The sequence below is a fragment of the Sus scrofa genome, chromosome X, assembly GCF_000003025.6.
Source record: "Sus scrofa isolate TJ Tabasco breed Duroc chromosome X, Sscrofa11.1, whole genome shotgun sequence".
Lineage (NCBI taxonomy): Eukaryota > Metazoa > Chordata > Mammalia > Artiodactyla > Suidae > Sus > Sus scrofa.
In genome coordinates this window covers 5,591,174-5,735,352 of record NC_010461.5, presented here as the reverse complement: position 1 = coordinate 5,735,352, position 144,179 = coordinate 5,591,174, and the positions used below count along the sequence as shown (strand labels likewise).

The following is a 144,179-nucleotide window of genomic DNA, read 5'->3' as shown; positions in this document are numbered from 1 at the left end:
TTGTGAAGGGGAGCATGTAATCCTGAAGCATGGATGCCGTGGTGGGAGTAGTGGGCAGAGTTAGAGCTCTGGTCTCAGGGGATCAGAGATGGAGTGAACATTTATTGAGCATCTACTGTGACCTGGCCATCAGTGCCAGAGGTTAATCATGCTGGATTTCTCCTGTAGAACCTGAAAGGCCAGTATTCTTAACCCCAGGGTGCAGACCAGCAGATGAGTTCTGACAAAGCGCTGTGGCCCCCTTTTTACTGGAGAGATCCCTTACCTTGCAGTCTAAGAGGAAATGGAACTTTTTTCCTTTTCTTTTTATAGCTGCACGTGTGGCATATGGAAGTTCCCAGGCTAGGAACTTGAAGCAGAACTGTAGCTGCCAGTCTACACCACAGCCATGGCAAGCCCAGATCCGAGCTGCATCTTCCACCTGCACCACAGCTTTTGGCCATGCCGGATCCTTAACCCTCTGAGTGATGCCAGGAATGGAACCCATGTCCTCACGTGTACTATGTCAGGTTCTTAACCTGCGGAGCCACAACGGGGACTCTGGAAACGGAACTTCTAAAGAGTGAGAGTAAAAGCAGTGTCTGGCATGGTCCTTTTCCAGGGGAGAGGGTGGAAGGAAGAAGCATTTATTGAGCACTTCCTTGGGCATTTTACGTCTCTAGTTGCTTAATCCTTAGACAAAATCTGTGATGCACTCTTTCCGTTGTACCTATGAGAACATACCCTTTCTGAGAGGGAAATGAATTCCTGCAGGGTTGCAGAGTAAGAAGTGCTGGAGCTGGGATGAGAATGCAGTTTTGTGAGCATCTGGACAGGATGAGGTTGGTCAGCTGGAGTGCCCAGAGCTGGCGGCCGAGGGAGGGGAAGGACCTCATAGGAATGGAGCAGAGCCAGTAATTGGTTTACAGAGCCGTTCGAACCCAACACAAGGAGAGAAGCGGTAGCCCTTAGTGAGACACACATAAACAAGGCAGATTGATTTTTGTGGCAAAGGGAGGGCAGGCAGGCACTCCGTTGATTTGTCCTGGAAGTCGCCGCAATACTGGGAACAGACGTCTGAGCCGGTTTCGCTTGTTTGTGCACGTGGAAGCACAGATGGTCACATCACCGTCACTGTCACCAAGGATTCCGTTAACGTTTCCCAAACATGCACGAGGCTGGCGGGCATGAGACTTCCTCCTGTGAGGAGAGCAGGGCGTCCGGAGGGACCAGGACCGGGCTCTGAGGGGGGACCCAGCCCTGGGAGGGGCGGGCAGTGGGGACGCAGCAGGCGGTGGGGGGCTGCGGCCAGCCTGCCGTGTGCAGCGTTTAGAGCATGTGCTCCATGAGGGAGGGGTGGCTGTGCGGGGCTAGTGACCTGTGGAGGTGGGAAGAGTGGCCGCGTAAAGCCACCACCCATGGCTGTGGTCCTCATTGCCTTTCGGGGCCCTCTGACACGTAGATGAGGTGAGACGTTGCCCTCTGTGCCCTCTCGACTCTGTACCGTGGGCCCGCACATCAAAGGGCCCTGGGATGGTGCCTAAAGTGCAGGTTCCTGGGTTCCACGTAGTGTTGCTGAATTCAGCTTCTGATGGGGCAGGACCTTCACGTTCACAACCCGCCTAATAGTCTTTCACCCGCTAAAGCTTGAGAAAACTTGGTTAGGAATGTTCATTGGTCCTTTAGAAACGTCTTTCTATGTTAATGTTGGCATGTCTGGCTAGAAACATAAAGATAGCGGTTATTAAACTCTGGTGATGTGCTAGGTTCTGATGTGTTATTTTATATGATTTAAAAGAACAAAACGTGTGTTGTCAGAATGAGGATTGATATTGTACACGTGAGGAGTCTGAGTTGAAGAAGGTGAGTGGCTTGCAGGGTTTTCTAGCGGATGGCAGAGCCAGGGCATCAACCCAAGGGTCCTAAGCAGAGAGGGAGGAGGTCTTGGCTGACAAGAAACCCATTGGGCGGGGCGGTGAGAGTCTGTTCCTGAGTCCTTCCCTGGCGTCAGAGAGTGGACAGCAGCTGCTGGAGAAGATGGAAAACAAATCTTGGACCTGGAGTGCAATCTGGTCTCCAAGAAAATCTCTGAAAACGGAGAGATGGTAGGACATGCAGATTTATGATTCGGTTCAACCAGCAAACAAGGTGGAATCGAAGCTCTCGAAACGAGGCACGCTTTCCCAGCGAGGGGAGGAGTACAGTCGCCTTGCCTTCACTGGAGCTACTACATTAGGATTTCTGAACTTCTCCACGAATGTGGAGAGAGAAGAGTGATGCCGAGCCCACGTCAGGTCTGAAGCAGGCAGACAGGGTGCAGGAAGTGGAAACGCGGGCGCAGGTGTCCAGGCAGCAGGCTGAGGGACTCCCAGGGTCTTCCTCTAGTGCTGGTATTTTCAGTGAAACGAAACTGACGAGAGGGGTCTGAACCCCAGCGTTAGGATGCCCGGGGCTCGCTTTCCCAGACGTGAGGCTCCATGGGAATCGGGCCTCGCCCAGCTCTAGAGACACTCAGGAGCCTCACAGCTGGACAGATCCACCACACCAGGCTGTCTGCCGGGACTCGAGGACTCGGCTGGAGTACAGTCACAGAAAGACAGAGAGCCTGACTGAGAGAGGCCACAGCCCTGGGCAGGCAATTTATCAGAGTAGGGTCGTGGCCTGGGGTGAGAGAGGTCTGAGGACACACTGGCCACTGCATGGGCGCGAGTAAGGGCGTTCCAGCTTCAGTTCCTTAGCGGGTGGTGGAATTGTGTGCTCTTTCGAACATCTCCTTTGCTTGGTGCTGATACAGTCACATCCTGCTCAGCACGTGCCCTGGCCTCCTGTTTCTCCGCCCTTTGCCACACCACTGTCCCTCCCCTTCGCTGTAGACTGCAACGTCGGGTCAAAGACAGAAGCACACACAGGCAGGCAGCCCCGGGGTAGTCTGTTTCAGCAGACACACGGACGTGTGCAAGTGATGCTGAGATTCATGTTTTCACTGCTGTGGTGCGGCTGGGCGTTCTGTGGATGAGGGATTTAGCCGTGATGGGTTTATACTGAAATGTCTGCTCCTGCAGCTCAAAGGCATCCAACGCTTGCTAACCTCTGAGAACTTTCTGAAACGCCGAGAACTCCTAGGGACACTTGTGTTGAACACCAGCACGTTACGTCTAGTGTTAAGGAGTCCTTTTCTGTATTTTATAAACACAAAGATTATTGTGTCATCTTATGCCCAATAATGCTTCAAAACTCTGAGTTAGGTCAAATTAAAACCCACATATAGCATAATATTCAAGTATCAACATAATTGAGTGATTTTCTAAAGTCAGATTTATATTGCTGGTATAAATGTAGATACAGATGAGAAATATATCTAAGGGCCATTCCTAGAATTTAATGGAATGTCTTTGACATTTTTAGGCCATTTATTCACATTTATGCTTACTGATAATCATTATGTCTTAATCATGTCTTGTGCGATAAGCCATTTAATGACTTTTACTCAAACATGTCTTGATTAATTACTGCTGAGTGACCCAAAGTCATGGGTTTTCATCAGCCACTTTGTCTTCTTTCCCAAAAAAGAAAAAAATATTCCTAACACTTTGGAAGGCTATTTAAAAATTTGATAAGTCTAAAAGCCAGCCAAGTAATACATGAGGTTTCTCAAGTGGTTCAAATAGTATTATTAATTTTCATTTTTAGAATTATCAATTAAGTTATTAAAATTGGAAGTTTAGAGCTGTCTGTACAATATAGACATGTAACAGATTTTCTATCAGTACTTATACTTTTATTAAAAACACTGAAAAAAATCAGTATTTTCCCAAAAGGTTGTAAGTTACTTCTTTACCTATTTTAAACAGATTATCTTTAATTTTTTTCTACTCAGAATCTTGGCTTTTATCATTTATCACATGAGCATAAATTCTAGCACACTCCTAACAGATTTAATTTTAATCAACATAGGCTATTAATTTGAACGTTGTCCTACTCCTGCCCCTACTTGGTGCGTTGTCTCAGCCAGTAGACACACTCTAATTATTTTGACTAAACATTTAAAAAGCATTGATTGAGATTTTTCCCTTTGGTCACATTAGATAAATATTTTTGAGCTCCTACCTGTACCTTCTGCTCAACTAGGTGAGATGAGAAATAAAATGATTCTGAAGTGGATTTTCTTCAAGTGTAGAGTAATAGGGCAATAATGTGCACTGGGCTGAAGTGCTGAATTGTGCAATTTGATGTCTCAGAGGAGGATATGATATTGCAGGTCACTTGCATCGTGATGGAGAAATTAAGTGTGCATCAAGGTTATCTGGGAGGGCTTGATGCAGTATAGGCATTTCAGGGATTTTCAAAGAGGGTGTACCTGTGTATAACACAGTCCTTTTCCATCAGGGGCCATTTTGCTGTCCAGTGGCTCTTTGACAATGTCTGGAAACAGCTGTGGCTGTCACAGGTGGGAGGGATACGACTGATGCAGTGGGTAGAGGCCCAGGATGCTGCTAAAGCTCCTCCAGTATATAGGGCAGTGTCTTTCCCCCCAACAAAGAATTTTCCTGCCAAAATGTCCATAGTCGTAAGGGTGAGGAACCCTAGGGTGGGTGGAAGGAAAGGAAGTAGAAGTTCTAGGAGGGGAAGAAATGTGCCTTTAGGAATAAATGTGATCCTGGATGACCTTGGGGTCAGTGGGGAGGCTTCCTGGTTATCAGGAAGAATGTGAGGAAAATGACGGGAAATAAGATTGGAAAGCAGGTGGGCCATTAGGAGAGACTTTTGAATTTGTTATTCAAGGTAATTTTGGCTTCAGTTTGGGCAATATTATGGACTAAATATTCAAAAACACCTTATTGAAAAACCCCATCTGAATAGGATGGACAAATGAATAACAAATATCTTTTTAAAAGAAGGACTCAGCTGACAAGAAATACCAGAGTTCCAAACCAACAAAATAGCAAAAATGCACAGATATTGGGGAGGCACTGAAGAACACAGCTGCCCCGTGAGCATCTGATGATAATGGGTAGTGAGGGGTTTTAATGAGTCCTGTGGGGCCATGCATCATCAAGGCAAGAGATGGATTGGAGACCCCAGTGTAAAGCCAGAACCCCTGAAAATTGAGACTCTCAGTGGAAGGATGAGTTGAAGCCAACCAGCAAACCAACTGGCTAATCCAAAACACTCATCCCACAAAGGAACCAGTCTTGGTTCTGGGTGGAGGGAAACAGTCTTTCTCAGAAACTAATCACAAGGCAGCCCTCGCCAGGGGGCCAGAATTTGCAACCCTCTGAGAGTCTAAAGAAAACTAAAGCCAAAAATTTAGCATCTCTAGGCACCTGGGAGAAGCCAAGTGCAAATTATCTTTAGAGGTATACACTTTAGATGCAACCTCAGAGGCCATCTGTGGGTTCTGAGGAAGATGAATTCACAAGCCTAAACCACAAAACACTATAATAAACAGTCATGAATGAGAGTCAGCTAAAGTCACAAACAGCAGAGTCAGATGTGTAAAGTCTTCAGGTATGGGAATTATCAGACTGCAAGTTTTGTGAATTGAATAATTATTAAAAGCAATTAGGAAGAAGAGATGAAGTGAATAAATATAAAAAGGAATCAATAAAGAGTCAGATATGAAAAATCACCAAATATATATGCTATATATGAAGTAAAATAATGTAAAATGAAAACATCAGATGTGGATTAAGTAGATTAGACCCAGCTGAAGAGAGGATGAATGAACTGGAAGGGAGAGCTTTAAAAGTCACTGAGAGGGCAGCTTGGAGTTAAATATATGGAAAATATGGAAATGAGGTTTAAAGGACAAGGAAGATAAATTAAGATGGTTATATCATACATCCAGAAAGTAAGAAGAGAGAGAATGAGGGGGAAACAAAAAAGGAATTGATGTAACATGTAGCTGATTGACTAGGAGGGGCAAGGGAGAGGGAAAATTAAAAATTCTGAGACTGAGGGAACTTTGCTGTTCTCTCAGCAAAGAGAGAATTTTAAAAATGGGGGTCTTGGAAGGGAAACTCTTTTGGAGGACTGTGGAAACTTTGGCTTTGAAATGATGCAGAGGCATTCCGTGCTGGCTCAGTGGGTTAAGGATCTCGCACTGTCATTGCTGTGACTTGGGTCACTGCCATGGCACAGGTTCAGTCCCTGGCCCCGGAACTTCTGACTTCTGTATGCTGTGGGTGTGCCACCCCTCTCCCCCCAAAAATGGAATGTAAAAAAAGAAATGATGCTGAGTGTGAGGTTATGAGATAATTAAGATATATGGATATAAAGCGTTAGAGATAGTGAAAGTATTGAGGCCATGGGAGACCATGGAAGAGATTTGGGTGGTCCTGGGGAAGAGAATTCCTCCAAAGAAGGAATTATGAGTTAACTTTAGAGACCTTAGAGTTTTGAGGGGGGAAAGAGAAAGCCAGACACTCGTGTTAATAGGGTGATAAAAGCTGAGACAAGGAAAAACTAGTTAATGACAAAAAGGGTGCATACTTCAGAACAAAATGAATGTTGAGACAGTTCCTTTGAAGGGGATTTGGTGACCTCGGATTGGAGGGGTTCCAAGAGGAAATGGATGGACTGTTCAGAGGGTTGGCAGCATGGAATTTTGGCTCTGGCACTAATGACTGGCCCCCAAGACCCTCTGTTCTGTCCCTTTGTGGTAGAGGGAAGACCCTTATCTGGCCAAGCTCAGGGACAAGCTTCGTGATGTGCATACCGGAGCGTCTGCTTTTTCAAGGCTGCAGTGCAGTCCCAGATGAGGGTGAGAGCATGCCGTCTCTGGGTCGCTGGTGTGCTCAGGTGTTGGTGTATGAGCTCCTCTCCAGGGCCTGGGTGAGGCTAGGTATTGTCAACAACAGCCTGAGGGGCTCGCTGCCTGCCTAACTTAGAGCCCTGGATGGGGTCACCCTTCTCTTAGATGAATCTGCAGGGAGTTGCCTCTTGGCTGTTTATGCCAGCAGGGACATAGAGCAGATAGAAAGAACATGAGCTCTGCTTCCAGTTTGAAACCCAGCTCAGCCTCTCCGGAGCTGGCTGGACCTTGGGCCGGTTGCCAGAATCCTGAGCCCCAGTGCTGTAGACTCAGCTATGCAGTGGGAACAGCTCTAATGCCCTCAGAAGCATGAGAGTTGGGCATAATCAAGGCAGAATACCTGGAACGGTTCTTGGCAATTATGAAGCTCTTAAAAGCTGGCAGATACAACTCCTAGCATCCTGTAAGCCCTGCCAGCAGGCATGGTGATGAAGCCACTTGTACTCTCGGCACTTAGACCCCAAACAGTCACGGTGCACCTAAGGAAAAAATTTTTTTTAAAGTTTGCATATGTAGTTATGCACATATGTAAGCAGGTAAATGTGTGTGTGTGTGTGTGTGTGTGTGTGTGTGTGTGGTGTGTGTGTGTGTATGCCAGGTAAGGCAGTTGCTATTTTTCCTGTTTTATGTATTTATTTATTTATTGGCCATGCCCAAGGGATGCAGAAGTTCCCATGTCAGGGATCAAACCCATGCCACAGCAGTGCCCTGAGCCACAGCAGTGAAATGCCAAATCCTTTACTACTAGGCCACTGAGGAACTCCTAATTTTTCCCAATTTACAGGTGAGGAAACTGATGTGAGAAGATTAGTGACCTGCATTCCAAGTCATAGTAGGTAGGCTGGGGATGGTTCCTCTCTAATGGAGACAGGATTCGACTCAGCCCTGGGTCACAGGACTCATAGAAGCTGTGGACTACAGTTTTACTGATTTGATCAAGAATACTTTTTAAAATTTTTATTTATTTATTTATTTATTTATTTATTTATTTTCTTTTTAGGGCCGCACCTGAAGCATATGGAAGTTCCCAGGCTAGGGATCGAGTTGGAGCCGCAGCTGCCAGCCTATGCCACAGCCACAGCAATGCAAGATCCGAGCTGCATCTGTGATCTACACTTCGGCTTGTGGCAATGCTGGATCCTTAACCCACTGAGCAAAGCCAGGGATTAAACCTGCATCCTCATGGATACTGGTTGGGTTCTTAACCCACCGAGCCACAACGGGAACTCCCTGATCAAGAGTATTTGAAAGTATGATCAGAGGGCACTGGACACAAATAGTCCCTTCGGTGGAGTCCTGAGAGATCACAGAGGTTGACTTGTGATCAGGAGATAGAATACCTGTAGAGTCTCTCTCTCTCTGAAGGTTTTCATTTCATCGCATCATCAGACTGAAAGACTCAAATTACCTTCCAGAAATTAGTTCACTAAATTGCTTGGGAAACAGCCTTAATGGAAGCGTCTGGTTGTGAAGGCGGTGATTCGTCTTTGCAGACCCCTCTCGAGTCTCCCTCTCTGCTGTGTGCCAGGCGGTGCCCGGCCATTGGAGGCAGACACACTGAGGGCCCAGGGCTCCCCGCACAAGGCCAGGACGCTGTGCCCGCGAGTGCCTGTCTCATCCGTCATTTTCCCGAGGAGCTGTGAGGTCGGGAAGAACAGGGCTGTGTGATGGATCAGAGAGGGTTGCACTGTTCTTGAGACAAATGGCAAACATGTATTTCACAACCAGAAGATCAAAATGGTAATGGCCAGACAGAAAAGATGAAAATAGCCTTTCAGGGGAGTCATTTTTAAAAACTTACAATAATATAAATGAATGCCTCTCTATTTCCCCCCTAGCATTTTTTTTTTTTTTTGGTCTTTTTGCCATTTCTTGGGCCGCTCTCGTGGCATATGGAGGTTCCCAGGCTAGGGGTCGAATCGGAGCTGTAGCCACTGGCCTACGTCAGAGCCACAGCAACACAGGATCCGAGCTGCGTCTGCGACCCACACTACAGCTCATGGCAACACCGGATCCCTAACCCTTGGAGCAAGGCCAGGGATCAAACCTGCAACTTCATGTTCCTAGTTGGATTCATTAACCACTGAGCCACAATGGGAACTCCTCCCCTAGCATTTTTTAATATCTCAGCAATAAAAAGGTTTGGCTTATCTCCGGGGACACAGTGTGGTGACGAGACAGTGATACCGTACATATGTCCGTTGGGCTGAGGTTTCCACGGCTCTCTGAGTGATAGAGAGCAGTCTCACGGTCAGGGTCGCTGAGGGCTACTCCTGGTCCCTGCACCCCATGGCCACACGGCCTCCTAGTCTCTCAGCTTCTTGGGAACTTGCCTCTGTCAACGACACAGTGAGCCGTGTCGTATTTGCTCTGCCTCCTGTTTGCCGAGAGTATCGTCAGGACCTCGTGGAGGAGAGTCAGGACCTCGTGGAGGAGAAACAGTACTGGGCCGAGGATGATCGTAATGCTGTTACCCCCGTTGTCTTTGTCCTGTGATTCTCCCAATGCCACGGGCAGGGTCGGCAAGCTTCAGCCAGAGATCCATCATCTGTCTTGTGAATAAAATTTTACTGGGACACAGTCATGCCCACCTGTTTATGTGTGATCTGTGGCTCCCTCAGCTGCAGAGCTGAGTGGCTGCGACAGAGACCCTGTTGCCTGAAACCCTGAAGGGTGTGCCTCTTTATGAAAATGTCCCATGACCCTGGTCTATAGGAGGCCAAGGAAATGCTTGGAGTTCACACATGGGGAAAAGTGCAGAGAGCTTTGTTCACTTTGCAGATGAAAGGTGAAGATGCCTCCATTCGCATTTAGCCATCTAATGGTTCTGGTGTGTGTGTGTGTGTGTGTGTGTGTGTGTGTGTGTGTGTGTGTGTGTGTGGTGTGTGTGTGTGTGTTTTCCTGCAGTTCATTCAGGCAGAGCAAAGAGACTATTCACTTCTCCATCTGTAGTACCGACTCCTACTTTCCGGTGGTGGCTAAACAATACTTCTGCCCTCTGCCAAAGCAAACACTGCGTGTTAGTGCTGAACCTTCCCCCATAAGTGTGTTTTTGGGATTATGTCTGTGTCCACTACAGCAGTCAGACTATGGATGACTTCCATGACGTACATGACTTAAAACCCAATTATTCGGGACATAGGGGCAAAATATGGTTGCTGGCATTGTTGCTCTTGGCTTCTTCCAAGGACTCTCAATAAACAAAATTGGTAGAGATGAGACCATTCCATATATATTTACAATATGTAAATGATCCAAATCCAGGACGACAGCAGTTCAGAACATCCCAAATCATGGTCATGCTGGTGATGCAGCAGCCTCAGGAAGCGTCGCTCCTGCAGCCTGGGAGAAGGCTCAGCATCCACAGGCCTGAGAGCCCGGGAGAGACTCTGCAGTGTTGCTAAGTAGGGGGTTTTGGGCAACAGACGTCTGAGTCGAAACCTGAATTAGAGTCTTGGGTAAAGGTTTAGTTTGGTAACTCTTACTAGCGCACATGGTGGATCAGTGGTTATAGACCTCAGTCGAGGGCTGGAAAATGAAAGACGGTGGAGTCGCACATCCTCTACAACACTGCATTTCTGCATCGGGAGAAGCTTCCCTTCGCAGCCGTGGCTGGCAGCGACCCTCAGCGCTTCCTCCTCCTCCTCTCAGCACCTGTTTGTGGAGGCTTCCTGGGCAAGGTGTGGCTGAATCCTAGCAGCACTAGGATTCTATTTACTTGCACTCTACAGATGCGCAGACTGAGGCAGAGAGAGGATCACTGCTCGCCCAAGCTCATGCATCTCTTAAGTAGCAGTGCCAGGGTCTGAACCCAGGACTCCACTCCGGAGCTTTGCATGCCCGGAATCCTGGAATCCCCCAATCCCTGGGACTCAGGGAGTCTTTGAATGTCTGTCGCTGTTACTAGAATTGTGCCTGTGGGGGTATTTATGGACTTGATTTTTAAAGTCCTTGCACATAGGGTCATCGCTTAATCAGATGCTCAAAAGAATATACACCTCTGAAGAGTTAAGAGACACTATGTGAGGCGTATTTTCCCTCAAGTTTATGGAATAAAAGAGATCGAAACTAAACAGGAAAGGAGTTGAAGGATAGTGTGTCTCTGGATAATCCCAATGACACGAGAATCCTCTGTGAGAGAGGCAGATGGATATGTGGGGGACATCCAGACTCTGCCCAAGCAGCGATTCCACCTTTCAATAAAAAGGAGTTTAAAACTATGATAACAAACTTTAAACAGGGGCGTTTGGGACTGGCTCCATTTTGCTGTTTGTTTAGCACTTCCAAATGAGATGAGATTCTGAGCCATTATTTTCACACCCTGTTCAGGACTTCTTGTATCTCCAGATTGTCATTTTGTTGTGAATTCCATAGCTGTTCATGTTTTTTTTTTTTTTTTCAAATGAAAATAAGAAACAACAACAACAACAACAACAACAACAACAACAACAACAAACCTCCCATGTATAATACAAATCCCTGCTGGTCCTTGGCAGTGAATTGTTTTCCTTTTCGTGGAAGAATCTTTACAGTTCGATTCAAGACTCTCATTTAAAAAAATATTTTTCAATTCACACACAGTTAAAGTTACTCTGTGGTGTGCAGGTCTGTGGGTTTTTGACAAGGCATGGGATTGTGTGTGCAGCACCACAGTCATGAGGCAGCGCAGTCCCTGTACCCCCCACATTCCCTCCTGCTTCCCGCTTTAGTCCACCTCTCCCCCCCGCTGAACTCCTGGCAACTGCTTGTCTGTTCTTCACTCCTCCAGTGTTGCCTTTTCCAGGATGTCAAACAGATGGAATCACGTCACATATCGTCTTTTCTTTCTTTGGCTGTGCCTATGGCACGTGGAAGTTCCTGGGCCGGGGAATGAAGCCTCTGCAGCGACAATGTTGGATGTTTTTCCTTTTTTGTCTTTTTTAGGGCTGGACTTGCAGCCTATGGAAGGTCCTAGGCTGGGGGTTAAATCAGAGCTGCAGCCACGGGCCTACACCACAGCCACAGCGACACGGGATCTGAGACCTACACCACAGCTCATGGCAACCAGATCCTTAACCTCCTGGGCAGGGCCAGGGATCGAACCCACATCCTCATGGATACTAGTTGGGTCATGACCACTGAGCCACAACGGTAACGCCAACATTGGATTCCTAACCTGCTGAACCACAAGGGAACACCAGTATGTAGCCTTTGAGATTGGCTGATTTCACTCAACATTGTGTCTTTGAGATCTATCCAGCTTGTTGCACGTATCAGTAGTCCCTTTGTACCTCTGAGTTGTATTCCATTGTATGGATGTGCAAGAGTTGAAGGACATTTCCATGGTTTTTGTAGTTTTTTGGTGATTATGAAAAGCTGTATAAACATTTGTGTGCAGGTTTTTGAGTTATATGGTAAGTATACGTTTAACTTTCTAAGAAACTGCCAGATTATTTTCTGATGCGTTTCTGTACCCTTCTGCATTTTATATGCAAGCAATGTATGAGAATTCTAGCTGCTCTGTAATCTTTCCACCATTTGGAAATATCATTAAAAAAAAATGCTTTAGCCATTCTAATGGATGCACAATGGTTTTAATTTGTATTTCCCTGATGGCTGACGAGGCTGAGTATCTTTCCCGGTGCTAATCTCTTTTCTTTCTTACTGTTGAGTTGTGAGAGTTCATTATACATTCTGGATGCAAGTTCTTTGTCATTTCTATGGTTACAAATACTTTCTCCCAGTCTCCATGGCTTGTCTTTTCATCTCTCTCTCTCTCTCTTTTTTTTTTTTTCTGTCTTTTTGCCTTTTCTAGGGCCGCTCCTGTGGCATATGAAGGTTCCCAGGCTAGGGGTCGAATTGGAGCTGTAGCCGCCGGCCTACGCCAGAGCCATAGCAATGCGGGATCCGAACCACGTCTGCAACCTATACCACGGCTTACGGCAATGCCGGATCCTTAACCCACTGAGCAAGGCCAGGGATTGAACCTGCAACCTCATGGTTCCTAGTCAGATTCATTAACCACTGTGCCATGATGGGAACTCCTTTCTCTTTTCATCTCTTAATGACACTTCCATCCTAACTACAAACTGACACATCAACAGCTTTTGTTGGCTCTGCCCTAAACTGACTGCGTATGACTTTGGCGAAGCCACTTAAATCATTCTGCTTTGTTTCCTATTCTAATAGAATACGAATGAGGGATGAGACTACTCCTGAGCTTCTTTGCAGCCAGGATAGTCAGTGATTCTAAGACTGGCCCAGGTTCACCTAGTTCCTTAGTTGCCGAGGTGGTCTAAGACTTGGGCTGCCTCCTATTCTCTGCTGCCTTTGCTTGCAATAGAATTCTTTTCACTTTAAAAAAATCTTACTTCTTATTAGGTAGTACATTTACAAGATGAAGAATTCAAAAATAGAAAAGGGAATTATACTGCAGAAGAAATCTCCCTGCTACTCTGAACAGGCAATGCATGTTTTTATTGCTGGTGTTCCTTTCTGGAGCCTTAAACAATAATGTAAAACAAATTTTTATATGTGTTATGTATATGCATCTCTGTTTTCTTTCTCTCCTTTTTAAAATGAATGATCGACTCTACAGCTTTCTTTTTTCACTTCTGATGGAAATGCAAATTAAAACCACACAGAGATATATTTTTTTCAATTATGTGTTTGAGGTTGAGGATATTTTCATGGGACTAAAAAGCATTTGTCTTTCCTTTTCTGTGAATTCTTTGTTCGTATAGTTCCCGTTTTTTTTTTTTTTCCTTTTGAGTTGCTGACATTATATCTATGAGTTACCTGTTTATGAGAGAAATTAACTTTGTGATATATTACAGTTTCTCCCCAGTTTGTCGTCTGTCTCTGACTTTGCTTGTTGCAGTTTTGCCCTGAGGAGTTCTGACTTTTATGTGGTTGAATTCATCAGTATTTTTATTACTTCTGTCATTTGGTCATAGTTGGAAAGGACTTCTCCCCTCTAGTGCTAAAAGAAGAATTACCCTGTGGTTTGTTTGGTTTATTAGTTCATTCTGCATTTTACACATATTTAAATATTTGATCTGTTTGGGAGTTATCCTGCCATAAGGGGTGAGGCAAGATCCAGATACATGACTCTTAGAGGGCAGTCCATTTGTCTCAACACTGTTTATTAAATAATCCATCTTTTCTCTTCTGATAGGGAAAAGTCATTGCCACCTGTAACATATACTGGATTTCCATAATTTTTTAAACGGTGCTAAGAACACTTAACATGAGATCTACCCTCTTAAATTTTTAAGTGCTCAATACATTATCATTAACTATGGGCACGGTGTTGTACTGCAGATCTCTAGAACTTAGCTTTTCTTTTTTTTTTTTAGGGCCACATCGACAGCATATGGAGGTTCCCAGGCTAGGGCTAGAATGGGAGCTACAGCTGCCGGCCCACACCACAGCCACAGCGATGCAGGATCCAAGCCGTGTCTGTGACCTACACCACAGCTCCTGGCAATGCCGGGTCCTTAACCCACTGAGTGAGGCCAGGGATTGAAACCGCATCCTTACGGTTACTAGTCAAGTTTGTTACCACTGAGCCACAGTGGGAACTCCCTAGAGCTTATCTTGTGTAGCTGAAATTGTATACTTATTGATAGCACTCAATTTCCATATTTGGTGGGTTCTACTCCTGAATTTTTCGACTCTATTCTGTTGATCTTAGAATTTATGTTAAATTTGGTGTCTATCATAAATGAGTTTTAACATGCTATAAGGGTTCATTACTAGTTTAGTTTTCTTCAGACTTTTTTCAGTATTTTAGGAAAGAAAAATTTCAAACATATAAAATGTTGAAAGAATTTTACAGTGAATACCCCTTTGCCACCACATAGATTCTATCACTTACACTTTACTAATGTTGCTTTAGTATATATCTATCCTCTATACACTGATTCATCTTTTTGTTTTGGATGCATTTCAGAGTAAATTTGAGACAGGAGTACACATCCCCCTAAATAGTTTAGCATGCATTAGCATTGACTAAAGTTTAGTATTTGTAGTATTTTTTATTTTGAGCTCAAACTTACACACAGTGAAATGCATAAATCTTAGGCGCGTATTCACTGGGTTTTGACAAATGCATGTGCTTGCGTAACCCAGACTCTTTTCAACCTACGAAGGAGAGCATCACCCCAGAAAATCCCCTCCAGCCTCTTGCCAGTCAGTCCGGACATTCACCGCCCCAGAAGCTACGGCTGTTCTGGCTTCACAGGATACGCGTGCTTCTGTGGAAGGCTTCTTTCATGAAGCATAATGTCTTGGACACTTAGTTGCATGTGTCTGTAGTTTGCTTGTTATTGATGAATGATACTCCGTTTCTGAATGTACCACATTTGGTTTCTTTATTGTCTGATGAAGCAACAGCTGCACTGTTTGTAGTCCTTGGCCATTACAAATAAAGCTGCTGTGTGAGCCTTCTTGCATCGTTTATTTTGTGGCTCATGTGCTTTCTTTCTCTTTTTTGGAGGGAGGGGGCAACTACATAAGAGTAAAATGGCTGGGTCCTAGGATAGATTTTTAGCTTTTGAAGAGCCCCCCAGTGCTTCTCTAAGGTGGCGGCACCAGTTCACACTCCTCAACGGTTTCAGTTGCCCTCTCTCCTCAGCATCATTTGATACTGTCAGTCTTTTTAATTTTCTTCCTGTGGGGTGGGTATATGGTGGTATCACATTGTGGTTTTATTTTGCATTTTATTGATGCCCAAATGATGACATTGAACATGTTTACATGTGCTCCTTTGACTATCTTTCCCTTATGAATTGTCTCTTAAAATCTTTGCCTTTTTGAAGATTGAGTGGTTCTCATTTTATGATTGACTATTCTTACTTATCTTTAGTTCCCTAGGAAACTTAGAGCCAGGTTACCTACGTCCAAAAAAACCACATCCTTTGGGTTCTGTTTTAGATAGATTTGGGGACAATCATATTATAATGCTGATTCCAGCATTCGTCATGCTCAGCAACTTGGAATGCCCTTCAAGTATTTAAATTTTCTTCTCCCCCACCCCAGAAAAACTAAAAAAGTATCTTTCTAAATTCCTTATATATTTCTTAAGTTTAATTCTAAGCATTTTATTTTTATTATTGCTATTTTATTTATTTATTTATTTATTTATTTAGCTTTATAGGGTCGTACCTGGAGGTTCCCAGGCTAGGGGTGGAATCTGAGCTGCAGCTGCCGGCCTACACCACGGCCACAGCAATATGGGATCCGTGCCGCGTCTGCGACCTACACCACAATGGGAAGCCACAGTGGGAACTCCTATTGCTATTTTAAATGGTGCCTGTCTTCCATTATATCTTCTAATTTGTGTCTTTTACATAGAAGAAAAAAAAAGAAAAAAGAAAGCTATTGAATTTGGGATATAGTAAAAAATTACTTGTTCACCTGAAGTTAAAAAAGAAAGAGAATTGATTTCTGCAATGTATATTCTTTATTTCTGGATATTTTCTTGTGCCAGGATAGCTCACCTTTTCCCTTAAACCAGGTTTTTACATATGAATTTATTTATCCTTTATTCTCAGCCAATGAGAAAGACTGATTTAAAAAGATTTCTTGGAGTTCCTGTTGTGGTTCAGTGGTTAATGAATCTGACTAGAAACCATGAAGTTGTGGGTTCGATCCCTGGCCTTGCTCAGTAGGTTAAGGATCCGGCATTGCCATGAGCTGTGGTGTAGGTTGCAGACGCGGCTTGGATCCCGCATTGCTGTGGCTCTGGCGTAGGCTGGCCACTCAGCTCCGATTAGACCCGTCGCCTGGGAACCTCCATATGCCACGGGTGTGGCCCTAAAAAGACAAAAGACAAAAAAAAGATTTCTTTATGGAGTGCCCATTGTGGTTCAGTGGTAACAAACCTTACTAGTACCCATGAGGATGTGGGTTCGATCCCTGGCCTCACTCAGTGGCCTCACTCACTCTCATTGCTGTGAGCTGTGGCGTAGGTCACACATTTGGCTAAGATCTGACATTGCTGTGGCCGTGGTGTGGGCCGGCAGCCGCAGGTCTGATTTGGCTCCTAGCCTGGGAACTTACATATGCCATGGATGCTGCCCTAAAAAGACAAGAAAAAAAAAAAAAAGATTTCTTTAACAATTCAAACTTTTGTTTTTCCCGCTGTCATAGAGAGAGAACAGTGCCTTCAGATATGACTTGTTCAGGTGATTCTTCATGTAGTTTTACTTTTCCTGCTTCTGAAAGTTAATTTGGTGCAGGACGCTCCTGCTGCCAGCGGGTTCACCCTGACTGCTCTTCCTGCAAACAGACCACACGTGTCCTGGTTGTGCCCACTGTGTTTGAGCATCATGCTTCTGCTGGCTCTTTGAAAGTCTCGAGCTGCTGCATCGTTCCTGTGGTTTGTCTGCTTCCCTCTCCTCGCCCACCCTCATCAGTCTCCATTTGCACTGGTGATCATTTTGATATCCTGAGGTCTGGGGCTTAACTTTCTTTGTTTTACCCAAAATGAATTTTTTGTAATGCTCGTTTTCCTCCTCCCTTATGATTCTGTGTTTCTATGAAGAAAATGGTGGAAACACTGAATTTCATGTCACGTAAAATCTTAGATCCTACTCTGAAAATGCTGGATGGTCAGGAAGGGATTAACAGTGTTCAGGAAAAGTTATTTTGTCCGATTATCTCTGTCTTTAACCAGTTGTCCTTTTTTCCAAGGGAGGTGGACTTCCTGCTGCATCCGAGGTAGACTGGCTTTATCACTGGCCTTCGTGTCTTTGGAGATTAGGAGATAGGATGTTTTGTAACACATTTAAATTTAAATGCCGTTATCAGTTAATATCCTTAATATGTCTCAGGCATCATGGTGTTCTCACTGTCAGCACATTTCATCTGCAGGGCTGCGTGTCCCCTTCCTTAGGGTTTTGTTGACGATAAATCCTGCGCGGTTCATGCCGTCTCTTAAATTGATTGCTATGTCTGGGTGGCTCCTCTGTCCCAGAGGCTCAGGCGCAACGTCGAGTCATCCTTCTTCTCTGCTCCCAGTGCCTTCTCCTTCAGGCGTGCTGCCAGCCCCCCGGTACCTCTGCACGGCACGTTTTGTCCTCCTGCCTCTCCTTTGCTCTCCAGCCCCTCTCCTGCCCGTGCCTGTAATATGGTCCTCCTGACGCCTTCTCCCTCGTCCATGGCACTTCCGGGGTCCTCAGTGCCTGTGGAATGAAGTTCCCAATTCTCATCCTGGTCCTTAAGACAAAGAACTTGGTCTTCACTCTCAGCACTTCCCCAAATGAAGGCAAAGTCTTGTTCCGTCAGCCCCTGTCGTCTCCGTCAGGAACCTCGGACCTGTTTTCGCTCTGAGGGTTGGCCCACTCGGCTTCCCCTTCCTAGAGCCTGTGCACGATATACACCCTTTGTTGGTCCAAAGTCTGCCTTTCTTCCCAGGCCCAAGTCCCATGCCTCAGGGATTCTGATCCCCACTCTGAACTCTCATTTGCAACACCACCTCCCATTGTCCGGACTCGTATTTAGTCTTTCCATCCGTTTATCCTGTCTTTCCATCTGTTTATCGTGTCTTTTCACGTGAATCCCCACAGCCTCTGCTCTCCAGCACTGTCCCTATATTACTACGTAGAGAGGGGTTTTGAGCCTGATGGGTGATCACGTTAATGGATTTGTCTGATTTTGCTGCTCTTCTCAGGGTCATTCTTTCTAATGAGCTAGATGCTCTGCTTGCCCCTTGGAAGCATTTGCCTGCTATCGGAAGCCCCGCTGTGTGTTCACCTTCCAGCTTTTTGATCTGTTGACCTGTGGGACGTTTTGCTAATGAATTAATTTCTAACCATTTAAGCATAAAGAAAAATGTAGTTTCATGACTCTGCTTTTTTAACCTCGGCCCAGTTTCGTAAATCAGTATCAACAGGGAAACTTGCAGCTCATGTATCTTTGATCTGATTAAATAGCTTGCACTTGTATTCACCATATCTGGACACAAACTGTGTATTGTATGAATTTAAATTTGCTTTGAGTGAATCACTTATTGAAATGTAGCTTTCATGGATAGAGACAGTCTGTCATCAAGGCAATGAAAGGAACTCCTAGCCCAGTGCTTCCCATAAAGATATGCGATATGAGTGGAACCTAAAACTTTACATTTTTTTTAGTAAATATATTTTACAAATATACAGAGATGAAATTAATTGAAATAATATTTTCCTTAGCCCAGTATCCAAAATACTATCATTTCAATACCTAATCGTTATAAAAACATTAAGGTAGTCTACATTCTTTTTTGTCATCCTAGGTCTTGGATGTCTAGCGTGTGTTTTTCGCTTACTGTGCCTCTCGGTTTGGGGTTGCCACATTTCAAAAGCTATGTTGCCACAGGTGGTTAGTGGCTCCCATGTTGGGCAGCGAAGTTCTGAATATTATGTCTGCTAACTTTCCGCAAGGCAGGGTCCCTCATTCTTGGTGCTGTTGATATGATGGGCTGGATAATTTTTGTTGTCATGTGGTGGAAGGGAGGCCGCCTCGTGCACTCTAGGATGTTTCAGAGCCTCCCTGGCCTTTCCTCACCAGGGACCAGTATCCCTACCCTTCCAGGTACAACTGAAAACGTCTCCAGAGGTCTCCAAATGAGACCACGGCTACCAGAAGTAGTCACACGGTTGGCAGAGGGAAGGGGGTTGGCGGATGGGCCAAGTGGCTGAAGGGGATCAAGAGGAACGTCCTTCCAGATATTAAATAAATGCGACGTGCGGATGTAACACATGGCTGTTACCCTACGGTGACGACAGTCACTGGTATTGTATCGCACATTCGGGAGATGCTAAGAAAGGAAATCTTAAAACTTCTCACCACAAGGAAAAGACAGGAACGTCATATCGTGACAGATGGTAACGCCACTTACGGAGATCATTTTGCGACGTGTACACATGTTGAACCCGTACGTCGTACACGTGAAAATAATGTCGCGGTATTGTCAGTCATGCTTTAATTACACACCACGACAATAAGGATCCCATAAAATAATCCAGTAAAACTAGTTTTTAATACCAAAGGAAAAGAAATGGTCGCAGACATCCAGGTACGTTATTTTCCGTCCTGCTTATTAAGCCATTGATGGCCTCGCCCAAGCTCATACAGTTTCCTCCAGAGCTAAGTGCGTGGATGGGAGACCTCGTAATAGACATTTCATCCCGCCGATTCCTCTGTGTCTGTGCTCCGAAGAAGCCACTTGGCAGCGACAAATTAGTTATTGATTGCAGGGCTCCGTGGATTGCTGAAATCCTCTTCCCAGCCCCTGTCAGAAGGTTGTGGATCTTCCTATCATGAGCCTAAGTAAATGCTTTAGAGGAGCGGCTGCTGACGGCTATTTCTGAGAATCACTGCCACCATGAGTTTAATGTCCATGGAAATTATTGCAGTGCATTGAGAAAACGGATGCATTCCATTGGACAGGAGCAGGACCAGTGGCTTAGCTGTGATGAATGGAGTTATGAGGAAGTGCTTTTTTTTAGCGATGATGTGAAATAGACGAGTGCTTCTGATGTCATCTAGAAGCCTGTAACTCTGTGTGAGAAGCCCCTATTTTTACCAAGACCTGTGAGAGACAAATGTCAGCTGTATTTAGATGAGCAGGCAGCCATGGATTTGCTACGAGCAATTATTTTTTTTTTAAGAATGAGCATGTGGAGTTCCTGTTGTGGCTCAGCAGTTAACGAACCCAACTAGCATCCATGAGGACGTGGGTTCGATCCCTGGCCTTGCTCAGTGGTTAAGGATCCAGTGTTGCTGTGAGCTATGGGGTAGGTCGCAGATTCGGCTTGGATCCCTCGTTACTGTGGCTGTGGTGTAGGCTGGCGGCTACAGTTCTGAATGGACCTCTAGCCTGGGAACCTCTGTATGCCATGCATACGGCCCTTAAAAAAAAAAAAAAAGAACGAGCATGTGAGTGTGGGGTTAGTAGATGCAAGCTATAACATTTAGGAAGCATAAACAGCAAGGTCCTACTGTTTAGCCCAGGGAACTGTGTATCCAATCTCCTGGGATAAACCATGATGAAGAAGAATATAAAAAAGAATGTTTGTATGTGTATAACTGAGTCACTTTGCTGTACAGCAGAAATTGGCACAAGATTATAAATCAAATACACTTTAATAAAAAAATTTTAAAAAAGAATGAGCATTCAGTTATCGGGGACATTTTCTTCTAGAGCTTTTATTAAGAATGGGCTGGAGGAAGAGGTAACTTACTAGACTGAATAAAACCAAGAGTTCCAGTTTGGAAAAATGATGTGTCCCCATGTAATGAGAGTATTTTGTAAATATAAAAAAAAATATATATCCTGACTTATAGAGTTCAAACTACAAGTTATAGTTTATTTTTGGTCCAAATAGTTTTTGTTTTGTTTTGTTTTGTTTTTTGTTTTTGCTGTGGTGTGTATTACTCAGATTGAGTCTGAGCTCTGTGTTTGATTGGAATCTATAACCCTCCATAAGCAGAGTTAAATTTTTTTTTTCTTTTTGCAGCTGCACCTGTGGCACGTGGAAGTTCCTGGACCAGGGGTCGAATCAGAGCTGTAGCTGCCAGCCTACACCACAGCCACAGAAACACCAGATCTGAGCTGCATCTGCAACCTACACTGCAGCTTGCAGCAACCCTGGATCCTTAACCCACTGAGCAAGGCCAGGGATTGAACCTTCATCCTCCCAGAGAAAATGTTGGGTCATTAACCTGCTGAGCCACAATGGGAACTCCTATTTTTATTTTTAATTTTTTAATTTAATTTGATTTTTTTTTTTTTTTTTTTTTTTTTGCTTTTTAGGGTCACACATCTGGCATATTGAAGTTCCTGGGCTAGGGTTTGAATTGGAACTGCAGCTACTTACCTATGTCACAGCCACAGCAGTGCCAGATCTAAGCCATGTCTGCAACCTACACCACAGCTTGCAGCAACGCTGGATTCTTAAGCCACTGAGTGAGGCCAGGGATCGAATCCCTGTCCTCATGGATACTAGTTGGATTCTTAACTCGCTGAGCCACAGTAGGAACTCTTATTTTTGTTTTTTAACATTTGTAAGAACAAAAATGGAGAAATAAAATATCAGTGTGTAGCACATCTTCATATATTGTGGGCAGGTCAGTGTTCATGTTTCACTTGTTTGTTGGCTGGATATAATTATTCATCCAACAAAGATTTTGAGGATTGCTGTGTACCGGACACTGATCTAGGAACTCGGGGCACGAAGGTTAGTAAGAAGGATGCCGTCTGAACTCAGAGAGATTTCCATGCGAGACGAGAGAGAAATGGACACTTTTCAGATATACCATAGGTACCATGGTGGAAGCATAGTGGACGGTAGATATATGGGAGAATCTGGGGTTGGCAACTCTCTTGCATTCTGGGATCCTAGATGCTTCTAGAATGGCTTCATCAGGAAGAAAGAGCAAGAGTTAACCTGACACATGATAGAAATGGATTTATCGGAGTTCCCTGTGACGCATTGGGTTAAGGGTCTGGCCTTGCTGCTGCAGTGGCTCAGGTTGCTGCTATGGTGCTGATTCGATTTCTGGCCCTGAAATGTCCACATGCTGCTGACATTGCCCAGAAAATAAACAAGGGAGAAATGGATTCATGGCATATGAAGGGAGGAAGGTGGGGGCGCGGGGGTGGGGGGTGGGGGGTGGTTCTAGGCAGAGGAGTGGCACGTGCAAATCCCAGAGGTTAGAATAAGTATGGTATCTCTGGAGAGTGAAAGTTTATTTCTATAGTTCGCAAGTGGGGGAAAAAACTGGAAGCTAGTTTGTGTGTTGCGAGGGTACTCTAGGTTGGGTTATTTTCCAGGTGGATCTGTTGCCTTTGCTTTCATTCCGGGAACATTCTTGCTCATGCTGTTAATGTTGGGCTTGGCCACGTGACTTGCTTTGGCTTGTGGGATATTAGTGGATGTGATGTAGTGAGGCTTGAAGAGCAGGCTTGAGCCAGCTGACTCCTGGACTTGTGAACATGCCCCGTCCAAATCAGCAGAGCCTCGTCCCTGTCCCTTAAGCCAACATTGGTCAACCAACCCTTAGCCAACCCACAGTGCTGTGAGCTAGTAAGTGCTTACTGTTGTACGCTCCTGAATTTTGTGGGTGCTTGTTATACAGCAGGAGCTAACAGATTCACTAGAATACTGCAACGCTGATCTGTAATTCTGCCAAGCACTGCCCAGATGACATATTTACTATCATCTGTGTATTGCCCGAATTGAGTGTGGAATGAATAAGGCATTGACAAAAGGGGAAAACAAGTATTTTAATATAATATGACAACAAAGTTATAGTTTGAGTGGCCACAGGAATACTGTGGGAATTCCTTTTTTTTTTTGGTCTTTTTTGCCATTTCTTGGGCCACTCCCGTGGCATATGGAGGTTCCCAGGCTAGGGGTTGAATCGGAGCTGTAGCCGCCTGCCTACTCCAGAGCCACAGCAACTTGGGATCCGAGCCACGTCTGCAACCTACACCACAGCTCACAGTAATGCCAGATCCTTAACCCACTGAGCAAGGCCCAGGGATCGAACCTGCAACCTCATGGTTCCCAGTCGGATTCGTTAACCACTGAGCCACGATGGGAACTCAAAACAAGATATTTATTCATTTGTACATTCATTCAACAATGAATGAATTGATAAAAAGTACAACGCCTCCAAAACTCTTAGGAACTAGGAAGGCTGTCCTTTGGAAGAATGCAGTGGAGGAGCCAGAGGTTGTAGTGAGAATTTTGTAGATTAGAGAAACGTTCTCTAAATGAAAACTCAGTGGATTGGACTCACCCCCCCCCCTGCCCCCGCCACCAACTCTGACCTCTTTCTCCCTCCCCACTGTGTGCTCCCACCCACAGTAGATTTTTAGGAAAGGCCTGTTGTTCTTATTTCTTCACAGGTTGGGACCAGAAAAATTATTTAGGGAGAGATTTCAGGTGCCCCCTGTGGAGAGTAGCATAATATCTTTTCTATCAAAGGAAATCTTGGTGACTCCATTTTGCTTTGGTTTCGGCTGAAACACCCTCCTGTGACCCCTTCCTCTTTCCCTCTTCTCCCAGTAACAATTTGTTTCAAATTAGCCACCCGGGAAAAATGTGCGCCCTGACCTGACCCATGGGAAGGGGGCAGGTGCATCCCCTGTGTTAGGGACACATGGGAGGGTCTTTTCTTCTTTGCCCGTGGTTTTTGAGCACCCGCACCCTTCTGCAGAAGTAAAGAGCCTTGTCGAGATCTCCCCGTGGTCATGTGTCTCATTTTCCGACACTGACGATCCGAGCCATGTCCCCAACACCCCGCCCCCCCAGATTAAATTCTCATGCTTAGAGGTATCCTGAGACTCTAGAGGCAATTTCCAATGGAGGTATGAAACTTCGCTTCTGGGAGATATTTGGGCAAGGCTGTGAAAAGGATCTTGGGGAGAAATTTTAAGGTCAGTCATGCCACAAGGGGTTGGAGAGCAGAGCCAAACAAATCCACGGTCCCAAGATTCCCTCGCTGATCTGTGTGAAATGACTATCTATGGGCAGAACTTTGGTTTCCATTTTTAGTTCCGCTGGCTCAAAATTTGCGGTCGTTAAGGCATTGTTTAATGTGTATTCCATCATGGCAGCTAGTCTGCTCTCAGCAATCAGCTAAAATAATCAATTTCTAAAAATATCCTCCAAGCCCCATTGCTTTTGGCATGTTGGCCACAGGCAGGCTTTCCTATGGAAAGTTTAGCGAGCTGGATATTTTTGTAGACCTGTTCTCAGTTGTCATCATCACCGTGCTGACAACCATCTGTGTCAGTCTGTTTATTCGTTCCCATTTTATTCATGGGAAATGAAAATAAATGGACAGAACCCATTTGCTTCAGGAGAGTGGAAGAGAAATGTAACAGAGGCGCAGATCTTAGGGAGGGAGTCATGACACAACGTTCAAGCCACTCTTTTATTTATGAGGCCGACGGGGGTCTGTATGCATCGTATGGGCCAGAGGAAACATTACGCACCCTGCTTAAAAGAAAATTCTGATTTGTTAGCACCACCAACAGTGGGACAAACTGCCGTGGACACAGCTTTACTTCCGGCATTTCTGCCAAATGTGGCCCTTCTGCCTCCCCTAAGTGCACAACCTGAAAATAATCAGGAGGCAGTCTCAGGCCAGCCCAAATTGAGAGCCTTCTGTGAAGGCCCTGTCCTTTTGGAAAATGCCAGTGCCACTCAAGACAAAAAACAGACATCAAAACCAAAGGCAACGTCGATGAGGGGAGAAGGTTTCCATAAAAACATGTCTTAGGACAGTTGGTGAAGTTTGAATGTATGGGTATTCAATTTCTGCAGCTGGATAATGGCGTTGTTCTTGGGAGGCATGCTTGGAGGTATTGAGGGTTAAGGGGTGTGATGTCAACCACTCACTTTCGAATGGATGATTCAGAAAACACTCACACCGAAAATAAGCAGTTGGAGAGCAGTGGTTTCAGGAGTGAACTTGCGGAGGGTGCGTGGAATGCTTTCGAGGCTTCTTGTGTTTCTTCTTTAAACTTTAAACGCTTTCAGAATAAAAAGTGAAGATGTCTTTAGCAAACGTTCTTATTGTTTCAAAAGGCTACGGGAGCATAAATTACCAAAACAATCCTTTAGCCCCACAGTCTGATGTGTAAGCAGGATGAACTTTAATTCTGGTGGGAATTTGTTGGTAAAAATGAACTTAAAACTTAACTTTCTTAACCTAATAGATGTTTAACTCTAGCTAACTGTTTAAAGAGATCCACATTTAGGAAATATTTGGTTTAGGTTTACCCAGTGACAGCACTGATTTCAAATTTTAAAAGTCAAACAATTAAAATAATTAACAGCCTAGAATGAATATTTATTTATTTATTTATGTCTTTGTAGGGCCACACCCTGAAAAGTTCCCAGATTGGGGGTCGAATTGGAGCTACAGCTGCTGGCCTGTGCCACAGCCACAGCAACTCGGGATCTGAGCCACGTCTGCCACCTACACCGCAGCTCACAGCAATGCTGGATCCTTAACTCACTGAGCGAGGCCAGGGATCAGACCCATGTCCTCATGGATACTAGTTGGGTTTGTTACTGCTGAGCCACAATGGGAACTCCCTAATATTAATATTTTAAAAATGTGCAGCCGAAAGCAATAAGGTTAATGGTAGGTTGGTCGATGTCTAGTTGGTTGATTACAGTAATTAACTATTAGCCAATTTAGTAATTTCTAAGTTAGTAAATATGACTAAATTTTCTGTGCATTAAGTCATGACCAGAGGCATTACTTCTTAGAAAAGTTAAATGTATCTTTGTAGGTAAACGAGAACTTTAAGATCTTTGAAACACATTCAGAAATAATTTCTTTTGTGTCATCATTCTTTAAAATATTTAAACTGCACACTTGAAATTAACACAGCATTGCCAATTAACTACACTTCCACTTAAAAAAAAACATTGAGAGAACTCCGTCCAATATTCTGTAATAAACTATATGGGAGAAGAATCGGAAAAAAAATGGATATGGGTATATGTATAACTGAATCGCTTTGTTGTTCAGCAACAGATATCACAACATTGTAAATCAACTATAATTAATAAAACTTCAAAGAAAATAATATAAAAATTTTAAACTATGGTATTGGGTAGGAAAATGCGTAAGGAGTGAGCACAGTGTCAAGGCTTGCCTACTTGAATGGGCCCATTCTTTTACAAAATAGAGATAACAAAATCTTTCTTGTCATGCCTGGAGCCAGCAAGTCTCAAAGGTGAATGTTTTGTTGACGCCAGGAGTGGTCGATGGTGATGCTCGGGGGTCTGTACCAGAGCAGTTGCAATGACTGAACATCTCTGGATTGTTGCTAAGAGCTGTGGCTCCCGGTGCCCCAGTGTTCCCCCTCCCCCCACAGCCCTGGCCTCTTCCTGGGTGCCTCGGACACTGTCCAAGCCAAGCGGGGAGCACTCTGAGTCAGGCAGAGCAGGAATCCTCCAGCAGCTAACGTGCGTCTGGCCTCACGGGGATGGTGCCCCAGTAGACATCTAGGCTGTGATGTGTCTCTCCACGTGGGTCACTTCCCATCTCCCCTCAGGAGGTGAGCAAGATGAGAAATTCGGCTTTTAGAAGGGAAGAATCACATTAAGGATTTAGTGTAATTTTTTTTTTTTGGGGGGGGTGGCACCTGCGGCATATGGAAGTTTCCAAGCTAGGGGTCGAATTGGAGCTACAGCTGCCAGCCTGCACCACAGCAATGCCAGATCCGAGCCACGTCTGTGACCTACGCCACCGCTCACGACAAGGACAGATCCTTAAACCACTGATTGAGGCCAAGGTTTGAACCCGAGTCCTCATGGCTCCTAGTCAGGTTCCTTGCCACTGAGCCATGTTGGGAACTCCGAGTTAGTGTAAATCGTTGACATAGGTCTCCAAAGTGACGCTTCTCCTTGGACCCAGCGTGGAGGTTGGCTGCGTGCTGACCAGCAGAGGCAGGCTCTTTGTGGATTTAGACGACAGGAGACCAAACCTCCCTTTCCTTGCGGCTGGGTTCATGTTCTCACTGAGAGACAGAAAAGCAGCCGGGGGCCAGCCTGGCTTTCGCACCTAGGTCCTGGTGTTCTCTTGCTGAACAGAAACCATTTCACAGAATTACCAGTGTCAGACAAGGCTGATCTAAAACCGCAGTGGTCAAGGAAAAAAAAAAGCAAGACTGCTCCATGATCAAGTTGGATCGTGGACAAAAATGCACACATCCTCCACACCGCAAAATGACCACATCTCCCTCGTTCTTGGGTAATGGGACTGATTGCTCCTCTTGACTCATTACAGCTTCCCTTGCTGCCTCCTAGATGACTTTATCAAGATGTCCACTGGTGGAATTACCTCTGCTTTCTTACAGCATCCAGTTCAAAGCAAAGCCTTACTTTCTTGACGCCTCCCTCAAGTCTCTTAACACAGGACCACCTTCTACGGTAACACTTCACAGAGATGCTGAGGAGGCCCCAAGGTGTGTGGTCTCCCAGGCTGCAATGAATCAAGCATCCCCAACGATAATTAGCTGCTGTTGTTTTCCTGTCTGGTCTTTGACGGAAAGACGTTGGTATTATCTTGATTCTGTAATGTTCCACAGTACTTTCTGAAAGAATTCTGGAGACCTTTTGCAGTCACCATGCGACAGAATGATTCTTCAGACAGTGTCCTCTGGCCACTGAGAATCAGAAAGCGCAGAGGTCTCTGGCCGTTGGCTTGTAATTGCGACCTGGGCGGCAGAGGGCATTTGGGGATTTCTGACTCATCTAGGTTATGTATCAGATAGTTGTAGGAAAGTGGAAGATGCATGGATTCTTTCCTTCCCTCTCTAGTATTTACATTGTTTTAGCTAATAAACAGTGGTAGGAATTAGGGAGTTTCCCTTGTGGCTCAGCAGTAACCAACCCAACTAGTATCCCTGAGGATGTGGGTTCCATCCCTGGCCTCGATCAGTGGGTTAAGGATTCAGTGTTGCCATGAGCTGTGGTGTAGTTTGCAGACGTGGCTTGGATCCTGAGTTGCTGTGGTAGAAATTAGATACCTTAGTTTTGATTTCTTGTGAACATTATAAACATCAAAATAATTTAAAAGTAGTAATTACTTGGTGACATTCTGCTCAGTGCTCCATTTGCAAACAAATAAATCATCTTTGTGCTATTTATGAAAGTATAGACATACCAAGAAAACACATCGTCGAAATAACATTTGAAATTTATCTCTTAAGGAGAAGAAATCAGAAGTTAGTTCCTGTGCAAGCATTGTCATAAGCATGCAAACAAGTGAACCTGAGGAATTAGAATGATTTGAAATGATAATTGTGTAACGCTCGTAACTAGTCATTAATGCTGAGCATTTTGGAGCAACTGCCTGTGTTAAAAATAGTCTGCTTACTCTACATGTTTGAACAATAATAGAGCTGCAGTAGATGACACTTCAGAATGGAAAGCAGCCTCTGGACGTCTTACTGTTGCTGATTGTCGAGTGAGGCGGGGAGAGGTGGGAGAGTGCGGACGCCCCATCCTCCACCTTGCTAGCGTGCCAGCATCTCCGTGAACGGTGTGTCTCACTAAGTCACAGGGACCTTTTCCTCGGGGCGTCCACCATGTCAAAACTTACCATGTGTTATTGTTTTTGACTTTATGAGTGGGCGATCCAGGACAGGGTTCCTCAGCCTCAGCACTGCTGACCTTTTGAGCTGCATGGCTCTTTGTTAGGGGTGGGTGCCGTCCCGTGTGTTGTAGCCTCTTGGGTCTGTACCCTGCGGGTGACAGAAGCACGCCTCCCACACCCCGCCCCCGTTGTGGCAACCAAAACTGACGTCAGTCTTTGCCACCTGTCCCCAGGAGGGGTGGGGAGCATCCCCCACGCTGGTCTAGGGTTTCCCCACATCACGTACCTCGGTGCAGTTCTCTCTAGGACGTGGGGGTCCCTGCGGGCTTGCAGAAGAAGGGAGCCTTCTCCCTGCTGGGCTGTTGGTTGGGTCCTCGTGGCTTTGCTTCAGATATGTTCTCGTAAAAACAGTCTGCGCTGGTCTCGTCCTTCTCAACGTTCCTTTCCATCGTGGAGGCACGCACGAAGGCCTGCCTCTCAGCTCTGTAGGTCACACACAGGTGGGAAGGGTGGTGCCCACACAGAGTGGCAGAATCAGGACTCAGACAGCTCCCTGAGACAGCTGGGTGCCATTGTTGAGAGAATATAGTCCTGGAGTTCCCACTGGGGCTCAGTGGGAACAAACCCGAGTAGTATCCGAGAGGACGCAGGTTCGATCCCTGGTCTCCTTGAGCAGGTTAAGGATCCGGCATTGCTGTGAGCTGTGGTGTAGGTCACAGACACAGCTTGGATCTGGCGTGGCTGTGGCTGTGGCCGGCAGCTGTGGCTCAGGTTTGACCCCTAGTCTGGAAACTTGTGTACTCCTGGGTTGTGGCCCTAAAAAGACAAAGAGAGAGAGAGAGGAGGAGGGGAGAGAATGTGGTCCCGAGCAGGCACGCTCAGTTAAATTTCAGTCCTGGCTGCCAAGGGATCTGGGCGTGTTACTTCGCTCATTTGTCAGTCTCTGCCTCTGTAAAATGTTGATAATATTAGCACCTACTTCATGGGGTTGTTATGAAGATAAGTGATTTAATACTTGTGAAAGGCTCAGAGTCTGGCACCTAAGGCGTGCTTTATGTAAGTACGTGTTAAATTTTTTTGAATCCTCATGTAATTGGCAGAAACTGGATGAAATGGAATGGGGCAGGAGGCGCATGCCAGACTTGCTACTGCGTTTAAAAATAGCACACAGTGCAAGTCAGACGTTACCAAACTGAGAAATGTTGAGGGTGGCGGTGGCGGCTGCTGGAAGGAAACTGGACATCATGTCCTCTGGAGAAGAGCCAGTGTCGTGGGGCTTTTAGTCTGAAGACTCTTTAGCAGGACGGGTGACAGATATTGTCTGTGATTTGACCCTGATGTCTGGCAGTGAGAGATGTGTTCCTCACCCTTCCGAAGGCACGGCGGGTGCTTCTGCTTGGAACTGAGATGGACCCTGCTTTTGGGATTCAGCGTAAGGGCATGTTCTAATAATCAGCGCGTCTTTCAACAGAACAGGCTGCAGCTTGGAATAAGGATCCAGTCGCTGTCATGTGCAAGAAGAGACCGAGAATCTACAGACTCCTCTTTTTTTTTTTTTTTTTTTCTGGCCATGCCCACAGCATGTGGAAGTTCTCAGGCCAGGGATTGAACCCGAGCCACAGCTGCGACCCAAGCCACAGCAGTGACAATGCCAGATCCTGAACCCTCTGAGCTATCAGCCAACTCCCCAGATTCCTGTTTCGACTGGGTTCTTAGACCGGAATACCTTGAAGATATCATCCAATGTTGATTCCCTTGATGTATGAATGCTCAATGAACTAGCAGAATTTTTACGATATGGTCAGAATTTCAAAGAGTAATGACGTGTTTATAATGAACCAACACAGCCCCTAACACCACCACCCCCATCCCTGCCTTCCCTGCCCCAGTTCATAGGCCCACTTGTCTTGCTGCTTTTACTACTTGGTGATGACTCCGTACCTGAAACAGTGGTTTTAGAATCCTCACTCTGGATGGAGCACATGTAGACACGCACCACTGGCTTACTCGGAGGGTAAGATAAATATAATATATGTGATAAAGTAAAATACTTCATTACTGCCTACTCACTGCTTCATATCCCTCTTTCCAAATACTGGTCATATTGGCGTGTTTTATTAGTTATGTCATCCTGCTTAACCAATTACCAAAGACTCAGCACCTTAAAAAGCTTGCATTTACTAAGGGTTGAATCCAGTTTTCAAACAATGTCGTCTCCTACATAGTTGTTCCGGGCTGGGGCTAGAAAATCTGCCTTTACCACAGTTTCCGCAAGATGCTGTCATGTGAATCCCAGGACCTGATGGTGAAGAGGAGGCCAAGAAGCTCGGGAAAGATGAAGGAGCAGAACCATTTTTTTTTTTTTTGTCTTTTTTTGCTATTTCTTGGGCTGCTCCCTCGGCATATGGAGGTTCCCAGGCTAGGGGTGGAATCAGAGCTGTAGCCGCCAGTCTACACCAGAGCCACAGCAACGCTAGATCCGAGCCGTGTCTGCAACCTATACCACAGCTCACGGCAACGCCGGATCGTTAACCCACTGAGCAAGGCCAGGGATCGAACCCGCAACCTCATGGTTCCTAGTCGGATTCGTTAACCACTGCGTCACGACGGGAACTCCTGTTTTTAAGGTTTGTAACAGGGTCGCTCTTGAATGTGCTGGTCTTAGAAGCCAACTTCATTTCTCTCTGGTTCCTGCTTTGAACATCTTTCCTGCTGCTGGAGACCCCACCGCTCTTGCATGGGGCAGACATGAGCGCAGCCATTAGAACCTAGTAGCGAAACTGCCCTCTCTCCCCCCGGTGACGGTGTCCTCTCCACCCCAGCTTGGCTCAGCCCTGCCGGTTACAGTGGGGAGGGTCCCCCGCGTTGCTGTTCTCCTCGCCTTTACCCGTCCTGCAGCGCCTTCGCTGGCCTTTCAGACCTTACCCCGTCCCGGGCTGGTCCCTCAAGTGTGCAGCATCCTCTTTCTGTTCCTTAAGACCTCACTGGATGCTCCTGCCTCAACCTGCTGACTGCTCGTTCGGACGAAAGTCGCAGCTGTCCACCTGGGACTTCCTTTCTTGGCTCTTCCGAGTAGATGCTGTTGTTTCTTGGATCTGAATTTTTCTTTCTTCTTGATTTCCTGACAGATCCTTTCTTAAGAGGCTTGCATGGGACACAGACTGTTCTTGCAAGTCTGAATGTTTATTTTGTCTTTATGCTTCATTACTGGTTTGACTGCATAGAATTTTAGGGTACTTTTTTGTTGTTGTTTTTTCAACATCAGAACTTCGAAGATACGGCGTCTTGTTTTTAACGTGCCGTGTTAGACCATTGCTTCTGGCATTTTTTAAAGATGTGTCAGGGAGAAGATGGTTTCGTCACCTCTTCACTAACTCTCAGACTCCTGTGCTGTGGGCACACTCGCTTTCCTTCAGTTCTGGGAAGCTTACAAAAAATATTTCCTTGAAAGCATCCTCTTCTGTTTCCTCTTATTTGTTAGGAACTCCTATTAGTTTCATCTTCTTGATTCCTCTTATCATTTTGGCTCTCAGGTTCTGAATTTCCCAGTGTCCTCTTCTTCCCCGATTTTAAAAAGTTCTTTCTTATTAGGAGGATCTTTGATTTGTGTTTTGAACGAAATGTCTTCTTAAATGTGTCTGAGCCTGTTAATTTTTCTTTTTTTTTTTCTTTTTAATCCCCCCTCCCTGTTTATCTTTGTTTCTGGTGTATTCCATTTTTCTCTTTCTCTTCGTCTTCCTTTTTCATATTCCAGGCTTTCCTCCCTTGCCTCACGATTCTCGCTCAACCCAACACTCAGTAGCAAGGAGGCCGAGGGCTCCCTGCCCAGGGAAGGGACTTACTGATGGGAAGCTCCAGTTTCGGTTGGCAGGTGTTCCAGTGCTGGAGTTGTGACACTCATCCTCGATGGCGGGGTTCTTGGTTTAATTTTGCGGGAAGAACACGCTCTCCTCAGGGATGGATACGTTTGGCTGCGTGCTCTTCTGCCTGTAGTGTTTGTGTGTGTGTGTGTGTGCATGACAGTGAGTGTGCACAGGTCTGTGTGCGCCTATGTAAATGAGGGTGTGTGTCAGGGTGCGTGTGTGCACTTGAGAGAGTGTGTGTGCGTACGCATGTGTGTGTGCTTATTCTGCTGTGGCACCTGCAGCCTGCGCCTGGTCCTGGGGTCTGCCATGCCTTCCCAACACTGCTCGGATCTTCACTTGCCCTGTAGCATCCTTGTCAGGTGTGTCTCTGGTGCTGTGACATAGGGCTGGACTGTCTCCTCTGCTGTCGGGCCCTCTATAAATCTTCCAGGCTGCAGTCTCTTCTGCTCAGCTGCTAAAACCATCGTTTCAGGTACAGAGTCATCTCCAAGTAGTGAAAGCAGCAATAAGAGTAGGCCTATGAACTGGGGGCGGTGGGGGTGGTTGTTAGGGGCTGTGTTGGTTCATTGTAAACATGTCATTACTCTTTGAGATTCTTACCAAATCATAAAAATTCTGCTAGTTAATTTAGCATTTCTAAATCAAGGGAATGGATATTGGGAGATATCTTCAAGACTTTCCGGTCCAACGACCTATTTGAAACAGGAATCTGGGGAGTTTGCTGTTAGCTCAGTGGGTTCAGGATCTGGCATTGTCACTGCTGTGGCTTGGGTGGCTGCTGTGCTGCAGGTTCGATCCCTGGCCTGAGAACTTCTGAATGGGACTAAACTTTCCTGTGTTTGCTCTCTCTTTAGACCCACGGTTGATTCAGGGCAATGGTGCCCCCCCCCGGGGGGACACTTGACAGTGTCTGGAGATGTTGGCATTATTTTAATTGGGGGTGAGGGGAAGATGCCCCTGGCATCTAGTGGGTAGAGGTTGGAGCTGATACGAAACCTCCTAAACTGCATAGGGCAGCGCCACCGCAGAGACATCCAGCCCCAAATGTCCGTAGTGCTGTGGTTGAGAAATCCTGTTCTAGAATCTTCTTGAAATTGCACATCCATTAATAACTTCATACCGTAAAGTTTTTGTTAACATGGATTTGTTATTTTAATCACTCTTTTACCATCAATTTAAAAAGGCATAAGAGGAGTTCCCGCTGTGGCTCAGTGGTTAATGAATCTGACTAGGAACCATGAGGTTTCAGGTTCAATCCCTGGCCTTGCTCAGTGGGTTAAGGATCCAGCGTTGCCATGAGCTATGGTGTAGGTCGCAGACACAGCTCAGTCCCATGTTGCTGTGGCTCTGGCGTAGGCCAGCGGCTACAGCTCCGATTGGGCCCCTGAACTGGGAACCTCCGTATGCTGTGGGAGCGGCCCTAGAAAAGACAAAAAGACAAAAAAAAAAAAAAAAAAAAAAGGAGCCGTAAGGTGACGAATCCGACTAGTATAGTATCCATGAGGATTCAGGTTCGATCTCTGGCCTCACTCAGTGGGTTCAGGATCCGGCGTTGCCATGAGCTGTGGTGTAGGTCACAGACATGGCTCGGGTCCCTAGTTGCTGTGGCTGTGGTGTAGGCTGGCAGCTGCAGCTCTGATTAGACCCCTAGCCTGGGAACCTCCATATGCCGCAGGTGCGGCCCTAAAAAGAAAAGAAAAAAAGCCATAAGAGAGAAACAGTATAACATATTTGCAAAGTCTCCTTTTTTGAACTGAAAGCCTGAGAATGATTTTGTTCATTATTCATGTTTATATTTCTAAGCACAGACCTAGAACACACAGAGATAAGAGACAATGCAGTAACTCTGTCTTTAAATGTATTTAAACGAACAACCAGGACTTTATAAATTCCTATTTTCTGCTCCTTATTTTTATTCTCATTCCCATTCTTCTTCCTCACATGTTATAAGGTGATATTTTGTGTGTGTGTGCAGTGGGAAATGCAGAGTCAGTTTCTCCAAGAGAAAACTCCATTGAAATGTAACCCAGCCATGCCATCCAAGAAAAATATATTTGTTTGCAAAAACATATACTTAATTCCAAACAACACTTTTACAAATCTTTTTCCCCCCCATTTTCACAAAGACATTTGGAAAGTATCTCAAAGCATTTGTAATTAGAGGCATGGGGCCTCTAGTTTCCTTTTTTCATTTAGCTGCCAAGGCATTTTTTTTTTTTTTTTTTTTTTTTTTGCCATTCCACAATACTCCGCAGAGGTAAACTTAGCCCTGCATCTTGCCCCCGAGGCTCTCGCTGCCCTGAACGTGCCGGGCTCCACATCGGACGAGAGACGGGCCAAGCGGAGCTCTGGGCTTTCTTTCGTAGCTGCCGTGACGGGAACCCCTCTCTGGCGTCTCCTGTTCGGAACATCTGTTTCATGTTTCGCTGGCATTTGGTGAGATAACATAAGAAGATGGCAAGAGGCAGGAAAAATGTGCCGCAATAAAAATGTCCCGAAAAGACATTTAGGCCTATTTATTGCTTCACAGAACATGGCTGAGGGCAGGAAGAAGAGTTAAAATTGGTGCCGACAGCGGAGGTCAGAGGGGCCGGCGAGAGCGGCTTCGTTTCCTCCGTTTGAACTCGGTGGTGTGCAGGAAGGTGTTCAGAGCAGCACGGGAGGGCGTCCCGGCCAGAGGCTGCGCTCCTCCAGCAGCTCAATTGCTTAATCTCTGCTTCTGGGTCACGGAAGCGAAGCCGAGGTGCCAGTGTGTGAGCTCTTGGGCTCTTGTGCGAGTTGTTGGTTACATCTGGATGCATAAACACAAGCTCCTCACCAGGGCAGGGGTGCAAAGCAGGAGCTCCCTCTGATAAAACCCTCCCGCCAGGGACAGGCGTGCATGATTCTTTTGTCCCACTGTATTGATGTCTAATTGACACATATCACTGTGTTTAAGGAGTACAAACGTAAATGGATTTGTACGCATACATATTGCAGTGTGACGATCGCTGTGGGCTCAGCTGACACCTCCATCCCGTCACCTGCGTGCCATTGCTTTTTGATGGTGAGACCACGGAGGATTTCCTCTCTTAGCAACGTTCAAGTATGTAGCGCAGTATAGTTAAACACAGGGCTTGAAAGGCACCCATCAAACAGAGCCCTCCCAAAGAGTCCAGACTCCACGGGAGTGTTTTCATGACTGGACAGGTCTGTAAGTCAGGTGCAACGGGGGCAACGCCGGTGAGTGCTTTGGAAGACGATGGGGTCTTGAGGGGGAGACCCTGCACTGCCCTGGGTAGGATATGACACACAAAAGGAGAGCGCAACCCAAATCTCAATTTTCTGAGATAACTTGTGGGGTTTTTTTAGTTGTAAAGGAACCTTCTCTTCCCCCAGTGCCTACACCTAGTGAGGTGAGGGTGGTATGAAGACCGTTGTGGCTGCATTTCCCAGCGGATGAGTGTGAGATAGAGGCTTTTGTAGGGCGCTTACCTCTGGAGAGTCTTCCCCACAGGCAGGAGGCAGAGATCAGATGGGTTGGACAAGGATGGAGGGAAGGATTCGGATTCAGGTATGATGTGTCAGGAGTCGTGGCTCAGCGGTTAACGAACACAACTAGGGACCATGAGGTTTCAGGTTCAATCCCTGGACTCACTCAGTGGGTTAAGGATCTGGTGTTGCCGTAGGCTGTGGTGTAGGTCGCAGATGCGGCTTGGATCCCGTGTTGCTGTGGCTCTGCCGTACGCCAGCAGCCACAGCTCTGATTGGACCCCTAACCTGAGAACCTCCATATGCTTTGGGAAGCGGCTCTAGAAAAAGCAAAAAGACAAAAAAAAAAAAAAAAAAAAAAAAAAGGGAATGATGTATCACCCTGGCCAGCACCACTGGGAATGAGCTACTTCCTTCCCTGAGACTGTCTGTGGAGTCATCGGGGTTGTTTTTCAAGACTATCCAGACGGGGTGAGAAGGGGAGAAGAAGCATTTGTCCAGGGGCTCCAACCCCGCCCCGTCAAACGTGTGCTCCCGTGGGGCAGCCACTTTGCTGCATCTCTGCGTCACCTGTGTGGGTTGTGAGCTGACCCCTAAGCTGTCCCATACCTTGGCCTCAAGAGAAGGCAGGGGGGCCCAGCCTGGGGCCGAGAGGAGGCAGGAGGAGCTGCGTGGAGCAGCTCAGGGCCTGTGCAGAGTGGAGCGTTGTCTCCGGGGGCTGGCTCCGGAGACTGGAGAGGTGCAGAGCAGCTGAAATCTGCCTGAGAGACATGCTGCGCCAGGATGCAGGGGCTCAGGTGTGTTACCCACCCAGGAAGCTGGTGCTTTCAGATCAGCCATGATTCCAAACCTCGAGCAGGAATCTTAGGGGCAACGACGCCACCAACAATAAGTATTAGTTCTTTCACAGTTACAGGAAGAATCTTGTATGGCCCTCTCTTGCCACATTTAAAAATAAGTCAGGTCATTGTTTTCTAGAACATGCTCTCGTAATTAGGAAAACCAGAGGCTGGCATTTCCAGAATGGTCCTCTCCGTGCTGTGTACAAGGGACAGACTCTGCCTGCCGCTGGGAGACGAGGGGTGGACACTGGGCTGACCTGACGAGGTCTTCCTGAGGCCCTGCGCCCAGGCTGGTGCTCTGTTTTGAGCAGAGAATCATGTATGTTATGCAATGCACATTTGGTTTCACACATTCAAAAGTGCTAGTTTCCCCCTCTTATTTTAATATCTGTAAATCATGAAATAAATACACATACACACTTGAAAGAGAATATTTCAAGATTAAAACTCTTATACTAAGTCCTGGAGGCTAGGAGCTTTTAGAATTCACTTTTCTAGGGAGTTCCCATTGTGGCTCAGCGGAAACAAATATGACTAGCATCCATGGGGACGCAGGTTCGATCCCTGACCTCACTCGGTGGGTTAAGGATCTGGTGTTGTCATGAGCTGTGGTGTAGGTTGTAGATGTGGCTTGGATCTGGCATTGCTGTGGCTGTGGTGTAGGCGGGCAGCTACAGCTCCGATTTGACCCCTAGTCTGGGAGCCTCCATATGCCATGGGCGTGGCCCTAAAAATAAGACACACACACAAAGAACTCGCTTTTCTAGATTTTCGAAATGGGCAGAAGCTGTTGCAAATCCGACACCACCAGCGGGGGCCGGGGAAACACACCATTACCAGAGACATGCAGATCTCTGACGTGAAGTGCACAGGTTTGCACAGCACGCAGCCAGTAAAGACTGTCACAGCCACCCTCACTGCATCTTAGGTTTTTGGCGCCAGGTAAATTTCAGTGTGAAAGTTAAGAACAAACTTTTCAGAATTGCGGGTAAGAATTGTAGACCTGTATAGAAAACCCCGAGACCCTGCTGCAAAAACGAACAAATGTCCACATTTTGACATATTTGCATCAGATTAAAAACCTTCCTGGTTCAATTCTGACCCTGCTTCTCCCGAGGTAACCATGACCCTGAAGATGCTGTGTACATTCCCGTGTGTGTTGGACACATCCGAGTGTCTCCAAAAGCAGCATCTATTTTACAAAAATGCCGGAGGTATTTTTGTGGTTTACTTAAGTTCTCCTAAACAGAGATTGAGATTTATCCGCATGGAGACCTGCCATTTTAATTTATGTATACTGTCACACAGCAGCCTACTGTGTAAATATTTCACAATTCTATTCATCCAGTGGTCAAGAGCCGAGGCGGGTCTGAGGTGTGACCCTACTTTCGTGCTAACAGGTCAGCTGTCACGGGTTCGAGTCTCCTGGGTCAGAAAAAGGTTTTATTCGTCACACACACAAGAAGGGGGGAGCCACATGGATGCTGCATGTGGGGTGGGCCTCTGTAACAGTGGGGGGCCCTGGGCTTCGGAGACCCAGATCTTTCACAATGGGCAGGAAGCCTGTGGTGCATTGCTCCAGAGGGAGACGGGAGTTCTGTCTGCTGAGGCTGTTCTTGGTACAGACACTCCTGAGAAGACACTCCAGACCAAAGCCATCAGGGCTCCTGCTGGCAGGACGGGCAGAAGAATGAGCAAGACCTATGGAGAACTGTCTCCCATTACAGTTCTCTTATTGGCACACTCTGAGTGTGTTTGCGGTTCTCTCTATTATGGAGAGTGTTTAGTGAACCTTCTTCTTTTTTTTTTTTTTTTTTTTTTTGCTTTTTAGGGCTGCACCCTTGGCATATAGGAGGTTCCCAGGCTCGGGGTCCAATTGGAGCTATAGCTGCTGGCGTACACCACAGCCACAGCAACGCCAGATCCGAGCCATGTGTGTGACCTACACCACAGTTTGTGGCAATGCCGGATCCTTAACCCACGGAGCGAGGCCAGGGATCGAACCTGCAACCTCCTAGTTCCTAGTCAGATTTGTTCCCACTGCACCACCACGGGAACTCCTAGTGAACCTTTTTCTTTGTGCTTCCTTGCAAGAGTTGCGCTGTGATGTGTCCCCAGGAACAGAAGTTCTGAGTTCTGTGTGCACGCATCTTCAGCATCATTAGATGTTGCCAGCTTTCCTCCAAAGTAGTTGTAGCATGCTGCCTTCCTGCCAACAGTGTATGAAAAGCCCACCTGTTCATAATTACCCAAAACTCATGGCAACCAAGCTGCCCTTCAGTGGGTGAACAGATAAATAAACTGTGGTCCATCCACACAGTAGCATTTTATTCAGCGGTATAGAGGCGTGAGCTACGAAGCCACGGAAAGACATGGAAGAAGCACACCTGCATTGCCATGGAGAGAAGCCCATCTGTAAAGACTGTGTGGTTCCAACTTCCTGACATTCTGGAGAAGGCAAAACTATGGAGACAGAAGATCCGTGGTTGCCAGGGGCTTGGCGGGGGCGGGGGGAGAGTAGGTGGAGCACAGAGCATTTTAAAGCAGTGAAACTACTCTGTATGCTCCTATCATGTGGATACATGTCGTGATGCATGTGTCAAAACTCACAAAATATACAGCACAAAGAGTGACTCTAAGGCAAACTGTGGAATTCAGTTAACAATATTGTATCAGTATTGCTTTGTCAGTTGCAACAAAAGTACCACAGTGAGGCAGGATGTTAATTGTGGAGGTGGTTTAGTAGGTGGGAACTCTCTATGCTTTCTGAAATTTTTCTGTTAACCTAAAACTGCTCTTAAAAAAAAAAAATCTATGAAAAAATCCATTTCCCCCATCCTTGCCAGCACTTTGTATGCCAAACTTAACATTTTTTGCATATTTGATGGACGTGAAATAGAATTTTATTGCTTTGATTTTATTATACTCATGGCTCTTTGGAGCATACCTTTTCTTTCTTTCTTTCTTTTTTATTTTTTTGTCTTTTTGCCATTTCTTGGGCCACTCCCACGGCATATGGAGGTTCCCAGGCTAGGGGTTGAATCGGAGCTGTAGCCACCGGGCCTATGCCAGAGCCACAGCAACGTGGGATCTGAGCCGCATCTGTGACCTACACCATAGCTCACAGCAACGCCAGATCCTCAACCCAATGAGCAAGGCCAGGGATTGAACCTACAACCTCATGGTTCCTTGTTGGATTTGTTAACCACTGAGCCACGACGGGAACTCCGAGGGAGCATACCTTTTCATATCCTCTGCTTATTTTTTAAAAAAATTTGATTTGTGCTTTTTATGTCTTCACCCGCGACATATAGAGGTTCCCAGGCTAGGGGTCCATTCAGAGCTACGGTTGCTGGCCTACACCACAGCTCATGGCAACGCCAGATCCTTAACCCACTGAGCGAGGCCAGGGATCAAACTGGCATCCTCATGGATACTAGTGGGATTTGTTTCCAATGTGCCATGATGGGAACTCCTGTGCAATTTTCTTATATCCCCTTTTCAAGTTTTTCTTTTTGTATTTAGAACTTGAATGCAGCTGGGATTAATTTTTGTGCCTGGAGTAAGGGACGAGGTAAATAGAAATCAATCGGATCAATCGATTGATTGATCTATTCATCTATATACCTACCAACCGACCCACTTATCTAATCTATTTAGGTAAATGAATACCCATCCATAAAACTCCTGGTATAAGTGTGTCACAGGAGGGGCGCTTTAGGATATGTTTATCCCTGTACCACGTCCTCATTGTTCTTATTAGTAGAGATTTGTAAGAATTCTTGGTAGGCAGTGGGCACGTGGGCATGTCCTTCCTCCTTCCTTTCATGTTGTCTCCAACTGCCTACATGGAGGCCTTTATTTTTCCTTCAGCATTTTATTATCATTTTGACAAATTTGATAAAACTCTGCTGGTGTTCGTGAAATCCATGGGTTACTGTGGAGAGAAGAACATCTTTACCATGTTGAATTATCTTCCCATCACATCAGGTCCAGTTTTTTGAGGTCTTCCTCTTCAAAAATGTTCTTTTGGCTTTAAATGTTATTTTCTCAGTTAACACACAGTACAGTTGACCCTGGAGTTCCTGTCTTGGCTCAGCGGAAACGAATCTGACTAGTATCCATGAGGATGTGAGTTCAGTCCCTGGCTTGGCTCCGTGGGTTCAGGATCCGGTGTTGCTGTGGGCTGTGGTGTGGGTCGCAGATGTGGCTCGGATCTGGCGTTGCTGAGGCTGTGGCGTAGGCCAGCAGCCACAGCTCCAGTTCGACCTCTAACCTGGGAACCTTCATATGCTGCATGTGCAGCACTAAAAAGACCCCTCCCCCCCAAATGACCTTTTATTCTGCACAGTTCTTGTAATTGTAAGACGTACATCAATTCAGGTGATTGCCGCCCAGACCAGGTTATAAAACAGTCTCATCCTGCCCCAGACGCCCTCCCGCTAGCCCTTTGCAGTAAGTAACAACCTCGCCTGCAACCACCGACCTGCTGACCAGCAGGATGGTTCTCCCTCGGAGGATGCCTGTAAATGAGGCCATGCAGCATGGAACCTCTTCATGCGCCTTCTTTCCCTCACAGTGCCTTGAGGGTCATCCAGGTTGCTGTGTGCCTTACTAGTTCGTTGCGGTTGACCACCGATGAGTATTCCATTGTAGAGATGTGCCCTGTTTTGCTTATTCACTCAACAGACGGACACACCTGTTCTTTCCAGGTCTGGGTGACCGTGAATAGAGCTCTGTATGCATATGCGTAGGTCTTCATCTCTCGAGGGTGGAGTATTTAGGAGGGAGATTGCCGGGTCTCCTTTTATGTCCGCATCGTTCTCTCCACATAGATCTTGCACTTCCTTGATTCGATTTATGACTAGGTAATGTACTGTGGGCTGCTGTTGTGATTGGGATTGTTAATAATTTTTTCCAACTGATTTTTGCTGGCATATGGTACCTTTCCAGGTTTCCGTTTTGTCTTGTATCCAGAAACCTTGCCAAACTCTCTTATTAGTTCCAAGAGGTGGTCTGTAGATTCAGTGAATATTTTTGTGATTTGACAGGTATCATCTGCAAATGATGAAAATGTCTTCCATTAAAACATGTATCTAGTTTTATGTGTGCATAGTTTTCTCTATATTTATCTAAATGTATTTTATATATTATATATGTGTGTACACATATATATGTATATATCCAGAGATATATATGTATATATCCAGGTATATACGTGTATGTCTGGGTATGGCTGATATATATGTATACATACATGTAAAATGTCCATATCTGTATCTGGATATATTTATGTTATCTATGTCTGTATATATATAAAATATCTATATCTGTGTATATGTATATATAATATCTGTATCTATACCTATGTATAAATACATACATATATCTGTATCTGTATATAATTTTAAAAACATTTCAGAACAATATTGAACAGACGACATGACCGCAGGTACCCTTATCTCCCTCCTCTGTGAGTTAGTGGGGGTGGGCTGTGGGCCACAGCATCCGCATTCCTGCCTTTCCCTTCGCTTTGCTTCCTTCTTTTTTTCTGCTCAGGTGGAAGTCCCTGGGCTGGGGGCAGGGGGTCGTGCCCATCTGCTCTGCTCGCTGTGCGCCTTGGAAGGGGAAGCCGTTTGGAAGACGAGTTGCCGGGGCAGGGTTCCCCCTGAGCCCTTCCGATTTCTGTCATCTTCATGCAGCGTTCCCCGGCCTGGCAACGAAAGGCTGGGGGTGTGAGTTCCCATCTCACAGCGATGCCAGGGCAAGACGGCCTTGGTGTCTGATATCTGTGTTCTCTGGTCACAGGCGTTCATCTGAAATCCACCAGGGAGGCCCCCACTGGCTTCAGAGCCCTTCCCTGCGGTGGGTACTAAGCCGCTCTGCCCTTTCCTTGTCGTCAGTGGAGGCTCGAGGCTCAAGCCTAACGTGTGTGGCTGAAAACTGGAGCCTCTCCACCCCCTGACCCTCAACCGAGTTTTTATTCGTGAACATACATGCATTTATGGGTGTTCCTTCGCAAACTCTGTAGTGTTTCTCTCAGTGTGTCTTTAAACAGCCGTGCCTTGTTGTATTTTTGTTCTACTCTCTTTTTTTAATTTGTTTTTCTTTTTAGGGCTGTACCTCAGCATGTGGAAGTTCCCAGGCTAGGGGTTGAATTGGGGCTGCAGCTCCTGGCCTACACCTTAGCCATAGCACTACCAGATCTGAGATGCACCTGCAACCCACACTGCAGCTTGTGGTAATGCCAGATCCTTAACCCACTGAGGGGGCCAGGGATCGAACCCGCGTCCTCATGGACGGTAGTCGGGTTCATAACCTGCTGAGCGACAAGGGGAGCTCCTCTTGTTCTGTTTTTTGATTCTGTTGCTCGCCTGTCGCTGTTTCAGGTGGCATAGTTATTTTGTGTCCTTGGGCTCTCCTGTTGGCAACTTTTGTCTGCCCTCTCGCTTGCTTTCCTGAGGCACGTTCTATTCATTATTTTAGCTCACCTTCAGGTAGATTTTAAAACAAATGTTTAAAGGCAGTTCTGAGTTCCCTCTCTGGGCGGTGAAGGTGCCCTTCTGAGCTGTATTATATTTGCCTCTGTGAATCCCCTTTGAGGTTTTATGTGAATGTTTTGGTTTCAGGTTCCAAACCTATAGATGCAGAGAGCCTAAACACTCAATGTAGCAAAGCCTAGGTTTCCCGTGTGTTGAGATGACTGTTTCTCCTGCTTGACACAGGCTGGAGACATGGCAAACCTGCTCGTCCCTCTGCCAGTGGGTGTTTTTCCTCGTCTCTCTTCCAGGGGAGGGCCAGATATCTAGACTTGGCTTTCCCCTGAGACGCCAGTGCCAGCTTCGTCATTGTCTGTAGCCTCAAGGCCATGCCTCCTGTTGTCTTGGAAGCATTAGAAGCCCAGACCACAGAACCCATAATCCGCACACCCTGCGCAGTCGTCTCGTGACCTGCTGACGACTGGAACCTTGGTCGTGTCTTCACGACTGACGCCTGGGCACCCCATCCAGTTCCCGCTGCTCCTCTGAGTGGGACGGGCAGATATTTGTACTATCTTTGCAGAAAGAGTGGCTGCTTCTGTGCCAGCTCAGTCGACTGTCATGTCTGGGGTTCCCTTTTGCTTTGCCAAGAGGCCTCCTACACTATTGTAGTGACCATGGCAAAGGCCACGTCGCAGATAAGGATAACAATGAAAAGATGTGGCTTTCTCTTTAGTAGCTCTCCACCCATTTTTCAATTCCTTTGGGAAGAGGGATGGGATGTAGATAAAACACCAGTTTCCTCTTACAGTATACACAGTGGGGGGAGGGAGTGGACACAGTGGGGACACAGGGCTGATCAGGTGCCCTGCAGATGTTTTAGCGAATGGACATGGATTTCCCCTAAGGTTAGAGGCTCTTAGGAATTCTCATGACAGAGGAAGCTGGACAACTTTGTTTCTTAATAAATCTGTTTGCAGGCACTCTCCTTGCCCCAGCTTACACCTCTTTGGTTGATGGAACCCACGTGTCTCTCAGGTTTCTGAGCCTTGCTGAGGATTTAGATCTTATCATGGTTGGCGTCAGTTTAATTTTTGAAAACGAAAGCGCATGCATTTCAGTTATCTATGAAGAATATTTTATTTTAAATTTGGATATCTTTCTCTTTTCATTTTAAATGACATCTTTGTCTTCAGCATTGCTCGTTACATAGATATCGTATTGATTTTGGTGGATTCTAGGCTGGCTTTTCCTTCAAAGTAGTGGTTAATCAAGTTTCCATCATAGAGCCATTTGTCAAGATTATCCTAGTCTATGACCATTATCTAGCTAGCTAGCTAGCATTGACCCATCCACCCATCCGTCAGCCATATATCTCCTTTCTAGAGCTTTATTCAGTAATGCAATTAACAGATGAAATAGATTTGGGTCAGAACATAATATCCTTCATAGAAATTATTTCTAGAATGTTATCGATTTTGATGCTTTGAACCCTTGATGTCTATTTCTGTGTATTGATGTTCAGACTTACCTTTATGACTACGCTTATGTTTCCATATATCCCGGCACAGATAAGTGCCTGAAATACAGACAGTATTTCTATAGCTTATCTGTATGTGCTCCCAATGGACTTTTATTAGGTTTTCTCATCAGTTCTAAGACTCAGGGATAAGGGGCAGCATTGGGAGTTAGCTTGCCTTACCCTCCACTTTAAAAAAAGCCTCATCAGGCTTGGAGGAGCAAGGCGGCTTGCTCACCGTATACGGCGGGGGAGGGCTGCGTGTTGAGTGACGTCCTGGACCAGAAGGCGGCCCTCAGCCCCGGGGCTGGTGCCTCGTGCAGCTTCAGGAATGCCCATTATGATGACGATGCTATTCTCACTCCTTCCCTCCTGCCCCGTTCCTCCCGAGTCCCGTCTTGGTGCTGCATTCTAGTTCCCTGCCCCGGCCCATAGTAGCGATGGATGAGTGAAGGCTGTTTGCAGTCTCGCCTCCTGCTTTTTTAGCGAACAGACGAAGGAGAACACATGTTTCTCGGCAGGTCTCTCCGCCATCACTGGTTCTCACTCACTTCCTTTCCATGACGCCTGGGTTGACTGTGCCTATGGCTTGTCTCCCACGTAACAATGAGGTGATATAAGTCTTTCTCTAAAGCCTCTTAGCCCTCGGGAGGGATGGGGACAGGCGAGGCTACAGGGAGAAGCAGTGTTTCCCGGGGGAGGGGCAGGGGGCACTGCTGGGCTTTTCCCGCTGGGAGCTCTTCAGTAAGACCATGCTTCTCAGACTCTCCGTGCTGAAGGAATGGGTCTGGTCATTTGCCTTGTTTATTGCTTTCCAGTCCATCCCATGTGCTTCCCTGCAAGCTTGATAATGTGAACTGGTCTGTAGCCTGCTCAGCGACGTGAGTCCATGTAACTGGGTATGGTGACAGTGTCACCTCCTCTGAAAGATCTAGACATTTCCTGTCACCTTCTAGGTATGCACCATGTGGCCTGAGAACACGTTTGTAGACGGGCCTGTTTGGAGACCAGGCGTCTTGTGTAGCAGTGTGATGATCGATTAGTGTAGCACGAACTCCTGCCTCTTGTTACACCTGTTTGACGCCCATGAAGACTTAAAATGCTTATTCGTTCAACTATTCGTGTGATCCACACTTTACTGACAGCTTATTATAGATCGTTGATGTGGCGTGAGCTTGGGGAACAGAATGAGCAATTTGTAAAAAGCCCGTGCTTTAGTCGTCCTTTCCCGCTGAGCCCTAGGGCCGAGCGTTTACAGAGGATTGTAGTTAATCCGGGGCGAGACGAACAGAGCTTCGTCACTAAGTCCAGCAAAGGGTCGTGGAGGGTCTGCTCTGTGCTAAGCACTGAGGGACCCGAGATGCCACTGCTGTGCTCCCTGCTGGGAGGGGGTTTAACTGCTGATGCTCAGTGGGTCAGTGGGTCAGCGGGACTGGCCCGCACGCAGCCCTCACGTGAAGGGTGGACCTGGGCATGGTATGAAAGGACGGAGAGCTGTGGTTCTGTAGGGGGCTGATTGTTTCTCCCAGGTTGGCAAGGCAAGGCGTCGGGGAATGTCTGATCTGATGTCTCAGGACCACCAAGGGAGGTGACGGGTCAAAATGCCAGATGCAGAGGGGGCAGGAAGGGAATCCGGACTAGAGGGACGCATGCAAGTGCCAGGGACAAGGGGACAAACACATGGTGCATTCGGGAAAGGGTGAGGAATCCCATGTGCCTAACGTTTGTGTAGGTGAAAACACGGAGCCTGATGCTGGGAAGTAGGAGGGCTGATGCTTTGGTGAAACTCGAAAACTCTGGGCTCTGTTCTATAATCCAGAACAGCCACAGAGGGCTCTTGAGTAAGAAGCGAGAGCAAGGGAAGATGAGGCTCCCGTGTCTTCTGGAAGGAAGGCAGAGGTGCTGATGAGTGTGGGGGCAGTGAGGGGTCCGTGACATAGGTCAGGACGCCACCCCTTTCCCTCTCGTCTCTAACTTGTGCGACATCTTCACCAGAGTGCCCCTGGAGGACCGGATGTTTGGGGGAAGAGGCGGTTTGGGCAGACAGGATGGTCCCCACAGGTAGTCGGAACGGGTCTGTGACTCGGTGGCTCAGGGCTGTGAGAGGGAGCCCACAGGCTCCCATTTCACCTCCCCCTCTGCCCTTTGTAAGAGCTGCGCTGCAGAACACAGCGTTTGCCTGGGCCTGAGCCCGACCTCAGACCTTCCGGCAGCCGTGACCAGGGAGGAGGAGGCTGCTGACGACGCGGGAGGGAGGGTGAGCCCCTGTGACATAGGGTGACGCTTAGCAGCGGCGCCTCTGAGTCTCCGAGCTTCCCCTGGCCTTCAGGTCTGCCCTCACCTCTGCACACACTCACCTCCTTCAGGAGCGCGTGCTCTCCAGCGCCCTCCCTATGCCAGGACTGCCCCTTGGTCTGGTTGGCTCTACAAAGCCCTCACCTGCCTTTAAGTGAGGTCACCTGCCTTTAAAGTGGAGCGGAGGAGCAGAACTCATTCCCATGCCTGAGAAGGACTGTGGAAGAAGGTGAGAGGGTGTCCAGGGAGGCGAGGTCTCTGAGCACTTGGTGAAAGAGAGCTGGAAGGTGGGGGGTCTGGGGGTCCTGCTCAGGAAGCGAGACGGGTGATTAGAGTAGCTGTGGAAACATACCACCCCCAGGCCCTGTGTAGCCTTTCTTACCTGGGCACCCACGTGCATGGTTTACATGTTTTAACTCCTTCAGTCCCTGTAAGAAACGAGACATCACTGTGCCCGCATCACAGAAGGAGCTGAGGAGCAGAGAGGCTGCGTGGTTTGTCCAAGACCACAGAGCTGTAAGTGGGAGAGCAGGGGTATTAAGCTGCTCATCATTGACGTGCCATTGCTCAAGTTAAGCAACGTTAAGCTGCTCAGAAGAAAATGTCTAGTATTCACCGAGGGTAATTTTTTAATAGGAGAAGACACCAGAGCATGGTCGGGCAGGATAGAGATTTAAGGTTGAGAACAGAAAAGGAGGAATTTGTATTGAAAATAAGTTTGTCATCGCTCGTGAGCTCCTGAGTCTGTGTTATGCAGTGCCTTTGCAAGGAGGACAGGAACTCGAGCTCGTAAAAATCAAAGCTTGTAGAGTTTAACCAGGGCCTGGGGTTTTGATTGACCTACTGGGATGCCGCTTGGGGGGCATTTTGTGGGGGTGGTGGTTACATTCCTTCCTACTCTGGTTCTCAGAACCTAAGGGCCCCACGGAGACCTCGTTTCCCCAAGAACCACTTTGCTGGAAGTGAGGAGGTATGTCTGCACGTTACACCTAAAAATATAAATCCGTAGAGCTTGAGGTTTAACAGATTCTGCGTTCCCTTCCTCTTCCCACCTGGGATCGTTCTTGAGGAATCGCATTTGTGGCAGCTGTGAGTGTGACGTGAGATTTGCAGGAGCTGAGGTGTGGGTGCATGGAGGGGACGGGAAAGCCACAGCATGGGGACAAGGCTGCTCTGGGAAATTTTAGCAGGAGCTTCACAGAGTTCCTAGACTGCTCAGATCGTTAAAATGACTTGGGTTGCTCTACCCCTGCGGGGGACGTTGACTTAGGAAGAACCTTGAAATCTTTTTCTTTACTTTTTTTGTCGCAAAGTGACCTATGCATTAGAAGAAGCAACATGCAAAAGAAAACCCGTACAAAGTCTTGACTGATTTTCTGCAATAGTTAAGTGGAGTGTGGTTTCTCGGAGCCCAGAAGTCTTAGTTGAAGGATTGTCCCTGGTTTACCAAGAAGCCCAAGAGGATGACACACAAGCTGATGAGTCAGGAGATGAGTTCTCAACCCTGAGAAGGCTTTCTGAGAAAAAAGTCAGTGCTTAAGTGTGTGTGTGATGTGTGTTCATGTGTATATGTATGTGTAAAAGCCAATTTGTTCTTCTGATTTTGTTTTATAGGCAAACACTAGATATGAACAAGGAGGTTACTATATGATATATGTATCTGCATAGATATATAGACACCCCCCCCCACACACACACACGGGCGGGGTGCAGGGAGAGAGAGATAAATGTGGATTTAAATGGATGCCATCACAGGGATGATTTTATAAGCCAAAGAGCCCTTGAAAACAAACATCAGCTATGAAAAAATAAATGACTACAACTGCCTTTCAAACTATGCTTTTAAAATTTGATTAACTGCTTGCTACAAACGTACTCTCTGTTATGGCCACACTGGACAAGCTTTGTGAATAGTGGGTCTTGGCCACCCAAGCATCAATCTGACTGTAGATCACTTGAACATGTGGGGATATGGGAGTGGAATGCAAACCATTTCCCTTGAGCAGCGGATGGAAAAGTCCAAAACTCGTCAGCCATGACCTTGGCCAGCCTTCAAATCTGTTTGCTAAGAGACGATTTCTTGATGTTTTCCTCTTGCTATTAACTTCTTAGTGTATTCTCACACGATTTTCTATTACATCAGCCTTTCTGTATCTACAAGCACATTTTCACCTAAAGTTTATTTCCCCCAAGGATGATAAAGAGGAACCTTGGATGAAATGAGACAGCCCATTTTCCTTTGCTACGGATGTCTGGTAGTCAGTTCAGGATGTTACAAACGGTCATAACTTTCTCAGGTCAAGAAGGTAGTGATTCTAGCAGAAATCAGATGAAAGGTACCGGGCCAGGCATACTTGAGGATGCAAAAGATGGATGCTGAAGGAGTCGGGCGGTGGAGCCCACATGCTATGTGGGGAACATGTGGGGAATTACTAAAAGGTAATACAGCATGACGCCAGGGCAGGCCATTGGAAATCTAAATATCAACTGCATACAGTGACGGGAGAGACTACAGTGCAGTGGAGGAAAGCTCGAGAAGGACAGAAAAGAGAATTCCTTGATACACATTGAGACATATATACCTTATATACATATACATAAATAGATAAAAATATTTATATATATGTATGTAGTATAGAAATATATGTTGCACAAATAAAATTAATGCAAATCTGTAAAAATTGATACAGAAATAGGAACATGAAGAGTGATTTTTTTCCCTGAAAAGTGATTTAAAAGAAATCATTCTCACATGATGCAGAAATGATATCATAAGATATGGATGCTCAGTGAGTCTATGTGTGCCCCAGTTAATGTTGAGTCAGGAAAATATCACTTCGGGGCAGAGATAGGGTGTGGCTAGAAGGTGGGCCTTGTATTTTATAGAAAATACAAGGGCTTGAAGCAGGTGTAAGCGTCTTAGGCGGGCTGAAGCGGGGAAAGGACGTTCTAGGCCAGGAAAGTCGGGAGAGGCAAGGGCTGGGGGCAGGGAGAGCCCGAATCATGCAACAGGAAGCATGACACTGGACAGTTCTTACAGGTCTCTTCTGGAAGCTGGAAAGGAATATGGCAAAGAACAAAGAGGAGAGGACAGAGGGACTCCTTTGAAGTGTATCAGGTATCCAGTGCTGTGTAACAAATTTCCCCTGAATTTAGGGGCTTTATATCTCAAAGGTTCCATGTGTCAGGAGTCTGGGTCTGACTTGGCCAGCTCCTCTGCTTCAGGCTCTCTCATGGGCTACAACCACAGGGCTGGTCATCTCCACGCTCGCTTGGAGAAGGGTCAGCTTGAGGCCTACTCACATGGTTGTGGGCAGGATTGATTTTCTTGCAGGCTAACAGGATTGAGGACATTGGTGCCTTGCTTGTTGCTGTCCAGAGGTGGCCTCCAATTCCTTTGAAATGAGCTGTGTCACAGGGCAGCTCATCCCACAACAGCTTGCTTCACAGCACTGAGCAAATGAGGAGATCCAGAGAAAGGGCAAGCAAGGTGGAAATCAGTTTGCTTTTTATTTTAGTTTCATTTTTTAAAGCTTTATTGAAGTAGAATTGATTTGTAAGGTTGTGATCATTCCTGCTGGGCAGCAAAGTGATTCCGTGATCCATGTCCACACACCCATGCTCTTTCAGATTCTTTTCCCACATAGATGATCACAGAATAGTGGGTAAGGTTTCCTGTGCTAGACAGCGGGTCCCCATTGGCCAGTCCTTCCATAGACCTCAGTGTGCATGTGCCAGTCCTGCACCCCCAGTCCATCCCTCCCTCGCCTCCACCTGTCCCCTCTGGTCACCATAAGTTTGTTTTCAAAGTCCGTGAGTCTGTTTCAGTCACAGCTCTATTGAGGTATAATTTCTATACCATACAGTTGTCACACTCTTACTTCATGTAGTTTAATAGCTTTTAGTGTATTTGCAGATTTGTGTAGCTCACCTCACTCAGTTTTAGAACATTTTCATCTCCCTCCAAAGAAACCCCATACCTTTTCGCCATCACTCCTTACTCCCCAACCTTCCAGCCCTAGGCAAACCCATAATCTACTTGCTGTCACTATAGATGAGGCACAGACTTTTATGGCCCAGTTTCAGAAATGACATTCCATCACTTTTGCTATATTCAGTTGCTTAAAAATGAGCCATTAGGTCTCCCTATAAGGATGGAGCCATTCTGCGTGGCTCATAAGAGTGTCTTGTGAGCAGGGCAGCTTGAAACCAGCTATGGCAAGACTCTGAAAGGGTTGTGATTCTCTTCCACCTGATCCGGCTTCTTCCCCCAGGTGTGCTCTGGTTGGCCACAGTACCTCAGCCCTTACAGGATCCCCAGAACTGAATTCAGTGGTCTAGAAATCTGGGGTTCAGGGAAGATGACATTTTGATCCTTAGCCTTTTTTTTTTTTTTTTGCCTTTTATGGCTGTACCTGCGGCATATGGAAGTGCCAAGACTAGAGGTCGAATCAGAGCTGTCCCTTCTGGCCTACGCTACAGCCATGCAACACCAGATGTGAACCACATCTGCGACCTACACGACAGCTCAGAGCAATGCCAGATCCTTAACCCACTAAGCGGGGCCAGGGATTGAACCCAAGTCCTCATGGACACTAGTCAGATTCATTACCACTGAGCCACGACAGGAAGTCCCAGATCCTCAGCTTTTTAAATATAGACATTGCGCGTTAGTGAGGACAGCCTGAGGCTGTTTAGTTCTCCCTGAGATTTTCCAAAACCTCATTGCATGAGCGTCTGTGAAACTACTGTCCACTCTTTGACATTCCAAATACACACCGACATCCTGAAGACGCGTCGTAAAGAAACTTGCTGAGTTGCATTGGACTGCGTCTTTTCCACACTTTTGATCGTGAGATCCTTTTTCTCACTCTTTGCCGTGCGTTAACATTGTGGGACATGGGTGCTCTCTGGACAGAGCATTCTCTGGGGGATTAAAAAAAAAAAAAAAAAAAAAAAAAAGAGATCCCTGTAACTCTCTGTAATTCTCTGGCTCTTGTTCACACGGGGCGTAGAGACGGCCAGAACTGTCGTTAAGCTAGAGGCTTCTCCTGTTGCACTTTCCAAGTGGGGTTTTGAGCCTCTATGGGTGTGTTTACTTTGATCTGTTAAATACCATTGAGTTAAAAGATCAGCCATATGTAAGTCGGCATATGATCCTGATGCTCGGTTATGTCAACTGTTGCCCATCCGTGAAGCCTCACAGGTGATGTTGAATCTACCGTCTGTGATTTATGTCATGGGCCCGTGTTTCCACAGTAGGCAACCCACAAAGTAGGCAACCCACGGATGCTTCAGAGTATTACTTTTCATGTTGAGCGGGGGCCAGTGCTGAGCCCTTTGTCCAACTGCCAGATGCCACTCTTCAGATTAACATCTGTCTCCCTTTGGTTGACCTGCTTCTGGGTACAGCAGTTAAGAAAAAAAAAAAAAAAAAGAACACATGAACATAGTACATCAGATAACATTTCTTCCTTTTCCCATAAGGAGCGCCTCTGTGAACAGCCGGCAGTCAAAGGGGACCACAGTTTCCACATTTATTTCCTAAAGCTGCCGAAGGGATGCGTTAGACTGAAGGGGATGGTGTTGGTGAACCAGTACTAACTCCTAGGAGTGCACACAGCATTTTCTAGGAGCTCACAAAATATGTTTAATGGACTTCCTCTTGCATCTCAGCGGGTTAAGAACCTGGCATAGGATCCATGAGGATGCGGGTTTGAGCCCTGGCCTCTGTCAGTGGGTGAAGGATCCAGCGTTGCTGCCAGCTATGGTGTAGGTTGCAAATGTAGCCTGGATCTGGTGTCGCTGTGGCTGTGGTGGAGGCTGGCAGCTGCAGCTCTGATTTGATCCCTAGCCTGGGAACTTTCATGTGCCACAGGTGCAGACCTAAAAAAAAAAAAGTCTAATGTATTTTAGATTTTGGAGGAGAATTAATTGACTCACGAGTCTTTGGTTTTAAGTCTCCTTGCTTTCGGTCTTAAGACTTGGCAAACTCTGGACTTTTAGATCCTGGCATGTCTCCCGTTTTGACAAAGGCTGGCTCTTTCTAGTGGCTGGGGCACACTGTTTCAGTCAAGTCTAAGGGACCTAGAATATTCACCTGAGTCTGGAATGTGAAACTGAGTGTCAACTGGATTGTTTCTTTTGCTCTCCTTGGCTTTGGTGCCGTCTTAACTATGCTCTACCTTCCTTTCTAGCTGTGGTCGGCGGGATCCTAAGCTGGCCCCTGAGACTGCCGTATCCTGTAACACATGCCCTGTATAGTCCCTTTGGCTGTGGGTGGGCCCTGTGGATTTGATGCAGGCCATTCCCTTGATTAGGGTGCCTTGCAGCGCCTAGATGGGGGTGTCACCCCATGATTATTACATGACTCCATGGGAGCAGACCAGAGAGGGAGACTCCTGCTGCCCCTGGGGAAATAAGCTACCAGGTTCTGAGAGGGTCACCTGGCTAGTGCATGAGGGCAGACTCTAGGGGTGGACAGCCAGTGAGAAAACAGGGACCTCGGGCCTACGACTGCCAGGAGCTGCAGTCCCTCAAGAGCCACATGCGCCTGGGGGTGGGGGGGAGGATGTGTGTCCACAGAGCACAGACCACTGACCTCTTGATGAGAAGCCTTGGGGACGTCTGACCACTGGACCCCATGAAACGGTGCCTGCATTCCCAAACCTGAGGCCTCGCTAGTGAATATGTGCTCTTTTAAGACACCACGTGTGTGGTAACTTGTTAACAAAGCAGCAGATAACTCACTTACCGGCTTAAAAACGTTCTCGCAAACACCCAGCTCTTCCTCTCTTCAGCCGTTAGTGTCATTGGCTGTGTCTGCACCAAGCGAGGCGCCTGTTCCTCCTGGTTCTGTGTCCTCTGTGCCCATCCTTAGCAAAGCAATTGGGGTTGACGTGGGTGCACCTTAGAAGCCTTCGCTCCGTGGGCTTTTACCCTTCTCCCTCGGCTCAGTTCCCGCACTCTTCCTTCTGGCTTTTCTTCACAGCCCGTTAAAACTGGGGCTCCCTATCTGGGCAGCCACAGCAGGGATGTGGCCCTCTCTTCACTCGGGTCACTTGCAGCACGACTGTCTGTAAATGTAAATGTAGCGGAGAGCCTCCTTAAGCCTGCTCTGCCCATCTTTCTTCCCTGCATCCACATCTGCGGTGATGCCCCAGAGTTCTCCTGCTTGCTGCATGTGTTGGTAGCTGCAGAAGCTCAGCAAAGGAGCAGAGGGAGCTCGGAAGGGAAGTGGCTGGTGGACTGAATGGAGAGCCATGAGTCATCCCCCCGCCACGCCCACACCCTACACGGGAATCCCGCATGGCCAGGGGAGTGTATCAGGGGGAGCTGGGGGCGTCTTCCAAGGAGGCTCACAAGGGCCGTAGGACCTGCACCTGTCAGGTCCTTGGGGCTGAGGCGCCACACCGACACAGCCACCTCCCACGGAGAGCAGTGTTGTGTTCTTGAAAAATCAAAGATGTGCGTGGCAAAGCTAACGGGGAGCCTAAAATGCAGGGAAAGTGTGGCCTTGGAAAATGTGCACATTCTCTGAAGTTTGGGTCCTGAGGTCTGTGGGCCTCCTCTCGGCTCTGTGTGCCTGTGCTCCGCCCACTACCTCACTGACACGCTGTGAAGTCTGCCTGTGGCATGTGCAGCTGCTCGCCCGGCTACACAGGGTGGGAAATCAGGCTCCCGCTTGGAAGTACGAGTGCAGTTTCTGTACCCAGGAAGGATTTAAGATTCAAGAGGAAAGCTGTCTTGAAGTAAAGACTGGGAAGCGTCAGTGGGTTGTCAAAACCATGCGGAGATGGTGACGAGGAGGAGACAGTTGCACAGAAGCGAATCTTATCGAGAAGAAACTCCCTCTCACGGGGGCATGAACATCCAGAAATCGGAGTTCCCATTATGGCTCAGTGGATTAAGAACCTGAGTGGTCTCCGTGAGGATGCAGGTTTGATCCCTGGCCTTGCTCAGTGGGTGAAGGATCCGGCATTGCCACAAGCTGCAGTGTAGGTCACAGAGGGGGCTTGGATCTGGTGTTGCTGTGGCCGTGGTCTAGGGCTGTAGCTGCCGTTCTGATTTTACCACGGGCTCAGGAACTTTCATATGCTGCAGGTGCGGCTGTAAACAAACAAACAAACAAAACACCAGAGATCTCCCCACAGGGACACACTGGTATCTACTGAGAAGTCCCCGTGTCTGGCGGGGCACCTGTCCAGACCCTCGTGGAGCTGTTACCTGCTGCTGAAGGAAAAGATGGCTGGCTGGGGAACCTTGCTAAAGGTCTGGGGCTGCCCTTGTAGAGCTGGGACTCAGCGATCTGAATCGGGATTTGACAGGAGACAGGGCAGTACCGTCAGCTGCCTCCTGCAAAGCCCCGCGGGTGAGGCCAAGACCTGGTGCCTGCTGACCCACGCACAGGTGCCGGTCCAAGGAAAAGGTTCGCGTGTTTTCCTCTGTAGCACTGAGTATGTGAACGTCTGTTTTTTAGTGGAGCACTGCTAGTAGCCATTGTATTTACTGGATTACTTTTCTCAGAGGAGGGCGGATTTCTGGCTCTAATGCAATCTCCACGCGGGCTTGTGGTAGGGCTCACTGGCCAGCTCAGTAGCCCCAGCATCTATCCCAGTTCTCAGCCCAATGGCTTTTCCTGGAACGCATTGAATAACTGCAGAGAGGAGACTTGAGTGTGTAGAAAGGATTTTTAAATTTTATTCTCAGTCCTCCCCTCTTCCCTCCTTCCCTGCCCCCCTTCTCCTCTTCCTCTCTGCCTCTCGTCTCCCCTATATCCGTGTAACACCTGACAGTCCCCTGTAGGATTCGGCCTTCCATGGAAGGCTGTTGGGCAGTGCTGCAGCGGATGTGCCGGAGGCTTCCATGCCTGCAGCAGCTTCCCCATTGCTGCTGAGTCCCACGGGCTGGCTTACCAGATGACATTACCAGCAGGGATCTGCAGTGCATCGCCTGTGACTTTGAATGTCTGCTTGGACCACAAATGGCCTTAGAGCCCGACCTGTGTGTTTTCTATTTGGGTACCGTGGTTGTCAGAAGACAGTGGCGATCTGGTGGGCAGAATGCTAAGATGGTCCTGGAGAGTGCCACCCCTTGGTGCGTATGGACTCTGTCATGTCCCACCTGGGCCGTGGGCAGCGCGTCTGAACGGGATGGGCCATCACCTGCATGAGGAGGTTTCCGATCAGTTGCCTGCGAATCAGTCAAAAGCTGGGTTGTGATGTGGTGGCTCTGCCCATGGGAGTGGCTGACAGCCGGTGGGGTCCTCTGGAAAGAGAGTGTCCACAGAACACCCTCCCCCTTTCATGCATGGGCGCCTCGATGTGCGTCCACCTGCATGACCAGGAGAGACAAAGTGGCTGCAGAGGGTGGAGGGCCAGATGCAGAAAGAGCACAGGTCTGTGAAGGCACCTGGGAGCCCATACCCGGCCCTCGGCCACCCACGTCCTGACGTCTTCTTTTGTGAGAAAAATAAACCCTTTCTGATCCAGCCACTGCTTCCTCATCCCTGTACATCCTCCTCCCAACACAGGCCTTGACGCTATGAGATACCTGTGGTTTCTCCTCCTGAGGGAAGAAGGTGGCTTGGTGGTTGTTGATCTCTAGAAGTAATGAATAGCAGCAAAAAATCATCCAATGAGATATTTATCAAGGCAAGAAAGTCAGAATACGGGTTGTTCTCTAAGAAATGTAGTTTTAAGGGAGTCATACTTTATTTCTTAAAAAAAAAAAGCATGACAGTCGAAATTAGTTTTCCTTTCTTAGCTCTGGTATCTGATTTCTTTTTTTTTTTTTTTGGCATTGATTTCTTTTTTTAATTTTTTTAAAATTTAAAGTATAGTTGATTTACAATATTGTGTCAATTTCTGCTGTACATCAAAGTTACCCAGTCATACAAATATATTCTTGTTGTCATATTATCTTCCATCATGGTCTATCACAAGAGATTGGATATAGTTCCCTGTGCTGTACAATAGGACCTCATTGCTTATCCACTCCAAATGTAATAGTTTACAAACTCCCAGTCCATCCCACTCCCTTTCCCCTCCCTCTTGGCAACTACAAGTTTGTTCTCTATGCCTGCGGGTCTGTTTTGTAGGTAGATTTATTTGTGCCATATTTTAGATTTCACATATAAGAAATATCACATGTTTTTTGTCTTTCTCTTTCTGACTTACTTCTTAGTATGAGAATCTCTAGTTGCATCTTGGCATTGATTTCCTATGTAAGGAACAATACATCCGACAGCAGTAACATGACACCAAGGTATTTGCTTGGAAGTTTACACATAGTAGTATTGTGTGGCCCAACCGGCATCTAAGCGTAAGTGCAAAGGGATATGTCAAAGCTATGGGTGTTTTAGACCTACTTGTTTTTTTTTTTTTTTTTTTTATTTTCCCACTGTACAGCAAGGGGGTCAGGTTATCCTTACATGTATACATTGCAATTACAGTTTTTCCCCCACCCTTTCTTCTGTTGCAACATGAGTATCTAGACATAGTTCTTTTTTTTTTTTATTCTTTTTTTTTTTTTTATTTTCCCACTGTACAGCAAGGGGGTCAGGTTATCCTTACATGTATACATTGCAGTTACAGTTTTTTCCCCCACCCTTTCTTCTGTTGCGACATGAGTATCTAGACATAGTTCTCAATGCTATTCAGCAGGATCTCCTTGTAAATCTATTCTAGGTTGTGTCTGATAAGCCCAAGCTCCCGATCCCTCCCACTCCCTCCCCCTCCCATCAGGCAGCCACAAGTCTCTTCTCCAAGTCCATGATTTTCTTTTCTGAGGAGATGTTCATTTGTGCTGGATATTAGATTCCAGTTATAAGTGATATCATATGGTATTTGTCTTTGTCTTTCTGGCTCATTTCACTCAGGATGAGATTCTCTAGTTCTATCCATGTTGCTGCAAATGGCATGATGTCATCCTTTTTTATGGCTGAGTAGTATTCCATTGTGTATATATACCACATCTTCCTAATCCAGTCATCTGTTGATGGACATTTGGATTGTTTCCATGTCCTGGCTATTGTGAATAGTGCTGCAATGAACATGCGGGTGCATGTGTCTCTTTTAAGTAGAGTTTTGTCCGGATAGATGCCCAAGAGTGGGATTGCGGGGTCATATGGAAGTTCTGTGTATAGATTTCTAAGGTATCTCCAAACTGTTCTCCATAGTGGCTGTACCAGTTTACATTCCCACCAACAGTGCAGGAGGGTTCCCTTTTCTCCACAACCCCTCCAGCACTTGTTATTTGTGGATTTATTAATGATGGCCATTCTGACTGGTGTTTGGTGGTATCTCATGGTAGTTTTGATTTGCATTTCTCTTATAATCAGCGATGTTGAGCATTTTTTCATGTGTTTGTTGGTGGTATCTGATTTCTGATCAAACTTCTAGTTATTTGTTGTGCTTGGTTAAGTAGTTATTTGTTGTACTTGATTAAAAATTTGCTTTTATTTATCTGTTTATCTATTTATCTATTTATTTATTTATTTATTTATTTTAGGGCCGCACCCTCGGCATATAGAAGTTCCCCGGACGAGACTTCCGAATTGGAGCTACAGCTGCCGGCCTACACCACAGCCCCAGCAACATCGGATCCTTAACCTGCTGAGCAAGGCCAGGGATTGAACCTGCGTCCTCATGGATACTAATCAGACTCATTTCCACTGAGCCACAACGGGAACTCCATAAGTTGCTTTTCTCGGTAATTTTTATGTACATAACATTAGGATTAATAGTAAATGTGCCACATGTAATGGAATTTTATTCTGTGTAAATGATACCTAATTAGTTACACAGAATAATCACAAATTATCAGAATAATCACAAATTGGTAAATAAAGCTTTCCGTGTTCCTATATTTTGAGACTTACAGTCAATTTGTTTCTCTTATTTTCGATTATGTCAGTGAAAAATAACTACAGTCCTGTGTGGGATGATTTCGTGGTCCACTTTAAGGCTCCCATCTCTTGTAGAAAGAAATCCGTGAGATTAAAAGAGATAACCTGATCAATATTTTAGATCCTTTAGTAGCTGAGAGAGTTCAGAGGAAAGAGCTAGAAATGATGAAATTAATTCAAGGCCTGACATATGATGGACAATCAAAAAGATATAGTCGCCGTGTCTTGGCGGCACTGTACGTCAGCGTGATACAGCAGTCGAATTATGTGAAGGATAACACCCAAGAGAAACAGAAATAAAAAGCAAATGGCACTTTATTTGGTTTTTGATAGGCCTGGGCAAAACACTCATTGATTTCTTTAATAAATATTTACCGAGTGCCTAGTGTGGGAAGGCATTGCCTTCAGCATTGACGATACAAAGAAGACTGACGCAATCCTTGTGCCGAAGGTGTCACCCCCAATCTGGTGCATGAGTCAGAGAAATGAACAGGCAATAAAAACGGGGTGTGTGGGGAGGAATGCAAGAGCCGAAGAATGCAGAGGCCCTGGAAGCTAATCCAGGGAAGCTAATCCGGCCTGGCGGTGTGATGAAAGATGCAGGGGGCACTGATACAGGTTGGGGTCCGAACAGACTGGGAGCAATGAGCTTGAAGGGAGAAGCAAAGGCATGTTGTTGTCAGATCATGTGAAATCACTCAGATGAACCCAGGGACATGGTGCCTTAGGGAAACTGTAAGAAACCCAGGAAGGCTGGAGAAGGGTGCTTGTGGGTAAGTAGCAGGGCATATACCCTGGAGAAAAGCAAAGGGAAGATTGATAAAGGAACTTGCCAGCCATGGAGGTGGGAAATTGCATGATCAGAACATCTGTTCTGGAGAGACCGCTCACCTGAACGTGGGTACCAGGGTACCCAGACTAAAATCTGAGACACTCGGTGGAGGGCAGGATTTGCTTGGGACCAGGCACAGAGTGGCTGGAGATGAATGGATGGGTTAGAGAGATGTTCGCTGAGTCATTGGATGAGGAGTGGGGGACGAAGAGGGCCTTAGCAGCAGACCCAGTGTGGTTGCATGTGTTACATGGGGATGCCATTTAACACCTGTCATTTGTGTTCATTTGACGTGAGCACATCGGTGGTGCAGTTGCCATGTACGGCCCTACGGCTCCACGAGAGATGGGGGCGATGTATATTTGAGAGCCAGCAGCATCTAGCCCGGGTGAGACTGCTTAGGGAAAGTACCCAGAGTGAGAAGAGAGGTTAAAGATGGGGTGCTCCACTTCCCCAGCACTGAGGGATGGGAAAAGGAGGACGAGCACGCACAGGAGACCGAGGAGGAGTGCCGGGGGTGGGGGTAGGGGTGGGGGGAAGCAGAGCGCTCCCTGACCTGATTCATGTCCTGAGCAGAGAGCAGAAGTTAACGAGGAAGAGATCCACTCGGTCAGAAGGAAACTTGCCAGCAACCGTGTTGTCGCAGTGCTAGGGGTGGAAGGTGGTGTGAAGATTGTCAGGTCCAGTGTGAGCTGAATTTGTGCTTTGTTGCAGATTCAAAACGTCAGCGTATCATGTTATCATTCTCTTTGAGGAGTTCCCGTCATGGCGCAGCAGAAGCAAATCTGACTGGGAACCATGAGGTTGCAGGTTTGATCCCCAACCTTGCTCAGTGGGTTAAGGATCCGGCGTTGCCATGAGTTGTGGTGTAGGTTGCAGACGGAGCTCGGATCCCATGTTGCTGTGGCTGTGGTGTAGGCCGGCAGCTGTAGCTCTGATTAGATCCCTAGCCTAGGAACCTCCAATATGCCAAGGGTGCAGCCCTAAAATAAAATAAAATAAAATAGTTCTCTTTGATTGTGGAAAACATTCTTGGGCCAAGTGAGAGGTGGGCATAGGGGGCACCACTGAATGTGTCTTAGGAGTGGTTGGAGGGTTCAAGACACTTTTTTTGGTGTTTGTGTTCCTTAGCGACTTTCTTTCCAGGTACAATCTGCATAGCGTTTACTTTTACCCATTTTAGGGTTGCAGCGTTTTTTGTTTGTTTGTTTGTTTTTCATATATTTGCTGAGCTGTGCAGCCATCACGGCAACTCACTTAAAACATTGCCGTCACCCTAAAACAACCCTTCTTCCTAGTTGACAATCTGCATCCTCCTGCCTCCGCCCTAGGTAACCTCTCAGCCACTTCCGATCCCTTGGATTTGCCAGGGGAATTTCTGGCATTTCCTCTGAGTGGGATCATGCAATATGCAGACTTCCCTGGCTGGCTCCTTTCACTGATTCTAATGTTTTAAAGCTTCACCCACGTGGTAGTAGCGTGTGTCAGTACTTTGTTCCTGTTGCCACTTTCGACCAGGTGGTAACTGTGTGCTTTTGCTCCTTGGAATCCGGAGGAGGATGGAAGTGCACGTCACCCCTCTGGCTGCACCACTGCTCAAATGTCACCCCTGGGTCTCTGGCCAAACGTTTGCCTCTACTTCTGAGGGACCTCCACCTTTGTCTGTCCATCTGCTCATCCCTGTGCTCTTCTTTGGTTTTGGAATCAAGGGCTTGCGTTCCCTCTGATTGGCTGGGGCAGGAAAGCAATGACGAAACACAGGCCTATCTATTTCTTTTGCTATTTATGGAGTATGAGCTGTATGCATATGGGGAAACGGACTCCCATCCTAAATGCTTTATCTTTGCTGAACAGACTTTCTTACACCAGGGAGCCAAAGGCCTGGAAATTTACATACACAGCCCATGTCAGAGCTACCAGGTGTGGGGAGTCGATTTTGAACAGAGTTTCGCCTGCTTCCAAAGCCTTTGCTCATTCTGCTCCTCATGCTCTTCTACTTAAATGTATTCGAAGGACATCACCTTCTAGACGGGGAGATGACACGCACGCAAAGCTCATAGCACAAGCCGCCCTGTATTAGCATTTGCACGGTGCTGTGGAACTCCAGAGAATGGGGAACTCCCCGCTAGTTGGAGAATTCGGGAAGGATTCATGAAGTGGTTGCTATTTCAGCTTAGACCTTGTAGGATGAGTTGGAATATTCGTCTTCAGAGGGAGAACACGTTGGAGTCTAGGAAGATACCCAGCTGTGTGGTTCCATTTACCAAGAAAGGCTCTGTGCAGGAGATAAGGGGATTTTGAGTTAAATTGCGAATATATGGAGTTTGAGAACAGCGCTGCTGCAGAAGAGAGACATAAAGCCAAAGCCCTGTGCTCTGTTTGATATCTATGTGTCTATATCTGTATCTTTTAAAGGAAATTAATGCTCGTGATATGTTCTATAAACCAGTCCTGTGTAGGCCCCTTCCCCTGCCCCTGTGGGTCTCGGTAGCCCCTACCTTTCCTTCTCTCGAGTGGATCGTGCCCCTTCTCTGCTGTGAAAGTCCATTGGTGTCTTTTAGGGTCTTAAACTCATTCAGGCTCTCGAGACCAGCAAGGGACAAGCATTTGTGCCCTGCCCACCGATTGCCTATATCAGAATGCACTTGTCTGCATTCTTCATGGTGCAGACTGCGCCAAGGAAATGCAGTGGCCTCCAACCCAGAATGTGAGTTCTGTTGTGAGAACAGATGGTTTTGGTTGTCAGAAAGAAATGCTACTCTTAGGGTCAGAAGACTTGGATGTGAGTCCTGGCTCACCATCCGTCATCTTTAGGAGAACTATATGGGATGGTACTTTTAGTCTTGTTGGGCATGCTCACCAGAGCTAGCTTTGCAGAGCATTTGTTTTTCTGAGCCTTCTTGTGAAACTATTTTTATGCTTTTCCATGTGTTTTGGTAATGTAGGCGTCAAGAACAAATACTTAATTTCTGCATTTTAAAATGATAAGCGTTTAATTCTATCTTTCTTCAAACTCAGTTGAGTGCTCTGATTTTCTGAAGTTTCGCATGCTAAGAAACTTACATTCATGGGACAGTTAGCCTTGGGAGTGTTTACAGAGAACTGATCACAACCATTGCATTCTTGCTTGTTTTCTTATACTAAGGAACCCAGATGGTTGCCTTATGGAAAAATACTGGAAATAGAAGGTGGCACATGATTTAAAACATGTAACAAGGAGTCAGCCACTCTGGCTAACTGCAGGTGGACTGCCGCAGACTCCGCTGCCCGGGCCATCCCGGGGGTATGTTGATGGCAGTGCAAGGAAGTGAGAGCTCAGGGAAGGGACCAAGCCAGCCTGTTCAGCCTCATCCCTGCTTTTAGACTACCTCATTCACCACCAATTTATTAAACTCTTAGGATATAGAATTGAGAAGGAGTAGCCGAGCGGGTGGTGGAAGTTGGTTTGGGCAACGTACAATGGTAGTGTCCAAGCTTTATATGCCCTGCGGGTAAATGAGATACCAAGGTGGATCAGAACTGTGAAGGGCATTGGTATATTTCTGATCTTCCAGTATAATTTATTTAGTTGGTTATTTTTTGTCTTTTTAGGGCCACACCCGTGGCATATGGAAGTTCCCAGGCTAGAGGTTGAATTGGAGCTGCAGCTGCCAGCCTACACCACAGCCACAGCAATGCCAGATCTGAGCTGAGTCTGCGACCTACACCACAGCTCGCAGCAACACCAGATCCTTAACTCACTAAGCGAGGTCAGGGATTGAACCCGCATCTTCATGCATACTAGTCGGGTTCGTTACCACTGAGCCATGATGAGAACTCCCAGTATCATTTAACATTCAACTAGGCTGGTTCAAGTGAAAGCTTTAGTGTTTATAAGAACCCTTTTAGAGAGGAGCAAATGGATTTTTTTTCTTATTTATACATCTTTAATCCTTGCACTGTTGTTATTATAGCCACATGATTTTTTTTCCCAGAGATTTATGTCCTCATTCAGCATTTATTGATCCAGCATCATAGACAGTTCAGATTTCAAGCTTTAAAACTGTGTGACCGAGTTTCACTGTGAGCTTCCCTTTCAGGGTTATGGGTGGGAAAACAGGTCAGGAAGCATGAACGTTGCTGACTGGGCTAGGAGAGCTGAGGCAGCGTGGACTGGGGTGCAGCGGTTCTGTCTCCCCTCCTCCTTGCTTGTGCCCCAGCCTGGCTTGGTAGCTCAGGAGAGGCCTGGTGGGTGGGTTGGTGGTGACAGCACTCATAGCTCTTCCAAGTCTTGGCTCTCGCTTCTGTCATTTATCAAGAGCTGATGGGCTGGAACACCTGTGCTTGTGGATGTCTTTCTTAGACCTAAGGGGTTCCACTCGGACTCCAGTAGCCCCATGATTTACCACAGACAAGGTACTCTGCTCCATACCAGCCAGGGCCAGGCAGCCTGGAAGAGGTGGCCGTGTTGCCTGGCAGCTCTGATGGGCTTGTAGAGTAGTTGGCATTGGTGAGAGAGATGGGACCTCATGCCTGGGAATTTGTGAGGCAAGGAGGAAAGTCAGGCAGAAATGGGGATTTGGAAAAAAAGCAAAGAAAAGCCACACATAGGAACAGTTAGGGTTAATCAATCATAAGCAGGTTTGGTGAAGGAATGATTTTTTTTTTTTATTTTGCTTTTTAGGGCCACTTGTGGAAATTCCCAGGCTAGGGGGTGAATCAGAGCTATAGCTGCCAGCTTACACCACAGCTCATGACAGTGCCAGATCCTTAACCCATTGAGCGAGGCCAGGGATTGAGTCCGCATCCTCATAGATACTAGTCAGATTTGTTACTGCTGAGCCACAACAGGAACTCCAGAAATGATCCCCCCCCTTTTTTTTCCCCAGACTTATTTATTTTTATTTTTTTTAATTACTCAATGAATTTATTACATTTATAGTTGTACAATAATCATCATAATCCAATTTTATAGGATTTCCATCCCACAACCCCAGTGTATTCCCCCACCCCCCAAACTGTCATCTTTGGAAACCACAAGTTTTTCAAAGTCTGTTGAGTCAGTATCTGTTCTGCAAAGAAGTTCATTGTGTCCTTTGTTCAGATTCCACATGTCAGTGAAAGCATTTGATGTTGGTGTCTCATTGTCTGACTGACTTCACTCAGCATGGTAATTTCTAGGTCCATCCATTTTGTTAAAAATGCTGGTGTTTTGTTCCTTTTTATGGCTGAGTAATATTCCATTGTGTATATGTACCACATCTTCTTGATCCACTCCTCTGTCAATGGACATTTAGGTTGTTTCCATGTCTTGGCTATAGCAAATAGTGTTGCAATGAGCATCAGAGTACACGTGTCTTTTCGAGTCATGGTTTTGTCTGGATAGATTACCAGGAGTGGGATTGCTGGATCAAATGGTAGTTCTCTTTTTAGTTTTCTGAGGCATCTCCATACTGTTTTCCACAGTGGTTGCACCAATTTACAATCGCACCAACAGTGTACAGGTTCCTTTTTCTCCACCCCCTCTCCAGCACTTATTGTTTGTAGACTTTTTGATGATGGCCATTCTGGCTTGTGTGAGGTGGTACCTCATAGTGGTTTTGATGTGCATTTCTCTAATCATGAATGATGTTGCACATCTTTTCATGTGTTTTTTGGCCATCCGTATGTCTTCTTTGGAGAATTGTCTGTTTAGATCTTCTGCCCATTTTTGGATGGGGTTGTTTGTTTTTTTGGTATTGAGCTGCAGGAGGCATTTATAAATTTTGGAGATTAATCCCTTGTCAGTTGATTCATTTGCAAAGACTTTCTCCCATTCTGTGGGTTGTCTTTTCATTTTATTTAGGGTTTCCTTTGCTGTGCAGAAACTTTTAAGTTTAAGTCCCATTTGTTTATTTTTGTTTTTACTGTCATTACTCTAAGAGGTGGATTTGAGAAGATGTTGCTTTCATTTATGTCAGAGAGTGTTTGGCCTATGTTTTCCTCTAAGAGTTTTATAGTATCTCGTCTTATATCTAGGTCTTTCATCCATTTGGAGTTGATTTTTGTGTATGGTGTTGGGGAGTGTTCTAATTTCATTCTTTTCCATGTGGCTGTCCAGTTTTCCCAGCACCACTTATTGAACAGGCTGTCTTTTCTCCATTGTATATTCTTGCCTCCTTTGTCATAGATTAGTTGGCTGTAGGTGCATGGGTTTAATTCTGGGCTTTCTATCCTGTTCCACTGATCTGTATTTCTGTCTTTGTGTCAGTACCATACAGTTTTGAAGACTGTTGCTTTGTAGTATAGTCTAAATTACAGATGTGGAACAGAAATGAGACAAAAGATTGAAAACAAATGAAGAGAATCCCAGAGAACTCTGGGACATTAAATGCACCAACATTTGTATCACGGGTGCCAGAAGGAGAAGAGAGAGAGAAGGGGACAGGAAAAATATTCAAGAGATAATAGCCAAAAACTTCCCTAACATGAAAAAGGAACCACTCACTTGAATCCAGGAAGTGCAATGAGTACCATATAAAATAAACCCAAGGGGAAATATCTTGAGACACAAATTAATCAAACTGACCAAAATTAAAGACAAAGAAAAAATACTGAAAGCAGCTAGGGAAAAGAAACAAATAACATGCAAGGGAACCCCGATAAGGTTATTGGCAGATTTTTCAGCAGAAACTCTGCAGGCCAGAAGGGAGTGGCATGATATACTTAACATGATGAAAGGAAAAATCCTCCAACCAAGATTAAGTTACCCAGCTAGGCTCTCATTCAGATTTGAAGGAGAAATCAAAACCTTCACAAATAAGCAAAAGCTGAAAGAATTCGGCACCACTAAACCAGCTTTACAACAAATGCTAAAGGAATGATTGTTTTATAGAAAGGCACATTTGCTTCATTGCATTCTTTGGAACCTAGATCCCATTTAGGCAGCCCATTTTGTGTGTGGTTTTTGTTTTGTTTTGTTTTGTTTTGTTTTTGCTTTTTTAGGGCCACAGCCTTGGCATATGGAGGTTCCCAGGCCAGGGTTGGAGCTACAGCTGCCAGCCTACACCACAGCCACAGCAACTCAGGATCTGAGCCTTGTCTGCAATCTACATCACAGCCCATGGCAATGCCAGATCCTTAACCCACTGATCGAGGCCAGGGGTCATACCCCGCAACCCCATGGCTACCAGTTGGATTCTTTTCCGCTGCACCATAATGGGAACTCCTCTATGGGCAGCTCGTTTTGGCAATGAGAGTATGCAAAGGCAGAATGGGGGACCAGAGTATTAATGAATATATTTGAATCATGCAATTTCTGTCCCGTGATTGGCTTACTTCACTTCACATTGTGTCCTTAAGATTTATCCGTGTGGTCTCACACATGACAGAATTTACTTCTTGTAAAAGGGGGAATGAGATTTCAGTGTGTATATATACCACCCGGGCTCTGTGGATAGTACTGCAATGCACGTGGCAGTGCTAATATCTCTTTGAGATCTGATTTCAATTCGGTTGGGAGAAAAACCCAGTGGTGGGATTGCTGGATTTCATCAACAGGCGTAAAGTTTCAGTTAAGCAGGCTGAGTAAGGTCTAGAGATCTGCTCTATATAGCCTGCCATCTGGTGTAGCTAACAGTACTATATCGAACACTTAAAAATTTAAGAGGGTAGCTCTCAGGTCAAGTGTTCTTATTACAATAAAATAGAATTAAAAAATGGTTTGAGCTTTTGTGCAGGCTGTGCATTTGAATACTTTGGACTCCTAGGACGTAGGTTTTATTATCTCCATTTAATGGTTAGAGAAGCAGGGCTCAGAGGATGGTGCTTTGCTCAAGGTCACACAGCTGAATCAGTGGCACAGATGAGAGTCAAATCCTGGGCCTTTTTGTCTGCAAAGGCCATGTCTGTAGCCAGGTGGAAATGAACAGAGAGAGACCCTGGAAATGCACAGTCAGGGTGAATAAACTATGGCGCCCTGGAAGAGGCAGTGGGTTAAAATGTTGGTGTCAGGGTGTATTGCCAGCTGAATTTCCAGAAAATTCTGATTTTTGCCCTCATGCTTTTCAAATCAGTGCTGTAAGACTTTGCTGAAAACCATTTTCTTGGCCTCCTTAGCGTTTGCTCGACAATTAACGTTTTTCTCCTGTCAATATGAGCTGATTGGAGGATGTAGCACCAGGTTTGGGGTGTGCAGACACTATTTTTGGTAAGCAGCTTCCTTGTGTCCTTATGCTCTTGATTTTATGCTTTCCTGGCTTGCTCACCGGTATCCTTGCCAGCAGCGCGGGGAGCAGCCTGTGTGGCCCGTGAGAAGGTTCTCACCAGAGAAGGTTGTCTTCCGACAAGACTCTAGTCTGTGGGTCCATGTTTCACCTCCAACCTGGAGACATTATTGCCCTGAAACTCCCTGGAAGAGAACAGGGGAGATAGGCCTAGATCTAGAGCGTCAAATTTTAAAAAAAGAAATTAAATTTAAAAAATTTAGAACATAAGCAGTTCCTATTGTGGCTCAGCAGGTTAAGAACCTGACAGAGTGTCCGTGAGGATGTGAGTTCCATCCATGGCCTCACTCACTAGGTTAAGGACCTGGTGTTGCCAAAAGCTGTGGGGTAGGTCAGCAGCTGTGGCTCAGATTCAAACCCTAGCCCAGGAACTTCCATATGCCACACCTGCGGCCCTAAAAAAAAAAAAAAAAAAAAAAAAAAAATTTAGAACATAAGAACCAAAAGAATAGATGTAAAGCTGAATCTTGTCTTCCATGCCATCTGATTTTAGGTGTAGGGCTCTCATGTAATTTTCCCACCTAATTACCCAGGTACCATTTATTTATACCTGCCTGTGCTCGAAATTATACAGGCACCAGAAGTCACTGCAAGGATGCCCGCTGGGTGGGTTAACCATCAGCCTTATCCGAGTGCAGGTTCTTTGAGCTGGTACCATAGCTGCTCTGAGTGCATTCTCAGGATGACACGTTCGGTTCTGCTGGACCAGCCCTAACCTGGGCCACGTGGGAGGGCAGGCTCCTCATGTGGGCAGCATCTGTCGCACCTGAGAGCTTTGGCTGCGACTACAGGTTCCTTAGTCCTGGCCCAAAGCCTCTGAATCCGGAGCTGGGGACAGGGCAGGGGGCCTGGTTTGAGAAAACCCACCAGGTGTTGCCAATGTTCCCTGAAGCCCGCTACCAGCCCTGACAGGTCAGACCCCAGGTCGTGTTGTGGGGTCCCCAGCAGCCTTCTGTCAGAGAAGATGTGACACACATCTTCCATGACACACCCAGGCTCCTCCGCAGGGTGTAACCCTCGATTATGTTGTGGGAATGCAGGCCTGAGCTTTCTCTGAGGACGCTCGGGGACACCAGGGCCCCTGAGAGAAGTGGGTTTCAACAGCTGACTTCTCTCTCTCTCTGGTGCAAGCTCAGATCCTGCTCCATCTACGGTACTGGCCCGACGTGCCCCCACTTTTCTCAAATCGATATTCACCTTCAAACGAATGAACGAACGAGCCACTCCTCAGGGCTCTTAATCAGCGCCAGGTGCTTTCTATCTGTTCCAGCTGATGGATTTTGAGAGGCTCATCCCCTCGGGCCAATTCCTTGCCTTGGCTGCGCTGCACACGGGCTGTAAAACAGCCGCCTTTGTGAATCTTGTCTCTGTGAGTCTTCGTTCAAGTCCCTGAAGCGCTGTGAGCCGCGGTGGAGGCCACTGGTGGTGAGCTTTTTGCGGCAGGATCCTTTCGTCCTCAGGGTCCAGGATCCCTGCCCGCCCCCCCCCCCCCCCCGCCGCACCCCCCAGAATGTTCATCACACAGGATGTGGTTTCCGTGGGCAGCCCCCCTGTGTGGCTTTGCACACCTGCTGCTGGTGCTCATTTGCTCTTTCTCCATCTTTTGAGAACCTCATCCACACACAACATGATAAGAATCTTCCACCCAGTCCAAAATGTCAGTCTCAAAAAGTGGGAAATACAGGTCGGTGTCCTCTGGAGAAGCTTAGCCGTGCTGTCTGATGCTTGCAGTGCAAAGATACAGTGCCCTTTTCTAGGGTCAGAAAAGATTTCTTGGAAGCACTGTGCTTCATATATTATTTTTTTTGTCAGTATCTTACATGGTTTAAAAGCAACTTGGATTTTTAAAAAATCTTTATTATCGTCATTATTGTTATTTTTACAGTTGTGAAAAGTTACTTTCCATTTACAGCTGTTTACAAAATACTGGCTCTATTTCTTGTGTTGTACACTGCATTCTTTTTGGTTTTTTTGTTTGTTTGTTTTTTGTTTTGTCTTTTTTTTTTTTTTTGCTATTTCTTGGGCCACTCCCGCGGCATATGGACGTTCCCAAGCTAGGGGTTGAATCGGACCTGTAGCCACCGGCCTACGCCAGAGCCACAGCAATGTGGGATCCAAGGCGCGTCTGCAACATACACTGCAGCTCACGGCAGCGCCGGATCGTTAACCCACTGAGCAAGGGCAGGGACCGAACCTGCAACCTCATGGTTCCTAGTCGGATTCGCTAACCACTGCGCCACGACGGGAACTCCATGTACACTGCATTCTTGTAGCCCATCTTACATGCAGTATTATGTAGCTTCCACTCCCCTGCCCCTACACTGCCCTTGCCCCCTCCCCAGTGGTTACTACTAGTTTGTCCTCTGTATTTGTGAATCTACTTCTTTTATATTAAATTCACTAGTATGTTGTACTTTTTATATTCCACATCTAAGCCATATCCTGTAATATTTATCTTTGTCTGACTTGTTTCACTGAGCACAGTGCCCTCCAGGTCCATCTATGTTGCTGCAAATGGCAGCATTTCATTCCTTTTTATGGCTGAATAATATTCCATTGTATATATGTACCACATCTTCCTTATCCATTCATCTGTTGATGGACATTGAGCTTGCTTCCATGTCTTGGCTGTTGTGAAGAATGCTGCAGTGAACATTGGCGTGCATGTGTATTATCAAATTACTGTTTTTTTTTTTTTTTTTCTGATATATACCTAGGAAGGGAACTGTTGGGTCATATGGTAGTTTGATTTTTAGTTTTTTGAGAAACCTCCATAGTGTTTTCTACAGAGATTGCATCAATTTCCATACCCACCTGCTGTGTTGCGAGGGTTCCCTTTTCTCCACATCCTCACCAGCATTTGTTATTTGCGTTCTTTTTGATGATAGCCATTCCGACGGGTGTGAGGTGATATCTCATTGTGGTTTTTAATTTCCATTTTCTTAATGATTAGTGATGTTGACTATCTTTTAATGAAGCTGCTGGCTATCTGCATTTTCTCTTTGGAAAAATGATGTCTATTATTATTATTTTTACTTTTTACGGCTGCACCAGAGGCATATGGAAGTTCCCAGGCTAGGGGTTGAATTGGAGCCTACACCACAGCCACAGCCACAGCCACACGGGATCTGAGACGTGTCTGCGACCTACACCACAGCTCACGTCAGATCCCCGCCCCACCGAGCGAGACCAGGGATTGAGCCTGTATCTTCATGGATACTAGTTGGAGTCATTTCTGCTACGCCGCCATGGGAACTTCAGTTCTGCTCTTTTTTTTTTTTTTAATTTTCCCACTGTACAGCAAGGGGATCAAGTTATCCTTACATGTTTACATTACAATTACATTTTTTTCCCAACCCTTTGTTCTGTTGCAACATGAGTATCTAGACAAAGTTCTCAATGCTACTCAGCAGGATCTGCTTGTAAATCTATTCTAAGTTGTGTCTGATAAGCCAAGCTCCCAATCCCTCCCACTCCCTCCCCCTTCCATCAGGCAGCCACAAGTCTTTTCTCCAAGTCCATGATTTTCTTTTTGTGGAAAGGTTCATTTGTGCCATATATTAGATTGCAGATATAAGTGGTATCATGCGGTATTTGTCTTTCTCTTTCTGACTTGTTTCACTCAGTATGAGATTCTCTAGTTCCATCCATGTTGCTGCAAATGGCATTATGTCATTCTTTTTTATGGCTGAGTAGTATTCCATCGTGTATATATACCACATCTTCCTAATCCAGTCATCTGTTGATGGACATTTGGGTTGTTTCCATGTCCTGGCTATTGTGAATAGTGCTGCAATGAACGTGCGGGTGCATGTGTCTCTTTTAAGTAGAGTTTTGTCCGGATAGATGCCCAAGAGTGGGATTGTGGGGTCATATGGAAGTTCTATGTTTAGCTTTCTAAGGTATCTCCAAACTGTTCTCCATAGTGGCTGTACCAGTTTACACTCCCACTAACAGTGCAGGAGGGTTTCCTTTTCTCCACAACCCCTCCAGCATTTGTTACTTGTGGATTTATTAATGATGGCCATTCTGACTGGTGTGAGGTGGTATCTCATGGTAGTTTTGATTTGCATTTCTCTTATAGTCAACGATGTTGAGCATTTTTTCATGTGTTTGCTGGCCATCTGTATATCTTCCTTGGAGAAATGTCTATTCAGGTCTTTTGCCCATTTTTCCATTGATTGATTGGCTTTTTTGTTGTTGGGTTGTATAAGTTGTTTATATATTCTAGAGATTAAGCCCTTGTCGGTTGCGTCATTTGAAACTATTTTCTCCCATTCTGAAAGTTGTCTTTTTCTTTTCTTTTGGGTCTCCTTTGCTGTGCAAAAGCTTTTCAGTTTGATGAGGTCCCATGGGTTTATTTTTGCTCTAATTTCTATTGCTTTGGGAGACTGACCTGAGAAAATATTCATGATGTTGATGTCAGAGAGTATTTTGCCTATGTTTTCTTCTAGGAGTTTGATGGTGTCCTGTCGTATATTTAAGTCTTTCAGCCATTTGGAGTTTATTTTTGTGCATGGTGTGAGGGTGTGTTCTAGTTTCATTGCTTTGCACGCAGCTGTCCAGGTTTCCCAGCAATGCTTGCTGAATAGACTTTCCTTTTCCCATTTTATGTTCTTGCCTCCCTTGTCAAAGATTAATTGACCATAGGTGTCAGGGTTTATTTCCGGATTCTCTATTCTGTTCCATTGGTCTGTCTGTCTGTTTTGATACCAGTACCGCACTGTTTTGATGACTGTGGCTTTGTAGTATTTCTTGAAGTCTGGGAGAGTGATGCCTCCTGCTTGGTTTTTGTTTCTCAGAATTGCTTTGGCGATTCTGGGTCTTTTGTGGTTCCATATAAATGTTTAGATTGTTTGTTCTAGTTCTGTGAAACATGTCATGGGTAATTTGATAGGGATTGCATTGAATCTGTAGTATGGCCATTTTTACAATATTGATTTTTCCAATCCAGGAACATGGAATATCTTTCCATTTCTTTACGTCTTCTTTGATTTCTTTGATTAAAGTTTTATAGTTCTCGGCATATAGGTCCTTTACCTCTTTGGTCAGGTGTATTCCGAGGTATTTGATTTTGTGAGGTTCTGCTCATTTTTTAATCAGGTTTTTTTTTTTTTTTTTTTAGTTTGATGAGGTTTTTATATATATCAGTAATAATCCCTTACCAGGGAGCATGAACTAAGCGATAACTTATGAAAAGGGCATTCTCAGGGTACAGCGTGATGTGGTTTATATCTGGCTGCACCTGTATAACCAACACCAAGCTCCAGCTCACATCCAGCACCCCGGTCCCCTCCTGGTCCCGCCAGTCTGTCTGTTTGCACCAGTCTGTCTGTCTTCTGATTTCTCTGCTCATCCTCGAGTGTCGCATGTCCTTTATGGGAGTGGAAGCAGGGACTGTGCACTTGTTTCTGTTGGGCTCCTTCCCCTCCCCACAGTGTCACTGATGCCCACATGGTGTGAGTGACAAGGACAGCCGTGATGTCAGCGTCGATGCGGATGCCTGGGTCACTGATAATAATAGTCCTTTGTGACTGGAAAGCACCTGACATTTTTGTCTCACAGACGGAAGTAGCCAGGAGCAAGCTGGCCCTCCTGGCCTCAGAGGCGAAAGCTGACTGACTATAAAAAGGCCAGTCCCAGGTTTTGTTTGTGGAAATAAATACCCCAAGTGGGAGAATACCCTCGGCTCCCTGCCTCCACGATAGGCTGTTTTCTCTGCTTTGCATTTCCTAGAGTGTCTTGGCGGAAGGGGAATTGACTCCAGGGGAGCAGAGGGTGTGAGGCGCTGGGCAGTCTAGGCGTGTGGACAGGGAGAGACGGGGTGGAGGGAGGGAGCGAGGACATGTCCTGTGGCGACCATGCCAAGACAGGCACAGAGGTGGATGCGAGGAGAGGCCCTGCTGGCCGCCCCGCCCCCCACACTTCCCTTCAGGACATCTTTGGCTCAGCTTTGGTCCTGGACCACATTCCACAGCAATACAGAAAGGCGGGAGGAAGGCCAGCCTTGCCTTGGGACCTGGGGGTGGTCCAGGGCTTTCCACGGGTTAGTTCCATGCTCTGGGATTCCTGGACGTGGGGACTTTGAATCCAGCTGACTTGAACCTGGGTCGTCTAACCACGCCTTTCTGACCCTGTAGGCTCCCAGCAAGGCGGTTCTGTGTCCAGCTTAGATATCCTGCACCTCCTCCCCCAGCCCGCCTGGCCTGCAGGCTCCACCCCCTCCTTTCAACCCTGCCAACGTCTCCTGTATCATCACCTCCAAAGGTCCTATCTGCCCTGCCAATGCCTCCTGGGTCATCAGGGGGTCCCATCCTCTCTGATCAGGCAGATGCCTGGGTGACCAGGACTCTAAGCGAAGAAGGCTCCGTGTTCTCCGGGCATTCTTTCTTCATATTCTGTCACATCCTTGGGGCCGCCCCAGGCTGGCGTCTGACAAAGGACTTTGTTCAGCAGCCTGGATGACTGTGTTCTCAAAAAAGTACACTGAGGGACCCAAGGAACCCTTTCCTCATGGTTATATGGCAGGTGGTTTCAGCAGGGGATGTGTATGATTTTGTCCCCTCTCCCCAAGGGGTGTTTGACAGTATCAGGAGATACAGCTGGGAGGTGATGGCGGCTACGGGGGCCTCTGGGATCTAGTGGGGGAGGGCCGGGGTGCTGCCAAACCTTGAATGCGCAGGACAGACGTGACAACAAAGAATCTTTTGGCTCCAGATGCCCATAGTGACAGGTTTGAGGGACCCTGATGTAAACAACTGGGGATACAAGGTCCTGGTGAAACCGAAGGCATGGAAGGGGTGCAGGGAGGGATAAAGGCGAATGGTCCTGTCAGAAGTCAGGAGCTAGACGGGCAGGGGGAGAGGTATTTGCCGTGTGCACTGAAGACAGGCTGGCCTGGGGAAGTGTAGCCGGGGGGCGGTGGGGGGAACATAGGCAAGTGAAGTGATGTGACATCAAGGTCTAGAATCCTTAGGATGATGCTTGTAGGGCCTTGAGCAAACAGAAGCCATCAGCATCACCTTTCTGCAGGAAGCCAATCTCTATAAGGAAAAAAAAAAAAAACAAACCCAAACAAAACCCAACGAAGGAGAGCCTTGAACTGGGGAAAAGCTGCTGCTCTGTAGGGACACCACCTGTGAGTAATTTGTACGGCCGGCAGTACGGCCGGCAGTGCTGGAGGCTGGGAGCAGGTTCCCTTGCAATTCTCGAGCAACGGTATAAGAGCAAAGGCAAAACTTAGGCCAGATTGTAAACACGGGCATGAGTCTTGGAAGAGAGAACCTTCTCATTTATCAGCCGTGCAGCATTAAAGGGAGCTCAGACGGTACCAGAAGAGAAGCAAGCTGTGTCTTCCCACTGTGTGGTTGCCTGTTGCCTTGCCGCATGCTTCCCGTGGGAGTTACAATTGCGACTTTGCCTCTATATTTTGGTTCAGTCCCAGCTGACTCCTAAGGAAGCTGAAACCTCCTCCTCTGCCTGCAGTAACTAAGACTGTCCTTGAAAGGAGAAGTCAGCATGCATGCTAGGATTCTGCAGCAAGAAGACGGCTTGACATGAGAAGGCAAATCGTGGAGAATTTCTGGATTCTTCATATCATGGTTTGCTTTTATTGGCAAGGGGTAACTTAGAACAAGCAAAGCGCTTTGAAGTATTCTGTTTAGAGAGGAGGAATGAGAAATTGATAGACTTGGAGTTGGAAAGAACTTCAGAGGTTTTCTCCCTGCTCTCCCACCCAGTGGAAGAATTCTCTTCCGTGGTCACCGTTGGCCTCCAGCCGTGGCTCAGTGTCCCGACGCCCCAGCATTCCCGCCTTTCGTGGGTCAGCGCTCTGTTTCGCAGTGGGGGTCATTAAGGATATTTCTTTCCCCCTTGGGGTTTCTCCTCTTTTGCTCCGGGCTTTCTCTCTGAGCCAGAGCAACGAGAGCTCTTCCATTGATGACTCAGTGGGCCGCGGTTTAGAGGGCAACCGGGTGGGACCGAGGATTCTCAATTCGCCGAGACATAAACATGAAACGACTTTTCTTTTCTCTAAGAACAGCAGCTTTGCTATTTGATGCTGCCGTCTCTTGGGGATCTCTTTCATGGTGTCTTATGTAATTTCTCTTATTGAAAGACTCTTACTTGGTTATTAAGATTTAGGGCTGTCCGTCTTGAACTTGAATTTCTTACTTGAATAAGAATTCTGCCCTTTTGTCCAGATGCCGAGCTGGCTAGACTTGGGGTCTCCGTGGGCTGGAGGGCAGGGCGGTGAGAGCAGCATCTGCACCCTTACTCCATTTTGGAACTCCCCGGCTGTTGCTGCAGAGAGGAGCTGGGCAGAGGGAAAATGCAAGACCCACCTCCACGTGATGTGCCACGGCCACAGGTGTTCAACCCTCTCCATTGTCTTTGACAGCACAGGCCTGCAAGTATTTCAGACCTTGCTGTATTCTTTCCTTCCTCTGCTTTTTGTATAACCAGGTCTCACATGCTTTATGTTTTACTTTCTTTTTAAAAATTTTTATTGTAGTTGATTTATAATGTTCTGTCAGTTTCTGCTGTACAGCAGAGTGACCCAATCATACATACATATATATACACATTCTTTTTCTCACATTACCCTCCGTCATGGTCCGTCACAAGTGACTAGATAGAGTTCCCTGTGCTCTACAGCAGCATCTCATTGCTGATCCACTCCAAATGCAACAGTTTGCATCTACTAAGCCCAAACTCCCAGCCCATCCCACTTCCTCCCCCTAAGCAACCACAAGTCTGTCCTCCATGTCCATGAGTTTGTTTCTTTTCTATAGATAGGTTCATTTCTGCCATAGTTAGATTCCAGATATAAGTGATATCATATGGTATTTGTCTTTCTTACTTCACTTAGTATGAGAATCTCTGGTTCCATCCATGTTGCTGCTAATGGCATCATTTTGTTCTTTTTTATGGCCGCGTAGTATTCCATTGCATTATATTTCATTTTTTAAAAATTATTATTATTATTTTTGTCTTTCCTAGGGCCACGCCCATGGTATATGGAGGTTCCCAGGCTAGGGGTCTAATAGAGCTGTAGCCACCAGCCTACACCAGAGCCACATCAATGCAGGATCTGAGCTGCGTCTGTGACCTATACCACAACTCATGGCAACCCACTGAGCAAGGCCAGGGATCGAACTGCATGGTTCCTAGATGGATTCGTTAATCACTGAGCCGCAACGGGAACTCCCTACCACTTTATATTTTAGTTTACTTAAGACTAAAGAGTCTACCTATCACTAAAAAAAAGAACAGGATAATGTGAAGTGTTCATATTTATAGGAATATCAGCTCTTGCCAAAGTGTGTTCCACCTTAGAAAAACAAAATGCAACTGCCTAGATGGATTCTGTGTTGAAATATTTTTAGGAAAATGCTTCCTTCCACATTTTGCCCCATCCTTTCCACTGCGGATTTCCATTACATATTAAAATCCCCAGTGCACTTGACATGGACCCCAAATTTTCTTAAATTGAATTGACCATGGAGCTATTTTTAACCCTCTACCGTGTTGATTTACTAACAAAAATTATATAACTGAACAATTTGTACAAATTATTCTGTTATGAATTTTGACTGTCTTAAGTTACAGACAAAATGACAACTTTTGTTAAAAATTCTTGTCTGGGTAAATGGTTGTGTGTACCCTCAGGAGCCTCACAGATTTCTGGCTCGATCTTTTACCTCTCTGTGTTCTAGACCTCTCGATGGTTTAACCGCTAACGGGAGCCCTTTCAGGTTCGTAACCTCATCTTACTTTTGTAAGGGGACTGTTTTTTTCTTGTTACTATTATTTCCCTCATGTGTCATTTTCCTTTTTCGTCTCTCCCTCTCCATCCTCCACTCTCAGACACACAAGGGAATCAGGTCGTGTGTTGCTCCAGGGCAGGGGAAAACCTCGCATAAGGCTCAAAGCATGCTTTGGTGGAAAAGAATTTTCTAAATGCCTTCATCTTCCTTTTCAGCGTGAGGTCACAGGCAGAGCATGGGATACCCACCTCCAGAGGGCAGGGAGGAGTGAGGCCTGCCTTTAAGCATTGGCCGGAGGCAGGAGCAACGACAGTGAGCCTCTGAGCCGCAGAGCCTTCTTGTATTTACTGAGAGGTCCTTCCTATTTTTGCTTGCCCAAAATATTAGGTCGGTTTGCAAGAGTTGTGCCCTGAGCAGAGTGATGTGTAGCACAACACCCAGTCACATGTGAGCTGTTTAGGAGTCAAAATTGAACAGAGTCCATTGCTGTTATTCATCTTCTGGGAAAGCCCGAAAAAGCTGCTTAAGGGGGCTGAAAATTCAGGGGGGTGGATGATATAGCTTACCTTGGCAGGAAAAACCAAGGGAACATGGCAAATAGCTGGGTTTTCAGAGAATTTGAAATGGCAAATGAGTGCAAAAGTAACAGGCAGTTGTCCTGTAAATTACTAGGAAAGAGGCGTCTTAAAAATAAAACTCTGGATTTTTCACTGGGCCTAAAGCCTTTCAGAATGAGGACCGCCTTTCCTACTCATGCTTGCAGCTTGGTGAAGTCATGTGGCTAAGCTTTGGCTAATGAGCCATATGTGGACACAGTGTGAAAAACTGAACTGTGGCTTTAAAAGAATGGATTCTGCCTCCTGTGTTGGCAGAGTGGTGGCAGTTCACACTGGCAGTTCTGCTCATAAGACACAATATGCTTTAATCTAATATTTACTTAGATTTTATTTTATTTCTTTTTTTTTTTTTGTCGTTTTGTCTCTTAGGTCCACACCTGCAGCATATGGAGGTTCCCAGGCTAGGAGTCCAACTAGAACTGTAGCCGCCGGCCTACACCACAGCCCCAGCAATGTGGGATCCGAGCCGCGTCTGTGTCCTGCTTAGATTTGAAAACATTTTTATTTAAAAAAATAATTACAGATTGAAAAGAAATAAAAAACAAAGGTACAAGGAAGTCCCATGATGCTTCCCCTAGTTCCCCTAGTGGTAACATCTTCTGTAACAACTACAGTACATCATAAAAGCCAGGGAATTGATACAGGTACCATCCACAGAGCTTCTTCAGATTGCAGCATTTTTCACGTACTCTGTGTGTGTGTGTATGTGCATGCATGTGTGTGTATTTTATCACATATGTAGATGATTTTTACCATCACCGCAGTCAAAACACAGACCCGAGCCATCACCACAAAGCTCCGTCCTGCCATCCCCATCCCTAAACCCTAGCAGCCACTACTCTGTTTTCCATCTCTTTGATTTTGCCATTTGCAGAATGTCACCTCAATGGCGTCATAGAGCGCATGGCCTTTTGAGATTTGCTTCCTCCCCCGCTCCCCACACCCTCAGTGGGGTTCACTGGGATGGTTCACTTGAGAACCACCCAGGTCGTTGTGTGTATCCGTCGTCTGGTTAGTATTTTTTAAATGATGCGGAATGAGATCTCTAAGTAGAAGGGCTTTCGCGTCTCCTCTGGAGGTCCAGCAGCTCCCGAAGAACCCAGCTTCCCTTGTCTCCTTGGCTGCATAGAACGTGGATAGTTCCTGCACATGAAAACCAACATCTTGACATAGGAGAGCTGCAGCGTCAGTTTCCCATCTACTCTTTACATTATGGCAGAAAAACACAGCAGAAGGAACCTCAGGCTCTGCTGTCTTCATGTAGCAAGGTCACCAGGGCAGCCTGGCGTGAGAGCAGGAGAAAAGTCAACTTTGTTTAAACCATCAGCAATATGGGCCTCTGTTACAACACTCTGACCTAGCATACTTATTTCTTTTTTCTTTTTATTACTCAAATGAATTTATCACATCTGTAGTTGGATAATGATCATCACAATCCAATTTCACAGGATTTCCATCCAGCCACCCAAGCACATCCCCCCACCCCCCAAACTGTCTCCTCCGGAGACCGTAAGTTTTTCAATGTCTGTGAGTCAGTATCTGTTCCGCAAAGAAGTTCATTGTGTCCTTTGTTCAGATACCACATGTCAGTGAAAGCATTTGATGTTGGTGTCTCATTGTCTGACTGACTTCACTCAGCATGGCAATTTCTAGGTCCATCCATGTTGCTAAAAATGCCATTATTTCATTCCTTTTAATGGCTGAGTAATATTCCATTGTGTATATATACCACATCTTATTGATCCACTCCTCTGTCGATGGACATTTAGGTTGTTTCCATGTCTTGGCTATTGCAAATAGTGCTGCAATGAGCATCGGAGTACACGTGTCTTTTCGAGTCATGGTTTTGTCTGGATAGATTACCAGGAGTGGGATTGCTGGATCAAATGGGAGTTCTCTTTTTAGTTTTCTGAGGCATCTCCATTACTGTTTTCCACAGTGGTTGCACCAATTGACAATCCCACCAACAGTGTAATAGGGTTCCTTTTTCTCTCAAGAAATCAAAGAGGAAATTAAAAAATACCTAGAAGCAATGGCTACAACACTCCAAAACCTATGGGATGCAGCAAAAGCCATTCTAAGATGACCTCTGACATTCTCCACATTACTCAATAGCTAACTTCACTGACATGTACATGGCAGCAGCCCAGTCCCGTCGGAGTCAGATCGCCCTCATTTCACCAGTAGGCACGATATACCTTTGCTCGCCCGGGTCAGGGTGACATGACGCCAAGAGATAATCATTGCCCATGTTAATTCAGGGGGGGTGAGACAGGACACACGAAGGTCCTTCTTAGACCTGTACCTACTCCGTCATATTGATGACACCCTCATTGTAAGAACATTTACGGGAAGTGGAAACAATTGGTCTCATCCTCTTCAAGGACGAGAAAATTAGAAGATGGAATGTTACATAGAAAAAGGTGAAAGGAGCTCACTCATTATTGATTTAAATATATTAGGTATAACTGAGAGCGCTGAAGCAATGCAACTTTTCAAAGGAATCAAGGGGAAAAAATGATGAAGTGACTAGATCCCCACTTGTCTTCCTGAGGTAAACAGGAACAGCTCTTGGAGGATTATTTGGCCTGCAGATATATGGTTTCTTTGTTTGTTTTCATTTTTGGCCTCCCCATGGCATATGGAATTCCCAGGCCAGAGATCAGATCAGAGCAGCATTCGCAACCTAAGCCACAGAGCTGCCACAACCCCAGATCCTTAACCCACTGTGCTGGGCCCAGGGTCAAACCCACAAACCAGGCCTCCCAAGACGCCTCCGATCCTCTTGCGCCACAGTGGGAACTCCATGTTTTATTTATTTATTTTTTTAATGGCCGTACCTGCAGCATATGGAAGTTCCCAGGCTAGGGGTCGAACTGGAGATGCAGCTACTGGCCTACACCACAGCCACAGCAACAGGAGATCTGAGTTGCCTCTGCGACCTATAGCGCAGTTCATGGAAATGCTGGATCCTTAACCCACTGAGTGAGGCCAGGGATCGAACTGGCATTGTCACAGATACAATGTTGGGTTCTTAACCCACTGAGCCACAACGGGAGCTTCTCTAGGTGTCTGTTCTTAATATGGGGGTGCCATTCACATCATTTAAAAAGTAGCTTGGGGCGACAAGAATTTTATCTGGAGTCTAGATTGGTAACAAACGGCTCTAGAGCAGTGAGCCTTTGGTGCACGCATCTTAGCTGAATCTCCTTTTGAACTGTCATTCAACAAGGTGTTGGAATCTCGAAGTAGGTGGATGGTGTCTTCCAGACTAGAAAGGATTAATTGCAGCATATGGGGTTTCAGCTCAAATTCTGTAGCTTTGTGATATGTTTTAATACCTGATAGGGCCCGGGCCCCCTTTCCTTTTCCGCATTAAAATTTTTCTTGGCTTTTCTCTTTATTTTGCACATGACCATCACAATTAGCTTTTCCAATTACTCTCACCATTCTGTCCTCCCACCCTCACCAAAGTTGGTCTTCTTATTAGGATGTTACATTTGTTAATGACATAGAATGAGCTAACGTCTTTACAATATTGAATCTTCCTCACCAAGAGGAATACAATGTATGTTTCCATCTCTGCGAACCTCTTTCATGCCTCTCAACAGAGTTGTAAAGATTCCTTCAAATAGGTGTTCACATTTCATGTGTTTTTCTAGATATTTTTTACCTTTCATGGCCATGTGTATAATCCTTTTAGACAGTAGTTGGTCTAAGCTTTGTAAAAACAAACCCTATTAAAACTATGGAGGAGTTTCCTGGTGGCCTTCAGATTAAGGATCTGGTGTTTTCACTGCTGTAGCTCAGGTCACTGCTGTGGTTCGGGTTCGATCCCCAGGCCTGGGAACTTCCATATGCCATGGATGTGGCCCAAAAAAAGAAATGTTGATTTCTGACTAATAATTTTGTGATCTGTTACGTTACAGTTATGTTACTCTTTAGTTTGTTGTAGTTTTTTTCATTTGTTTCCACACTTTTTCCTGGTATACAATCACATATGCAAATAAGGATGATTTTTACCTTCACTCTTTAATTTTATATTAAGCATTTCCTCTTCTACAATTTCATTGGCTATTGCCTCTAGTAAAATAGTATAGAGGTAACGGGGACAGATGTTTTCGTTACCATGAGTACTTCGACTAAGTTTACTATATTTTATCAAGTTAAAGGACATCCCTCTATTTCTATTTCATAGAATTCTTTTGATAAAGAATGATACTTGAATTTTGGAATATGCCATTTTCAGTGTCTGCAGTAATGTTGATTGAACTTTCCTACCTAGATGCATAATGTGAAGAAACATATCTTTTTTTTCTTTTGTCTTTTTGTTGTTGTTGTTGTTGCTATTTCTTGGGCCGCTCCCACGGCATATGGAGGTTCCCAGGCTAGGGGTTGAATCGGAGCTGTAGCCACCGGCCTACGCCAGAGCCACAGCAACGCGGTATCCGAGCCGCGTCTGCAACCTACACCACGGCTCACGGCAACGCCGGATCGTTAACCCACTGAGCAAGGGCAGGGACTGAACCCGCAACCTCATGGTTCCTAGTCGGATTCATTAACCACTGCACCATGACGGGAACTCCAAAGAAACATATCTTTGTATTAACCAATGTTTAGCTATCTTTTCATTTCTGGGAGAAACTATGCTTGATCATTAACCTGCTGTTGGATTCTGATGCTGATACTGTAGTGGAATTTTTGCATTCATATTTACAATTGCAGTTTATTTATAATTTATAATGATAATATTGACAGTGTACTGTATATACAGTTGTAATATTGTCTTTCTCAGATTTTAGAATGAATGTTATATTCACTTCATAAAAACAGTTCTGAAGTTTTCCTTTTTTTTCTGTGTCCAAGAACAATTTGGGTAATTTTAGATATATCTTTAAGATGTGGCAGAATTTGTCTGTGAAACTCTGCCCATTACTACTGTTTTTTTTTTGAAATTTTATTTTTTTAATTATTTCCCATATACAGTTTTTTTTTTTCTACTGTACAGCATGGTGACCCAGTTACACATATACTTACACATTCTATTTTCTCACATTATCATGCTCCATCATAAGTGACTAGACATAGTTCCCAGTGCTACACAGCAGGATCTCACTGCTAATCCATTCCAAAGGCAATAGTTTGCATCCATTAACCCCAAGCTCACCATATACCCCACTCCCTCCCCCTTGGCAACCACAAGTCTATTCTCCAAGTCTATGATTTTCTTTTTTGTGGAAAGGTTCATTTGTGCCATATATTAGATTGCAGATATAAGTGATATCATATGGTATTTGTCTTTCTCTTTCTGACTTGTTTCACTCAGTATGAGAGTCTCTAGTTCCATCCATGTTGCTGCAAATGGCATTATGTCGTTCTTTTTTATGGCTCAGTAGTATTCCATTGTGTGTATATACCACTTCTTCCTAGTCCAATCATTTGTTGATGGACATTTAGGTTGTTTCCATGTCTTGGCTACTGTGAATAGTGCTACAATGAACATGTGGGTGCATGTGTCTTTTTTAAGGAAGTTTTGTCCAGATATATGCCCAAGAGTGGGACTGCTGGGTCATATGGTAGTTCTATGTATAGATTTCTAAGGTACCTCCATACTGTTCTCCATAGCGGTTGTACCAGCTTACATTCCCACCAACAGTGCAGGAGGGTTCCCTTTTCTCCACAACCCCTCCAGCATTTGTTATTTGTGGACTTATGAATGATGGCCATTCTGACTGTTGTGAGGTGGTATCTTGTGGTAGTTTTGATTTGCATTTCTCTAATAATCAGGGATGTTGAACATTTTTTCATGTGCTTGTTGGCCATCTGTATATCTTCCTTGGAGAAATGTCTATTCAGGTCATTTGCCCATTTTTTCAATTGAGTTGTTGCCTTTTTTGCTGTTGCATTGTATTAAGTTGCTTGTATATTCTAGAGATGAAGCCCTTGTCCGTTGCATCATTTAAAACCATTTTCTCCCATTTTCTATAAGTTGTCTTTTTGTTTTCTTTTTGGTTTCCTTTGCTGTGCAAAAGCTTGTCAGTTTGATTAGGTTCCATTGGGGCTTTTTTGCTTTTATTTCTGTGGTTTGGGAGACTGACCTGAGAAAATATTTGTGAGGTTGATGTCAGAGAGTGTTTTGCCTATGTTTTCTTCTAGGAGTTTGATGGTGTCCTGTCGTATATTTAAGTCTTTCAGCCATTTGGAGTTTATTTTTGTGCATGGTGTGAGGGTGTGTTCTAGTTTCATTGCTTTGCATGCAGCTGTCCAGGTTTCCCAGCAATTCTTGCTGAAAAGACCCTTTTTTCCATTTTATGTTCTTGCTTCCTTTGTCAAAGATTAATTTACCATAGGTATCTGGGTTTATTTCCGGGTTCTCTATTCTGTTCCATCAGTCTGTTTTGATACCAGTACCACACTGTTTTGATGACTGTGGCTTTGTAGTATTTCTTGAAGTCTGGGAGAGTCATGCCTCCTGCTTGGTTTTTGTTTTTCGGGATTGCTTTCAGTATTTCTTTTAGAATGAGTTTCATATTGCTGTACTCTTTCAGCTTTTGTTTGTAGGAGAAATTCTTTATTTCCCCTTCTATTTTAAATGATATTCTTGCTGGATCGAGTATTCTAGCTTGCAGATTTTTTCTTTTCATCACTTTAAATATATCTTGCCACTCCCTTCTGGCCTGTAGCATTTCTGTAGAGAAATCAGCTGATAGCCTTATTGGGGTTTCCTTATAACTAACAGTTTGTGTTTCTCTTGCTTCCTTTAGAATCCTCTCTTTATCTTTAACTTTTACCATTTTTATTATAATATGTCTTGGTGTGGGCCTGTTTGGGTTCAACCTGTTTGGGGCCCTCTGTGCTTCCTGTATGTTGATATCAGTATCCTTTAGATTTGGAAAGTTTTCAGCTATAATTTCTTCCAATATATTTTCAATCCCCTTTTCTTTTTCTCCTCCTTCTGGAATTCCTCTTATGTGTAGATTGGCCCGCTTTATATTATCCCACAGGTCTCTTGTATTGCTTTCATGCCTTTTCCTTTGGTTTTGTCTGCTGTCCTGTTTGGGTGATTTCCATTTTTCTATCTTCCACGTCACTAATTCGTTCTCTGCATTATTCATTCTGGTCTTTATTGCCTTTAGCTCAGTTTGTATCTCTGCAAATGATTTTTCTAGTTTATCTTGGCTCCTCCTTATATTTTCTAGCTCCTTTCTGAGGGAATCTGCATTATTGTTCATATCCTTTCTTAATTCCTTCAGTATTTTCAATATCTCCCTTGTGAATTCAAAGTCTGTCAGACTGCAGAGGTCCGTTTCATTGTTGACTGCTTTCGGTGAGTTCTCCTGTTGCTTTAACTGGGAACGATTTCTGAGCTTCTTCATCATACTTGTGTTTTTCTCTTTCTGCGCACTTAGGGAAGCCAAACTAGTTTGGCACAGTCCAGGGTGGTCTGGCTGGGCCAGCTCTGTGAGGGCAGGGCATGGGCACCTGGAGTGTGTGAAGGTGCAGGCAGGCCAGATCCACGTGGGCTGGGTGCTGGCGCCAGGAGTGCGCGAGGGTGCCAGTGGGGCCAGATCCTCGTGGGCGGGGTGCAGGGGCCGGGAAGGAGCGCTCAGCTCTCTGTGATCTGGTGGGCAAGCGTGCACACGGGGCCCAAGGAGTTTTCTGTGGCGGCCTGCCCCTCCTCCTCTCCCCTTCCCAACAGTGGCACCTTGCCTCTCCTGCGGGTCTGGACCTTTTCCCGGCTTCTCTCTGCCGGGGCTTTCCACTCCCCATCCCTTAGGGTACCACTCCCCCCGCCAGCAGCGTATGGCTCCCTGGTCCCTTGGGCTGTGTCCACACCACCAACCCCAGCCCGCTCCCGCTCCCAGGACTGACCCCCGGAGCCTACGTCTCAGCACCCAGCCCCATGGCGCGGAGCGTCTCAGTCTGTGGTGTCTGTGCCAGTGGTCAGACGGTCTGTGCATCTGTCTCTCACTCTGCTGTTTGGATCTCAGACCTCCTGCTGCGCTTTTCTCGGCTTCTTGGAGTTCCCTCCGACTCGGCTGATCTTTCTGTTTGTTGGGTGGCTTCCCAGGGTGTAGCTTCCCTTTCTCCTTCATAACTCCCTCACGGGGATGTTAGACCCGTCCTGACTCCTCTTCTCTCTCTATTTTTTCTTTTGTTCTACGTGGTTCTGTCAAGAGTTTCTTGCCCTTTTTGGAGGTTTAAGTTCTTCTGCCAGCATTCAGTTGATGTTCTGTGCGAATCGTTTTACATGTAGATGTGTTTTTTGATGTGTTTGTGGGAGAGGGTGAGCGTGTCCTCTTACTCTTCCGCTGTCTTGCAAGCAGCCTCTCTGCCCATTGCTGCTATTAATATTTGGTGGCTAGCTCTATTTTTTATATTACTTCCACTTAAATGATCTGACTCTCTATCTTGTCAATTTTGGCATTTTGTTTTCCTAGAAATTATTCATTTTCTTGAGATTTTAACATTTATTTGCATGAGTTGAGATACGCTCTTATGATTCTGTTTTTTTTTTTTTTTTTTTTTTTTTTTCCTGGTCTTTTTATGGCCACACCTGTGGCATACAGAAGTTCCCAGCCTAGGAATTGAATTGGAGCTGCAGCTGCCATCCTACACCACAGCCATAGCAATGCAGGATCTGAGCTGCGTTTGACACCTATACCACAGCTCACGACAATGCAGGATCCTTAACTCACTGAGCGAGGCCAGGGGTTGAACCCACGTCTTCATGAATCTTGGGATCATTACTGCTGAGCCACGATGGGAACTCCCTCATGATTCTTTTCATTTCCTCTGAATCTCTGATCATCATTGTTATATCTTCTCTCTGTCTCTTTTTCTTTTTTTTTTTTTTTTTGCTTTTTAGGGCGACACCCACAGCATATGGAGGTGCCCAGGCTAGGTGCAATCAGAGCTACAGCTGCCTGCCTACGCCATAGCCACCCCAATGCAGGATCCGATCTGTGTCTGCAACCTACACCACAGCTCATGGCAACCCCAGATCCTTAACCCACTGAGCAAGGCCAGGGATTGAACCCACAACCTCATGCTTCCTAGTCCAGTTCGTTTCCACTGAGCCATTATGGGAACTTCTATTATATCTTTCTTAGTTTCATATATTCTCCTTTTAAAATGAGGTGAGTAGTTTGTCTTTTAAAATTTTTTTCCAAAAAGCTCTCTTATTTATTAGTTGTATTTTGTGTTTGCAACTTATTTACTTCTCTTCTTTATGAATCCTTTTGATTTCCTTTGGTGTCTTTCATTTTCTTCATGTTTGAACATAATGTTTAAATTAGCTTTTTCATTCTTTCTTAAGAATAAATGTTTAAGAAGAATAAATCGTTAAGACTACGCATTTTCTTCTAACATCACTTTAAGTACATTCTGTAGGGTCTTATAAATAGTGGTTTTAATTACCATTGTTTTCTAGAAATTCTTTATTTCCATGTTGAATTTCCTTTGTGACTAAAGAGTCAAAAATTGTTTTAAAATGTTTAGCCGTTAAACCCATTTATTTTCTAAGTTCAGATTTATTCATATTTTGATTATAGACTGTTTCCTTACTATTTCTATTTTTTAGACTAAATTAAGGTCTTATTTAAAACCTAATATATGGTCATTTTTATGACTGTCCCATCCATAGGCAATTGAAAAGGCTGTGTTTTCCATTTTTAGATTTTCACGTTTAATGCCCTTCAGTCAGATCTACCTTCTTCATCGTGTTAATGAGGTCTTCAAAAATGTAGAGGCGCGCTTTCATGGACTGGGAAAGATGAATTGTTATTATCTCTGACTCCTAGTGTAATTTCTGTTTTGTGAAAGTTATTTATTTGATACATTAATATTCAGAGTTACTATGTATGTCCTAAGAACCACAGTTTTTGGTATTTTAAAGTGCCCTTCTCTGTTTTATGTCATTTTGCCAAATTCCCGTATAGTACTCCGATGGCCAGTTCAGCTTTCTTTGTGGTGGTGCACCTCTGGCGTCTTGACCATTATTTTATTGTCTGCCTTTTGGAAGCACATCGAGTTATGTGTGTGGTTATTTCTAGCTGGTGTCTGTGTGAAACATGGCCCTGCTTGTTGATAAAACCATGCCCTTTAGTATGCAGCCCCTTTATGATGGCCATTCCTCTTGACTCTGCAGGATTCTGGGCTATCCCTGGGACTTGTTTTTGTCAGGTGGGATATGGTGGACGTGATGCTGCATGACTTCCAATGCAGGCCCAAAGAAGCCCTCTGTTGTCACCTGGATCCCTTAGAACTCTCGTTTTGGGGCAGCCCGCAGCCACATCAGAGGGCTGACTGTTCTGAGACTGCTATGCTGTGAGAAATCCCAAGCTAGGCTCGAGCAGAGGCTCCTGGGGTTGAGGAGGGTGTGGAGAGATGGACAGAGACACACACAGAGACCCCTGGCCAGCCCCTGGTGTTTCATCCTTCCAGGTGACAAACAAGTCATGCTGGGGGAAACCTTCCCCACCAGAGTCTTCAGATGACTTCAGCTCCAGCTGCAGTTTGACTGCAGATGTGAGAAGGACCCCAAGAACCTCCCACTGGAGCCTGGTATACTTACCGAGCTGTAAAAATAATAAAGTATGATATGACGTCCTAGTTTGGAGTTGTTAGGCATCAACAGATCACTAAATCTGTGCATTTTAGAGGCTTTGCTTTGAAGGACGTGTTTGTTAACTGCTGACTCCATGTTCATTGACTAATGAGTTCTACTTAGTGTTCTTAAAAGTCATTTGATGTTTTCTAATTTAATAGCTTTTTTTTTTAAAAAAAGTCTTTCGCTGTGTGGTCTGTGTGCTTTGCTTGTGTTGCATATGTCGATCTTAGAAGGTATGTTTGCTTTAAAGGTTACGTCTACACAGTGCATGTAAGCCCTTGTTTCTTTCTATGTCACTTACTGTTTTTTCTACTCTTAAGTAATGAAAAGACAGCAACGTTCTCTTCCTTCCCCTTCTCTTTCTACCATCCATCTGATTTCAGCCCGAGATGTAATTTTTTCGTGTTCCTCTCTGTTCTTTCCAAAATGATTGTACTTCTGTGCTTTCTGCATTACCATGGTTTACCGTTTTTACGCAGTGATACTCTGAAGGCAGAACCAGCCTGCGTGATAGCTGAGTCAGATTACCACAGGTTGCTCCTTAATGTCAAGGGATGGAGCAGTAATGAGATGCACATCTTGGGGCCTTCTCTGAAGCACTTCTGCTGCCCAGCTTGCTGATTCTTATGCTTCCTGTACCCAAACATGTCCATTGAACAGCACTCCTGTCTTTAATTCATATGCCTTCTGGTGTGCCTGTCAGTAACACTGTTTGAAGTGCCTCAGAGCTTCCTCTGAGGTGTCAATTCCTGATTATGCTAAGGAACCACCTCTAGTGTATGAATTAAAGTTAATTCATTGTGCTGTTTTCTGCTGAACAATTTTTCTTTTTTTAATTTTTAATTTTTTGTCTTTTTAGGGCTGCCCTGGGAGCATATGGAAGTTCCCAGGCTAGGGGTTGAATCTGAGCTGCAGCCACCAGCCTACAGCACAGCCATAGCAACGCCAGATCTGAGCTGTGTCTGTGACCTACATGACAGCTCTTGGCAGTGCCAGATCCTTTAACCCAGTGAGCGAGGCCAGGGATCGAACTGGCGTCCTCATGGATGCTAGTTGGTGTCATTACCACTGAGCCACAACGGGATCTCCCTCTACTGAACTGTCTTTAGAAGTAAATTACCTCTTGGGCAGTTTGACTTACCACCCTCAGCACACTTCAGTGAGTTCCCCAGTCTTTCATGTCGTGGCTGACCTACAAAACCACCATCAATTAGGGGCGGTCCCTTCTTAGTGGGACCAGGTATCCTCCGTGAATGTGTGCTTGTAGACGTTTCTCAGTGACAAACGTTCCTAAGCTTTGAAATGCAAAATAAATAAGGTAAAATACAATAAATGAGCAGAGGGAAAGATAGACGTTGTGAATATTGAAATAGCTCCCACTCTGTGAACTTCTCCAGCTCCTGCTTTTTGTACTCATTTCCTGTGACGCATCATTGAATTCGTATTCCTCACCCCTCCCCCTTGAAGGCACACCCATTAGCAGATAATTTACCTACTTTTTTTTTTTTTTTTTTTTTTTTTTTTTATCTTAGTGAGGAACTTGTGTCTGTTTGCAGCAGATGAAAGGTTGGCAGTTAGATATGGTCGGTCTCTCGCAAAGCCCTCAGGGGCTCACTGTAAGAATTCATTAAATAGCAGAAAGTAAAAAATGTTACATCGTGGATTGGTCACAAGACAAGGAAAAGGAAGCAGAAATGGGGTGGGGTGAGGCATTGTTCTGGTAAGTCAAGTATCGTCAGATTGGGGGAAAGATGATAGGAAGAGAAACAAGTCTTGGGCAAGTATATACAGTTTTGATTTTATCAGGAAAACAAGCTGCTTAGGCAGGTCTGGTAAAGGCGTATTTTGTGGTGTTGGTGACGTCAAGAAGACGGGAAATTTATAACCAAGGCTTATAGCTCTCGGTTATGGAAGTGTTACAGACAGTCTCAACTATTGACTCGGGCATGTGGTAACCAGGTGGCCAGCTGTAAAAAACGATCCTGGATGCTTCCCAAAGCTCCATACTGAAAGAAGGATAATTGTGATGTGACTTCTTTTATCTTAACAGAAATTGCCTCATTGCAGTGAGATTATATTTCATATCTTTTTTTTGCCTCCTTTTTCTTGCCAAAAATTCTGATCACAAATTCTGTAAGAAGACTAAAAAAACCCACTTTGGGGCCACTTTGCTCTCTAAAGAGATCTACAGTACTCAGGATTTTTATTTGTATCTATTTTACCTCTCTGGAATAGAATGTCAACTCCTTGGGTGGTTGTCTTCACTGCCTCTGATGTTTTTAGGATCACACACCTACGTTTTTCTGACTTGATATCTCGGTGATAATCTAGTAAGTCAACAGTTTAGTTCTGGAGATGAAGAAACAACAGGAAAGATGTTATGCTCATTGCCCAAGTCATTAAGCTATTCAATCATACCTTATAAAATTGCCATTTTGTAGGTGGAAGCAAGTCCAGTTGGCATTTTCACATATTGTTCCATCTCAGTCCTTCCCCTGGAACCAGGAGGGGAGTGTGTTTTGGGGTATTTTCCATGTTTTCTCACCTCTAACTCTTCCTAGCCTCAGTTCTTTTTGTGGACACAGTCGTAACATAAGTATTTGCTGAAAGGTTAACAGAAAACTCAACAGCCTCCAAATTGAATACAGTTTTTATGACATTGATTTTCAGAAAGAGCCTATTTAAAAAAAAAACAACTACGTTCCAAGTGAAAGTTTGAAGTGGATCTTTTAATAGCCAGGTCCTAAAGCAGTACATTGAAATATGCTTTGGAAATTTAATGATTCTTTTGTTCTTCCACTGAGTTTATTCCAATCTCTTTCTTTGCTGCTTCAGTTTATCATAACTATAAGTGGAAATAATTGTATCATATTTAATTTAAACCCAGCATTACAGAGATAGATCTATAAATATCTCTAGAGACCAAGAAGTCTTCTCATCTCAGATGTGAAAATGTTGTGCGGTGACCATTTATTGTCAGAATCCAGAGGTGGAGAAAGGTGGTAACAGTAAAAGAGAATTTCCCTTCTCTTTGTAAGCTGGGAAATTATGACGAAGTCTCATTCTGGAAACCTACAGGTCCACTGTAGTTACTTTACATTTGTTTCTATAATGGGAACTGACTTATTGAAGCTATTTTTAAGGATCCTTTTAGGACTGATTTTCTCTCTTGGGAAAAGTTCGTGTCATGATGATGAACCAGATTTATCATTTAGTTTTATACGGATGTATTACTCACGTTCAAAGAACGAAGTGAAATGAGGTTGCTCTTACAAAGCTCTTCTAGAGAAGCTTTTCCTTTTGTATATCAGTAATTAAAGGTCAAACAGAAGAGAGCATTAAAAAATGCAGATCGGGAATGGATGATTCAATGTGAAACCGAATTTGAATCACTAATGTAAGTTGCTAGAGGGATAACGTGATCTTGTTGATGAGACAGCTTGTTCTGTAAACAGGAGAACTCTATGTCACAGCTTACTCAGATCTTCCATTGTGTCTGTGTAGTGAGTGTTTGTTCTAACAATTTAACATAATTTTTAAAAGACAAACGATTAGTCTTGGCATTTTACTGATGACTGTTGTTGGAGATCCTTAGAACCTAGACTACATCCTTAGTTTCCATGCTTACTTCTGTATATTTAAATATATATATTTTTTTAAGCATTTAGGAAGGAAAAGGCCTAATTTCACCTTAATTCATGGCGTGTCAATTATTTTACTGGTCTTGATAAGTTATTTTTTTGATTCAATTGTATCTCTATTGCCTAATTATCGATACCTCTTAAAATTTTGTTATTTGTCCTGTGGTTTGAAATATGCTTCTTTTAGGGCTATAATCTTCCTGCAAATAATATTATAGCAGTTCAGTAGCATAAAGCTGTATGGCAGTATACGTCTGCCCCCCACCTCAACCCTTTGTGGTGTCTTTGGAATACCTATTACTTTTACATATGCTGTAGACACACTGCATTGCTTCTATTTATGCTTTAGAAAATCAGTAGTCTTTTAGAGCAATTAAAATAAGAAAAGCATGTTTTATATATATATATAGTTTTTTTTTTTTTTCTCCTCTCCTAGTTCTACAAATCTACATTTCTTTGTTTAAGATCAAATTTCTGCTTGTACCTTAGGTCTCCTGCTAATGAATTTTCCATTTTTGTTTGTCTGAAAGAATTTTTTTTTTTTTTTTGTCTTTTTGCCATTTCTTGGGCTGCTCCCACAGCATATGGAGGTTCCCAGGCTAGGGGTTGAATCGGAGCTGTAGCTGCCGGCCTACGCCAGAGCCACAGCAACGCGGGATCCGAGTCTGCAACCTACACCACAGCTCACGGCAACGCCAGATCATTAACCCACTGAGCAAGGGCAGGGATCGAACCCGCAACCTCATGGTGCCTAGTCGGATTCGTTAACCACTGCTCCGTGACAGGAACTCTTGTCTGAAAGAATTTTTATGTCTCTCATTCTGGAAGCTGTTTTCTCTGAGTATAAAATCTGAATTGACAGTTCTTCTTTTTCTTTCAGCACTTTATGTCACTCCACCCTCTTTTGGTTTTCATAGTTTCTGATGGAGAAGTCTGCTATAGTGCTTACCTTTATTCCTCTGTGTAATTATGTGATGCAACCTGCCCAAACCTTGTTTGCTATCTTTAAGATAATCTCTATACTTTTGGTTTTTATTGAACTTGCTGTGTGTGTGTGTGTGTGTGTGTGTGTGTATGCACTTATTTTTTTTAATTGTTGGGTTTTTTTTGGTCTTTTTAGGGCCACACCTGTGCATATGGACGTTCCCAGGCTAGGGGTCGAATCGGAGCTACAACTGCTGGCCTACACCACAGCTCACAGCAACACCGTCTCCTTAACCCACTGAGTGAGGCCAGGGATTGAACCTGTGTTCTCATGGATGCTAGTAGGGTTCGTTAACCACTGAGCCACAGTGGGAACTCCTGTTATTTTTTGATTGACATATAGTTGATTTACAAGTAACACCAGTTTCAGGTATATAGCATAATGGGTCAGAATTTTTGCAGACTGCAATCTATTAAATTATTAGAAAATAATGTTTACAATTTCCTGTGCTATACAATATATCCTTGTTCCTTATCTATTTCATTCATAGTTGTTTGTACCTTTTAATCCCATGTCTCTAATTTGTTCCTCCCCCTTCTTTCTCCTCTTAACCACTAATTTGCTTTCTTATCTGTAAGGCTGTTTCTGTTTTGCATATATATTCTTTTGTATTCCATATATAAGTGATATCACATGGTATTTTTCTTTGTCTGACTTATTTCAATAAAGGTAATATTCTCTAGGTCCATCCACACTGCTGCAAATAACGGAATGGCATTCTTTTTATGGCTGAGTAATATTTCATTCCATCTATCTATCTATCTACCTATCCATCCATCCATCCATCCATCCTTCCTTCCAACAAGGTAGCTACCTATCTACCTCTCATCTTATTTCTCCATTCATCTATTGTTGGGCACTTGGGTTGCTTCTATGTTTTGGCTATTATACATAGTGCTATTATGAACATTGGGGTGCATGTATCTTTTTGTGTTGTTTTTTTTTCCCAGATAGATACCCAGGAGTGGAAGTGCTGGGTCATATGGTAGTTCTATTTTTAGTTTTTTGAGCCACCTCCATACTGTTATCCACAGTGTTTGCACCAATTTACATTCCCACCAGTGGTGAACAAGGGTTTCCTTTTCTCTACATCCTCTCCAGCATTTGTTGTTTGTAGACCTTTTGATGACAGCCTTTCTGACAGCTGTGAGGTTATATCTCATTGTTTTGATTTGCATTTCTCCAATAGTTAACAATTTTGAGCATCTTTTCTTATGCCTATTAGCCATCTGTATGTCTTCTTTGGAAAAATATCTGTTCAGTCTTCTGCCCATTTTGATTGGTTTACTTTTTGATATTGAGTTATATGAGATATTTACGTATTGCAGGTATTAACCCTTCTCTGTCACATCATTTGCAAATATTTTTCTCCCATTTAGTATATTATCTTTTCATTTTGTGAATGTTTCCTTTCCTGTGCAAAAAATTTCAAGTTTAATTAAGTCCTATTTGTTTATTTTTGCTTTTATTTCTTTTGCCTCAGGGGACGGATCCAAAGAAAATATTACTCCAATTTATGTGAAAATTTTCTGCCTGTGTTCTCTTCGAGGAGTTTTATGGTTTCAGGAAGTCTTACATTTAGGTCTTTAATCCACTTTGAGTTTACTTCTGTATATGATGTGAGGGAATGGTCTAATCTCATTGTTTTATGTAGTTGTCCAGTCTTCCCAGCAGCACTTGTTGAAGAGACTTGTCTTTTCTTCATTGTGTATTCTTGCTTCCTTTGTCTGAGATTAATTGACCATAAGTGTGTGGATTTGTTTCTGGGTTCTCAATTCTGTTCCATTGATCTATATGTCTGTTTTTGTGCCAGTACTACGTGGTTTTGATTCCTGTGGCTTTGTGGTATAGTCTGAAGTTTGGGAGGGTTATAGCTCCAGCTTTGTTCTTTTTTCCCAGGATTGCTTTGGCAATTCAGGGTCTTTGGTGGTTGCATATGATTTTAAGGTTATTTGTTCTAGTTCTGTGAAAAACGTCCCAAGTATTTTATTTATTTATTTATTTATTTGTCTTTTTAGGGGCACACCTGTGGCATATGGAGGTTCCCAGGCTAGGGGTCCAGTTGGAGCTATAGCCACTGGCCTACACCACAGCCACAGCAATACCAGATCTGAGCCGTATCTGCAACCTACACCACAGAAACACTGGTTCCTTAACCTGCTGAGTGAGGCCAGGCATCAAACCTGCAACCTCATGATTCCTAGTCGGGTTTGTTTCCACTTTGCCATGATGGGAACTCCAGAAACGTCCCAAGTATTTTAATAGCTGTTCCATTAAATCTGTCCATTGCTTTGCATAGTATGGCCATTTTAACAATATTATTTCTTCCAATCCAAGAGTTTGGGATGTTATTTCATTTATTTGTATCACTTTCAGCTTTCTTCATCAGTGTTTTATACTTTTCAGTGTATGGGTCTTTCACTTCCTTGATTAGGTTTATTCTTTTTGGAACAATTTTATTTTTAATTATTTATTTATTTTTAATTTAATGATTTTTATTTTTCTCCATTATAGCTCGTGTACAGTGTTATGTCAATTTTATTTTTTATTTTTTTAATTTTTTTTATAATTTTTTTATTTTCCCACTGTACAGCAAGGGGATCAGGTTATCCTTACATGTATACATTACAATTACATTTTTTCCCCCACTCTTTCTTTTGATTTTATACTGTACAGCAAAGTGACCTAGTCACTCATACACATATACATTCTTTTTCTCACATTATCATGCTCTGTCATAAGTGACTAGATATAGTTCCCTGTGCTACGCACCAGGATCTCATTGCTTATCCATTTCAAAGGCAATAGTTTACATCTGTTAACCCCAAATTCCCAGTCCATCCCACTCCCTCCCCTTCCCTCTTAGCAACCACAAGTCTGTTCTCCATGTCCATGATTTTCTTTTCTGTGGAAAAGTTCATTTGTGCCATATATTAGATTCCAGATATAAGTGATAGCATATGGTATTTGTCTTTCTCTTTCTGACTTACTCCGCTTAGCATGAGAGTCTCTAGTTGCATCCATGTTGCTGCAAATGGCATTATTTTGTTCTTTTCGATGGCTGAGTGGTATTCCATTGTGTATGTGTACCACGTCTTCTTAATCCATTCATCTGTCAGTGGACATTTAGGTTGTTGCTCTGTCTTGGCTAATGTGAATAGTGCTACAGTGAACATGCAGGTGCATACATCTTTTCAAGGAAAGTTTTGTCCGGATATATGCCCAAGAATGGAATTGCTGGGTTGTATGGTAGTACTATATATAGTTTTCTAAGGTACCTCCATACTGTTTTTCATAGTAGTTGTACCAATTTACATTCCCATGAACAGTGTAGGAGGGTTCCCTTTTCCCTACACCCTCTCAGCATTTGTTATTTGTGGATTTATTAATGATGGCCATTCTGACTGGTGTGAGGTGGTACCTCATAGTAGTTTTGATTTGCATTTCTCTAATAATCAGGGATGTTGAGCATTGTTTCAAGTGCTTGTTGGCCGTCTGTACATCTTCTTTGGACAAATGTCTATTTAGGTCTTTTGCCCATTTTTCTGTTGTGTCGTGGGCTTTTTTGCTGTTGAGTTGTATAAGTTGTTTGTATATTTTAGAGGTTAAGCCCTTGTCAGTTGCATCATTTGAAACTATCATCTTAAACTGGTATAGCCACTATGGAGAACAGTTTGGAGATACCTTAGAAAGCTAAACATAGAACTTCCATATGACCCTGCAGTCCCACTCTTGGGCATCTATCCGGACAAAGCTCTACTTAAAAGAGACACGTGCACCCGCATGTTCATTGCAGCACTATTCACAATAGCCAGGACATGGAAACAATCCAAATGTCCATCGACAGATGATTGGATTCGGAAGATGTGGTATATATACACAATGGAATACTACTCAGCCATAAAAAAGGATGACATAATGCCATTTGTAGCAACATGGATGGAACTAGAGAATCTCACCCTGAGTGAAATGAGCCAGAAAGACAAAGACAAATACCATATGATATCACTTATAACTGGAATCTAATATCCAGCACAAATGAACATCTCCTCAGAAAAGAAAATCATGGACTTGGAGAAGAGACTTGTGGCTGCCTGATGGGAGGGGGAGGGAGTGGGAGGGATCGGGAGCTTGGGCTTATCAGACACAACCTAGAATAGATTTACAAGGAGATCCCGCTGAATAGCATTGAGAACTATGTCTAGATACTCATGTTGCAACAGAAGAAAGGGTGGGGCAAAAACTGTAATTGCAATGTATACATGTAAGGATAACCTGACCCCCTTGCTGTACAGTGGGGAAAAAAAAAAAAAAAAAAAAAAGAAGTGAAACTGATTTCTGTGTATGTGTTCTTAACTTACTTGTGGAACTTATTGGAATGGTGTTTTTATATATTATATTACTTTAAAAATCATCAGTCATTATTTTTTCATGTAAATATTTTGCTATGTTTTATCTCTAGTCTTATTCGCCTCTTTTAGATTTTTTGGTATTGTCTGACCACTCTTGGATGCTTTGTTCCATTTTGTTTTGCTTTCTCCTTTCTTCTTTCTCTGTGTTTTATTTGGGTAATTTCTGTTGACCTATATTCAGATTCACTAATTCTTGCCTTGGCTGTGCTGAGTCTGCTGATGGGCCCTGTGAAGGTTTCTTTCATGTCAGTTACGTTGCTTTTAAAAACAAGCTCTAGCATTTCCATATGAGCCTAAGAGTTTCCACATCTCTGCCAAATCCTCCTTCTCTTCATGCATGTTTTCCACATAGTCCACTAGTACTTTTAACATACTGTCATCGTTATTCCCTGATATTCATATATGTACATATGAATACATGTGGTCATAAAGCTATTTCCTGTCTGATAGTTCTAACATGTAATTTTTTTTTCATCTGGTTATTTTGATTGTTCTTTTTCTTAAGTGTAGGTCCCCCTCTCTCCCTTTTTATGTATGCTTCACTTTTTTAAAAAATGGGACACTGGACATAATGTGTAGAAAATCAGGGCCTGAGACAAATAATATTTATGCTTGGGACTGACATGCATCTTCTAATGCTAGGCCAGTAGTGTATGGGTCGAGTCAGTCAGAAGAGGAGTTGGGCTTTTTTTCCTGTTGCTGCTATGGTGTAACTTCAGTGCACCAGGAGTTTCAGATGCTCCTGGTATTATCCTTTGCTCAGGATTGAGCCTGGTTTGCTGGGGAATTTTTCTCAGTGTTCCTATCCACGCTCCGTTTCAGGCCTTCTTGTATGCCTACATCTCCGAGAGGGTTTCTTGTCTTGGTTTGTCCTTCCTTCATTTTATTAATCACACATTCTTTATGATCTATTTTGCTAAATGTGGTAGGGCATTCAAAAAATTATAAGGCACACTCCCTGCCTTTCATGAGTTTATTAATCACAATTGAAAGATGAAAGGTAGCTCCGTATTGCAATGTGTGATGTAGGCAAGATGGGATGTCAGCCCAGGATTTGTAAAGGACATGATGACCATAAAAGGAAAGTCTCTGATTTAGCTTCTTCACGTACTTCCTCTCTCTTTACTACTTTATGCAAGATATTTGACTTTTTCCTTTAGTTCTACACTTGGATCAGTTGTCAAGGTGAATTTCAATGCTGTGAACCTGTATTCAAGTGATCTAGCAGACTTTAAGATCCGTATTCAAGTGATCTAACAGACTTTAGGATCCATTAACCTCATATCTCAACCTGTGGGTTATCCTCAGAGGTGTGGGGAGTGTGCCAGGATCCGAAAAGCTCTGAGAGAAACAACTCATCTCTCCATAGACCTGGGTCTGTGGTTTGCATGACGACACTTTAAAACATCCTGACTATGTGAAAACTTAAAAGGTACCATGTTAAAACTTGGCTCCTATAATGACTTGGGTAAGTCGTCAAAGACAAAGTTTGCATTAATTTTTTGAGATAAATCACAATTTATAAAAAATGAAATTCCTTCGCAAGAACTTTTACATTGGTGGAATTGCCATGGACTTTCTTGTTCTCAAGGGATGTCCCCCTGGCTGTGGTGCTGTTGGGGGTGCTGGAATAAAGATTTAAGGAATTCTGCTAGTTAAACCTCTTGTTGATGTTCTGTGTTCTGTCTCTGACCAAGGATGGGGGCAGAAAGAGGCAGAGAGAGTCAAGTTTCTCTGGTATGGATATTTGTGTCCTTTGATGAAGAGGGGTGGGGTAGGTAGAAGGGTAGAAAGTTTCTTTTGTCTCCATGCTTTGATTATGAATCCTTTCCAGCAGTGAATACACACGAGATACAAAGTGACAGGCGAGAAGGTTTGTGCTTTCCCTTGATTGAGTAGTTTCGGGATGGCAAATTTATCTGAAAGGAACACTGTAATTTTATTTCGATCTAGCATTCTTCATCCACAGTTCATATTAACTTTCTGTGTTTTACTGATTTAACAGATTGGTCAGTTTCTGTGTTTAGAATACAGTGACTTATTTTGTCCTCCTTTTACACAGAAAAATAAGCACAGTTAGCTCTGCTGGTTTTGTCTGAAACACCTTCTGCATGAAAGGACATTTCATTAGAAGTGGCAACCAAGTCCTCAGGGGACCTTCACTGCTATTCTTGTCCTGCTTTTACCAGAAAGCATTTCTGATGGGAATTTGGATGATTAATCCCATCAGGAGGTTCCTTCTAGTGGAAATTTACATTTATACATGTAAATATAGCAGCAGTAAAGTCTTGTGAACCACAAGTCATCCTCCCTCCAAGTGCCTGTGCTAACTTGAAATTCATCAGGATGAAGGTATAATAGGGAAAAGAGACCATTACTGTACGCCCAGTGTCTAGCGTATATTTTCAGAAAGTTGAGTTACATTTTAGCTGAGTAGGAGAAAATCATAGCTTAACATTTGGAAGTACTATTTTTAGAATGTAGGTTTTGTATATGCACTTAATACTTACTCTTGCTTAGATAGAATACTACTTAGTTATCAGTGGCTTACCAAAATGTTTATTGTTCATGAAGTTCTAATGCTCAGAGAATGTGCCCCAGTGCTCAATAAGTATTTGTAATTTTATTACTGTACCTGCAGCTGTTCTGCTTTGATGTTGTTTTGGCCATCTCATTTCTATAAAACTGTCTCATTTCCTAATTTATAAATATTCTTTCTTGTGGGAAGGGCACACACAGCAGACAATTATACTGTAAGGGCAATGTTTAGTTTCTGTATTGACATAGAAATGTAAATTCTATTTAGAAGCGATAGGGAATGTGTTAGTGTACCCCACTTACCAAGCATTTGCATTTATATTATCTCAGAAGAGGTGAAGAGACTCAGGCGTGCTCTCGGTCCAAATGAACATCCCTGAGTCCCTAAAACCCACCAGAGCCCTAGGACTTAGTTTTCTTCGTTTCCTCTCTGATTCTGAAAGATACTCCAAAAGACTGAACTCTGTGCTTCCATAATGTTGAATGCAGCACCCATATCACAGAATATAAATGGAGACCTGGAAGAAACATAGAGAAATTATGTTTTAGTGACAGTTGGAAAGACGAGTGAGCTCTACTTTTTGGTTTCCCAGTATTCAGGTCGTCCTGTCTTGGTGCTAGGGCATGACCCAGGGCAAAATAAGTTATTGTTTTAGGTACATAATACAATATAATGAAGAGGGCCACCAGTTCCAAACACAGTGTCATTTTTACCTATTTCAGAAAGATTGTCTGACAACCTTCTTTCCATTAAATTGTCATTGGCTCTATTTTCTCATTTCTAGAAATTGACTTGGTTTTCAAATAATCTTGTTCTTTTTTTTCTCTCTTTCTAGAAATCAATTTATATATATATGTAATTTTTTTTTCATTATAGCTGGTTTACAGTGTTCTGTCAATTTTCTACTGTACAGCAAGGTGACCCAGTTATACATACATGTATAGATTCCTTTTTCTCACATTATCATGCTCCATCGTAAGTGACTAGATATAGTTCCGAGTGCTACACAGCAGGATCTCATTGCTTATCCATTCCAAAGGCAATAGTCTGCATCTGTTAACCCCAAATTCCCAATTCATCCCACTCCCTCCCCCTCATATAGTGTCCTTTTTTGGTTGTGGTTTCTATTCTTTTTTAAAAAAATCTATGTTAAACATAATAAAAGGAACCTACTCATCTTTAAGGAATTGTCTGTTTTGGAGTGCCGTCATCTCTTTCATATGAACACTTTCATTTGTGGCCCTTGAGATTTTTTATGGACTTATCTTCAATAGGGCTAATTTTTTCCATGTCAGCTTCTGGAAGAATTTATTGAATGATTTTACATTTGCTTCTGTTGTGACTGATGAATTTTTGTTCTGTTTTGGGATACTCATACCATGCCAGTAATCCATATTTTGACTGATTGTTTCCGGGAGTAATTCCCCCCCAACTCAGAAGTGTAGGAAGATGGTTATAGGATGCTTCCCTCTAGTTGGAGGTTTTTATAGTCAGTCTCTAGTGGAAAGACATCCATTAGGTTTTGATTCTGTCCTGTCACCTCATTTAGACCCAAGGCTACATCTCCTCTTCCGCTAACTCTCATCTCTTATTCCCTGATATACACTTTAGTCCAGTGAGTCTCCTCTGCTGAATTGAGAATCCACTATTATCACCTGGAAGTGGAGGAAACTATGGTTATTTGGGATGAATTAATGTCATTATCCAGGACATGGCGTAGCTTCTGTTCTTATGCCTGTTGAGGGTTTGTGTCTGAAACAGGAATATCCATTTTCAGCCCCCAATGAGCAAGGACCCCCCCAGAGACAGGAAAAGCTCTGGCATTTCTGTAACAGAGTAGCACACATTCAGACTTAGGGCAGAGTGCTCAGAGCCTGGACAAAGTATGTAAGCCTTAACACAAGTTTGTACAAAAAGTAAGCAAGACTTTCATCAAGGAAAGCAGCCTGCCGGGTGGAGCAGCAAGGAAGCGGAAGAGTGAGGGGTGTGAAGGTGTGAATGGGCCGACCTTAGAAACCTGGACCACGCAAGAAAAGCAAGTACTACTAGAGAAAGTATTCTCTTCTGGCATTCCAAGGTGAATTTTTGTTTGCTCTGTTAATCAGATTCTTAGGAAGCGGCAATGAAAACTAATGACAAAATTGCATGTCATGTTTTGTTGTCCGCAATACTCAACTATCCCCTCTGGGAAATTATACTCATATTTTACCTTCTGTGTTTTGAGCTGGATGTTCTCCATGAATCATTTTGATGTTAGAGAACACAGAGTTAAAGAATTTCTCTACATTTTCTTACAGGCAAGTGTCTGACTTGGGTAGCCCCTGCTTGACCATTTCATCCAAGAATCTGGTACATGGCGTCGGAAAGCCACGCGCAGCCTTTATAGAATATCCTGTTAATGAGGTTACATTGGTTCAGGAGTGTTAGCAGGATACCCATAGATTGTGTCCAGCTGGTTCTGGAAAGGATGGCTGACCCTGTAGCTGTGCAGACTACACGTTTCACTGCTTCTGAGATCCTTGCTAGCAAATGAGCGTCTGCCCTGGAATGAGCTTATGAACTGCCAATTGAGGGTGAAACATCGTGGCAGAGAAGGTAGGCAATGGCTCGGCAACATCATGGTTGGACCATTTACATTGAAGAGGGTTAAGGTCTCATTGCAGTCCTACAATATTTTTCATGAACATTTCAGAGTCCAAGGATGTCTCATAGTTCTAGTGGAGGCAACAAAGAAACACAGAAGTGCAATCAAGAGTATCGGTAAACCTTGGAGAAACTGAGGTCAGATTATTTGTGATTTCAAAGAATTAAGATCTTTAGAACAAGTGGGCCAGAGAATACAGATCTGCAGATAATCTGGAGATGGTCTGGACAGATTCTTTTTTTTTTTTTTTTTTTTTTTTTTTTAAATTTAGGGCCATGCCCGAGGTATATGGAGGTTCCCAGGCTAGGGGTCGAATCAGAGCTACAGCTGCTGGCCTACATGACAGTCACAGCAACGCTGGATCCTTAACCAACAGAGCGAGGCCAGGGATTGAACCTGCATCCTTATGGGTACTAGTCAGGTTTGTAACCCGCTGAGCTACAGTGGGAACTCCTAGACATATTTTTAGTTATAGTCGTAGCTGGTTTTCTTGAACAAGAGCGGATGAGGCACATGAGGTGTTGCAATACACTTTTTCATTTCTCACTGAAATACGAAGTATCCCTTTAGACATCATCTATCCAAATCCGAGGAAGAATTTTGGACTTTTCACTTCTAGAACTACAGAATAATACATTTGTATTGTCCTAAATCACTACACTTGTAATTTCTTTTTTTTTTTTTTTTGTCTTTTGTCTTTTGTTGTTGTTGTTGCTATTTCTTGGGCCGCTCCTGCGGCATATGGAGGTTCCCAGGCTAGGGGTCCAATCGGAGCTGTAGCCACCAGCCTACGCCAGAGCCACAGCAACGCGGGATCCGAGCCGCATCTGCAACCTACACCACAGCTCACGGCAACGCCGGATCGCCAACCCACTGAGCAAGGGCAGGGACCGAACCCGCAACCTCATCGTTCCTAGTCGGATTTGTTAACCACTGCGCCACGACGGGAACTCCTACACTTGTAATTTCTAACAGCAACCATAGGAAACCGAGAACCAACATCTAAAATGTGATATATTTTACTTGTCTTGTTTGTCAGCTCCCTGTCCCTGCTAGAATGTGGATGGCAGACGGGCATCATAGCATTTTGACTATTTTATTTCTTGCTGTGGCCCCGATAGTTCGGGCATGGCTTGCCATAAATATCTGTTGACTGGCTGTCCTGGTGAGAGGCTGGCTTGGGCTGCCCATACAGAAGGTGTAGGAAGTCCCCCAACGTGCCTCTCCTGGCAGTTAGGTTCGCTTGTTATTTGTCTCACCTGCATGGGAATCGCACACAGTAAACATTAAGAACTCCTGCTTCCAACCAACTTAGGTTTGCTAAAGGGGAAAGACTGGGGGGAGGGATAAATGGGGAGGCCAGCAGTGGCATATACACACTGCTGTATACACAGCTGATGAGTAACAAGTCCAGCACATGGGGAGTCTACCCGACACTCTCTAGTAACCTGTATGGGAGAAGAATCTGAGAAAGAGTGGATGTGCGCATAGGTGCAACTGACTCACTTTGCTGTACACCTGAAGCTACTCTAAGTGAACTATACTCCAGTGTAACTTAAATAAAAAGAACGACTGCTTCTGAGTGTGAGTTATATATAGCTAACATCTTTGTAATAATCGTCTTCTAACTATATGGGGTTATTGAAATTAATTCCTGTTAAGTTTCTCTTGCTTGCATTTCAGGTATGTATCAGTGTTGAAATACAACAGATTCTCCCCCAACAAGGGAAACATTCTTGGAATTTGTGCACAGTGATACAGATAGCCTTAAGAGCAACAAGAAAATGTGGAGTAATCTTATGTAAAAACACCTCTTTCTCAGTTATAACTGTGTCTGTTTTGCTTAGAGAAGTTCAGCTGTGTCTGTTTCTCTCATTGGCTCCCCTCTCTTAGTCTTGTCAGTGACTCTGTGGAGAGGAAGCCTCTTTATTTGATACCCTGGTGAATCTCACCATGTCCTTTGTTGGGGCAGAGTTTGTAAGCCTAGTGGTCATTTCTTCTTCAGGAGCCCATCCTTGATGTTTTGCAAAACCGGCTCACTTTGAAAGCTGTCAAATGAGAACCAAGAAAGCATAGCCCACAGTTAAATAGAATAAAACCTCAGGCAGTTTCTTTGAGGAGCAATATTTGTTGCCAGCCAGAGCATCCCCCTGTTTTTGTTTTTGGACTCTCTTTCTAGGAGTTTATTTTACTGGCCCTCCACTGGAGTTTGGCAGGCATTAGCTCAGAACCTTTGATTTAAATATAGCTTTCATTATTATGACATATATCCCACTTTGAACATTCATTGCTTCAGGATGTTGCCGTGCCTGAAATAATGCTATTCTTCTTTTATTGTTGTTTCTTTTTTCCCTCCCACAATGTGGATCTTTAATAGCCTTCAGACAATGTTGCAATTTTTGTTACTATTCAATGAACTTAATATGCTGTGCTGTCTCACAGACTGGTTTCCATCTCTTTTCTCTCCTCCTTCCGTGCTGTTTTCTGCCGAGGTGACTGCGTTGTTGGACTTTGTACCGGAAAGTCCGGCCCTGTGGAAATTGGACAGCCTTGATGTAATGCTCGCCTTCAGCACCACAGACATCTGCAGTGTCGCTCAGCTTGTCCCTGGTTTACCACATGTCCTCGGGGTTAGTCTCAACCCACAGTCTTTGGTTGAAAGGACTCTGTTCTTGTGAAGGCAAACCAGGGCTGCGTGGAATGAGGCGCACACAGGCACGCACCAGAACAGCGTTAGAGCAGACATAGTTCCCGTGTTTAAAGAAAACAGAGCTGTTTCTGGAACGTGAGCTTGATTCCTGCTCATGTTCCTGCGGGAGGCTGCTCCCCTCCATCCAGGGAGGTGAAGTCCTAGCTCGCTGTGCAGGCCGCCCTCAGTAAGGACATTTTGCACAGCCCCTGCTTCCTTTGCATGACGTCCACCGTGTCGTCTGTTGTGGGCATGCGAGGTGTGGTCGTTTATGAGTTTGGGGACTGTATCCTAGGTTGTGACCCCTGGGATAATTTTGCTATCTGCATGTTTCCTTGTGGATAGGTTCAGTGGAGAAGTGTGTGCTGTCGGGCGATGGAGACCCCGCTTCCATGTGGGATGTTAATTAGCTCGGGGGTGATTCACAAGGATGAACTAAGAAGTTCATCTGTAAACATTGCCGAGAGAGGAGCCCGCCGAGTGCCACGTTAGACGGGGGAGATCTCATACCAAGGCACGTATTTGGAGGCTCTGCCTCTTATTACGGTTTCTTAAAATCGATAACAAAACAGCAAAACCCTAACAGAACCCTTCCAGACCACAACAGACCTCACAGTGGCCTAACTGACAGACCAGACAAATGAATGTCACAGTTATAACCTCTCTTTGAACCAAGTCAATATGCAGGAATTATTTGGGGCTGGCACGAAACCCTGACTCTTTGTCTGAAAGAGAGTCAGTGTGTATCCACATAGCCCTCACTGTGTGTTAGGAGTTTAATTGTGTCTCCTCCAAATCCATATGTTGAGGTTCTCACCCTCCGGTCCCTCAGCATGTGACCTTTTTTGGAGATTGGGTCTTCAGGAGGGAGTCAAGCTGAAATGAGGTCATTTGGGGGGCCCCATCCCCATCCAGTGTGACTGGTATCCTTGTGCAAGGAGAAATTTGCCCCGAGAGACAGACACACAGAGGGAAGAGCAGGTGCAGAGACGTGGAGGGTGGCCACCTGCAGGCCAGGGAGGACGGCCTGGAGCAGTCCTTCCCTCGCAGCCCACGGGAGGAACCACCTCAGCCTGCAGAGCCGTGACGCAAACCGTTTGCGAAGCTCCCCATCTGTGGTGCTTTGTTTTGGCAGCCTTGGCAAACTCATACATCTTGGTAACTCCTCCCTTCCCCACTGACGGCCGGCTGCCCTTGGCTGTCCATGCCTCTCCCTCCCGGCCCGGGCTGTGTCTTCATTTCCAAGCTGCGGAGTCGTGAGTCTGTTTGCCGGCAGGTAGTGGAGGTGGATGCTGACTGTAGTTGTGATCTACTGCGGCATAGCGAAGTGCCCCCAAGCGTAGCCGTTCCAGCCCACAGGCGTTGACTGTCACGTACGATCTCATTATTATCATTTGTTTTGCACTGTCATGTCACCCTTTCCATAGGCATGTGGGTGCCTCCCAGTGGGGTCCTCTGGCTCAGTCTCTCACAGACTAAAGTGTTGGCCTGTAGAGGCGCCACTCACCTGGAGGGGCTCTGCTCTGTGCCCCTTGGATAAGTTCCCTTTTGCCTTGCCTCGGTCTTTGTTCCTGGAAACCAGCTGTCAGCCTGTTACGCCTTTGAGAGCCATCTTTCTTTTAACCTTTCTTTTTAAGGTTGCCTTCGGTGTGCTCAAATTTTATCGTGACTTGTTTAGGAGTGCTTTTATTTAAGCCGCACCCATGGCATACAAAAGTTTCTAGGCCAGGGATTGAACCCAAGCCACAGCAGCAGCCTGAGCCACAGCAAGTGACAACCCCAGATCCTTAACCCTCTGAGCCACCAGGGAACTCCTAGGTGTGTGTTTTTATTTATGAATTTTCCTTAGGATTTCTAGGAAATCTTGAATTTGTAGATTTCCCATTCTGGAAAAAAAAAAGTCTTTTAAAATATTAGTCCCTCTGCTCTATTTGCTTTCTTTTTTTCTGGGACTCTGAGAGGACATTTTATATCTTTTTCATCCTCTGTGTTGCTTAACTTCTCTCTTATCTTTTGTGTCACTTTGTTTTGCTGTGCTGCCTTCTGGAGAATATCCACTCTATCCTTTGGGTCACCAGTCGTCTCTTCAGCCATGTTTAATCTATGGCTACTTGGGTTTATGGAATTTTCATTTTCCATTATTTTATTTTCCATTGCTGTTTTGTTCTTTTCAAGTCTACTAGGTCACTTTTATAGTAGTCTCTTGTATTTCATCCTTTAAACATAATCAGCAAGTTTGTTTTAGAGTCAGTGTCTGATAATTTCAGAATCTGAAGCTTTAGCAAGTCTCACTTTCGGTCTCTTTAAAACTAATTCCTCCTCATGGTGCCTAGGTACCTTGTGTGTTTGCTGATTTTCTTTTGCTTGTGAAATGTGCCTTTTCCTTGGAATATTATTGTGAGGATTCCCTGAGGCTTAAGAGGAGAGTCTGTTCCCCAGAGAGGGATTGTATTTGTTTTGCCGGACACTTGGGACTAGGTCTTGCCCAGCAAAATGCTTATAACCTTTGCACAATAAGTATGGAAAATGAGGTTGACATTTGGAAAATTTTATAGTAACTTGGCATTGCTGTAGACAGCATCAGTGTGCTGTGCTTATCCTTTTTTTCATATCTTTTTTTGAGTCATTAATTTTTATTGCATTTTACAAAAGTTCCCGTGGATTGGAAACGAAACAGACAGCCCCGCTCTTTACCACAGATAATTTTGAAGGTTCTGTCTTGAGCTAAATTGATAACATTTTTTGAACTTCCCACATGATAGGAATTTGGGTTTCAGATCCACATGAGTGCTAGTTTTTATCACAGCTTCTCAGTATTTATTTCTTTGCTGCTTTTCTCAGGGCCCAGGAAGGTGTCCTTGCTGTTGTTTTATGGTGCCATTTGGTGAGAGTCTATTTTGTGTCAAACTTATGCTGAGGATGCAGCACTTTGGAGGCCCAAATTTGAGTAGAAGTATCCTCTGGGAGGTTTCCCACCCTGGGCGAGCCCTGGGTTTTATCTTCTATCTCTTGCATCCTGTCAGAAATTAAAAACTACCATTCCCCAGGTTGACCAGATGCTTTCAGGGAAACATGGCTTTAGCGTTCTGCTATTCTTTCCTGATAGCTGACCTGATAAATTCACATAATCTCTCAGCCTTTTAATACTAAAATGCATACGTCTGTGTGTATTTGTGTCCTTTAAACGCATGTAGAAAGAGGCTTAGTCAAGTTCTCATGTCAGGATGTAGAGTGTGAGTCCAAAACCAGGTCTGCAGAGTGTCTTATCTCTTGTTCCTGCTGTAGCCACTTTGAGCAGGACTTTGTGGTTTGCTGCAAAATGGGGTGTCCTGTGGGTGTGTACTGCTCACCTGACATTTACTTCAGGTCCAGAAATGCTGTTAAATAATGTTACAGCACTAACACCTATTGGAGGTATGTGGAAAAATGGGGACTTTCATATGTTGCTGATAACATGAATAGCCCTTTTGATATTAATATGTTGATAACTATTAACATGTGAAAACATCTATACTCTTTTTTTAACTCAGTGAAATTCATTACATTTATAGTTGTACAACGATCATCACAACCCAATTTTATAGCGTTTCCATCCCAAACCCCCATCCCATCCCCCCCAACCTGCATCGTTTGGAAACCATAAGTTTTTCACCATCTCTGAGTCAGTATCTATTGTGCAAAGAAGTTCATTGTGTCCTTTTTTTAGATTCCACATGTAAGTGAGAGCATATGCCATTGGTATTTCACTGACTAACTTCACTTAGCTGATAATTTCTATGTCCATCCATGTTGCTGCAAATGCCGTTATTTCTTTCCTTTTAATGGATGAGTAATATTCTTTTATGTATATGTACCACATCTTCTTTATCTACTCCTCTGTCAATGGGTTTTTAGGTTGCTTCCATGTCTTGGCTATTGTATATGGTGCTGCAGTGAACACTGGAGTACAGGCACCTTTTTAAGTCATGGTTTTCTTTGGATAGATGCTCAGGAGTGGGATTGCTAGATCAAATGGTAATTCTACTTTTCATTTTTTGAGGAATCTCCATAGTGTTTTCCACAGTGGTTGCGCCAATTTACATTCCCACCAACAGTGTAATAGGGTTCCTTTTTCTCCACACCCTCTCCGGCATTTATTGTTTGTAGACTTTTTGATGATGGCCATTCTGGCTGGTGTAAGGTGGTACCTCAGAGTGGTTTTGATTTGCATTTCTCTAATAATGAGTGATGTTGAACATCTTTTCATGTGTCTTTTGGCCATCTGCATTTGGAGAAGTGTCTATTTAGATCTGCCCATTTTTTGATGAGTTGTTTTGTTTTTGGTATTGAGCTGCAGGAAGCATTTATAAATTTTGGAGATAACATATATATTCTTTGACCCAAGCACCCAACCTTGGAGCTCCATCCCCTAGAAACAAAACTCAGTAAGTTAGGACCAGTGTTCTAGGCTGTATACTGAACCATTGTTCAAGCTGACCAGAAGCCGGAAACAAAGTAAATGCCCCTTCAACTGAGGAGTTATTGAGTTAATTACAATGTATTGGCAACATGGCATATCATATCATGCAGCCATTCAAAAGGATGAATGGAATATATCAGGAACTTCTACAACATATTGTTGAGAGGGAAAAGCTAGAGGCAGAAACATGTATGGAATATACCTTTTCTTTTTTTTGGCCATGCCCATGGCATGCAGAAGTTCCCTGAGCCAGGGATCAAACCTGCACCACAGCAGCAACCAGAGCCATAGTGGTGGCAATACTGGATCTTTAACCTACTGAGCTACCAGGGAACTCCCTAATATTCCATTTTTATAAAGCAAGGACAGAAGTCTGTGTGTGTGTGTGTGTGTGATTAAGTATGAAGAAAGGTGTGAAGGAATATAGTCTAAATTCTTCACCTGGGATATGAGGGAGGGCAGTGGCAGCAGAGTGGGTGGGAAAGGAGTCGTGTGGGTGGGAGGTGGAAGACAAGCGAAATAGCACCTGTGTGTGCGTACACACACACACACACACACACCTACTAAAACTGTGAGGCAGCCTGTGTGTCATCATCACATTGGAGCACTGTGTAAAATTACATGGGGGGACAGCAGAGGAAGCAACATCAGGAAGTAGCACCGAGCTGTGAAGGGGAGTTGGTGGGGGACGGCCTAGCCCATGGAGCATGTGCTGGCTGCTCAGTGCTGGGGACACAGAGGTGCTGAGGAGGAAATCGCCCTTGAGGAGCGACACCCACTCCAGGAGGACCTGGCTCTGGGGATGCACACTTCCTGCCTCGCTTCTGAAAAAGATGCACGAAGGCTCAGTACCACCTCCATGCTGGAGGCACCCTAGAGGCTGGGGGTGACAGCCTAGGGCGGAGGAGCTTGCAGGAGGGGCAGCACGTGGGGATGGCGAGGGAGGAGCAGAACCTTGGGGTTACAGCTGTCCCCAGAGCACGTCTCCGCATCCCTGACCCAGCACCGGCCCCTCCCTGTAACCTCGTCCAGAGGCCTCTGTGCCACTATGGGAGCCGTGGGGGCGGCAGGTGCCGCGAGTGGGGATATGTATTGAAAGATAGATAGATAAGTGAAATAAGATACACTGACAAGAAAGACATTCATTCAGATAGGAAAGAAGTGTCTCGCTGTCTGGCGCAGGGCTTGGGGAGAAAGATAAAGAGGGTCCCTTCTGTCTAAGTGCCTTCTGGGTGGTGGACATGGACATGGACCACCTGGGAGCCTCCTGTGGAGCCTGGGCCAGCTGCCTTCTCCCTCCTGCCATCCATCCCCACCTGGGATGGCAGAGACGACCTGAGTGCACAGCCCCTCTTCCGGGAGCGCTGTGTGGGTGTTATTATTTGCCACATGCAGTCAGTCTATTGAAGGACCCATGGCGAGGCCTGCAGGCTGTCTCTTGTACTTGATAAGCATACACTGAGTGCCAGCTGTGTGCTGGGGCCATGCCAGACAGCAGGCTTACACAACCGCATATGGAACCTGGCCTCCAGCTCATTCATAGATTGGCTCAACCTTAAAGTGGAAAAAAAAAAATGAAACAAATAGAAAAGAGTTTCCTTAAGCAGCTGAGCTATCAAGGATATTTTGCCGATCTTTGGAAGAAAAGAAGAAAGGATGGGTGGACTCTTGTCATTCTCTAAAGCAGTGGAGCTAACCTTAGTTTAAAGCAGTTTTCAGTGTGTCACCCCTGTGTTTGTCTGTGCTTGAAGATGTGATTGAGGCTCAATTAACTTTAAATAGCGCAGAGACAGGCGCTTGTGTTTAGACTTGTTCCTCTGCCATCTGAATGCAGTGCCTGTTCCAATCAAGTGAATAATGCACAAGCTATTGCTTTCTTTTTTTCTTTCTTTCTTTTCTTTTCTTTTCTTTTTTTTTTTTTTTTTTTTTGTCTTTTTGCCTTTTTCTTTAGCCGCTCCCGCGGCATATGGAGGTTCCCAGGCTAGGGGTCTAATTGGAGCTGTAGCCACCGGCCTACGCCAGAGCCACAGCAACGTGGGATCCTTAACCCACTGGGCAAGGCCAGGGATCGAACCCGCAACCTCATGGTTCCTAGTTGGATTCGTTTTTGCTGCGCCATGACGGGAACTCCCTACTGCTTTATTTCTGCTTCCATTTGTGGAATTGTTAAAAAAAAACCAACCCTCCCCCTCCCCAAAACCATAAACAAAAGCCCCCAACCCCCAAACCAAAGAATAACTCCCCCACCCCCCACAGATAGCAGACAAGTGTTGAGTTTGAGTGACCTTAGCGACCTTAGCATCATGTTTCCTGTCATGCTCCTTTTTTTTTTTTTCAATGGCCATGCCCTCAGCATATGGAAGTTCTTGGGGGCCAGGGATTGAATCCAAGACACAGCTGTGACCTACACCACACCAGATCCTTTAACCCACTGGGCTGGGCTGGGAATTGAACCCTTTCCTCCACAGCAACCCAAGGTCAGATTCTTGTGTTTGGGTTTTTTTTTTTTTTTTTTTTTTTTTTTTTTTTTTTTTTTTTTGCCTTTTCTAGCGCCGCTCCTGCAGCATATGAAGGTTCCCAGGCTAGGGTCCAATCGGAGCTGTTGCTGCTGGCCCACGCCAGAGCCACAGCAACTCCAGATCTGAGACCCATCTGTGACCTACACCACAGCTCACAGCATCGCCGGATCCTTAACCCACTGAGCAAGGCCAGGGATCAAACCCGAAACCTCATGGTACCTAGTCAGATTCGTTAACCACTGAGCCATGACGGGAACTCCCCAAGGTCAGGTTCTTAACCCACCATGCCGCAGTGGGAACTCATAGTGCTCCTTTGAGACTGAACCGTCCAGGATGATAGGCGCATTGTTTGTTCATGCCCCACTCGCACCACTCATGCCTTTGGCTGCAATCCCGTGTCTTCAGGTGCTGCGCTTTACCGTTTGGGGAATATGGATCTCATCTGTCTGTTCCAGGGTTAGGTGAGGCATGAGGGTGTCAGACACGTAAAGTCACCTGACCAAGTCCACACAGCGAATGAGGGAGGGATTGATGCACATTAAGGAGTCCACTGCACACTTCAATTTTTATTTTTATTGTTTTTTATTAAAGTATAGCTGATTTACAGCGTTGTGCCAATTTCTGCCATACAGCAGAGACCCAGTCATTCACATACACACAATATTCCCTTTCCTGAATTCTCTTCACTCAGAGATCATTATCTTATGGTCTGCCCCAAGAGCCTAGGTACAGTTCCCTGCATTGCACATCCTTTTTTTTTTTTTTTTTTTTTTTTTTTTTTTTTTTGTCTTTTTGCCCTTTTCTTGAGCCGTTCCCACAGCATATGGAGGTTCCTAGGCTAGGGGTCTAATCGGAGCTGTAGCCACCGGCCTATGCCAGAGCCACAGCGACACGGTATCCGAGCTGTGTCTGCAACCTACACTACTGCTCACCGCAACGCCGGATCCTTAACCCACAGAGTGAGGCCAGGGATCGAACCTGCAACCTCATGGTTCCTAGTTGGATTCGTTTCTGCTGTGCCACCGTGGGAACTCCACGTTGCACATCCTTTAAACCCGAGCTGTCCAGCCACCGGCCGTATGAGGCTCCCAAGCACGTGACAAAGGGCGAGTCTGAATTTTGATGTGGCTTCAGCGCGCAATACTCTCGTGGACCCCCGAGACCTGGTAGGAAAGAAGTCTGCACTGCCAGTCGCCTTTTATATCAGGTCCATGTTGAAATGAGATGGTGGCAGATATAGTGGGTTACAGAAAACATATTTACATGTTTCTTTTGGCTTTTAAACATGGTTACTAGAAACTTTAAAATCACCTATGTTGCTCACAGGACATTTCTGTTGGAAAACACTGCTTTAAACAGTGCTGATTCTTCTCTACCAAGTTCTGACCCAAAGTACCTTCCTAGGTCATTCATTCATTCATTCACTCACTAGCAGAGGTTGCTTGTTTTGGGGTAAATTTGTATGTTTTGGTGATTCATTTCCTTTTATAATTTTTTTTTTATGGAGGTTTCTGTTGTGGCTCAGTGGGTTACGAACCCAGCTAGTATCCATGAGGATGCGGGTTCTATCCCTGGCCTCGCTCAGTGGGTCGAGGATCTGGTGTCACTGTGAGCTATGGTATAGGTTAAAGATGGGTCTTGCATCTGGCATGGCTGTGGCTGTGGTATGGGCTGGTAGCTGCTGCTTCAATTCAACCTGTAACATGGGAACTTCCGTATGCCATGGGTGTGACCCTAAAAAAAGCAAAAATAAAATAAAATTTTAATTTAAAAAGTTTTTATTTGGTGACTTGTTTTTAGTCACCCCTATTTGGGAACATATCACAGTAATCTTTAGTCACTGAAGTATCGTCTTGAGCAAGTCAGCATTTTAAGGAAATAGTTCACGCCATCCATAAAAAGAAACCCCAGACATGGTAGCCATGCTTTCAGGGGCCCCTTAGGTGGAACAAGGCCTGGCAACGAACTGCCTGTGGGGAGGGGCCTGGATACTGGAAGCAAGTGCCCTGTGCCCCTGAGGGCTCCAGGCCAGATGGCCCTCTTGCTGCTTGGTTTGCCATGCTCCCCTCTCCAGCTGTGCCTGTCTTTGCATTCTGGGCATCTTCCCTCTAGGACATGCAACAGGCCCCTTCATCACCTGTCTTCTCATGTTCTGGGTCCACCTCCTCCACACCCCCTCCACCCACATGGCTCTTCTGCCTCTGCTGCCCTGGGCTCCAGGCACAGTTCTCCCCGTCACTAGGCTCTCACGTGTCTGCCTTTTGACCACACTCTTCCCTTCCCAGACTGTCTCTCCCAGTCCCGTTTGTTCAGCGTGTCCTCAAGGCGTAGCTCAGGCATCACTTCCTTGACTTCATAGATTCCGTTAGAGCTGGGGACGCGTCCCCAAACCTGGCTACTCAAAGTGTGCTCCACGGAAGCTGCATCACCCCTTCGGAGGCTGGTAGCAATGCAGAGTCCTCGGACCACCTGAAGACCCTGCCTTCAGAATCAGCATCTTCATTTTGACAAGATGCCCAGGTGTTTTGGTTGCACCCTGAAGTTTGAGCAGCATTGCCCTAGAGCTCCAGATTTATGCTTCAGTTATAACACATCTTGCGTTGTAAGTTGTTTTGGAACTGATCCGCCTCCTCCACTAGGTTGCAATCTGAGGTCCACAGTCATCTGGTTCATCTGTGTATTCACAATGCTCGGAAACTTTATAATGGACTAGTGGTATCTGAAGAGATAAAAATGGTACAGTTCGCAGTGGAAAGGGTTTGGCCATGGATACAGATTGTGACGTCAGTGATGTGTGCATAGGAAGTAGACTTGCCAGTTCCTGGGATTGACCAGGGTGCTGCCACACAGCAACAAGAGGAGGGGGTCCTGCTTATAATCAGTGGCAGTATTTAGGAGGCAGGTGATAGGGTAATGAGCTGCTGCTGCAGTAGTAGAGAAGGGATCAGAAATGCCGGAGGCAAGCCATAATGACACTGAGGAGAAATGCTTGGGAAAGAAACGGTGTTCATGGAGTTCCCTGGTGGCCCAGTGGGTTAAGGATCTGGTGTTATTACTGCTGCAGCATGGGTTCCATCCCTGGCCAGAGTACGTCTGCATGCTGCGGGCATGGCCAAAAAAGAAAAAAGAAAGAAAAAGAAAAAAGAAGGAGGGAGCGTTCAGTTCTCTAAAGAGCCTCAGGTCAAAGACATCCATTGATGCCTCAAGTTCTGGGTTTGCAGTGAATTAGGCGGCCTCCAGTGGCGTCCCAGGGCTTGTGTTCATGTTGTATGTGAAAACGAGTGGTGGTCGTGACTGGAAAGCAAACAGCAGGTGACGGGATGACATTGGCAATGTAGTGAGGGCATGAGGAATTAGCACCCGAGGTTGAAGGGCAGAGGAGGGGCCAGGCGAGGATTTTCTTAGGCAGAAGAAATGCACGTCTTCTCTTCCCCGTCGGAGTAAAAGCCCCTCATAGCCGTAGCGGGGTTCCACGGTCGTCGTTTGTGTCCCGTAGGCAGACCTCTCTCTGTAGCAACCTGCTATCTGCGTTGTAATTGTAATGGACTGAACCAAAGATCCAGGGAGCAAAATAAATATGAGTCTAGAAGTCCAAACACTAGGGAGCAATTAAATGACTCATTCAAAATTAGAGAAGAGGCAGTTTCAGGGAGTAGAGCTCAGATGTCCAGTGGGCCAGGACCAGAATGAGGCGAGTGGGGCTCTGCTGGGAATTTTGAACCCTAAGCATTTGTCTCACCCCACCCATGGCCCTGTGAAGTCCAACTAATTAAAATATTTTTCTGTAGTTGACTGGCTTGCATACCATTTGGGAGAGTTGACATCGTGCCAGTTTTTCCAAAATATCATCCTTTCCTCTTGAGTATTCTACATCCTTTTAGTTCCAAATCGAGTATTTATTTCATGCTATCTCATTTCTTATCATAAGAAGATAAATTTTATGACCGAGAATTTTTTCCAGAAGAGATTAACTATAGAAATAACCAGCAATTTTAATATATCTGCGTCAGGGAACAGGGCCATATTATCTCCAATTAACTAACGATGAGCTTCTTTTGTTAAGTCGTATAATGAGTAATTTAGAGCTTTCAGCCCATCTTTGGAGGATAAAATGTTCCATAATGTGCAGAGTCGGCTTGCTCCTGGGAGCCAAATTTAGAAAAATGTTTGTTCAATTTCATGATAAAAGCTATATTTACACCAGGGGGGAAAGTTGAGCTTTTGGAAAATGTGTGCAGCGTTGCAATGGAATTCCTTCCGTTGTGTTGCGTGGTTACTTTTTCTCTAAGTCCCAGGTCACCTTCGACTGCTATAAAAACAAAGTGGCAGGTTATAGAGGTTTTCAAGGGCTTTCAAAACCTGAGGGGAAATAGTGTATTTTTTTTTTTTTTCTGGCAGAAGTAGACATTGCCATACCTGTTTTGATCATGAGGAGAGACCAAATCTTGGAAAAATGTTTTTAGCAATTTCTGAGAACACATTTCCCCCCAAATATCAACAACAAAACTCCTGTTCGGGAAAGAGCATCATAATGACTTTTTTCTTCTGCTTCAAAAAACGTTGTCCTGTGGCCAGCGTGGTCACATGGCTTGAAAGTGCTTTAAGAAACTAAGCTGTCATCTCTAATTTGTTTAAACAGTTAAAGATGCTTCTTTACGACCTAGCCATATTTTAAAATTTGTGTCCTTAGGATGCTGTCCTTGATCATTTTCACATGGTCTCAGTACGAAAGTGGAGGACGCCTTCATACATTTGCAGTTTTAGTTTATTCGTATGCCAGCAAAGAAGAAACTGTCCAGATGTGGAGGCCGGGGAGCACCGGATCCTGGGGAGGGGGGACTTTTCAAAAACAGATTGATTGGGGAAAGCATTGCTCCATGGAGTTAAAACTGACTGTGACAGTGGGTCGTATGAGCCAACGGACCCAGCCTTCTTGGGAGATCAAGTGACCAGAACCAGAGAAAGGGAAGCATGAACATAGGCACAGCGGGGGTGTGGAAAGAGAAGCAAGGTAGTGAGATAGTGTCTGGGCTCTGTAAAGGCCTGGGGAGCCCCACGACACCACCGTGATTTGCCCCCGGGTGGCCGACAGCTTCAACAGTGTTCAGGGTCGCTGACTTTCCTTCCCCTCCAGCCATTTTCAGCACATGCGTCAAGAGTTGGAGAGTCACCTTGCAGTTGAATGTGGTTGCAGCAACTCTGTGTCCCCTGGAATGAATTGGATGAAAGATGCTCTTACCCAGATACTAAATAATGTAACGATACTGATAGTGGTAGGGATGCTGTTGGCCAAAAGCGGGAGAGAGGACCACGATTCGTAGAAGAGGCGGGTCTCAGTGGGCAAGAGAGGTGGAGAGAAAAGTGGGAGAAAATGTATAAGGAGGAGTGACACAGGGAGAGATGACACCTGTCTTGACAGGCTGCGTGGGGTGTGAGAGCAGCACAGGGTGCTGAAAAAGTAATACCGCTGTCCTTGGCTGTGAGACAAGGAGGTTGTGGTCTCTGGGGAACAGGGTGGGTGGTGGTAGAGCAGACACTTGGTCCGTACACATCACAACTCTGTGGATACTGAGCTGCAGCTCCTAAGTTGCTGTGGCATCAGTGTCTACACCCTGGTAAAACCCCATTTTTCCCACGGCCTCCCGCTGCCCTGCATGTTCTCCCCGTGGGGATAAACAGACTTTAAAGGTGACTCATGATGCTCATAACCTTATATGATCCCATCCTTTTGGTACAGGCTGTGACTCACTTCTAAAAAGAAAAAAACAAAACAAAACAATGCTCAGCAAAGGTGAAGGGTTGTCACTTCTCTGCTCAGGTTACAAGAGACTGTGACTCTATCATGTTAGAAGATCCTCCCTTAAAACCACATAAGGTGCCTTGTTGGAGAGGCCCATGTGACAGGGACCTGAGGGTCGTCTTCCATCAACAGCAGCAAGTAACCGAGGCCCCAGATCCAAGAACCCTCAGGCGGACAACTTCTAGCAGCAACCACGGGAGCAGAGTCTTCCCAGGAGGCTCTCAGGTGAAATCACTGCCCTGTGAGACTCTCTGAATCAGAGGATGCAGTTAAGCCACACTCAGACTCCTGACCCACCCAATGGGGAGGTTATAAATGTGTAATATCTTAAGCCACTAAGCTTGTGCAATGTTACGCAGCAATAGATAATGTAATCTTGCATATTGTCCGTTTCTCCTCCATCTCTACTAGGATGGAGGATAGTTTAAAAAAGAAAGGAATAGCAAAAAGACAAAAAAAAAAAAAAAAAAAGAAAGGAGATGTTTTTGTCTGTTTTTTCCACCCATGCAATCATGCCTGATACGGAGTATTTGTTGAATGATCGTATTGAACAAATCCATGTGTTTTTACGAATGGCACAAGTAAGTACACCATATTCTTTCCAAAGAAGATAAAGCCATATTCTTTGGAAATTCATTTCATGTGCAAATGTACCTTGTTTTTGCTGGGGGGTATATATACATACAATAATAGTTTAAACACATAAATATTTTTAGGGTCACACACACACAGAAAACCTATCTTACAAATACGTGCATATAAATTGGATGTGGATACAAACTATTTCACTTTGTACCTAAGAAAACAGTTGCAACATAGGCATTAGTCAGGCCTTTGGTTGGTTTTTCCACCTATCACAGCTCCATTCCACGTGGGGGTTGTCTCGGTTTGCAGGGAGTAGGGATGCCAGTGTAAGCCCAATTCATGGATGAGGAAAGCTGCTTTCTTGAAACAGGCAGGGTCTTCAAAATACCAGCTATTCCTTCTTGGTGTTTCAATGCTTTTCCACGAGAGAGCTCTCCATCGCAGTTGGCACTCGTTGCGTTGTGTTCTTCCGCTCTGGACTGTCTCTTTGTTTGATGGTTTCTATCCCTCTGTTGAATTTCTCATTTTATTTGTGTACTGTTTCCTGATTTCATGACATCATATCTTTCTCTGCTTTTTTTTTTTTTTGGTAGCTTACTGACCTTCCTTAAAACAAGTGTTTTGAATTCTTTGCTGGGTACATGACAGACCTCTGTTTCCTTGGAGTTGGCTCCTGGAAAATCACTGTGTTCTTCGGGGGTCATGTATATGGGTATTTTATGTTTCTGGAAGCCTTACATTGCTGTCGCCTCTGAGGAAGCAGGGACCTCCTCCAGTCTTCACTGACTGGCTTTGGAAGAACAGCTCGCTCAGACTTTCTCTGTGCACACACCTGCTCACCGTCACTCTTCCCTCTTGGGGGAATTTCTTCAAACTGTCTGCCATCTCTTGATCCTACAAAACCGGGCTGAGTGTCAGAAACCTCCCTTTTCTTCACCTGCATGGGCTGAGTGGTTGTGTGCTTTCTCCCAATCCTGCGGAGTTGGGTCAGCTTGTGCTCGTGCAGAAGCCAGCCCTTGTGTGAGGGTGTGTGGGGAAAGGCGACTCTGGCATGAGGGTGTGCAGGGTGGCGAGGGGGCAGGTGGCCCTGGCATGAGGGGGTGTGGGGGCGGCAGAGCACCCCAGCAGCTCAGGCAGCTCATTTCAGTGTTCTTGACTGGACAGGACCGAGCGATGCATCTGGGGAGGCCAGGGCTCCCCCTGCCCCCGCAAGGCCCTTTCTGCCTCAGGAGAGACCACAGCGAGGTCCCTCCAGGCACCGACTGTGCCATCCGGGGGCGGGGGCGGGGACGGGGGAGAGGGCTGATGTGGCAGCATCAGACTTCTCCTCTCCGCTCCTCATTGCGTCTGACCTCTGACCTCGGGCTTTTTCCTCCAGGGCTGTGCGGGGCCATCTTCGCTGGACTCCGGGACTTCCACAAAGGTACGCTCCTCCGTGAGTGAGGTCATGATTGGGGTCCCGTCTCGGGAAGGTGCTAGAAAACGCTGTTCTGCCATCTTGCCAACATCGTTCTCTCCTGACTGCGTCTCTGCGTTTGTGAGTTTGGAATTTTTATTTTCTCCTGATTGTTCACATTGGATTTTCTCTGGGCCAAGGTCTTTTCTTTCCATGTCCTAACCAGGGATTGGCACTTTTTTTTTTTTTTTTTTCTGAAATAGGCCAGGTAGTACATATTTTCAACTTTGTGGCCCCTGCCGCCTCTGTCCAGAGGACTGCAGTCTGATGTAACGTGGAGGCAGCCCCCTATGCGGTACAGGAGCCGATGGGGGTGGCCAGCTTCCAGTAAAAAATTAAGTTACGCAAACGGGTGGTGGCCTAGACTGGGCCACGGGCCACCCAACATCTGTGGCATCATCCTAGCCCAGCCCCACCCAGAGAGAGGGAGGTGGATGAAACAGAATGAGCCTGTTTTTGGCTCTGATCGCTTCAACAGGAGGTGACTGGGAAAGTGTCAGTGTCAACACATCACCGTTCAACGTCGCGCCCTGTGACGTCCGAGCTCGGTGACCCTGCACGGCCTTCATTAATCTGTCAGGGTGCACATGTCGATAATATTGCTAATTGTGGAGAGGGTTTTGTTTTTTGTTTTTTGTTTTTCCTAATATGTTCACCTTTGAAGGAGTTAGGTAGAGCCCAAAGGGGACAGATTTGAAGCTGACTCTGCAGTCTTCCCAGGAATAAAAAAATGAGGTTGAACAGAAGATGAAATAAAGACAACACCTGGTGTTTGAAAGGAGGGACCCCGCTGAGCTGACATGAAAATCTCACATCGTAGTTCTATCTCTTTTGAAAAAGCATTGGCGAGACTGTCTGCGAGACCGATGTCAGGGTTTGTCCTGCCTTGGGTTCTGTTAATCTCCAGTTCCGGGGTCTTGCCCTAGAGTAGACTTAATCAATATTTGCCTATTGACAGAGGGTTTTGATGCTTATTCCTCTGTGGGGCTGGGGCTGACTTGAACGTACTCCATTCTGGGACCATCCGCTGCCAGTTTTTCAGCAAGATAACCTGGAACTGTGTTCACACTGTGCAGGAGGTCAGCTTCCCATTTCTAGCTGTCTGAGAAAGTCTTAATGATTCATTGACATGTGTGGCATTTGCAACATGATCTTTAATTACTTTCCATTCTGACGACATGGGTAGTCTTTCTAATGTAAATGATAATGAATTTTCCCTAATTGTGGAGATGTGGTGGCTCTGTCCTCACGCTGGGATTGGGCCCAATTGCTGCATCTCTCTGAAGATAAAGGTCTTACCTCTAAACAATGGGGATAATAATTCCTACCTTTTAGAATAGCTGTGAGAGTGAGAAATAATGTAAAGAAAGCTACTTGTACCACGCACTGAACAGCACGCCTTCTCAAAGACTGGAAAAGAGTATTGTAATAAGATCCTATGAGTGGAAGGCCGTCTATGTTATACTACAAGGTGAGTGATGAACATTCTTGATTTGGTTTAACCAGAGTCATGCAAGGCAGCCACTGCATTCAAAATTACACTTTTTTTTTGGTCTTTTTGCCATTTCTTGGGCTGCTCTCTTGACATATGGAAGTTCCTAGGCTAGGGGTCGAATCACAGATGTAGCCGCCGGCCTACACCAGAGCCACAGCAACTCGGGATCTGAGCTGCATCTGGGACCCAGACCACAGCTCACAGCAACACCCACTGAGCAAGGCCAGGGATCGAACCTGCAACCTCATGGTTCCTAGTCGGATTCATTAACCACTGTGCCATGACGAGAACTCCTGGAAGCAGTTTTTTAATTCAGACTGATGAAGGCATATGGAACATCAGTTGGAGATCATAAATAACCGTAATTGTCCATTATTTCTAATACATGTTCATTGATTCACATTCCCGGCCGTCTTTTCAGCGGTTTTTACTTACTGATAATGTCAACAACTTCTGTTCCTTGGGTTCCCATTCTGTGCTCAACATTTGCTCAATCCCAGGGAGCCCAGCTCTGGCTCCAACGCCGGACAGACGAAGGTTTCCTGAGGAATGTCCACTGTCATGGGTGGGCAGTTAGGCTCCGAGCATGTGAAAAGCAGGTCCTTCCAGCGTCTGAAGGCAGCTTGCATTGCTGTCTCCACAGCAGCAGTTATGGGGAAAACGACGTATATGCCCTGAGTTTTGATTTTGTCATGTGCGCAGCAAGAAGCTTTCCTGCTTTTGGCCTCTGGGATCTTTTCTCAGTTCTAATATTCTGTGATTCCAAGACATTACATTCCTAAAATCAGGAAAGTTGAATGTTCTTTCCAAATCCCTGTATTAACTACCCAAACCCAATTTTATTCGTAGCTGAGACAAGGGAACTGGTTTATCCTTTATCCTCTCTTTTCTAACATCTAATTTAGTGCTAGGAGTTTATGCATAGTTAGCCATCGGGACAAAGTGTGGAGAGAGCAAAGTCTATAATTCAGCATCAACCAGAGGGGAAGATACTGACGTTGCTCTGCAGCATTGGGAGGTCACTGCCTTGCACGCTTAGACTTCTTACCCAGCGTGAGGCAGGTTGAAGCGTAGAGGCCATGCTGGACTGCCCACTCTACCCACAGACAATGCCTTGAAGCAGCGTGGTTCCCAGGAATGCCTTGAGGGTGCAGCCGTTAGCCAAGTAATACTCAGCTGTGACCTCACCCTTGGAAGGGCAGTTGTTTGGCTTCGATTCCTTCAAGTGAAGATTAAAAATGAGCCTCATGCATATGACAACGTCTCCCCAGCAGTTTATACTTGCTCGAAAAAAACCTCCCCAAATAGCCAACAATAAAGCAAAGCTTTTCTGCTACACGCCCTGTGGTTTCATTTCCTGGGCTTTCAGTGCTAAATACTAAATAACTAGAGAGTGATTGAATTAATCATTGCACAGCGGATTTTTAAAAATCTCTCGTAGTGTGTGCCGAAAGTCTGCCATCATCATACACTGTGTTCAAGAGTCCACTTCTAATCATGCACTTATTCTTGATAATGTTGAATAATCATTAAGAAAAGAAATCTCTGGGAGTTCTCTTGTGGTATATAGCAGGTGAAGGCCAGCCACTACTATGGCGCAGGTTCAATCTCTGGCCCTGGAATTTCTGCTTGCCATGGTTGTGGCCAAAAAAAGAAAGAAAGAAAGAAAAGAAAAGAAATCTCTGAAATGTAATTAGCTCTTTTTGCAGTGAAAAGTAATTAATTGGTCATGGGAGATTATCATCAGCCAGCCCTTGAATTTTAGACGTGTAACCTCTGCATAAAGGTTTAAAAACAGTTAGAAAAATGCTACTGCCTGCTTTTTACCAAAGTTGTGCAGAAGCCGTCAGGGGATACACATTTATCTCCTAGAATAGCTGACCTATTTACTCATCCTCCTGCTGTTGTTTCAGCTGATAACTGCAATTATTCAGATTGTGTGAATTCATCACATAATGTTCTTTGACTAAAGTCATGCTAGAATTAGTTTCCTGATCATTTGAGATGGTTTAAAATGCTATGGGCTACAGTGGATTCATTAAGTGCTGTAATTGCCTTTAGATCAACTGTTCCCCCCTTTACTTGTTTTTCCTTTCCCTTATTTTCAATGGAAAACAAAGAGTTCTCTCCCCACTCTGCCCTCCTCTCTGGGCCTTCTGTAAGATCTCTGGTCTGGCAGCTGCAGAATCCATATGGCAGCAAGGTTCTGGCTCCTGCAGCTGCTGGCTGGGCACTTCTCAAAGCTCTGGACTGTGAACTTCATCCAAGAGCCTTGTGGTCTCCATAGCACCCAGGACAGCCACTGGTCCTGGCATTTCCTTTTGGATAATGCAGATACGTACATTGTGTGTTAGTTACGTGTATTCCTGAAAACATTCACTCTAAATCTCTGAAAATCAAGCAACAGTTCAGCCTATCAGAAGGACTTGGTTTGGGGAGACACTTGATAAAGAATTGTTCAGTACATTGGATATTTCCATTCGCCTAAGCATTTCTCTTTGGTGTAAGCCGTACTGAATGTGAGCGAGATACACCTGTGGCATTTTATCCACTTCTGTCCTGCTAACTCCTTAGTGTTTAAAGTTGGACCCTGTAGTTGGGAAAGGTGAGGTGTTCTCCAGGCACGTGCCCTGACTGTATGAGAGACCTCTGGTTCTGGAAGCCCTCGCGTCTGTCCGCCTTTGTGCTTCTCCCTGCATCTCTGACGGTGGTCTGTGCCGGGCATGGAGCTTTCTCTCCATTCCTACCTTTGGATTATGAATGACGAGTCAGTTGCTGAGGCTTTCACACCCATTTTTTTTTTTCAGATAATTGTGTGACACTATTCAATATTTAGTGCATTTAATATTTAGAGGAGGGGCTTCAGAACTATTATACATTTGCATTAAAAGCATTAGGATATGATTGGAAAATGCTGACATTTTCTGAGTATGTCCTACATGCCAGAGTCAGTAAGGGCACTACTTTTGCATCTCCTAGTCCCATCAGCTCTGTGAGTGAGGGAGGGGTGTTCGATGCCCCTTGATGTGGCTCGCTGTGGTCTATGGCCAGTGTGAGTTGTCATTGTTCCTTCTCATTGTTCAGAACCCATATGAGTCATTAAATATTTGGCATGTCACACCTGGAAAGAGTTATTATCCCTCTCTTATAGAATCTAAAGAAAACCCCAAGTTTATAGAAAAAGACTCTATGGAATGTTAGCTTTTTGCAAATGGCTAAGCTATTTAAATATACCTTTTAGATTCACTTAACAGTGGTGCTTCAGTTCTGTATTTTTCAGAGCCGTGTTGCATAAGGAACTTAGATAACTTTAGCCTCTTTCCCCAACATTTAAAGACAAAAATGTTCTTGTATTTTTATGCAATTACAACTCACAGAGTACTGGGGGATATACGTATGTATATTTCTCATTTCTCTTCATTCCTTGTATGTGGTTCTGTTTAGAAGCTATTTAACAAGATTTGGGACAAGACAAGTGAGCAGGACTTTGTGCTATTGATCAAATGTCCAGGTGAGCAACTGCTGTGGTAGTGATGGACAGGTAATCCATATATGCAGACGTGTGGAAGGCATTCTGTTCTCCAAGGAAATTGGGCAGAGGTGTTTGTCCCAACCCCCTTTGCGGAAAGGCTGAAAAGCAAGCTGATGAAGAAAGGTAGAGAAGAGAAAGTGATCCGCTGCTTTAAGGGAAGAATGGGTGCCATTGTCTCATTGGGGCCACATGCAGTGTCATTCAAATTAAACATTTAGGTTTTGGTGTGATCATCTTATTTCAAAAGCGCAATAGGACTTGAGCGTTCTTGCTAACCACTTTTCTCTGCCTGACAAGTGGATAAAAATATGTAATAAATCCAGTTGCTTTGAGATGGAGAAGAATGTGCGCATCGTTGGTATTTTTAGAAAACCATTATACTTTAAATTCCTCATGTGCTTTCCTCTCGTGAACACAATTCACAGACAGTGTTAAAGCGATTTAAATCCGGCACATTTTGGTGGAACTCTATTTGAGAAGGAATCTATAAAAAAATTCCAAATGAGTTGATACTTGCTCTCAGTTTTTAGAACGAGGGTTTATATCGCCACATAAACCCACTTGGAAACCTCTCATATTAACGTTCAGTCTTCAGCGTAATCCTCTATTGTCTGTTAGTCATTTACAGACTGTGCCCATCCTTTTCCTCTTTGCCATTTCTCATTGCCAAAGGGTAGGAAACGTAGCCTGGCATTTGACTCTGGACATGCACACTTCAGAAAACTCAAGGGGGAAACTCACTTAGCAGCAGAATATTCATTTATGTTTTTATTGCTTATTTACTTTCAGCTGTTCCTTTGAACCACATGTTAACGTGATGATGAGCAATTCTAGTTAACCTTTCCTATAAAAGAGCAGGAAACAAGTACATGTGTCATGAGGTTTAGCAGTAAAGCATCATGTATTCTTCACTCTCCCCCATTTCTTGACTCCCTCCAGTGGGAAGAAATTGAGGAATTTGGGAAAAAAAACAGTTGCCAAAATGGGTATGCGTAGACTTATTTGCATACATATTTTATTTCGGAATAGGACTGTCAGGAAATTATCTACTGCTCTACGTGACCTACAGAGAGTACTTCTTTTGCATAATACTCGGCACCTAGAGGAGGTGCATGATCATAGTCATGTGAGAAAAGGCAGCTATAATGAAGAATTGACTGGATCACAGACGGGTAAATGTACCCAGAAAGGGAAGCACTTTGTGAGGCTCTCAGTAGCGACATTAGGAATTCCAGCCAGGACCTTTCAGTCACAAGGGGACGGAGCAGAGACAAGCTGATATGCACAGTTGTGGTCTCCGGGGAGCCTGGTCTAGAAAGGACGGGAGAGCAGCGGAGGGGAATGCACAGACATAAAGCCACGTTGGGACTCTGACCTCCATCAGTCTATGCCTCGGAAAGACCTGGATCATATGTCATGTTGAAGTGTATACAGTTAATTACTTTGCAACCCTGAAATAGCATTTCCTAGTGGATTTCTGTTTGGGTTTTTCCCATACTTATTTTGTGTTTATTATTGACAAGAGAAAATCCTCTTTCTACTTAGATATAAGATGTGACACTGTAAAACTCCTAGACAAGAGCATAGGAAAAACATAAATCATAGCAATGTTTTCTTAGTTCAGTCTCCCAAGGCAATAGATATAAAAGCAAAATAAACAAATGGGATCTACTCAAACTTAAAAAGCTTTTGCACAGCAAATGAAACTGTCAACAAAATGCAAAGACAAGCTGTGGACTGGGGGAAAATAGCTCCAAGTGATGCAACTGACAAGGGCTTCATTTCCAAAATATACAAACAGCCCATACAACTCAATAACAAAAAAAGTAGCAACCCAATCAAAAAGTGGGCAGAAGACCTAAACAGACATTTCTCGCAAGAAGACATCAAGTTGGCAAACAGGCACATGAAAAGAGCTCAACTTTGCTAATCATTAGAGAAATACAAATCAGAACTACAGTGAGGTATCATTTCATTCCAGTCAGAATGGCCAGCTACAAAGTCTACAAATAGAAGGTGTAGAGAAGCTGTCCTGCATTGTTGGTGGGAATGTAAATTGGTGCTGCCACTGTGGAGAATAGTAGTATGTTCCTTAAAAACTAAAAACAGAGTTGCTGTATGATCCAGCAACCCCACTCCTGGGCATGTATCCAGAGAAAACTCTAATTTGAAAAGATACATGCATCCCACTGTTCACAGCAGCACTATTTACAAGGGTGAAGACATGGAAGCAACCTCAATGTCTGTTGATAGACATTTATACATATATACAATGTATACATGTAGATATATACAATGAAATACTACTCAGCCATGAAAAAGAAAGAAAAAATGCCATTTTATACAACATGGATGGACTAGAGAGTATCCCACTAAGTGAAGTAAGTCAAAGACAATATCACGATATCAGTTATACATGGAATATGATACAAATGAACTTATTTACAAAACAGAAATAGACTCAGAGTGTAGAAAACAAACTTACGGTTACTCCAGAGGAAGGGGGGCAGCATACATGAGGACTTTGAGGCTAGCAGTTACAAACTGGTATTTAATAATCAACAAGGTCTTCCTGTATACCACAGGGATATTTAATAGCCTGTAATAAGCGTTAATGGAAAAGAATATGAAAAAGAATGTTCTCTCTATCTGAATTTCTTTGCTGTACACCAGAAACTAACACCACATCGTAAATCAACTCTACTTCGATAAACAAGGAAAGAAAGGTCTTTCTTTTAAAAATTGCTATAGGCACATTTAATGCTTTCCCATGAGATTTACACTCTTAACACACTTTAAGTGACGACACAGGGTTGTTAACTCCAGGTACCCTGTGGTCCAGTAGAGCTCTAGGACTTACTCATCTTGTGTAACTGAAACTCTATATCCATTGAACAGCAACCCCGCCACTTCCCTCTTCTCTGAGTCCCTGTCACTTAGAGCAGCATCTCATTTCCTGATAGTTCCATTCCTACATCAAATAAAATTTGACTCTCTGCTTCTGTGTGTTTTGAATATTCCAGGTCCTTCATTTAAGTGGAATCATGAAATCTTTGTGCTTTTGTAACTGACTGGCATATTCACTTAGCACAGTGTCTTTCTGCCTCATCTGTGTTGCTGCAAATGATAGGATGTCTTCTTTGTTTAAAGGTGAATAATGTTTCATTGTGTGTATATATCACATACTGTTTGGGTAGACAATGAGGTGGTTTCCAGAGCTGGACTATTGGAATAATGCTGCAGCGAACATGGGAATAGAAATCTCTTTGAGATCTAGATTTCAGTTCTTTGGGATGTATGCCCAGAAGTGAGATTGCTAGATCATAGAAGTTCTATGTTGTTGGTTTTTTTTTTTTTTTTTTTTTTTTTGGCCACACCCATGGCTTGGGGAAGTTCCTGGGCCAGGGATGGAACCCAAGCCACAGTAGTCACAGCAGTTACAACACCAGATCCTTAACCTGTTGAGCCACCAGGGAACTCTTATTTAATTTTCATAGTCGCTTCCACATTGTTTTCCATTATGGCTGTGCCAGTTTGTATTTCCACCAGCAATGTACAGGATTCCCTTTTCTCCACACCCTCGCCAGCACTTATTTCCTGAAGTAACAGGTTGACATCTCATTACAATTCTGGTTTGCGTTTCCCTGATGACTGATGATATCCAGTATCTTTTCATGTGTCTGTTGGCCATTTATATATCTTTTTGGGAAAATGTCTCCTTAAGTTCTTTGCCCATTTAAAAATCAGTTATTGGAGTTCTCGTCATGGCACAGCAGAAACGAATCCGACGAGGAACCATGAGGTTGTGGGTTCGATCCCTGGCCTTGCTCAGTGGGTTAAGGATCTGGTGTTGCCGTGAGCTGTGGTGTAGGTGGAAGATGTGGCTCGGATCTGGCATGGCTGTGGCTATGGTGTAGGTCAGCAGCTATAGCTCCGATTAGACCCCTAGCCTGGGAACCTCCATATGCCACAGGTATGGCCCTAAAAAGGAAAAAAAACACAACAGTTTATTTATTTATTTTGCTGTTGAGTTGTAGAAATTTCTTATATGTTTAAAATATTAATCCCTTATCAGACATATGGTTTGTATATATTTTCTCCTATTCAGTAAGTTACTTTGTTGATTTTTTCCCTTTGTTGTGTAGAAGCTTTTTTAGTTTCATATAGTTTTATTTGTGTATTTTTGCTTTTGTTGCTTGTGGTTTTGGTGTCATATCCAAGAGTCATTGCCTAGACCAGTATTATGAAGCTTATCCTTAATGTTATCTTGCAGGGGGTTAATAGGTTCGGCCTTTTGTTTAAGTCCTTAAGCCACTTCAAGATAATTTTTGTGAGTGGTATGAGATTCAAGTCTGAGTTCATTCATTTCCGTGTGGATATCTGCTTTTCCCGACACCATTTTTTGAAGAGCTCTTTCAAGTTTTTAAAGGTGATACGTAGAAGTAATTATAACACCAAGGCTCTTACCTAGTTACTGGATGGCTGTATTATGCTGTTGCTGTCCGAGAGCTATGCTGCACAGCCCCGTCACATGTGCACACACGCGCACACACACACACGCACATACACACAGAGACACATCACGTGCACACTCTCAAGGCAAACTGTCCTATGTGCTTGGAGCTGCTATGACAGCTTCACATGACTCGTTCCAAAGCCATAGGCTTTCTTCCTTCCTTGCAAAAGATCAGCTTTTCTTCTATTTTTTTTTTTTTTTTGTAGGTACTGTTACTCCTCCATCTTTACTATATAATGGAGTGGACACTGTCTCATTTTGTCAGTTTGCCACTCTGTCCAAAATACAGAGAGGCTTTTGTTTTCAGGATTTTTATGCTAATAACTTTAAAGATGTAAACAATGGATAAAACACTAGAGGATGTACACAGTTTCCACTCTCTCTCTCTCTCTCTTTTTTTTTTTTGCTTTTTAGGGTCGAACCCATGACATATGGAGGTTCCCAGGCTAGGGGTCAAATCGGAGCTATAGCTGCCGGCCTACACCACAGCTCACAGCAACGCCGGATCCTCAACCCACTGAGCGAAGCCAGGGATTGAACCTGCAACCTCATGGTTCCTCATCAGTTGTTTCCACTGCACCGCGATGGAAACTCCCCCACTCTCTTCTTAAATGTCATCCATGTTTGGTTTCTTTGCACTTTCTGGGATTCGTTCATTGCAGTGCTTTATGGAAATATTTAGCTCTTCGATTTTATTATCGAGAGGTTATAAGTCCTCAAGTGTATTTCTCCTCCTGCCTCTCCTTTAGGTATAATGTAAAAAAAATAAATTTACACAGATTAACAAAAGGTATGTTAATATTTCAGTCGGCAGCGAACACCCGTAGACCCGGCTGGGTCATTCCTTTAAGGTGGTTATCAGATCATAGACATCGGTTGAGCCACTATCACGGACCAGGGTGAGTGGTGCGGTTTATTTATTTGTTTTTTTTATTTTTACTCCACTGTCTATGCTGCTCTATCAGTGAAGTTCAGATAAAAAGAGGCAGATTTAAAACATAGCATGAGCAGACTAGGGGGTATGATACAGTGAAGACTTTCCCAGTGGACAGGGATCATGAATCTCAGAAGAGCTTTGTTGTGGGGGCTGGTGAAATTGCCTGTCTTCGGCCCATGCACGCTTAGGAGAAAGTGTCGTCATCCTTGTACAGCACTTGCAGAAAAGAGCTACAAAGGCCTTAAGGAGTGGTCTTCTGAGGATAACCCCAAAATTAAAATGTTAGATTAATGGTAACATATCTATTGTGCCATATTCTTTAGGAAAGGAGTTCAGCTTAAATTAAAGGGAAGCCCTTCCACTTGAAAATCATTCTACCAGAAATTCTTTTTTTTTTTTTTTTTTTAATGGCTGCACCCACGGCATATGCAAGTTCCCAGGCCAGGGATTGAATCCGAGCTGGAGCTGTGACCCACGCCACAGCTGCAGCAACACCAGATTCTTTAACCCACTGCTCCAGGCTGGGGACCAAACCCATGCCTCTGCAGTGACCTGAGCCACTGCAGTCAGATTCTTAACCCACTGTACCACAGCGGGAACTCCCCAGCTGCCGTTCTTTCCCTGACTCTGCTCTCCTTTCACCCCACTACCTCTGAAAACCAGCAGCTAACCTATGGCCATAAGGCCTGAAGAATTTCCACTCATTTCACCTGACGGAACTGCCTAGAACAGCACAGGTCTGTTGGTTCACAAGGAAGGTTTTCCTTTTGTACTTTCTGTCTCTTGAGGCAAGGCAGAGACTCCAAAGCAAAGACGGAGTTGTTGTTGTTGTTGTTGTTTTTAACGTAGCTGTTGCAAACCCGGATATTTTTGTTTGGACACCTGACCTCAGAATTATTTGACAGAAGGACGATTGGATAGGAGCTGGTGGTTGCACACAGGATCCTGGGCTGGACGGTCACGACAAATAAGACGGAAGTGCATCTGGAGGACCGTGGTGGACAGTTGTGAACGGAGTCCTTTGGAGCAGAGCGTGGATGCTCTGGTGGTGGAAACCCAAGATGATCTCACTTGAGCGTAGCGGCTGAGTGAGAGATGAATGTTTGCTGCCCATTGAGATTCAAACCGGGAACTGTGTAGAGCCGTCAGCTGGTCTTCATGTAAGTAGAGGAACTTGAAAAGTTCTCCGCATGAATATAGAGTGAAGATAAGGGTCATTCACACAGCCTGTTTGGGTGCAGCAGCCACAGCTGGATAAGCCTCCTTCACATGTGACAAGGACATAAGAACAAAAGAGAAAACAAACAGAGCCTATGGGGAAAGCTGCAGAATTAAAAGCAGTATTAACCTGAAGACTCCAGAGGAGAGTGGATTTCTAATATTACGCAAATCAGGAAATAGAAAAGAATCCTAGAAGATTGGTAGGAATTCAAAATAGGATGCAGGTTTGATCCCTGGCCTTGTTCAGTGGGATAAGGATCTGGCCTTGCCATGAGTTGTGGTGTAGGTTGCAGACGTGGCTCAGATCTGATGTTGCTGTGGCTGTGGTGTAGCCCAGTGGTTGCAGCTCTGGATCTATCCCTAGCCTGGGAACCTCCATATGCCACAGGTGTGGCCCTAAAAAGCCAAAAAAAGAAAGGAAAACAATAAGATAGTCGAAGATAAGAAACGGCCCCTCAGGAAACACCCGAAGGTCCTCCGTTGAGGAGTGGACCTGGACTTCTGGCCACATGGCCTGTTGAGGGGGCCCGGCTTTGTCTTTCTGAGAGGACGAAGGTAATTGGGAGTCCTGGGCGTGGACATGTGCGCTGGGCTTTGCGAAGTGGGCGTCCCCGCCTCTGTTGATCAGTGAGGAGGAGCTGCATCCTCCGTTAATTACTTTGTCACGTCAGCACCATCCCTGAATCGCGTAGAATTACCCAGCTGTGTGGATGGCGCATCATGGTCTCTTCCTAAACCACGATCTTTTTCTCAACTACTCCAAGTTCCATTGCCTTTGTGGAAATCCAACACCCAGGGATGTTCTGTGAAATTTCTTTTCTTTTTTTCTTTTCAGGGCCACACCCACGGCATATGGAGGTTCCCAGGCAAGGGGTCGAATCCGAGCAGCAGCAGCTGCCGGCCTACACCACAGCCACGGCGACATGGGATCCAAGCTAGGTCTGCAACCTACACCAAAGTTCCCGGCAATGCCAGATCCTTAACCCACGAAGCAAGGCCAGGGGTCAAACCCACATCCTCATGGATCTTAGTCGGGTTTGTTGCTGCTGAGCCATGACGGGAACTCCTGATATTTCTAAATGTAAAATTAACCTTAACTAATGACTATTTAAGTATTTATCTTCTTTCTTTATCTCATGCTATCTTATTATGGTCCAAATGGCATGTCAGAGCCTTGCCCTGAAGTCAAGGAACTTAATCTAATTGGGACGCAGACTATATAAGTAACATAGCAAAGCAGCAATCACACAGATGAATCCTATGTCTTACTCCAAACCCTGGACATGACGACATCCAGAGGAAGCAATGTGATAAGGCGAAGTGAAATTCAAACAGAAATGGAGTTATGGGAGAAGGAGTGGCCACGGAATGTGGACACTGCAGATATGCAGACACAGAAACTTAGTGCAGGCAACGTCCACTCCCACATGTATGCTTTGATTTGTAATAGTTTACAGACAGTTTATTGCCTGGACTCCACCATTCCTGTCCTGGGACTCAGGCAAGAGAGGTGGTATTTGTGCGGATGCAAACGGATGGGTGAGCCAGCTGCCCACAGTGGGTCCTGACATTTCTTCTTTTCTATACGTGAACACTCAGCATCAGATTAAATGCATCAGAAAGTTAAAGAAAAATCGTTTTAGGGCTGGTGGGCATTTCAAACGTTTGGTGATCTTTGCACAATTTCTGACAGCTCAAGTCCAAAGGATGAAATTCTTTCTATTTTCAAGTTGATTTTAAAATACATAATGCAGAGTTCCCTGGTGGCCTGCTGGTTAGGAATTGAGCATTGTCCTGCTGTGACTCATTGTCACTGCTGTGGCTCGGGTTTGAACCCTGGCCTGGGAACTTCCACACGCTGTGGGCTTGGCCACAACAAAACACAACGCAGATCCTAAGTCATCCCTTTCTAAGCTTTGTATTGTGACTACGAAGACACTTGTAAGTCCACAGAAAGAAAGTATAATGTTTCGATTGATCCATAATTGGTTAGTCATACAAACCAGATCTACATCAGCAGGGTAGTAAGAAACCAAAGAATTGGGTTTATGAAATGAAAATACGTTTGATGATTGATTTTCAGACTGCCCTTCAGGATTGCTGCTTCTTACTCTGCAATACGCCCTTCACCAAGGAACTGCACTTTCCTTCTTAGCTTCTGCATCTCAGTTTATCCTTTTAGTTTCATGGGCTTGGCCAGGCTCAAGGGTTCAGGTGTCTTGGTTGACTCCTCAGTTTTCACCTGTATTCCTAAGTTCTGCATGTATCTGGAAAATATCTAAGGCATGCGAATATATTTTGTCGCTGTGGAGGAAATAGCCCTGAACAGTACAGACTGGGTCTCTGCCACCCTGATGGAAGTCCAAACAGAGCTTGTTTGGGGGCGGTGGCTGGCGCTGGGAGTGTGCGCGGGCTTCGGTGGCGCTGGCGATATTCTGTTTCTTGGCTGTGTGTTCGTTACATAGGAACATTCATGGGGTGGACATTCATTCAGCTGTGCCCTTCGAAACGTTTCATGGCAGTTCAGTGCACAGAAAATGCACATACCCATGTGTACTGTGGAGTGAATTTTCCCAAGTGGGACACAGCCATGCCGTCAGTAACTACATGAAGAGATCGAAGCCTGCTGCCACCCTGGAATCGTCTCCTTCACGCCTTTGCAGGTGCTGACTTCCAGCCCATCTTCAAAACGTGTCCACGAACTGCATCCGTCGTTTGTATACACACAGTGTGTCCTCCTTGGCCCTGACTCCTTTCCCTCAGTATTATGTTTGAGATTCACCCACACTTTGACGTGGGATGTATTGCTCATTTCCGTGGTCGCCTAGTATCCGTGGTATAACTCTGACGCAGTTCATTCATCTCTTCAAGGATGGATGGACGTGTGGATCGGTGCTGCTTTTGTGTCATGACAAGAAAGTCCGCTCTGAACATACCGTAAAGGGTTTGGGGTGAGCTTACATCAGCATATCTGTAGTGTGTATTTGTAGGAATGGAATCGCTGGGTTCTAGGGTGTGCAGGCGTGAGCTTTATTTGATACTGCCCAGCAGCTTCCCCAGATGGCACGATTTATGCTCCAGGTGCATGCACGTTTTATTGCTCAGCCTTGCCAACAGTGGATGTTGTCTGTCTCTTGACTGTTAGCCCCTCCGGGGTGTGTACGCTGCACGCTGCCACACGTTGCTGTCCATATGCTCTGTGTTGATACAAAGTTTGCTTTAAGAAGTAACCTCGGAGATCCTTACCCTTCTTGTAAAACCTTCTTCTTCTTTTTCTCTGATGGTTGCTCTCCATTGGTCTTGGTTTCCAGACTCATGACCCTAGAATTGTTTGACGCATCTTGTGTTTAAATAATTGTCACATCTTATTGAGTCTTTTCCAGTGCATTCCTCAAAGCCCCCAGGAGCTTGGATTCACTTTTCTTCTGGAGGTTCCCGAAGTGCTTCAAAGAGAGGAGATCCTTAAGTCCCGCTTCAGAGGACAAGCAGGGCTCCCCTGTAGGCGCATCTGGAAGGGAGAACAGGGCGTGTTGTGTGTGTGAAAAATAAGGACAGGATGTGTTTGAGGGCATGGTAAGCTCCTCACTAAGGCCGAGGCCTGAAGAAGGTGGGCGATGAGATCGGACAGACAGGCAGGAAGCTGATCACGCAGGGGCTTGCGTGTACTGCTATCAGCTTGGGCCTCTGTGATCACAAAATGGGACTAACTCGTCGTCTTTTCAATAGGAGAGGGACCTGTACACACTGTAGCAAGATCCATAGCATCACGTAATGACAAATAGGTTAGAATGAAGAGTCGGTTCTCAGGGAGACCAATTAGGGAGCACTCGTGATGTTCTCCAGATGATAACTCTTGAAGATCTTAGCAAAAACACTAGCAGCGTATGTGGCAAGGACGAGGGGGACGTGCCGTGTGAAGACAGTAGCATCGGCAGGAGCTGGAGCCTGGAAAGGCGATGGAGAGGAGACGTATGTGGGTGGCTCTGCAGCTTTTTGCTGTGGGTGACGAGGCACAGCGGGGCTGTGACTGGCCTCTTGAGAGTGATGAGAGCTGGCGGGGGAAGGATAATGCATCGAGTTCGGACAACAGTGCAAAGCATTCAGGTGCCAAAGGCCAAGCAGGCAGTTAACGCTAAGGTTCTGTAGGCAGAGGGGAGAGATGGGCTGGGGACAAGGCATTGGCACGTGTCGGCAGTCTGGGGTCCTGGAAAGGACGGGTGTGGATGAGGTCCCTCAGAAAGGACGAGGCGGGCCAGCGAGGTGAGGGCCAGCCCAGCCTTTGGGTGGCAAGCCGAGGACCAGAGCCCGTGAACGGACTGAGGCTCCCATGGGGGCTGCTTTGGTGCCCAAAGGGGAAGAACGGTTCAGGAAGATGGAATGGCCAACAGTGTCAAGAGCTGGGGAAGAGTTATGGAGTCAAGTAACGCAAGCGCAAAAAGCCAGCCCGGTTTTGACAGAAGCCCTTGCGTCCATCGGGCGGTGGAGGTAGAAGGCGGGTGGAGGCAGATCAGGCAGAAATGAGAGGTGAAGACCCGAGGTCTGTGCCTTCACAAAGCTTGTCCCTGATGAGGGGTGAAATGGGAGCGTAAATCAAGGAATCCAGGGCACCGCGCCCCCTTGATTGTCTGAAACATGCCGCATGGTAGCGTATGGACAGCACGTAGTCAGGATGCAAGGGCTGGAGGAAAACAGCATTTCTCTACCTCTGCTGGCTTTTTATAGCAGTTTTTAGTGACCGATGAGCATGAGATTACTATTTAAACTTATTCTTGCCTCAGTAATATAAGCTAGATGTCTGAATTTACTATATACTATACATTCAAATATGTACAAATTCTGGAGTTCTCGCTGTGGTATGTGGGTTAAGAATCTGACTGCACTGGCTCAGGTCACTTTGCAGGTGTCATTTGACCCTTGCCAGTGCAGTGGGTTAAAGGATCCGGTGTGGCCACAGCTGCAGCATAGGTCACAGCAGAGATTCAGATTCAGTCCCTGGCTGGGAACCTCCACGTGCTGTGGATGGGGCCATAAAAATTAAAAACAAACAAACAATTATGTACAAATCCCTAGCCTGTTTTTCCCAGAAATATTGTTAAGTGCTTGTATTTCAGTATTTTGTAGGACATCTCATTCTCATAACATAAAGAGGTAGATTTTATACTATTATCATTGTAGGTAGGTGATATTATAATTGGCAAATGGTTTCTTTTCAATTAAGTGGAATTTTGAAATGGCACATGCAGAGAGAAGGAAACAGTGATTTAAAAATTCGGCTAGAACTGTTTCTCCATTCTGGAGAGGCGGCAGGCTCCACATTAGGATGAAAGCTGCTCTTTCAGGAAAACCCTATAATTGTTCTCTTGGTAATAAAAGGTCCAGCCCCTTGCCTAGTTGAAGGGGGAGGTTGAAACAATGAGTGATGAAGATGAATTTCCAGGGTCTCTTTTTGCTCCTTGGGCTTCAGGAATCCAGGGCTCCACCAGGAAGGGGTGGATACAGAGAATGTGATTTCGAAACGGCAGCATTTTCTTCTCTACTGTTGACTCTCTAGCATCTAGACCCAGGCCTGGTCAATAAGTAAGCTTCTGCCAAGCACTTGTGGGACGAATGAACGATTTTGTCATAGAGTCAGGAAGGATGGGCTCCCGAAATACGGGAAAGTTTTAATAAGGGATTCTCTGTGCAAGAAAGGCCGATGGACTTCTCACACACGGTACGGCATATGCTGCTTTTAGCCCTTTTTCACTCTATGCCAGCCTCCCCTCCTATGTCCATGTCTTTAGCCAAGTGCGTTGGATGGGGTAGGGCTGGCTTATGGTGCTTTAGGAAGGGCGGAGCGGGGCCTGGCTGGGAGGAATGGAAAGAGCCAGGTGGTGACCGCAGATAGGAGAGAGGTCCCTGGCCCTGGGAGAGCACGTAAGCAGGAGCTCAGAGTCCACGGTGATGGGAGATGGCTTGGAGCTTCTCAGCCTCCCCCCTCAGAGTCTGAAGAACTGTTTGGGGGTGGTGTGAAGTTCCTGCAGAAGTGGGCTGCACACTTACTTATCTGGCTGTCAGGGCAAACCGTGCGAGGGGATAGGCACATATGTTCATGCACTTGGGACTTTGTTTCTTTTGGTCTTTTGTCTTTTGTGTTTTTAGGGCTGCACTCGAGGCATATGGAAGTTCCCAGGCTAGGGTAATCAGAGCTGCAGCCACCGGCCTACACCACGGGATCCAAGCCTTGGCTTCAACCTACGTGGCTGGTCACTATGGGGGTTATGTCAGAGAAACGCATCAGAAGGGACGTGAGGAGATCTCTGGACGTGTTCAGCGTCTTGAAGGAGAATCCCTCTGGGCGCCTAAGAGATGGCGAGTGTGCTTCCCCCTCTCTCCACCTCACGGCCATTCCTCACGGACCTCAAGGGCCAGGTTTGCCAGCCCCTGGATGCAGAAACCACCGCTGATAACATATCTATATTTTGAGAGATTTTCTTAAGATTCTAACCCTCCCTGCTCCCTAAATTTCAACCACCTGCTGGGAAATGGGTGGTGACGGTGAGGGGAGTCTCTGCAGAAGGGAGCCGCAGAGCCTTGCTTTGATCCTGTCTTGGTAGGAGAAGACCCCCGGCTGTGTTGGGATGTGTGGATCCTGGCCCTGGATGGGTCTTTCATTAACTGGATGACCTGGGGCCGGATCAGTGGAATCTCTGGGTGTCTGGCTGGTGGAGAACACGTGTTCCTGGGCAATCTCACGCCGAAGCTCTTTGGGAACCGGAGTGAGCGCTGCGTGAAGCTGGATGGGGGCCCAGGTGATGGAGGTGGGGCTTGTTCTCTTATGCCCCCGTCTCATGCAGGACCCCCTGAGAAGCTCCTCAAAAGTCCTTTCCAAGGGGGGGATGAAGCTTGGTGAACCCGGGCATCTCCACAGTCTCCCCCCGCCGTAGCAGCCTGCTGTTTGTTGTTGCTCCGTCTGTGGAGGCTAGATCTGCCTGCAGAGAGTCTGCCTTGTTAGATGAGGGCTCCTGAGATGGGAACCATGGAGTTTTAGGCTGGCTAGGCAGAAGTTGAGCATCTGGACTCAGGATAAACCCTGGGCTAGTCCTGGCGCCAAAAATGTAAGGCAGGTGTGGATGAAAAAGGCTTTCGTGGTCCCATGTCAAACGCTTCAGGTGAAGATTGCATAAATGCCATTCACGCCCTGAGGCGGCGGGGTGGGAAGCCAGCAATAACTGCATTTTGGTCTTCTAAGAGTCTTAGGTTCTATGCTGTGGGGTGCGGGGGAGGGAGGCATGTGGGAGGGGTGGGGTTGTACACAGGGATGCACAGTGAATGCCTTTGGTTAATGTAAGAGGTAGTTCCCAGCACATCTGAAGAAAATGGCATATGTGAGTGTTGGCATTTTAATCAGATTATATGTCAGATTTTGTTCCTTAAGCAATCAATCAAGTGGAAGAAGAAAGTAAAGTAAATCGCGCTTTTGTTAGATCGAAGGACAATAAAATGACAGTAAAGATCTAGAAATATACCAACAATGGCAAAACTCAGCTAGGCAATTCCATCGCCGCAAGCTGCACGTGGGAAGTCGGTATGAAGGGCATGGCATTATGCATAAGAGACAAGAACGTCTGTGCTTTTATGTTAATTGGATTCAGGAGACAAGGCTATTTCCCCAGAAGACAGAGAGTGAGGTTGCAATGGGGCATCGGCGGAGAGAAGTGACAAGGCATGTTGCTTCTGTGACACTGCATTTTTGGTTCCTTGCCGTTTTTTTTTTTTTAAGGGCTGCACTCACAGCATATGGAGGTTTCCAGGCTAGGGGTGTAATCGGAGCTACAGCTGCTGGCCTACATCACAGCCAGAGCAACGCCAGATCCGAGCCGTGTCTGCGACCTACACCACAGCTCATGGCAATGCCGAATCTTGAACCGGCTGAGTGAGGCCAGGGACTGGACCCACAACCTCGTGGTCCCTAGTTGAATTCGTTTCTGCTGCGTCACAACGGGAACTCCCAACGCTGCACTCTTGTTCCCTCTGAGCACTGCTTCAGTGAAATCCCACAAAATCTGCTCTGTTTTATCTTCAATATCATGCTCTCTAAAGTATTTCACAACTTCAGGGGGCCTTTGGGTTATTTACATGTGTGTTGCTGAGTTTTAAAATATTTGGAGATGCTGTCTTTATCTTGTTTTGCCATTGATTTCTATTTAATTCCATTCTGATGGAGAACATCGTTTTGGTGATTCCATTTGCTTTTGACTTGTTTTATGGCCCAGCAGGCGGGTGCATCCTGGTGAATGATCCAGATGCCCTTGGAAAAAATGTGTATTATTCATTTATCATTTGTGTGTATGTCTTCGCTAATGTTAATTCACAGACGTTCTTGGAAAAAACGTGTATTATTCATTTATCATTTGTGTGTATGTCTTCGCTAATGTTAATTCTGTCCACTTGGTTAATAATGTTCAATGTTTCATCTTTTTAAATTGAAGTATAGTTAATTGACAGTGTTTCAGGTATATAGCAAATTGATTCAGTTATATATATGTATACATATAAAATATGTATAATTATATACTCTCTATATATCAATCTTCTTTTTCAGATTCTTTTCTGTTACATGCTGTCACAGGATACTGACTATAGTTCCCTGTGTTATCCGGTAGATCCGTGTTGTTTATTTTATAGAAGTGTGTATCTGTTAATCCCACATTCCGAGTTTATCCTTACCCTCACCCTTTCCCCTTTGGTCACCGTACATTTGTTTCCTCGGTCTGTGAGTCTGTTTCTTTTTTATATAGAAGTTCATTTGTATCGCTTTTTTAGATTCCACCTATAAACGATATCATATGATATTTGTTTCTTTAACTTCACTTATTATGATAATCTCTAGGTATACGTATGTTGCAGAAAATGGCATTATTTCATTCTTTTTAATGGCAGAGTAATATTCCATTGTATATCAATATTTCATCTTAATGGAGAAAAACGTAGAATGTTTAGGCATCTTCAAAGGTCATGTCCCATGATGGTAAGGATATTTGGATAATTTTCCAGATAAATGAAAACACCTGCTTATTCAATAAAGCCACACTCAACCCAACTTTTTATTTTTGAGGTGAGAAATAAGGATATTTTATTATTTACACTGACCACAAATAAGTTAAGCTTACAGTTTACTTTTCCTATGGAATTTATGGTGAGGTAGTGATTCTGTACTCTGTGGTTGAAAACAGTTATTCTAAGAACACCAACTACTGCTATATTAACATCTGTATTTGTCAAACGAAAAAAAGGATAATATTTACGTAAAAATATGTTCTGCGCTTTACATAGAGAGGCATTCTACACTTCTGTTAACAAGCTGCTCCTCCTGCAACAGGTAACATATGACACAATTTTTAATACTCTGCCGTCATAAATTTTTACTAGTTTTCTGTTGTATAGTCACGTACATTTACTAGACATGTGTTAACGTCGATCTAATGTGGCTGAAATGTGATAAATAACAATCCACAGCTTTGCCTCTGTCTTTTCAGATAGCCAACCGTTTCAGCTGAATTTTACGTTTTACCAGATCCTTTTTGAAAAAGGCTTTCCTTCCGGTTCCTTTGCAGAGTTACTGTCTTCTGCTGTAACCTCAGAAATATGCAAACGGATTAGATTTCTTAACTTTCTGCTGTCTAATTTTGCAGCACCTAATTTGGCACCTCCTGTTTCCATGTACTGGTTTTCTCTCAGCATCGCAAGTAGATTCTTCAAAACAGATTTGCTTTCCCTAAGCGTGGGTCAAACTAAAGCTTTGATGCCATGCTAAAAAAGAAGCTTTTAGTTCCATCTGTTGATTCTTGTGCATACGTGCCCACTGTAACTTCCATACAGAAAGAGTTCATTTGACACTTGTGACGTGCATGGCAGCATTCTTTATCTTTGAGCTACACAGGGTTGTGCTGCAATCACAAGAAATCATGCTGCCTGAAGAAAGTAGAATGTGTTTTTCTTCCAAAGAACGAGCAGCTCCTTTGAACGGTGGCCTTTGCAGGCAGTTGGAATTGCGTTTGGTGTCTGAAGGAGAATATAGGGCACGGGCAGTTGCATGGCTCAGAACTCCAATCTCTGTTGTCTGGTTGTCACATGCTGGGGGCATTTTCCCATCCTCTCTGACGGCTTTCTAACTACCAGTGACTCATGGAGTGTGTTTATCAGAGACGAGTGTGTTTGATACTTTGGAAATAAATAACCACCAGTGCTTTTGTTATTTCACCTTTTCCCATGAGTCAGTCATGGAAGATTGGTTTCTCCCAAAAAAGTTTTTCACAGTGAACTAAAATATTTAACACATCACACGGCAGTGAAGCTTAATTGAGCTTGGTGGTTTGCCCTCAAGATATTTTGGGTATTTATAGAGTGGTCTTGTATTGTCTTGATGATAAGCAGGTTATACTGCATCTGCTGGGGAATGGCAGGAGCCCACCAAATACCTTGAACAATGCAGCATGATAATCCACATGTCACTGTGACCTCCAACTAAGTAAAAAAAGAAATCTCTGTGTAATTGTCTAAAGCTAGCGTTACACAATTTTACATGTAAAGGAAAACTCTCCCCCACACAATTTTAATGTATATTGGAGTTTTCCAGATTGTAACTCCTATGTAATTTGAAGGTAGACCATACTTCTTTTTATTCAGAAGTTTACAAAGAGTATTTCACCATTTTGGGAAATCGTGTCAGCCTGAGCAAGGGCGTTGGTGGTGGTTGAGTTGCCATTGATTTATGTTATTGCATATCATTTCTATTACTTTATACTGGACAGAGAACTTTTTTGGATTTCGCAGTTCTCTTCTCTGCAGGGACCTGCAACTGTGTAGGGAGAAAAACACCGAAGAAATTCCTCAGCGTTAAGAAAGAATTATGGATACATACAGAGACGAAATAAACATTAACTAATTTAAAAGAGCCAAACTCGTGTTGTCTACACAAAATTTAGAAAGGGTTTCTATATTCCGAGAAAACAACAAGAGCAAACCTAACATGTCAGAATTACTTGCTGATATCTCTCATGAGGCATGACAATTATTTGCAGTCGTGTCTTTCATGAGGGTAAAACCGTAGCGTTTATAGGACTTGTGAAAATACCACTTAGCAGAACTACTCAAATTCAAGTGCCATGTAATTTGGGGCCTTTTCATTATATTTTCTTCTGTTTTGAAGAGCCGTTTTAAGATAAAAAGGTCCATTTCTTTCAATGTTGGTTAATTCAGTGTCGTCAGTGTACGCTGAGCACTCGATGTCACGTAGATGTGTGTGAAACTGTCCCTGACCTTGAGATCCAGGTGAACGGGGAAGACAATTTCCCAAACCGCCGTCATATGAGGCAAATCTCCCATGACAGATAAAAGCCCTGAATGGGTTCAGAAGAGGGAGCAT

The 144,179-nt window shown here is 44.9% G+C and overlaps 2 long non-coding RNA genes across 2 annotated transcripts; one reads left to right on the top strand and one right to left on the bottom strand.

The window, feature by feature from the left end:
* LOC110257726 lies at nt 24,693-29,554 on the bottom strand. Its single transcript, XR_002340655.1, has 2 exons — nt 28,898-29,554; nt 24,693-25,307 (listed from the first exon to the last, which is right to left on the bottom strand). It is a non-coding gene; the product is annotated as an uncharacterized LOC110257726 (long non-coding RNA).
* LOC110257727 lies at nt 69,677-131,920 on the top strand. The gene is made up of 3 exons (XR_002340656.1): nt 69,677-69,771; nt 120,994-121,038; nt 131,422-131,920. It is a non-coding gene; the product is annotated as an uncharacterized LOC110257727 (long non-coding RNA).